At 46.0% G+C, this 120,368-nt stretch overlaps 6 protein-coding genes across 10 annotated transcripts; 3 read left to right on the top strand and 3 right to left on the bottom strand.

The window, feature by feature from the left end:
* Positions 1-1,067: 1,067 nt before the first annotated feature.
* On the bottom strand, positions 1,068-29,393 carry NCAPD3 (non-SMC condensin II complex subunit D3). The gene is made up of 34 exons (XM_059829603.1): positions 29,270-29,393; positions 28,750-28,912; positions 27,758-27,931; positions 26,699-26,874; positions 26,201-26,262; positions 25,846-25,933; positions 24,339-24,472; positions 23,542-23,614; positions 22,807-22,932; positions 22,347-22,599; positions 21,738-21,821; positions 21,507-21,590; positions 18,671-18,744; positions 17,602-17,736; positions 16,607-16,827; positions 14,969-15,160; positions 14,535-14,632; positions 14,292-14,407; positions 12,753-12,860; positions 12,099-12,213; positions 11,896-12,003; positions 10,635-10,873; positions 9,794-9,873; positions 8,361-8,498; positions 7,902-8,035; positions 7,552-7,751; positions 6,852-6,962; positions 6,276-6,431; positions 5,319-5,488; positions 4,937-5,076; positions 4,733-4,810; positions 1,788-1,862; positions 1,609-1,669; positions 1,068-1,516 (listed from the first exon to the last, which is right to left on the bottom strand). The coding sequence occupies exons 3-34, from the start codon at positions 27,897-27,899 to the stop codon at positions 1,405-1,407; spliced, it is 4,083 nt and encodes a 1,360-aa protein (XP_059685586.1). The 5' UTR covers positions 27,900-27,931; positions 28,750-28,912; positions 29,270-29,393; the 3' UTR covers positions 1,068-1,404.
* Positions 29,394-30,947: 1,554 nt separating this feature from the next.
* VPS26B (VPS26 retromer complex component B) lies at positions 30,948-38,435 on the top strand. The gene is made up of 6 exons (XM_059829789.1): positions 30,948-31,170; positions 34,665-34,821; positions 35,650-35,814; positions 36,594-36,769; positions 37,444-37,586; positions 38,180-38,435. Exons 1-6 carry the CDS (start codon positions 30,948-30,950, stop codon positions 38,324-38,326), a joined length of 1,011 nt encoding a protein of 336 aa, XP_059685772.1. The 3' UTR covers positions 38,327-38,435.
* A 3,456-nt stretch (positions 38,436-41,891) lies between these two features.
* On the bottom strand, positions 41,892-53,032 carry THYN1 (thymocyte nuclear protein 1). 5 transcript variants are annotated; one of them, XM_059829791.1, is made up of 8 exons: positions 52,976-53,032; positions 46,394-46,480; positions 45,158-45,387; positions 44,597-44,665; positions 43,791-43,883; positions 43,019-43,114; positions 42,236-42,386; positions 41,892-42,124 (listed from the first exon to the last, which is right to left on the bottom strand). In XM_059829791.1, the coding sequence occupies exons 2-8, from the start codon at positions 46,434-46,436 to the stop codon at positions 42,078-42,080; spliced, it is 729 nt and encodes a 242-aa protein (XP_059685774.1). In that variant the 5' UTR covers positions 46,437-46,480; positions 52,976-53,032; the 3' UTR covers positions 41,892-42,077. The 5 variants fall into 5 exon arrangements, with proteins under 5 accessions (XP_059685774.1, XP_059685776.1, XP_059685773.1 ...); XM_059829793.1 differs by lacking the exon at positions 52,976-53,032 and adding an exon at positions 47,800-47,928; XM_059829790.1 differs by lacking the exon at positions 52,976-53,032 and adding an exon at positions 47,096-47,134.
* ACAD8 (acyl-CoA dehydrogenase family member 8) lies at positions 47,382-54,865 on the top strand. Its single transcript, XM_059829788.1, has 11 exons — positions 47,382-47,487; positions 48,593-48,693; positions 49,097-49,266; positions 50,080-50,189; positions 50,451-50,527; positions 50,807-50,944; positions 51,355-51,490; positions 51,593-51,690; positions 51,936-52,088; positions 53,039-53,141; positions 53,962-54,865. Exons 1-11 carry the CDS (start codon positions 47,382-47,384, stop codon positions 54,012-54,014), a joined length of 1,245 nt encoding a protein of 414 aa, XP_059685771.1. The 3' UTR covers positions 54,015-54,865.
* A 1,007-nt stretch (positions 54,866-55,872) lies between these two features.
* LOC104259349 (beta-galactosidase-1-like protein 2) lies at positions 55,873-81,926 on the top strand. The gene is made up of 20 exons (XM_059829671.1): positions 55,873-55,955; positions 59,140-59,199; positions 60,454-60,651; positions 61,256-61,324; positions 61,642-61,737; positions 63,303-63,411; positions 63,737-63,829; positions 66,746-66,827; positions 69,479-69,543; positions 71,764-71,848; positions 72,909-73,046; positions 73,658-73,738; positions 74,259-74,365; positions 74,770-74,916; positions 75,354-75,425; positions 76,372-76,450; positions 77,664-77,751; positions 79,588-79,702; positions 80,627-80,743; positions 81,237-81,926. Exons 1-20 carry the CDS (start codon positions 55,873-55,875, stop codon positions 81,321-81,323), a joined length of 1,971 nt encoding a protein of 656 aa, XP_059685654.1. The 3' UTR covers positions 81,324-81,926.
* A 4,167-nt stretch (positions 81,927-86,093) lies between these two features.
* On the bottom strand, positions 86,094-99,561 carry B3GAT1 (beta-1,3-glucuronyltransferase 1). The gene is made up of 4 exons (XM_009814708.2): positions 99,435-99,561; positions 96,099-96,607; positions 93,160-93,456; positions 86,094-86,180 (listed from the first exon to the last, which is right to left on the bottom strand). Exons 1-4 carry the CDS (start codon positions 99,544-99,546, stop codon positions 86,094-86,096), a joined length of 1,005 nt encoding a protein of 334 aa, XP_009813010.1. The 5' UTR covers positions 99,547-99,561.
* Between the last annotated feature and the right edge of the window lie 20,807 nt (positions 99,562-120,368).

Genomic DNA, 120,368 nt, shown 5'->3' with positions numbered 1-120,368 from the left:
GAGGACAGACCAAGAACTAGAAAAGCAGAGATTAGGAAATAAACTATTCCAATTTACCATTCAAAGTGGTTAAACAATATTTTAAGGCAGGAGAGAAGGTACAAAATAAATGGATGTAGCCATAATTGACCATCGCTTAAGCCAAAGCCATTCCATACGTCCCGTTCCTAGGTTTTGACTTGCATTTTAAGAATAAAGTTTAACCTCACTTGAAGGTTTCTCTGATCTTCAGAACAGAATAGGGAAAGTGAGGGCAAATTACGGGATTCCAGTGCAGGAGGTAAGTGCCTCTGGAAGGGCTGTGCCAAAAGCACGCTCAGCCTCTTTGTTTCCACTTGTACAGAAAAGCCTACTCCATTTCTGTTGTTCATGCCTGAGTAAGACAAACCAGATTAATAAAAACAGATTCCATTGTCAAGTTTCAATGAGATCTAGGGCAAGAGCTCTGTAATAGAAATTAACAACAGAAAAACCTCAGTTAGGTTAACATGGCATCAGAGAGACTGAGGAATGGTCAGATTCCAACATTTACACAGCGCATTGACGATAAACAAGTTAGCTGCGCTGAACACAAAACTATGCGTATGACTTACCAACCTTGATTTTAGTGAGTTACTCATATCCTGCTTGCAGTCAAATAAGAGTCTATATTTAAAAGCTGCTGGGTCCAACATTAATTGAACTGAGTGCCTAAGATACCAGCGACGTAGTAGAAGAGACTTTGAGGCTGTAGAAATCTATAGAAAAAAATAATTTCTCTGTCAGATCAAGAAGAGGAGAGAAGCTGTGGGTGGAATTAATTCTGTAACCATTTATTTTCATAAAATTTTAATAGTTGGAAATAACATAGTTCAAGAATGGAAATATTCCATATAAAAGAACATTAAGGCTGTTCATACACACAGGAGTTTGCACAACAAATAAGAGGTGATGTAGCGTGCAATTACCAGATTTAGGGGTGTGGCAGTGACAAGCTGTTTTACCTTTGTTCAAATTCAAGCAACTCTAGTATATAACCAAGAGGGACAATGAGGGATCGAGTGAATAAGCTGAGCCACTCACTTCCCTGCAAGCTGTGATAAATGCATTTATTGCTAAGCTTGTGGCAACATTATGCTCTTACTTTTCCAAATGGACAAATTATACATCCTGTGAGTGAAGAGCAAGCCTCCCTTTTATACTGCAGCTTTCTAGCACTCCAGTGAGCTTTGTCAACAGCAGCAGCTTATAATACATACATGTGTTAATGCAGGATTTGTATGCCCATATTCTAGACAGTTTCATGTAAAAATCCAAATAAGAATAGGTAAGGAAGGACGTGTGCCCACAGTGATTTATAATTACAGAGAAAAAGGACAGATTTTGAGCAACATGATGATTCTGTACAAAAGTTCAATGAAAGGATCAGTTGTCTGGTTTCAGTGGTGTTCTCCGCTGGGACCGTCTCAGAGGGACACGTTGGCTGCTTTTTTTCCTTGCTGGGGATTCTACTTTCCACTCCCGTGGCAGGGACAGGCTAGAAGAAGGAAGCAGAATGACCATTTATTTTAAAGCACTTTACCAATCTTTCTCACCGTGATTGCTGTTTCAGACCTGCATTGAACTTACGGTTTCTCTGGTGACGTCAAACAGATAATATCTCTTGGCTCGTCCTCAGCCTCTTTCGTCTCTGCAAATAATGTATATATTTTCGTATTTTAAAAAATGCCACAGATTTGATCATTTGGGGTTTTTTTTCCCCCTCTCAAGTTAGAATCACAAAGGTAACCTGCACAAAGATAACTTGCCTGGAGCTGAACCGGGTGTGTGCGTCAAGCTGATGTAACTGACCCCAGCACCAAAAGTCAAGTCATTAATGGTCTCTGAAAGAAAAAAACCCACATATTGTCAGTCAGCTTGTGACATAGCCAGAGGGCAAGGCATGCTGTACTTAAGTGTCACAGAGTAAGTATATCCAGTTAACTGGAAGCACATATACATCTCTCTTTTCCAGCCCAGCAGACCTCAGTGTCTCCCGTCCAGCCTCAAAACCATGCGTTGAATCTGATGGGCCAGCTGTGCACGTCAGCTTCAGACTCCAGACTTACAGCCTGCCTTGTATGTGGAGGAAATCCATTTAAATATGGGATCTCAGTCATGCACCTCCTTGTGCTGTCTAGGTGGGAGAGCCACACCTTCCACTGAAGCTTTGCCATCTTTCACAACAGCTTAGATTCAGACAGGTTGCTTTGCCTAGTCAAGGCAGAATATGGGGCCCCTGAAGACTGAGAAAGGACCAACAGCCCTTCTGTAAGGAACTGCCTGCAGCCAGACAAGAGGAATCACTTGACAAGGAAGCTAGGTAGAATTTAGCTTGCCTGAATAGGCCCTAGTTGTCAGCTGTCTCTTTCCTATCATTTAGCTCAAGAGATATGTCACAATATTCAGATTTTACTATACTCAACACTCTGTTTTATGCTCATGTTTCCCAGAACCTTTCAGAAGGAATTAAGGTAGAAAGTGCTTTATAGGGCAGGAGTTGGAAACTCTGCTAAAAGGACTTCTCTCTACAGCTAACTGGGTTACTTCCTTGTCCTGAAAGGGAATCACTGAAGTTTGCAGTGGAAATCCAACTTGATCTATCTGCCTTAACTGGCCTCTGCATCTCTCAAGACTGACCTGCAAGTGTCCTGACTTTATGCAGTCTGTGCCTTAACAAGTTACCTTGGTTAATGAGAAGTTTATGTGAAAGGAAGGAAGGAAATGGTAAAGAACCAGCATCAAGTAGGGCTTCCCGTGCAATCAAAGGTGGTATCTTCACAACATCTGTTTATGTACCACACTGAAGCAATCCACACTTTCCCGGACCCACTTAGCCATTCTCAAAGTAACGAGCAGGAGTTGAGAAGGAGACCCAAAGACAGCAGGGGAGAGAGCAACAGCCAGAACAGTCGAATAAGGTAAAGAGAATAGACAGCTGTTCTTAACTTCTCAAGTACAAAATGGGTTGCAAAGAACGGCATCTCCAATAGTTTTAGAATGATATACCAGAGAAATAAAAATGTTTCATTTTGATTGTCTATCAGCCTACAAGACCCAGCGCCACCACGCAGATGGCTCAACACACGCTGACTGAAGTGATGATCCTGCTCTGTACTGTTTGTCTTCCTGCTGAAGGACACAAGCTGCCTCGAAGCAAAGTAGGAATTCAGCCCTAGTACCACTGCAGATTAACGTTCCTCCTCCTTTTCCACCATATGGTGCTTAAGAGAAACAGCCGTGCAAGCTTCCAGACAGAGATATGGCACTTAAAGATTTCTGCTCTCTAAAAACATGCCCCCAGTTTTTTTGCACAGAGATCACTGCTTGTTGCTCAGGCAGCAAAAGAGAAACATTGAGGCAGACAAATCTAGCCAAACGGTGGAGCGTACAGGGAAGAGAAGGGACAGATTTTCCAGTGGATGCACATCGCTGCCGCTGGTTTGCTCCTGCCTGCTCGTGGATGTCAGGTATTTGCAGACTGCCGCATAGCTGACTGCCTTACTGGCTACATGTCGTTTGCTCTCCTCTGTGTGTGCAGGTCAGGTGTCTGCCCAGATACAGGCAAAGAGTGCAGTCAGATACCTATGCTTCTGGAACATCGACCCCTCCCCGCAACAATTCACAACCACCTAAGGAGAGAGGACCTGTCAGACACTCACCTATACTCACAGCTTAACTCTCTCCAGAGTGCAGGAGGGTGTTCATCACACTCACAATTCGCACTACAGCAGAGATGCCCTAAAGGAGTTCAGCAGTGAATTGACATAAAGGAAGGGAATCTACTGCTGGAACTCAGCTCCATTTGCGTTTTACTATAACTGCCTCTTGCGCTTGCAGAAAGCGACGCTGTGGAATGCTGCGGGGCTGTCGGAAAGCATTCCAATAACACCTAAGTTTGAAGGTCAGGTTTTATGAGATGGCAGTTCAGCTGCAGTGGACATAAGCGCAGCAGACTCACAATTTGCGTATTAAGAGATTCCTCTCTGTGTATTTTGACTTTAATTTCCACAGCAGGGTAAAAAAGCCAAATCATTCCTTCTCCAATGCTCAGTTCAGTTCTTTCTTAGGGTAGAACACACGCACACACACTCAGAAATGACTGTGCAGGTTATTAATCCCACTTGAGCAGATCTCTCTGTTCTCTTGCAACTGTCACAGATCACTGCCTGCTCTAGAAGCAGGTCAACAGGAACCCCCTATCTTAACACTGAGAAGGACCAGACCTTGAGTATTTTCCTCCGCAGCAGGGTTCTGTAATTCAGTTTAAAAATGCTAAGCTATGCTTTCAGAGTTAAGAAGAGCAAATGTCTCAATGCAACAGAATCTTGCACGCTTCAGGGAATGCATGCTGTTAAGGAACTACAACAACATGGCTTCTCGGCACCCCAGAGCTGATGAAGGAAGAATGGGCAGTAGCTCTGTTACTTCAGCAGCCCAAAATAAAAGCTCTCCTGCACTGACTCAATGCGATAATACCCTGTGACACGTAAACGGAGACTACATGGGACTGTCCTTTCCTACGTACATCATTCATCTGAGACCTTCAATTTCAGAACGGTTCTTATTTACTACAACCATTTAGATAAATACATAATCTACAGCTATCAATGACTAATTTTCTCTGCTCTTTAGGGGAGCCACGCATTGCTACCTCTCTCAGAGAATGAGTGCTCAGCCCAATTTGGAAAGGGTTTCTTTGGGTTATACTTACGTTCTGGTGTGCTGATTGCACGGCCCACCACAGAAAGATTTTCTCCGGTAGACTGTTGATTCAGGCTTTGAAAGGATACTAGAAATAACAAGAAAATAATTAAGAATAGAAGTGTATTCACTTAGAGACCTCAAGGCTATAGCAATCAGGCTGTGTCAACTAGATCTAGTCCAATGCCAGATCAGTTTGCAGCAAGCTTCCTACCTTGCTTGCTGCCAGCTGCGGTTGATGGAAGTGATACAGCCGATAAACTTCCTCCGAGACTCTTGCTGCGTTGCTTGCTTCTGGCTTCCATTGCTTTTCTGGCAGAGTTCAGGATGGCAAGTGTGCTCAAGGATGCTGGCCTACAGGGCAAAAAAACGTGACAGAAACAGTGAAGTCATTTCTTCTGCAAGCCCAGATGAGATACGTGTAATGAGGAGAGAGACCTGTCCCCTTCCAATCCCTTATGATCTTAAACACCAAATGTAATGGAGAAGATCATGCTGCAACGCTGGTGACTTTCATACCACTAAGTAAGGAGTGGATAAGCAAAGCAATAGTCCTGCAGAATATCATAACTGGTAATATAAACAGAAACCCATACCTGCGACTGAGTAATGGCTGTTTCAGAGCATCAGCACTGGGTGAACTAAACTCAGGAGACACAGAGGAAGGACTCGATCCAGATGGCAAGGATTGTCTCCCACTTACAGGAGACTGAGCATTATTATTCCAGCCACCAGAAGGTACAGCTGTCTCCAAAGTTGAAGGTTGCTACAGAAAACAGGAGAAAAGTTCGTATGTCTACGAATGGATACAAGCATAGAAAACCCTAGATACAAGACACTTAGACATGCTGTATGATTAAGAACTGCCCTTTGTGTGTCGGACATTAAGGGGTGCTAGGGAGAAACTACTTATTGGCCAAAATTTTAACAAGACGTGAATAGGAAGTTTTGGTGGGATACATTATGTCCTAGTTTAGAGGTCTATATATAGGTGGTCTTTTAAAGTCAGCAGAGAGAGAAGGGTACTTCTAGGGTAGAAGTCATCTCATCTTAAGGTAGGTATCTAAAATAGTTCAGGACAATTGACCCAAGCACATACTTATTTCTTTACATTGACTTTAAAAGAGGATCTGCATGACTAGGACAGATGTAAGGTTCCACTCTGTATACACCTAAAGTCAGACAAAATGAACCCTTTTCTTTTTGACCTGTTTAGCATCTTTAGCACTCTGGGAACAGAGAGCAATCCAACATGTAAGCACAGCCAGTGGCAAATTAGACTTAGTTTTCCCTTTAAATTGAATTCTTTTTACATTAATTGTTTGCTGCTCCTCTTTGCCTAACGTATGTTGTTTGTTGTCGTTCTAAACATATGAAATGACTCTAAAACCAAAGCTTCTGTCAGCAAATGAGAAGAGATATGAGAACATTACAAAACTATTCTGTTAAAGGTGCTGTAACAAGGTCCACAGACATACAGAGTCTGGGTGTTATGCGTACACAAACTTTAGCAGAGGAGACAGTACGTGTACAGAGTTAATGGCACCAACAACCTCTGCCTCCGCTGCCGAGACCTGCTCTTGGTCTGACTCCTTCTCCCTGGCCAGCTGCTCTTCATATTTCTTCATATCATACTCCAGCTCGGCTGCCAGCTGCTTGTCCACAGCAAAGAAGTCTTTGATTTCATTTCGGTAGTCTTGCATCATTTCCTGGAGCAATAAGGAATGTTTAAACTCTTTCAGAAATCTCTCCTGACTACTGATTCATGTCTCCATTCAGATCACAGCTGCTTAAGTGCAAAAGGAAATACCAGTTGGTAGAGCAGAGGTGTTTTTAACAGACCAAGAGTTTCGATTCCAATTTGTACTTCAGAACATGAAAAAGCTTTCCAGCATTCAAGCTTTCTGCCCACGTCCCACTGAGGAGGCTCACACATAACACACTGTGAGATCCTTATCTAAAATCCCTCCACCTCCTACATTATTTAACACAGTGGCAGTGTCACAACATCATATGCCTTCTAACTTTCCTTCGAAGAAGGCTGTTCGTTCCATTAGTGGTTGCACACCTAACTCATTAACTCAAGAGAGAAAAAAAAAAAAATACCAGTATGAAAACACTTCCCTTACCCGTAGGTAGTTCATAAGGTCCCTAAGAGCTGGGATCCTCTTCTGCTCCATCAAAGACTTCAGTGACGTGATTATTGGGATGATATTTTCTATGAAGTTCTTCTTTTGAACCTTTGTTTGAACAAGGCATGAACAGTTACACAATGCAATAAAGGAGAAGCCACTCTGTGGTTAGATGCATGGCCTAAGTAAGAAGTTATCGCTCCATAGCAAGGGAATTACCACAATTAAGCCTGCTCTTATGCCGCACAGATGTACGTAGGCTTTTACCCTAAGTGGGGTCTTCTAAGGTACATCACTAAGTCAGTCAGTTCTCACATTGAAGGCAAATTACCAAAGGGTGCGCCAAAAAACATTGTTACGCTCAAATCCTTTACCAATGAGAGATCTGTGGAACAAATTTAGCCTTGGAATAGCTTCACTGGCTTCAGAGGAACTGCATTTCTGATCACTCCAGCTGACCCCTCAAGTACAAGCATCCTTCACAAATCTAGCTGTAATGTTTTGTTTTTACAACGCACAGTGCTTCCACAGGTGCCCTCAGAACAGAGTGGGCCTACGGACCGAGCCTGAATAACAGCCTACAGGCACAGTATGTCATCGGCATTGCTATGTTACTTGGGTAATTCTTGCACAAGTTTCTCCGTTCCACCAGTCTGGTGGCCAGCCCTCTTCCCACACCAGATCAAGTGCCATTCACCTGCGAGATGAGCTTTTTTTGTGCCGCCTGCATGACAGCATTGGCCATTGCCATTTCATCTTCGTCAGGCTGAATGTCTTCATCGGGTTTTGATCTCATAGTTGATAGCTTGATTTCTTTGCAGCTAAGGACTGCAAACGTATCCGAGAGCAGCTCGCTGGCTTCCAGGTCCAATGGAAGGACCTTATCCACAAAGCATGCTAGAACACACAGGGAAAAAATAAGAAGTATTTTACCAGAAACAGCAGTGCCAGTAAAGACAGGAAGATAACACGGCTGGATTGAGAGCCTAATGGCTTTATATAGACACCAGTTCGTTCTTTGCCAGATTTTTAAAGACAGACCCTTACCTAGGATGCTGTGGCTGATCTTGGTTGTAATGCTGAACCTCTGCTCATCTGTGAAGTGGTCTAGCAGGAACTTGTAGATACGCATCCTTTTTTCTTTGTTATCTTTTCCCTTCAGAGAGAAGAGATTCTTCGCCCTGTGGTAGAGCAAGACATTTTACAAGGGCCAAATCACATTATGCGAACTCACAGAAATAGTAAGACTTTAAATCAGCAAGGAATACTTGAATGTCACTTTCAAGACCCATAAACCTGTTAGGACACCACACACTCCCACAAATTACATGCAGAAGTCCTCCCAAGAAGTGTCACGGAGAAGGCAGGACACTCTTAATTTAAAACTGTTTCCCCTAGCTGTTTCCCCCCTACTGAATACATAATTAGAAATGCCATGAGCGCTTTGCTGCATGGCCAGACAGCCCATCATTTAGCGATAAGGAGATACAAATGTGCTGAACTGACCGCACGCCCTGGGAGAACCTGTTGTACTTCTCATGTTTCTCATAGCTATTGAAATGGAAGATGCACTCGATGAAGTGTTGGGAGAACATTACTGGATTCCTCTTCAGCAAGAGATGCACCAAGCAGAACTCTCCAAACCTGGAAAGGAGCAAAAGAACGAACTTATCAGGCAGCTTCTAAAAGCCACCCCTGAAACTCAGTGTAGGGTCACAAGCTGTAAAGCAGGAGGATGGTTTTCCTCTGCCAAGTCTCCTTCAATACCACATTTAATTCTTGCCCAGCTCCATCTGGGCTTGAACAAGGATATCAGCTTATTGACTTTAAGCCTTTTTTCATCCAGAGATAGATGTTTTTAGCATCCACAATGCTACTTCATTTTTTTGCCATTACAGTAGAGACAGAAATAAATTTGAACGTGAATCCAGGCACAAAACTTTCATTATTTAAGTAAGTTCCATTGTAGCTGAGACACTTAACAGTACTTTGCAAGAAGTTAATCACCAAAAGTCTTGCAAGAGCTGCAAGTCAATCCCAGACTTGAAGAATGTGGTTTTGTCTGGATGCAGTCACTGAATGCAGATGCAAAGAAAAAGGCTCCCAAAGAAATAGCACCGTGTTCCTTAGTTGAAAGCTCTAGGAACATGATGTTGCAATGTCACCATCTACTGGAAAGACATTTTTACATATAAAAAAACTCACTGAAGAGAAAAGAAAGTGTGAATATGCACTAGTAAGCAATGATAGGTTGATGGCCCTGGAAACACCAATCTTCAGATGGACTGTTTCAGGGAGAAGCAAGCAGCAAGCTGTCCAAGCCTCCTCTGCCTCCAGCATCCCTGCATGATCTACCATCCTTAGAGGAACCTGCCCCACTCATTTCTCACATAACAGAGCAGCCTGAGGCTTTGAAACCTACAAAAACTTTGTAAACATGCACTTAAAGCCAGCGTGCATAATTCTTCTTACATGTCAAAGTATTACAAAATGTGGTAGAAGGTTTAAAAAGACAAGGCATGCCCTATAAGAAAAATGAGAATATTTAATCCTATTCCTAGAACAAAACCAGTACTCAGGACAGAGCCTATTAGAAAACCATGAGGAAGATTTCATGAAGGCTTGTTTCAAAAATTCCTTTTTTCTGGATATCTGCGAGTCAAAAATAGAGCAGAGCTGCATGTTTTGAAGACACAGCCAAGAACACACAGCTTGCTACTTTGGGACCTTCAAATGACTTGGAAAGAGGTTCACCACTCCTTTGCTACCATTGCAGACCCTAAAGCGTGAACAACTGGATGAGTGAAGAGGTTAATGGGAGAATCATCTGCTCTCTCACTGAAATTTTTCTCTGCATGCTGAAGATGCAAGGCTGAGACTGGTTTTGAGTACATCTCTGATCTTCAACTCCTTCCTTATTTTACAGATGAGTGTTTTACCTGGCAATATCTGGATTTGGATCCACCAAGACACTGACGAAACGGAAAAAGAGACAGTCTTTCCATTTCACAAACTCCTCCTGTAAGAAATCAGCAGACAATAAATTCTCAACCTGAATCAGGAAAAACCTAGCGTGAACCTTCAGACTGTAGTCAGGACAGTATCTGATGGAGCCTAGCAGAATGTACATCAAGCAAATGAGCAAGCTATACAACTTCAGCTAGAGGTACACAAAATAAACCTCAAGATGACAGTGTTTTGGAGGATGCTTTAAACAGCATAAATGCCACAGCAGCAAGCATCTAGGTTTCCCACAGGTATCAATAAAAAAGTAGAAACATGAAAAATCTGTTCTCCCATCCCAAGGCACACATGCTCTTCAACACTGTTCTCAGAGCCAAATGCACTCCAAATCTGCCTTGGTTGGCTTCATATGAACATTGGGAGGGTAAACATCTTCAGCCTCTCAACATTTACATCTTTAGAACAATAAGCAGAGACAGTAGGAGAAAAAGGTGTTGTGATGCTTGTTATATTCATTCATATAGGAGTGAAATTGAAGAGAATTCAAAGAAACAAAGAGAAGACAAGAAAAGAGGTAACCATTGACTAAAAATAATCTCATTATCCAACTGTGTTAAATGTCCTTGATACGATTTCTGCCCAGCTAGCAAAAAAAAAAAAAAAAGCAGTAACAAAATACATAGTTTAAAGTCTTCTTGATTAAATGTAGATTAATCAAGGTACAAGCAATACACCCACTGGTCAGGTTGCCAGTATTCAGCACAACAGAGGTACATGAAGCAGGCTGGCAGATACATGCTTAGGACCTCTATTTACCTGCAGAAGGTTGGTAAGCAGGATCAGCGTCTGCTTACGGATGAAGGGATTTGGGTCCTTCAGACAGAGCGAAATGTTGGGAATGTATCTGTCCACCATGGATGTGTAGCGGATACACAGATCACACATAACGATGACAACGTTATTGCGAACAGCCACATCATGTGACACCTCCAGTTCTCGAGCTAGAGCTGCAATGCATTTCTTTGCCAGATCCTCATGCTGTAAACACAATTTACCTGTGAAACAGGGGCGAGACTGTCAGTGCTCTGAATATATTCCTCTTCCCAACCACCACAGCCCAGCTTACTGCCTCCTTTGAATCCAGTATGAGCCGAGAAAGGAATCAGGAAGCAAACAGGGGAATAAACAAGAAACACATGCTGAAACTTGATGAGCAATCTGCACGATCTCTCAAAGAAATGATACTTCAAGGAGTTCTTCCAAACTCCTCTTAGACCTATAGTGTGGGTCTCTATGCCAAATTCCCTCCTTCACAGAGAACTATTTCTGTGTACAGGGTATTATTCAAAGCAGCTAAAAAGAACAGCCCCAGCTGTCATAGGCATAGCAGGGAGACACCCACCTCTAAGAGCATCACTAAACCAACTTAATATAAAATATCCTGCATTCTAACATTACTTCTCCCTAACTGTTTCTAAGCTCTGTACAAAAGTATTAAGCTTCCCAAAGCAGTTAAGGAAAGAACACTACAATCTATCTGCAAGAGAAGAGACTTGTTCCTAACCACAGAGGTACTGCAAAACTGGAACTTTCACTTAGTACCCTCCAAAATACTGGAGATGTAGATTCGACCAGGCTTTTATCACAAAGCAGCTCTTCGTTCATGCTGAGGAAAACAAGTAACTACGTGCAGTCATTCTGCTCTAAACTGTACCAAAAGCACTAAGTTTTCTTCATCCTCTGTTGAGCACCTTACTACATGTATGATCCTTCAGCCAGATAGCAACCAACTCCAAGTGCAAGGACAGTACAATTCTGAAGGACGTTGCTCATTATTAATCACTATTAATGCATTAACCACCTTGAGAAGCAGCCACATAGATGGCAGTATTTTTATGGTTTGTGCGACTTGTTACCATGGATATTTGCATTGCCAAAAGCTATGAGCTGAGGCAATGCAAACATTGAGCACTGTGGCTATCTGTTACAACTGACACAGCTTTTGAGCAGAACTTTAACCAGAAAAGCTGAGAATTGGGTACACGAGGGCAGGCTTCTGCTGCAGGATGGCACTTACCTAGAGTAATGAATGCATGAGCTCTGACCACTGGAGGCATGGCTGATCCTCTGAACTGGGACAGTGACTGAGAAGCTGGAATCTCCTCACCATCTACAGAACTAGACACTGGGAAAGAACAGGTCAGGAATGAAAACATGCTTTTCCAGTAAACAGTGTTGTCTGTAAATGCCAAATTAAAGGCAGTATGGAGAGAGCCTCACATTGATCCTCGCTGACAGAAGAAGCCAGAATGGACTGAATCAAAAGAAAGACGCGTTTCTCCACTTTGGCTGGACACAGCTGTGCAGCCTCACCCAAGATGAAGAGGTGTCTCACCTACAGAGAAAAAGCAACACTGCAGTCAAAAGGCAATGGATGAGCTGCAAATTAAGTCAGCAGGAGCCGGTATGGTACATCTCCAAAAAGAACTTAAAATTCCCTCAGTCCTTTCAAGAAGACAGTGGCTAGAGAAGAGAAGGTGAAGCTTTGAAACAGAAAGGGGGGCGGGCATTTAATGTGCTATAACCCCTACACATCTACTGATAATATTGAAACACTCCTCAAAGCATTCTATGAGTTTTACAGACTTATCTCCCAAACAGCTCATCTAAGAAGTATGAGTGGAAAAGCAAAGAAAAAACATGTCATTTTATTAAAAATACATGGGGTATCATATCCTTAAAGCAACTGCTGATGTATAAAACCGTTGTATGCTCCCAGGCCCATAAATACCAGTTTTCATTATGAGCTTACACACAAGGCATGCTCATCGGTATTTTCCTGTGTAACAGAGTTACTGGTGTGAACTTTAAGGAACACGAATTTCAAGAACACCTACATCCTTTGACCAATCTGTGAAGGGGTACTAAACTTACCAAGAGATCTTCTTGCAGCTGCTCTGCTCCATCCTCTTTGAGGACTATATTTGAAATATAGCTTTCACAGGTGGATACTAAATCTCCACACACCTGGTTGAGCAGCTCCTGTTCCGTAATTAAATAAAATAAAAATTAGTCCAGCACTTTATTAATTAAACAAAATGTAGCTGTAATATCTGTCTGCACATGAATCCCTAATCTGAAAGTCCTTATATGCTTTTAATAATCTAGGTCCTATTGAAATCAATCAGACAGTGCTTTAGAGCTTTAAAAATTCTTCCTGCACATCAAAGGATGTGTGCAAGTGTCAAAACACCTTGGAGAATCTGGGTTTTAATGATCCACAGGCCTAAGTTTACTTCATTATAGAAATCACACAGATTTAAACAAAAAGGATGTAGGCAACTGTTTCATGTATATCCAACACATTTAAGGTTGTCTGTGTGAATTTTTAAATGTTGTTTGGAAAATGCTGTTCCATTCAAATGAAAATACAATGCGAATTCCAAGGGGTGGAGGGGAAACAAAGAAGCTAATCATTTACCAGGCTGTGATGAAAATAAAGCATCATTTCTCTTTTTCTACCACCTAAAACTGGTAACATAAGAAAGCAAATACATTTATGTATGGCAGCTAAGCTATTAGAACTGGTAAAGTGACCAATGTACAGGAACATCTGCATTTGGTTGTAAGCCAGCATACTGTGATGACTATACCTACAAGGGAGGATTTTCTGACTGTCAATTTAAAAAAAGACCAGAAACCATCAATCCACCCTGGCTTCTGAAGCACAGTGTCTGCAGTTTTGCCTACTATTTACTAAACTTTATTGGGATGTCCATTATAAAATAGCTGTCATCAATACTGAAAGAGAAATATAAACACATACACAAAGAGAAATCATTAGCAAGAGAGACCTGCATCAGTTTTAGCTTCTTTGCGACTGTGCTCAGGCTGAGATCTCTATTTACCAGCAAAAGATAGCCTACCTTCTCACTACAGGAGGGGAACAAAGCTATGGCATAAAACAAATGGGAGCAGAAAAGAGAAATGTGCAAATGATGTGTTATTAACTCCCTGTTTGGTCCCATGAAAGAGGTCTAGAAAACACATGTATCTACAGCAGCTCTGACAAAGAATAATCAGAGCTTATAGCATAAACCTATAGCTTCAAACTGGACCAAGCCTGAGAAATAGCTGATATCATAAACGCACAGCAATAGGTCTCCTTTAGGAATTCTGTAAACTTTGACAGAAGGCAAATGCAAGGTATTTCAGGTGGGGAAAAAAAAAAAAATCCTTCTGAAGAAAGAAGATTTCTGACAAGTCCATCCTTAGTTACAGGATGTTCTCGAGCATGACTATAGTAAAGCAAGTAAGAGAGCTGAGCAGAACAGACTCAAGTTGCTGTTGGAGTCAGATCCTCTTTGTTTAGAGAGCTAATCAACGGACAGACTGGAGACTGAAGCTGCCTTCAAGAGACAGCCCGCCTAAGTGTGAAACAAGCTATTTTAAAACATGTATTTTAAGCCACACCTGTGCCTCCTCCAGCACATCTGCATATGCATGGCAGAGCTTCTGCAGAGTTTCTACAGCTGGGCTAATCACCTCCAAGGGACACTGAGACTCCCTCAGCCAGCACTTGATATTATCTGAAAACGAGATCACACACGTAAAATAAGCAGTTTCTAAGCTTATCAACTGCTTATGGAGAAACAACTGTTAAGACGAGAGGCATGAACCCCGCCTCCCCCTCTGCAGTTTCTCAGGGCCACTCACCAATCAGCCTCTCACACGTGCTTTTAGGAAGGTGCTTTGCAACATGACCGATGACACACAGTATATGTCCTGTAGTATCAGTACTCACGTTCTGCTGCCTGAAAAATAGTGGTGCAGACAAACTAACGTTAACGCTAAAGAACAACACCAAATCACCGTAGAAAAATCCTTTCATCTGGGATATGCATTATTAAGGCAGACCTGCCAAACCAAATGAAAACTCAAAAGGCTTAAGGTAAGAGTTGGTTACTACACAAATCTGTGGGCCATTGCTTGCCTCCTAGCTGCAGGACCGATTGCCTATACAAAGAACTGTTATCTAAGCAGCTAAACAGCAATCTGCCCGTGGAAGGACAGAAAGTGCTCACTTGCTTTGTTCCTGCTCTTCACCCCCATCTCTTTCCAGCAGAATGGAGTTCAAAGCACACATATACCTGCTGATATTGTCCCAGGATTCAATGATCTTGGAATAATCCAGCTTGGGTGAAGAACCTGCCACCTTAGCAAGCAACATCCAAGCCGCTACAGCATGTTCTGTTTCCACGTGAGACATGACATTATTAATGAAAGTGGACGTGAACTTATTCTGTCTGGACCACATATGAAAAGCTTTGTTCAAATAACGGCTACAAGGAAGAAAGAAAAGTAAGTTAAAGGAGGAGTAAACAAAACACTTGGTCTTAGACATTGGCAGTAAAATCCAACATCCCTGTCGAGGTTACACTCGGTAACACAACAAAGATGCTATCGCTTGGCATTCCCACTACTGAGAATATGGGGGGATTCCTACTATGTATTTTACTAGCAATATTTTCAGTCTTTCAGTTCATAATCCTGACGCACTACAGACCTGGCATACAAGCATGGATGTAGTGCTCTGTGTCAATAAGACAGAAGGTGCAACTGATACCACGACAAATAAAGAAAACAGAATTTGAGCAATCTGTAACAAAGACCTTCTAGTAGTTGTTATTTAATACCCATATTGGGACAGGATACAGTAATGTTAAGGCACCTTAACTTGCTCATTTTTCTATTTAACCCCAGCTACCTACTTTACATTGAAAGAGTTCTGAGATTTATCAAGCTGCAAGGTACTCTAAGGTCACGAAGGAGAAGGTGCCATGAATCTGCAAACTATGTTATAAAATAGCCCAAATTAGAACACTGACAGCTTCACAGATTGGCAAGGCAGCACAACCAGTGTCTCATTTTCTATTTCTGAGCTATTATGCCCTGTTGACTAATAAACATACAGCTGTCTTTAATCAATGTTGTGTCCTTGTCATACTGTGTGTCATCCCATTTCTTCTGCTTCTTCCCACAGCATTCTGCAAAAGGCAGAATAATTCTATTTGTCATAAGACAAGTAACATATTGTACATCAGAATTAATAAAAGGCAATGTTCTCCTTTCTTTGTATATCCTCTCTTACTTCTGTCATCAGAACACCTCCATTTGACTTAAATATTCATGCTGCTATCAACACATCAAGAACAGCATGCAACACTCCTGTATATGAACACTCGAGTTCAGGGAGAGAGCACAGGTAACAAGAGCAGCAAGCGAAAATACTTGACACAAAAAAAAAATTGCACTCTTCTCACCAGCTGCCAGCTTGTCCTCTGTCCCAGTAACTGGCACAGCAACACAAGCCCCTCGCAACACGTTTCCATCTCTAGCTATAACATGCACTTATACTGACTGTTTCAAGCAGGGAATTCATATAGCTTAAAAAATCCCACCCCAATAAATTCAGTTTCTTGTCCTTGCACAATAGATGGCACGTGCATTTAAACAATACATCAACTATGATACCTAAAGGTCTGTGGCCACACAGAGAGCGCTGAGAGTATAAACTCATACTCTTATCTTAGTCCTCCAGTCAATAAGGAATTTCCTTCTGTAAAGGAAAAGTTGTGTATTCTAACAGGATTAAAAGTAAAAAAAAAAGTCTGGATTTTGTCCGTGAATGCTAACATAGTAAAGGCAATAAAAACATCCGACACATTGACAAAGGGCTGTTACGGAAAAGCCATCAGAGCCCACAATGAAAGGAAAAATGCACTTACTTCAGCTCCTGGCTTTCTGAAGTCAAGAGGGTAAGGAGATCCCACGCTAGAGCCTGCTTTCCATCTTCACTCCTGCATTTATTATAGTGTTTTATATGTTGCAACAAGAGCTGATCAAGGCAATCCAAGGCCTTTTCTTGGACAGAACTTTCAGTGTCCATCACAACAGGCACCACTCCATTTAACCACGCCTTCTGCACTAGAACATTATTGTGCTGAGACTGAGAGAAACACACGTTGTATTAGAAACATTTTAAAATCATTATAGGATCCTATACACAGGGGTGAGATCAGCAAAGGCCTAGTAACCTCCAGAGTCAGCTACTAAGTTTGAAAATAAATTTTAATAAACCCCAGCATACTGCTCAACTAGCACTGCAACATGGCAGCATATGGGACAGGAACTTGTATCTCCTTGACACCACAAGGTATTTGATCGTATCAATGATCAAGCTACCTGATGCTCCTGCTAAAGTACTGTAATACTTTGCTTTGAAACCCTATAAATAATTATAACAGTATCGCAATAAAGCTGTACAGCAGATGATTTAACACTAAAAAAAAAAAAAAGACCTTTGCCTAATATAAACCCTATGCTCCAAGTGTAAATTACTAACCCTTTGTGACTAAACAGAAAAGGAAAAATATTGCAGTGCTATCATCTACACATTACATCTTAGTAAAGTGATTCAGATTTTTTTTTTAACTTGAGAAGGCCAGCAACATAAACATTTTCTCCATGACACATAAATCAAGAGCCAGGAAAACAAATGTTTCCAACAGTTGGAAGCATCCTACATAAATCACAAGTATGTATAAGAATAAGTCATGACTTCCAAGCCAAAAGGTAATAAAAAAAATTAAGACACAATCATAAAATGAAATTCACTGAATGAACAAGTGACATGTGCCAGGTTTGTCTGTTTCCTCCTTCTTTTAACCCACAGTTTGCTCATCTCAGGTCTGCATAGGAGTTCATGGTCCTTTTTTCTCACCGCAAGGAGCTCTGTTATAGACTGCAAGGCCTGCTTCCGCACAGAAACGGCAGGGTCCCGGCAACGATCCTGAAGAGTGGACAAATCTTCTGCGGTACAAGGGATCACTTTGTGCTTCAGGATGTTCATAAAAACCTGGCAGTCAAATACCAGCATAACTTTGTTGGGAATACAGGCCACGCGCATCGAATAGCAAATCAAAAATACAATCTACCCCCTACCAACTGTAACTGGAGATTAATTTATCTCACCGAGAGCGAAACATCACATTAACAATTTATGAGTATTTGGCACAACCAGAGATGTAGAATGAAACAGAAAGCATCTTTTCAGTCATTCCGATTTTATAACAGCATTTGGATAGACTGAATGGCACAAATTCCGCTTGAAAATAATATATCTCTTGTATGAACCACGTCTTTTACCTGGTAATAAGGAAGAGGGGGGTTTTATTTTTTTTTAAATAAAAAAAGCATCAAAACAAAACAATTGTAAAGCCTTAACTTGAGAGGCTCAAATCAGCGTGTGAACTGAGGGGTAAGAGTTGGGGTGAAGAGGACTGACAGAGGAACGCAGTCAACAGCAGATGTCTATTTTTTAAAACAACAAAGTTTTCATTGAAGCCTATCTCTTTAAAAGCTAATGGCTTCATCAAAAAAATTGAGCAACAAGCAATGCAATGCATACCTCAAAAAGAGGCTGGATATAACCTAATCTCTTTGTTAACAAGGTCAAAACAAACTAAGCAGCTAATATGCTTCAGTTTATGAGGAAGTCGCTTAATTGAAATGCCTATTGACATTTGAAAAGAGCCTCTCTTTCTAAATGACGGAATAAGAGAATGCCAGCAAGAGTACTAGAAAAATTTTCCATCATCATGCTTGCATTATTTACTTATCAGGAACTAGTAAACAAGACCTTTTGAAGGCCTGTAGGCACTCTGCAGGAATAGCAAGAAGCTACAGGTGGGCAAAGTTACATACAGTTTGCTACGGTACTATGGTCTCATTATTTTAACGGCGTTCTGGGTAATCACTGAGAACAGGGAAGCATGCAAGAAACACCGTACCTGGAGAGCAGATTTCCTCACGTTGGGTTTCTCATCCCCAGCTCTCAATCTCAGCATGGCCATGACTTCTTTTCCTATCCAAAACCGTGACGAAAAGAAATTACCCACACCACCGTTTAGCAGCACTAGCACGCTGAACACTGCGCAGCAGCAAGGTGGAATACAGCTTGGAACTCAACTGAGCAACAATTTGTTGCCCAAGACTTTCAGAGGGCAAGAGAGGAGGACCGAACAAAGCCCAACAAAAAAACACCCAAAATAATTCAGAATGAGGTATAAGCCAGAGGGAAAAAAACCCAAACCAACCATTTTTCCAAGTTCTTTAGTTTGAAAATATCTCTTAGGACATAGCACAAAAGAAAGTGGTATACCAAATCATTCAAGACACGCAGCAAAAATAATAAAAAAAAAAAAGAATATCAATCTGTAATTTCTAACCTATTTATTTTTCTACATAAAAGATGTTAGGCTACCTTCACAGTTTGAAAGCTCATCATATGAATCACACACAGTTCTAACAAAAGTCTGTAGCACAGGTAACCCTGCCATCTGTGGGAAAAGCATGTTGAGGGCAGACGACAGACAGATAGATCCATCGCAGACCCCAGACAGGTTAACAGACTTGTATGCCAAGAGCTCAGAACGCCTACAACCTTTTGTGAGTTATGCCTCAGAGCTCCACAAAGTACTAATATATGAACTGCTGTGTTTTACAGGGGGGAAATTACCCCATATATGAACTGACTGAATTCCCTGAGGCTGCAGAATGGCAGCTGCAAAGAAGAACCCAAGAGTCTACAAGGAAACCAGAACACATCTCCCCTGCCTGAATGTCATGTCAGGCCTCAAATTTTACTTTTCATAGCCATATTCATACCTATTTGTCAGGAAAAATACATGATCAAGATGACAGTTTATTAAATGACACACAACTGAAGACACAGAGCCACAATCAATTATTCCTTGCCTTTTGAATCATTCAGATGGACTACTGACAAACTGGCAATACTGACTTCAAGCATTTTACCCTTGCTTTTAAGGTTTCTAGTTATTGCTGCTTGTTAGATTTCTTGCAGCATTAAGTAAGACTTCCCAAATATATGCCAAATCCGGAGATCTGTTACTTAGAGAGATTCACGTGGAGATCCACTCTGTTGCCATTAAGAAATTTGATTAGTTCCCTGTGACTAATCCTAAGTAGTTTGAAAATAAATTTTCACCAAAGGAAGCAAAGGGACTTTGATCTGCGCTTTCTTAATGGGCAGCTAACTTCGATTGCATCTTTGTCCTGCGAAGAGCTTGACAGAAAAAGTACAGAACCTTTTCATTGCAAGATTTTGGCATTAAAATAATCCAGCTCTTGTGAAGGTGATCAAATCTGCTAAAATAATCACACTTTGCCAACTGACATTGATTTTACTCACAGTGACATAGAAAAGAGGAAAAAAACCCAAAGAAACCCCACCAACCAAACAAAAACCCTGAGTTCTAAATGGCTGAGAACTATCAAGGGAACATAACGTTTGTATACTGTTGGGCAGTGGTAATTCTGCAGTGCATACTTCCCCCTGCAGATTATCCCTACCCTTCTTATCTTTGCCCTTGTGCATTTAGCATGTTCTGACTATCCTCGGCTAAGATTTATTTCGCTTGTAAAATATAAGCTGTTTGGTCTTCATAAAAGTGCAAAATTAGCACAGGCATAAGCCAAACACAAGCACGTGCCAGACAGCTTTGCTAATGCACCTTGACTGACTCGGAGAGCCCTGCATTTCAGCTATCCTCCTGAGCTCCAGACAGTCCTTTTTCATCCAATCCTTTTCTTAATTTGTTTTGCCAAGTGCCAAGTGTAAGCTCAGCTGGGTATCAGATACAAAACCAGGCATCCTCTGCCACAAGGAGTCTGCAACTAAACAGGGAATACACGATACCTTAAGTGGCCTGGAGGACTTTTCTATCTGAGAGAGCAGATTAACGCAATTTATCAGCGAAATGTTTTAAAAGAAAGCTTTCAATGGAGAAGACTGGAGCCTGGCTCATGGAGATAGGGAGAGAGATCCCATGTGAAGAGCAGCATGAGACGTGTAACAAAAGACACAAATGCATGATGTGAACTAAGCAGCGAATTGAATTGTCAGCAGTTCAAGAGAGGTGAACAGCAAGAACTCGGAGCAAAGATACTGGCAGAGGCCTCAAGGTTAGGAAGAAAAGCTTTTACACACAAGAGGAAAAGAAAGGAAAAGATTCAAAGAAGGAACATCGTGGCCACAAAAGCCAACTTACATGCTGATTTCAGGCTATCAACAAATTAGAACTAGCTGCTTGCCATTCAGCATCAGTCTATTTAATCTCACACTTTGCTTTCAACTCCAGCCAATACCTGATGCTGCAGAGACGTGAATTCTTCCCTACATAACAGTGCTAGCCAAAGGGGCTGTGGTTTATGTAGCAAAAGTATATTAGTTCTTTGCACACTGGAGCAAGAGATTTAATTACCCTTCAATTTATAGAGTAACAAGTAGTATATTCCACATCAATTACCATCCTTTTTGGAAAGAATAAATTACCTGCTTTTCAACAAGTGTTGCCACCATATTAGTACAAATGAACATCAGTATTTCAAGATTAAATGTATTTTTCAGACTTGAGTGGAAATAGTATTTCTTTATGGCTGGCACTTCCGCCCCCTTCATCACCCATAAGTGCTTTTTAACAGCTCTACAGAAAGCTCTCTCCACTTTCTTTGAAAAATGGACAACGAATACACTTCAGAAAGTCTAATTTCAATTAAGGTTTTGAAAAGTTATCTGAAAAGGCTAGTATAAATTTGACATACCATCAAGCACAGCAGTAGCGCTGCTGTCTGTCAACTCAATAGTTTTGAAAGTCGGTAAGGTCTTCAGTGGATGGTTGGACATAGCTGAAAGAAAAGTTAAAAGTTTAAGAATAAAAAAGGCACACGTTCACCCAGCAAGATGGCTCACTGTTAAACAGAGAGCCTCATGCATGCCCTACGTTTTACAGATATTTTTAGAAAGTGGCATGCCAAGAAAAGCCTGACACTTACTATAAGGGAATGACTCTGTACCTTCTGCACTGACTATCAAACTCTCAGTGTTTGTGTCTGCTTCCAAAACTGTATGGTCAGAGGCTGCCAAAAAGAAATAAAAAAAGAAATTAAATGAAGTATTTTAATTCCAGATATTCTGTCATTCCAAATTTTTTCAAGCAAGTAATCTAACCGTAGGATGCTATGTGCATACTTCTGAATTCTGCCATCTGGCCTTTACCACACCTGAGGGAGTTCAGAATGCCAATCACGAACAAAACAACTTAGCAGAAGGAAAAGGCAACTCAAGATTTAATCAACTGTCAGGCAAGAATCAACTTTTTTTTTTTTTTTTTTCCAATGAGCAATTTCAGTCGTCTGTAAATATCCTTCAGAGGTATCTCATGGAGGAATCTATTTAGAACCAATATACAAGAATAAATCCCTTCCAAATATAAGGCTTCATGAGTAACAAGCCTCATCTATTACTGCTTCTATGACACAATACCCAAGGACACTACGTGCAGATTTTTAAGTTCCTGACGAAGAGTTCTCCTATCTCCCAGTAATTATTCCCCAGAACATTCAAGAAATATTTTCACTATCTCATTTATCCATAATACTTACAGCTTTGTAATAAGTCCTGTATACTGTCCAAGGTAGCAGCAGCTTTCATTTCGAGACAGTGGGCAAAGCTGCTTAAAGCTTTGCTACGGACTACAGGTGCTTTGTCTGAACACCGGCCAAACACCATGACCTGTACTAAAAACTTATGCTTTAGAAACTTCTGATGATCCAGGGGCAACGAGCTGTCCAAGTTCCTCTCTGGCACATCCAACAAAGCTAACGCTACATCTAGAGCAAACACTCTGTAGGCAACCTGTTTGGAAGAACAAGCACACAAGGTGCTCTGTTAATGTAAGCAGAGACACAAGCATTGCCTGCTCAGTTTACTCGCTTGCCTACTCAGTTTACTTGCTTTTAGGTACCAGCAATAACAACAATGCTATTCAGTGCTGGTATTGGACCCTTCATCTTCAAAATACTGCTGTATCTGAACCCTGGCGCATCAAGGAGATGTACTTACTTTAATGTTGCGTGAGTATTTATAAAGCCAAGCGATGAAGTCGGCAAACTCTATACAAGGGAGTTTATTCAGCAAATTCACCAAGGCCAGTGCAGCATATGTGCGATAGTCAGCCTTATCTGGGACCTGAAAAACAAGGGCAATTGCATGGTATGATATTTTGACGCTCTGCCCTAGAAGCCAGAACAGCATTTTAGGACCTAAGAGAAGTATTTTTTATTTCATGAGGCAATACGGTCACATTCAGCAAGGACTGGGAGAACAATCACAGCTTCCTTGATCACTACTTCAGCACTCATCCACAATCACGCAGCAAATTCCCCAAGGCAAAGGTGGAGCTTAGATTAAATCCAGAGGCAGTATTTCTACATGGCAGTCTTCAGATAGTTAGCTAGGCAAAGAGCTCTCATAATCCTCATTTTCCTCTACCAAAACAGTGGTAAAAGTAACTGCAAATTTAGGAAAGGTCAAATATAGGGTACAATTGATTGTGAATGAGGGGGGAAGTGTTCACCCTCAGTATTCTTCTAGAGTGTGACACTATTTTTAAGATGTCTGAAAACCCCGATAAAGATCAACACAAAATGCAATCGGGCTGTCAAGAAGTTTGCAAATGATTCAAATATTTTAATTCCTTACAAAACATTGTGAAAATGGATTTCCTAACTATTACAGATACTGCAATGTATGCACACATGAGTTCTTCAGCTTAAGATGCAGCAAAGCTTAGCATACCTTGGTACAGATATGTTGCAGTAATATTCGAAGAACAGGAAAAACAACTTCTTTCAGCTCATCTACTACAGAACTGCACAGAAGAAAAAGCAGCAGATTTTAATAAGGCTGGGTTTATAACAGAGCAAAAATGAAGTCAAGGACATTCCTTTTGGAATGCATTTCAAAAGTCAGGAAAAGTGCGTGTTCTGGAATGACAAGCACTAGTGCAACAGGATATGGTCAGAGAGCAGGCCTGCTTACTTTCTACATTAACCTGGCTCTGCAGGCAGAAAACATTTCTTCCAATACCTTCTACAAGTAGAAGGACAATATAAAAAGCTGCTTTATTCTCAGTGTACTTACTATATGTTGCCTGGGGATCTCTGGACAAACTACACTTGCCAACAACATGGATCCCCACACAGGGGGAATAATAAACATAGGCAAAACATCTCTTTAAGCAGGAGAAAGCAAAGAACTAAGGAGAAATGAGCTACATATTAACCTTTTATCTTCTTTACGATACTTTGTAGTAAACTACAAGACCTGAAAAATTGACACAAAGCAAAATACAGAAGGTAGGTTCCTTCCACTCGCTGCCACTTTGCTGTCAAACAGCACCTTCTTTCCCCTCTGCCAGCAAGTTCAGTAAATTCCCATTACAGACATTTTAATTAAACCTCATTTGCACAAACAACTTCAAAGTCAGTGCCAGTTTGTCTCATCCCTTTATCAACTAAACAGTAAAGTGAAGGCTTGCCAGAAGAAAGAGCAGACATACGCGGGAAGGGTAGTACCAGAGCTCTGTACTTCACCTGATGAATTTTATAGCCTGATTCCTGGCACTGATCACAGCCGATGTGATTGCAAGGACTGCGCGTCTGGAACTCGTGCCACTTTCCACCATAAGAATGACATTGAGGATTCGCTGGAAGACACTACGAAGAATCTGGGGAAAAAAAAAAAGGTTACTTTCAGGTTCATTTCAGTAGCAACTGGAGCCCATGGGTAAGCATTCTGACCAGGTTTATGAAATAATTCTGAACCAAACTTACATCCAAATAATAGCACCTGTCAAAATACGACTCCTAGCAGAATAAGTCAAAAAGGACCCATTAATACACACAACATCTTTCCTAGCTGTGATGTTCTCATACAAGTCCAGTAAGGCCTAAGAAGGGCTTCCTGACAACATCAACAGATCCCCTTCAAAGCAGCGGACTTCAATTTGTCAGAAACATTCAGAATTTGAGGAAATTCACTGGGGTTTGCACAGAATACATCTTAAACTAAATGCATGTTTTTACCACCATGCGCACTTGAACTTTTGGAACTTCCTCCCTGCCACGCTTTTGGGACCACAGCACGCCTCGTTATCCTGATGTTCACCAAGCAGTCAAACAGGAGAGGCAGGGAAGATGAGGCGGCTGTGAGAAGGGGAGCTATGACATCTTCCTGATACCACAAACATCAACAATTCCAAAAAGCCTGTGGTGCGCTGAGAAGCCAAGGAGGTTGAAACACACAGGTCTAAGGCTGCCAAAGCTGGGCAGACACTCGGGTATACGTCAGATTAGCGTGTACCAAGCTCCAGGCTTTCCTGACTAGACAGCCGCTAATACCCTGGCTTGCTAGCTCAGAACTAGTTCAGATGGGTTTACAGACAGTCATGAACACAGCAGCACGGTCACACCCAAAGTTCAAAAGCCCCATCCACAGGAGCAGCGCACAGATAAGTGGGAGATGACACAGTGTGCTTGACTTGACAATTTAACAAAATAAAAATGTAAAGCTGCAGACACGTTTCTGGTAGAACTGGATGTTCCATGATGACAGAATATTCTCTGAATGCGAATGAGCCCTGCTTACCATCATCTGCGCATAACGCTTCCCCACCATGCTTCACTGCTGCACAACCCAATGCCACAGCACGCTCCCAAGCAGTGCTGGAGCTCCACCTAGCAGGAAACAAGAAAATTCCAGGCAAAGGCAGTAACCTGGAATTCTCTTTTTTAAGATGCAGAGATCTAATGCCACTGGAGCTATCCTCTGTTTTCGATTCATTTGCCACAAGAGTCGCTAGAGCACAGAATTCAATGATCACGAAATGCATTATCATCATACAAGTCAAAGTAAATAAGGACTGGGGTGGAAGAAAGCATCTTGCCTCTGACCCAGCAAAGACAGGCGCACACACAAAAAATAAAACTAATCTAACAAGCAAAACACACGCAAGCAAAAATGACATGCAGAGAAGGAAAGAAACAACTACTCCTTTTCAATACAGCAGCGAGAATTTTAAAGATTTTGTCCAACTTTTACCTTATCTTCTGAACCGTGTAGAGGGGAACACAGTAATCGCAGTCCATGATAGGCCAGCTCGGGAACGTACTTGGCTTTGTTAACGTCCCTAAGCAAAAGAAGGCAAAGAGACGTCTTCATCTCTCATCAGAGAAACATTTACTACAACTATTACAACTAAACGTGCTCATTGACTGGAAAACATTCAATATTTGCTAAATGTTGTTTACTGTTAGCTAGGTGGAACACGTTCTAATTATCTTTAGCGAAAGAAATCACTGCTTTCGTTTTCATATAAACAGGATAATAACAACATAAGCATTGAGCGCTTTACTTGCGCAAAGCACTGCATAAACATTAAGCATTATTTGCTCACATTGTTGCTGAAAACTCGAACTCGTGTACCACTGGCTCAACGTTTGTCATTTCAACAAAGATCTGCAAGGAAAGAAAGCCAAGCTTAGCTAATTCATGTGAGGGGAAGACCCCCAGGTCTGCTTGGATGCTTGGGGGTCAGACCACAGAGAGCTTGAGTCTAACTTCCAAATGACAGTACCTCCCTTGAAGCAGAACATAAGCAGACCCCAAAGCCCAGAGGCTCAATATCATGCATCTTCCCCGCTGGGTACGGTGAGGGGTAAGCACCTCGGAGCAAAACGCGAGCTGCTCGACTGGCACTAGCCAGCAAGGGCTAAGCAGAAGAGACAGACATGGAGCAGGCACCCCGCTCCGACATTTACACTCAGGACAGTCTAATCAGGGGACCAGTTTATGAAAGGTGGGGCTGCCATCACTCCCGTGGCTATGGAGTGCTCTGCATCCACCAAAAGTTCGTGTTAGGGGATATAAGGTTCCTTGGGTTGAATCTTATTACCTGCAGGCAGTTCTGCACACATTGAGGTTTTCCTTTTAGTGAGAACTTAGGTAGAAGTCTTAAGAAGTTTTTCAGAAGAAGGAAGATTGAGTTGCGAACTTGAAGAAGATCATCTGTTGAAAAGTAAACATTTTCACAATCCTCTTCCTCCTCCTCCTCCTCCTCTTCCAACACCTCTTCCATCTATATTGGTAGAAAAGAGAAAGAGCACCATCCTGTCCCACAGCACTGGCTGATCTCTTTTGCACATGTCAGTGCTTCACAGAGTTCTCAGGCTAGGTCCTACACGATTTCACATCCAAAATTCTAAATCTTTTCTTTCAGATCAGTTAACGCACTTAACAGGGGAAAAAACCCAAAACAGACAGAAAGAGGAAAGTTGGGTATAAAAAAAAAGAAAGCTCCAACACAGCCTACTCTCATTTTGAAGGAGAAAGTCCTTCAGAACTGAAGACAATTATCTGAATTCTAATGTGACACTTGGAGATTCATCTCAAGTAATTCCCGTTGTGCCTATGACCTTCTTCCATTGCTTGTCATGACCCCGCGGCACCGATGTTCCCTCAGGATTTCTGATGTGTAATCCTCAGTTCCGTTAAAAAAAAACAACATATAAAAGTTAGAACTTGCAGCTGAGTACAGCTAACCAAAGCATTTAGCCCTTAACCGCCCATGAGTAAGTCAGCAAGGAAACTCAAATGCCATTTGGAAGCTGGTCACATACTAACTTGAATGTCTCTCAAAGAAGCCGATATTAATTAGTTTCTTCCTCTGCTACTGAGCTTTCTAACAATATACCACAGACAAATAAGCTGTATTTTTTCTATTAGTCAGCAGCCAGGAAACTGCAGCTAATGAATCATCAGACCTCTGAAATTCCTAATAATAGGTAGAGGATCAAGAGCAGAGCTGAACTGCTGAATAAAAGGTTAAGAATTAAAAAAAGGGGTGAAAAAGAGGAAGAGTATCACACTGACCTAGAAGTGAAATGGCTTGCCAACAATTTGCTTATTAACAGAGATTTATATCTGAAGAGACTGCACAAACATCTTACATTGCCATTTCTGCACGGTTTGCCTTTCTTTCTATTTCTTCTTGTATTGGTCTGAGAGCTTTGAGCGTGCATCTTCTTTCTTTTCCTCATCAGATCTGGTTCTTGAGGCCAACTTTTCGTCAGGGTGTGAAGACATTTATCAAACATCACTTGATGGAACAGCTGGTTAGCTACGCTGCCTGCCCAGTAAAGACAACATCAGTCACCTTCCAGACAAAATACAGAGACAGCAACAAATCCTCTGGCCATCTCTCCATTTGCTTTGACAGCCAAATAGGTGGCCAGGACAAAGGCATTGTCCTGGGAGCCTAAGAGAGTTCCGGAGAAGAAGAAAGAATTGCTTGAACAAAGCCAAACTGCATCAGGATGACATGTCATCAGCAATGACATTCTCCAGTAGGATCACCAGCTGATTGACCCCTTCTAGCTGGTAACATGCTGCACAACAAAGATCAGCAAAACTTTAGAGTGTGTATTAGCCTCGAATACCAAAGGATACTGCTGTGAATCGAGCTGCTAGAAAACTCCAACTGCTGGTTATTTTAAACAAATACTTCTGTTTTCACAAATGAACCCATCCAAAAGCACCGTACAGTGAAATCCTCTCTAGTTACAGAGCAGGAACAGGAATAAGCTTCTGCCTTCACTGCGTATTATTGTCAAACCTGAGGGATATGTGCGATTTCAGCTCTGTGTACCGTGCAGGCTCCTCTGTCGACCTTGACACACAACTACCAAGAAGATTCACAGCAATGCAGACCCGGGCGGGGACCATTCAAGCCACTTTATGACAGGAGACCAAGCTGCTACCAGACTGTAACAGCTGTTCAGCACTCAACACCATGGCCGAGTTTGATCCCCAAGGATTTTGGGGAGATCAAGCGAACAGTTCAAAAGCCATCACTTGTTCCCCCTGGAATTCTTATAAATAAGAGAAAGCTGATTCTGCCTGAATGATGTTTCATCCAACAATAAAGAGGCACATCCCTTCGCTCACCTGGGATTTCCAGCAGTAAGAAGTACAACCCAGCCGCATGAAGAGCGTAAACCCTCTGCTGCGCATTAGCTCTTTTACGCTGGCCCGCTTGGACAAAGTGGTGCAACACAGCCACGAGAGCATTATGAGAGAAGCCGTTTTCGGCAAACAAGATCCAGATATTCTGAGGGGAAATACGTGAGTAATCGTGAGAAATCCTGCAATAACGTAGCTCTCTACTAGTAGCTAGCATTCACATTTTAACGGTTGCCACTGCAACCAACCCCTGAGATATGTAATACATATAAAAATATATTTTAAATAGTTGTGTTATAGTGTATATTTATTATATTATTTTAAAGATATTTTTTAAACTTGGGAATAGCTTCCCTCTGAAGCATTCTGGCACACATGACAAGAATTGTCTAGCGTAGTCTCAGACTACTTTGTAGATTTCAAGGCAGGACAGACTGGAAGGACAGAGAGGCCCCGGACCCCCACCTCTGTTAGGCAGAACACGGCCCAGCGCAACGGGCCTTACCTCTCTATTCTCGTGGTCCTCCGCAGCAAACGGCGACAGAGCCTGGTAGAGCCAGGTGAAAGCGTCAAGCCCATCGCCTGTGATCTCTTCCGCTACCCTGGAATCCAGAGGTTCCGTCTCTGTGAAATCCAGATCCCAGACCGCCTTCGCCCAGGCTGAGGGAAAAATGGTTTGTAAGTGTCGGGCGCGAAGTGTCCTCCACACACGCACCCCCCCCACGACACACGCACCCCCCACCCCACGACACATGCACCCCCCACCCCACGACACATGCACCCCCCCCCCACGACACACGCACCCCCCCCCCCCCCACGACACACGCACCCCCCCCACCCCACGACACACGCACCCCCCCCCACGACACACGCACCCCCCACCCCACGACACACGCACCCCCCACCCCACGACACACGCACCCCCCACACGCACCCCCCCCCACGACACACGCACCCCCCCCGACACACGCACCCCCTCCACGACACACGCACCCCCCACCCCACGACACACGCACCCCCCCCACGACACACGCACCCCCCCCCCACGACACACGCACCCCCCCCCCACGACACACGCACCCCCCCCCCACGACACACGCACCCCCCACCCCACGACACACGCACCCCCCACCCCACGACACACGCACCCCCCCACGACACACGCACCCCCCCCAACACACGCACCCCCCCCCACGACACACGCACCCCCCCCCACGACACACGCACCCCCCCCACACGACACACGCACCCCCCACACACGACACACGCACCCCTCGGAGCAGACACCAGGTGCCCCAGGGCAGTCGCTGGCGGTTTCAGACGCGAGAGCCCCCCGCCGGCTGCTGCCCCCCCGCCCCACGGGAAGGGGAGCTGCTCGCTCGCCCCCCCGCCGCCCGCCCCGACACCGGGCCGTCGCGCGACCCCCGCCCCGCACCTCCGCCGACGTCACGCAACCGCCACCCCGCCAGGGCCCGCGACAGCTCAGCGGCCGCCGCCATCGCGCCGCCGCCGCCGAACCCTTCGAACCGGCCAATCGCGCGCTCTCGCCGGCCGCAGCCAATCCCCGCGCGGCGCCCGCCGGCCTCCCGGAAGCGGCCGGGCCGCCGCTCTCAGCGCGCCTGCGCGGAGCGCCGACGGGAACGCGGGGCGGGCGGCGCCTGCGCGGCGCGGCGGGGGCGGGCGGGGGAGCGCGCCGCGGCCCCGGCTCCGGCCGGGCGGCGCATGCGCGGTGCGCGGCCCGGCCCGGGACGGCGGCAGCGCTCGCGCGGCGGGGCGGGGGCAGCGCTCGCGCGTGGAGGGGGGCGCTGCGGGGCCGCGCGCGCGCCCGCCCGCCCGCCCCGGGCTCCCTCCAGCGGCAGCCGGGGAGGTACCGGCCCGCAGGGCCCCGCCGCCGCCGCCGCCCCCTCCCCGGCCCCGGCATCCCTGCCGCATTGCGGCCCCCCCCGCCCCTGCCCCTGCCCCGGCGCTGAGTGCCCGCCGCGGGGCCGCCGCCCCCCCGTGCCTGCTCCCCGCCCTGCGCGGCAGCCCCCTCTCCGCGGGGGCCGGGGCCGATCCGCCGCCCGTCCCCGCAGAGCTCTGTCCGTGGTGCCTGCGGGCGGGCCGGCAGCCGCCGGCCGAGCTCTCCCGGCGGGGCCGCGGGGTGGGCGGGCGCACCCCCCCCCCCCCCCCCCCCCGCCGGTGCCATGAGCTTCTTCGGGTTCGGGCAGAGCGCGGAGCTGGAGCTGGTGCTGAGCGACGCCGAGAGCCGGCGGCGGGTGGAGCACAAGACGGAGGAAGGCAAGAAGGAGAAATACTTCCTCTTCTACGACGGGGAGACCGTCTCCGGGCGGGTGGTCCTCACCCTCAAGCACCCCAACAAGCGGCTGGAGCACCAGGGCATCAAAGTGGAGTTCATCGGGCAGATCGGTGAGAGGGGCGCGGGGTGCCGGCCTGCTGCGGGGCGGCTGGGCCCCGGGGGCGGCCTGCCGGTCCCTGGCATCCCCGCCCGGCTGCAGCCCCGCTCGGTCGCCTTGGGCGAGGCTGGCACGCTCCCCTCGCCTTCCCAGCGCTGCTGGTTTGCACGCAGGCCAGCGCGGGTCCCGGGAACGCCGCCGCGCCCGACGGTGTGGAAGCCCGGGCTGGTGCGATGTCGGTTAGGCTGGCTCCCGAGCAGCGCTTTGCTGCGCCGAGAGTTGCCACAGCCGCCGGAAATTATTCCACCCTCCGTGCGAGCTGGGCGACCCGCTCTGTTCTCTGGGATCGAGCCCCGGCGTAAGGGAGGGAACTCCAGTCCCTTTCCAGGTCATTGTTCTCTCGTCCTATTTTCTGGCTCCTGCTCGGTCACCGATTTCGGCTCTAATACGCACACGCTCGGAGGGGGGCTAAAATTCAGTTTCCGTCCTGCAGATGCAGGTCTGAGCCTGGACATCCTAGCAACGCCAGCTCGCAGGCGGTATTCTCCAGGCTGTCTCGACTCACAGCTCTGCGAGCTGTCTGTTTGCATTTCTCATGTGCCTATTGCTTCGGTTCGGGAAGCGATGGCTCTGCCGAGGACAGCGAATCGGGTGGGTTTTGCCCATAGGTCTCAAATCACCAACAGCACCTTCCCAGCCCCTACGCCACACCACGTTTTACCCGGCAGATCAGCTTCCCTGAGGCCTACGGGCTCAGCTCTGCTGATTCCATCTTTTATTCCCTTACCCTTTAAGTGGGTGACCACGCGTCCCTGCACGGTTAGTTGGGTGACTTCAGGTTGTTCAAAACTTGTGGTTATCTGTGCTTGTAACCAATTTAGATTTAGTATTTCCCGCTTTCTTAGAGGAAAGGTAGCTGCCACGCCCACTCTTCGATCAGCGTGGAGATGTCAGTCTTCCATGGATGTGCCTCAGTCCCACAAGCCAAAATAAGTTCAAGATGTTCCCACCGATGCGACTGTGCTTGGCATGTGCGATGCCTCACGTCGGTGGCCCTCCGTACTCGGGTTTAACCCTCAAAATCACTGCGCGAGCCGTGGGTCTGCAACCTTTGCATTGCAAATCATGCGGCGTAGGAAAGCGGAACTAGAGGTTTTCCCACCCAGCCCCGATACTGCTGTTTAATATTTTCGCTGGCCTCGCTTGTGCGTAACGCTGCCTTGGGAAGGTAAGGGGAGGACAGGCAGAGCGAGCTTGTAAACGATGGAGCGTAAGTGAGCCCGTTCGTCAGCAGCTAGCTTATGACCTCCTGCTATTTGATTATGATCGTCAGTGGAAATTAAGCTTGAACTTCGCTTCCTGCTCCCCTCTGTCTCCTCTGTGCTGCCTTGCCTGCTTCTGATTCCCCGTTTGGGAAGACTTTAGAGCCATACATATTTAGAACAACTGCTTTGAGTTCACATTATTGCCCAAGCAGGGTGCGTTAGGAGCTGCTGTGGCTGCACATTAATCTTTTCTGTTTGCCCATCAGGCCACTTTATTAAAGCGCCGAAGTTTGTAGTGCTGATGGCACTTCCTTAATGCTTTCCATCTCAAAACAGCTTGTCTTATAGTCTGACTTCTTGCTGCCATGAGATCAGTGTCTATATAAGACAATTTAACAGGTAGGGAGACTGAGATGTAGAGGAGTGATGCATCACAGGGAAGATGGCTGTTCCAGACCAGGTACCAGAGTCCAGACTGTGAACACTGTGTCCTGCGCTGTCTCCGGTGAGCACAGAACCCATTTAAGATTTCGCTTTGCCTGTGGTCCTAGGCGTGCCACCAAAACGTTGGTGGGTTATTTTTTTCCAATCTGGAAACCGTATAGCTCTGAAAACCTGAAGTTACAGCTCATACCCGTTTGACATGCTAATGTCTTCTAAAGTATGGGAAACATCAATCCTTCCTCTTCTTAAGGCTGCAAAATACCAATCTGTGCCCTTTTGAGGTAGCAGAGAACTTAGTACACTGACATTTGCTTCCCCTTGCTTTAAGTTCGATTGTTGCCTTCTGCATTGTGTGGGCGGATGATATACTCCTCTTTTACATGGCACGTGGCTTCTCCCTGTCACATCAACAAGCGCTTTCCTACCAATGGACATGTATTCAATGCAGAGAGAGTTGGTTTATTTATGTCACCTGCCTGCCCAGCCTGAAGGGCTTGATGGCACTCGCTGTTCTGCATTAAGTGAGGGGTGTTCTAGTGCCAGTATTTCCATTATAGAGATAAGGTGAGCAAAGGTGTGTAAGAAACAGATATTACTTAAAAGCTGAAATCTCATCGTGCATCTCAAGGAGCGGAGAACTGAGTCTCACTGCAGTTTTGAATGCTACCAATACCTGTCAGAAGCCTCCTCTGCACGGTTTAGTGCGGACAGTGAACTTGTGTGTATATGACTATCCGGTGACTTAGGTTTTTGTTTCCTCATCTAACCGTATCAGATTGGCTAAGGCTTTACCTTTTAGAAGGACTGTGTGGGTGCCTTGTAGTCACACAGCTCACGTGCAGGGTTGGGAAGGGCAGATTTCACTGATGGTTACGTTTAATACAGAGCTGTTAATGCAAATTGAAGCGTTTAAAGTTTCTGTTGCTTTGACTTAAGGGAGAAAACTTTGTGGAAGTGTAGAGAGGACTGCTTTCATGAGGTGAGGAAACCTGTAGTCGTTTCCTGCTGATGCAAGAAGGTAGTGGGGAAAACTGAAGCAGTGTGACCATGTTGGTTACTTGAGCTGGTTTGAACAGTGCTTCCAAAGGTGAATGCTCTTCCCTCATCGGTGTTCACATGGCCATTCATGTGTTATCCATGTGCTGGAGGAACAGTTGACTCAACTGCCTCCCCACACACTTGGTAGTCACGCACTGAACACTGGCTCAGAGCAGAATCGGTGAGGATCTCCACTGTTACTTATTCCCTGGTGCGAATTGAGATCACTCAAACTCTTTCTTGTCAGAGGATAAGCAGGAACAGTTGGAAGCCTCCTAGCCCTTTGTTTTTGCTCTATCAGTGTTTGCTGCTCCTGAGAAGCAGTGGTGGTTTTTCCTCTCTTTACAGCAGCAATGCCTTTGGCCTGGAATACTGTATAGAAAATCATCGGAAGGGATTGCGTGAGCGGCTGGCTCCTCTTCTCAAACAGTCTGAACATAATTAATATTGATAATAGGTGACCCATGTCACTCTAAGGCAAGCCGAGTTCCTGATTCATTGTAGTAGGTGAGGCTGTGTGGACCTCTTCCCTCCTGTTTCAAGGAGGAAATTTCTGGCCTGCTCCTGGCTCCGATGGAGAGCAGTGAACGAGTGCAGTGTGTTGCAGCCACAGGCTCCCCTGGTAGGTTCTCTGAACAGTGGGGAAGGAAGTAGTGATCTGCACAAGAGAGTTGCTTGTAGCTGTGAAATCTCCTGCCTTTCCTCACTCTGTCACGTGGGATTAAGCATCTCTGCTTAACCTGGACTTGTGTCTTCCTAGAACTCTACTATGACCGAGGCAACCACCATGAGTTTGTGTCTCTGGTGAAAGACCTGGCCCGTCCTGGTGAATTCACTCAATCTCAGACATTTGACTTCGAATTCACACATGTGGAAAAACCTTACGAGTCCTACACGGGGCAGAATGTGAAGTTACGGTGAGTCTCCTCCCCTTGCTGCCCCCACTTCTTGGTTCTGTGCAGGGTGCAAGTACTGATATCTACCGTGATGATAGTGGAGTGCAGGATCCCTTCTCAGACAGCCTTGCAAGCTTATAATGTAACTCCAAATTAATTTTGGTGGCCTGAGTTGTAAAAGGCTGTCTTTGAGGGCTCTACTTTTATAAGCAGGCATCAGGCTTTATGGAACTTGTTTTGCCCCATTTAAGTAACAAGAGAAATCAGCCCCTTCTGAATCAACCAAATACTTTCTGATTTTGAATTGAAGAGAAAGAAATTGTTTGGTTTAGTCTCCAATGGGGACATTTTTGCTGTCTTGTAATCAGTCTTGCCAACTTTAATTGTGCTCTATATGCAAACAGATGCCTAGCTTGTATCTTGCTCATATGTTGCAAACTGTATTTCACATCTTGACTTGAAATCCAGTCACTGGCTTTGAAGGGGGGGTTGGAAAATTCTGAGATCTGCAGAAAGAGGTGTGTCTGTGGAGACTGGCATGATCTAATCTCTTGCAAAAGGGCAGGGGTTTTAACATGCGCAAGCTGTTACTCAGATCCCCAAAATGGTGCTTAGGTAACTCAGGCTTACAAATGCACGCAAGCTTAGAGTAGTCTTAGAAGAGTCTGCTTTTCCATTTGAAAATTCCCTTCTGTCTTTTCCAACGTGAGGTATTGGCTGCTCCAGAAGCCGGGGTACCAGTAAGACTGCTTGGGTAGCCCAGTGCAATCCGTTCAGCCCCGTGTCCCTCCCTGCTTCATCTCTGTTGCTACCTGTACAACCCTAATAGGAGGGGGACTCTCCTTGCAGGTATTTCCTCCGAGCGACTGTCAGCCGCAGACTGAATGATGTGGTGAAGGAGATGGACATAGTTGTGCACACTCTGAGCACCTACCCAGAGCTCAACTCCTCTATTAAGATGGAGGTGGGGATTGAGGATTGCCTGCACATTGAGTTCGAGTATAACAAGTCCAAGTAAGTGTCTCAAGAGCAGCCAGTGGCTGTGGGGAACCATCTGCTACAGGGGACAACATGGTTTGGGAGCCCGAGGCACGTGTCTTGTGTGTGATTCTCAAAGAGATTCTTTGTTCGTGCGCTCCAGCAAGGCTGTCAGGCAGTTCAGATCCTCCTGGTTGAGGATATTTGGGTTCCTCTCCTTGCCCCGTAGGTGAGCTCTTTGGACTAAGGAGTGGGAAGCAACAGCTGTGGCTTACTGAGCTTGGAGCACAGCGTGAGGCTTTTGCAGTAACTTCACATTCCCTGTATCCTCGGCAAGATCGGTATTTCCAAGTGTCTCCAGAGTATAATGTCTGCTCCTTAGCAGACAATACAGCTGAAGTGGGACCTTAATTCAGGCACAGAAGTTGGAAACAGCTATTTTAAACTACTTTTAAAGCATCTTTCTCAGCTGATGCTAGCAAATCTCCCTGCAGTGTAACATTTGGGTTAGTTTTAATTGACCCAAAAAATTGGTTTTGGAGGCTTTGCTGTCACAGGGATTTCTTGCAGATATTCAGCCTGAAATTCTGTTTTTAATTTATCTGATCATGCTAAATGTTCTTGTCGATTTCCAAAAAGACAGGAGGATGAAAGATGAAGTGCTGTTTACAGCAGCCTAGCGGAGGTGTTTGATATGCCATCTGAAATTTACAGCTGGGGCCACGGATAAGAGTGAAGTGCCTGACAAGCAAGTTCCTGCTCTTCAGTCTGCTGCACAGTGTTTGATTGTGGTGCTTTCTTCCTTCATGTGCTAGGTATCATTTAAAAGATGTGATTGTCGGAAAGATCTACTTCCTGCTGGTGCGAATCAAGATCAAACACATGGAGATAGATATCATCAAGAGAGAAACAACAGGGACCGGACCCAACGTATATCATGAGAATGACACAATAGCTAAATATGAGATCATGGATGGGGCACCTGTGAGAGGTGAGAAGGCAGATGAACCCTTCAGAATTCCTCTTCTGAAGTCTTTTGGGGCGGGAATACGAGTCCTCCAGTGTCTTCAGCTGTGTCTGTGTGCTCAGTAGTAGTATGCATCCTATTTCACTGGGGGACTCACGGCAGTTTACATAGGTCATTAAATACAATCTCCTTCCTTCTCTGGTATGAGAAGAGGAATTGAGGCATAATGAGTTGCAATGACTTAATTCTTTTGATGAAGCAGTGGCAGAACCAGGAATAGATGTAAATTCACTGTTGGCATGGGCCACCAGCTGACATTGCTGCAACCTGGAGCAGAAAGATGGTGTTCTAGCTCTGTGCCAATCTCCTGTGCCACTTGTTTTCCAGTTCCATTGCCCAGCAGAGTCACCTGCCAGAGAAAATGTCACCTTATTAATTTTTTCCTGCAGTGCTGTCTTGATGCAGGTCACAAATGAGTCCTATGCTGTTAAAGTGGAGATGGAATAGCTGTCAGCAAGGGCAGGATCTGGCTATGGACTATGTGTGCTGATTTTTGAAGGGAGTTGAGGTCTTTTAGCTCATCTTCCTTGTGGAAATGGTCACAAAGTTTGTGGCCCAGTGAGATTTCATTTTGCTGGTGTCCTCCTAGTTTATATCTGTGTGTTCTGTCTGCACTGATGGTTCTGTGCACTTTCTAGGGGAGTCCATTCCCATCAGACTCTTTCTGGCTGGCTACGAGCTGACTCCAACAATGAGGGACATCAATAAGAAGTTCTCGGTGCGTTATTACCTCAATCTGGTGCTGATCGATGAGGAAGAGAGACGCTACTTTAAACAGCAGGTGAGAAACAGAGCTGTTAGTTCTTCTTGGACCTGTAGACAGTCGCGTGGGACACATTATTGTAAGGACCTTCTGGGAATTTGGGATTCCCGTGGGGGAGAATCATGTTATTGACTGAATATCTGTAAGGACTAGACAAATCACAGTGTGCAAAGAGGGTCTAAAAGGAATGGTTCACGCAGGTCAGATGTGCGTGGTGGTGGGGATGCACGTAGGAGGTGCCCACCTGGGACTTCTTTTCCACTCTGCTGCCCTGTGGTGGAGCTTCTGTGCTTCACTTTGTGAATTCCCATGTGGTAGCTAACAGCAGTAGGACAGAGCTGCCCTGGACGTCCAGTGGGTTGCCTCTGTGTGCTCAGATCCTGGGGAGGAGCGCTCTACCCAAATTTTCAGGAAGGCTGTATTGCGAGGCCTCTGCTTGCCACTGCAAGTGGCCTCATGTGCATGGCTGAGGGTGGAACATGCCAGCATGGGCTGAGTTCCCACTGGATACAAGCCGCTTGCCTGGCAGCTTGGTTCAGCCTTTGGGTCTGGGTGGGGCCAGGAGAAGGTCTCACAAGCCCTGACAAGCCGTGCTGGCTGTGTTACTACAGGAGGTGGTGCTTTGGCGGAAAGGAGACATAGTGAGGAAGAGCATGTCCCACCAAGCGGCCATCGCCTCGCAGCGGTTTGAGGGGACATCCTCGCACACCGAGGCCAAGACCCCCAGCCAGCCTGCAGAGAACAACGGCCGGCAGTGAGAGGCCACGCAGAGGAAGGCTGCTGTGGAGCCAGTGGGGACAGCAGCAAGGAGGAAGAAAAAAAACACTTCAGAGACTTCATGAAAATAAATACCCGTTTTTGACTTAATTCCTTTCTTCAAAGGACTCGTAGGGTGGGAAGGGGATGGGAGGGCAAGGCAAGCTGGAGCACTGGTGGTGCGGAGTTGGTACCTCAGTGCTTTCCAATCAACTACATTCCTCTGGGGTCGGCTGCTTTGAGGCATGTGTCCGGAGGCTGCGGAGCTGCCTGATCTCCTCCTTGCCCCGAGAGCCTTTCAGTGTGGCAGCGGGGAGGGAGAGAGCAAGTGAAGGCCAAATCTGCTGCTTCTTCCCAGCGGTGTGGAGGTTGCTTTGAGGCTGTGTAGGATGGATATTTTTCTTGCCTTTCTGAAATCTTCACGAGGGAAAATGACACAGTGATTAGCTGGCAGGTAGAGGAGGGAGTCAGACTGAGGTGCGGCCTACTTGAAATTGCTTAGTGTTATCCCCTCGCTGCCTCCCTTTTCTCTTCATGCTGGCGTTGGATTCCTTGTCACAAACAGTTATATGATGTAGTTGAGTCAGCCCTGGGACTGCCACACAGCCAGGCGGAGCATGGGCAGCAGGCGTGCTGTTGTGTCCTTGCTGTGGGGCTCCTGACTGCCGTGTTGCGTCAAGGGGGAGCTGTGGCTGGTAGGAGGGAGTGAGGCACGCGAATGCAGTAGGAGGTGGCACAGGTTGGGCAGAGCGGTGAAGGTCCCGTTGCTGCTGGGTGAGCAAGAAGTGGGGGCAGGAAGGCTCCTGGCTGAGAGCAGTGCCTTCCTAGTCTCGTCCCGGCAGCTGGCTGAGTGCCCCTGAGATTCAGTCTCTGGTTGCCGCAGTCATACAGGTCCCAGTCGCTGCTGCAGAGCAGGGGCAGACCAGCTGTGAGAGGTCTAGAGAATAGTTTTGGAACGTGAGAAATAAACGGGGGCTCTCTTGGGAGTGGGCTTATGCTGCACACACTGCCCTGCTCGTGTCTGTGTCCTTGTGACAGAGCAGGCTTTGTAGTAGGGACAGAGGGCAGTATAGAAACACGTGTGTATTGTTTTGTTTGCTCCCTTGTGCCTGAGGGATGAGGATTAGTAAGGACAGAAAGTGGATGCAATTGTTTGAAGAAGCTCATGGCCTGTGTGTGCTGCTATATGAAGCCAAGCAGCAACTAGAAGGATGAGAAAGCTCTCCAATTCCAGAGACGCATTCCTGAGGCCTGTGCTGAAATCACCAGTGAGGTCTGAGGGTATGCCATGAACTGAGAACCGAAATGCAGGTTTTTTCTTTTCTAAAATAAGCTTCTTTTAGTCTTCAGCTAAGTGGAATCATGAGAACGTTCCCAGAAGGCAATCACTCCTCCATTAAAAATTAGATGTGGCTTTGTAGACTTGGATTGACTGAGTCTGGAGAATATCCATCCTGTTTAGATGCCCCTCAAGGAAGACGGTGGTTAGACCTCCTAGCAGATGGAGAGACAAGCCTGCACTAAATGCTGGGATATGAGCTCTAGCAAGTGGGATTTGTCTGGATTTCCCTATGAGTTTGTGGCTTGCTAGGGTTTTGTCCAGCTTCCTTTTGACTCTGGAATGAATATCATCTGCCTCTGTCCTACAGCTGAATGTAGAACAGTTGTCTTGCAGCTGGGAAATGAAAGCATCTTCTGCTTTGTTTAGTGGAACAGTGCTGGTGGAGGGAATGGGGCCTGGGTGGGAAGGGGAGCTTTTTATGTAATAAGACAGCTGCTGTATTTCAGTGATAAATGTGTGTTTCTGCTTGCCAAAGTAAGTTATCTTTTACTCACCATGTGTAAGGTTGTGGTTTTTAGTAGAGCTGGACAGTCTCGCTCTGTTGTAGAGGACACTAATGATCTCATCTCTGCTGAATGCTTGTGTCACACCATGTTTCTGCTCTGTAATAGTGAAGACGTGGCTTGCTTTTCTTTACATGAGAAGTCTGTGCCATGGGCTGGAGCCGTGTCTTCCTAAGACTGAAGCAAAAGCTTACTTTAGACAACTACCTTGTCATGCCAGGGCAAGGGGTGGTAACCTGCTGCGGGTCTCGCATGGCAAAGGAATCTGGGTGTTACTTTTGACGCTCACTTGACTCCCCCCTGGGTGTAGGGGGAACCACCTGTGCTGTGGCAATACACAAATCTTTTGGAGACAAGTGAAGCTCCCAGTGCGAACCTTTGGGGATAGCAGACTATCTTTCTATGGCTAAGCTGAGCACAGCAGCACCCTAACTGCCCTCTGCTTTCCCTCAACTCCCATCCCGCCTAGGATTTTTTTTCCTTGCCTATTCCTCTTGATTGTAGGCCATGTGGTATTAAAGAAACCCCATGGATGAAGGTGTCTCTGCATTCCAGGAGTGTTTTGTTTACTGGCCGAACAGCATCAGTACTGGATGTAAAAAAATTGTCTGACAAGACAATGCACTGTAAGGAGATTTCTATTAAACACCTGTTCATCACTTCTGGAGGGATTACTTGGAAAAGGTGCATGAGCCTATACGTTGGTTGGTTTGGGTTTTTTTTTTCCTACTTTGTCCCCTCTGTCCCTACTTGTGGAACCAGAATTTCAAAATGATCCCCATTTTTACTTCATCTAAATGGACCATTCAACCTGTTAGCCGCTAGGCCCTCTGTTTGTCTGGGGTGGAGCAGATGTGCTGAGCATCTTTAGAGTGAAGTTGAAACATAAGGTCACTCCAGGACAAGGTACTTCAGAAGAGCCTTTCATTAGCATGGTACGGGGCAGACACTACTCGAGCAGTCGTGTCCCCCTGAGTTGGGTGGTTCTGTTCAGTACTTGGGTCATTCTCTCTCTCCCAGGCTGAGTCAGGCGGGGGGAGTGTGCAAGTACTAAACCAAGCAGTGCAACCTGTAATTAAGCCTCTGCTGTGTTTACATGTTTCTTAATTCGTTGTCTTTTCAATGGCTGTATTTTAAAACTTGGGGTTTTTGTCTCTCCAATTAAAAAGAGCCAGCCCTGGCTGTCAAATGCTGTGCATGAGTTTGTCTGATATGGTTTATATTGCCTGGCCTGGGTCAGGCTTTTTTTTTTTTTAACAGTATTAAGACATTTTTCTTTAGTGCCATACTGTGCAGCCCTCCAAACATGCTTGAGGAGTTTCTCCTTCATTATCTTTATAAATTCTTGGTCTCTTTCTTTAAGCTGTGTCGCTGCTTAGAAGCTATGCTGGTGGAGGACCCATGTAGCTGAAAAATTAGCAAGCTAGCTTTATTTTCTTCTATTTCCCTGATGTCAGTACTAAAATAACATAGGGAGTTTTGTACCTGCAGGAAGTTAACTGTGATCTGCTTTGCAGCAATTGGGCTCAATGTGTATATACATCTAAATTTTCTTGTTCTAGACAGAAGCTTAGTGATACCTTTCTGCAGAAAAACATCCCTCTGCACTACATGGAACTGCACTGGATCCTGTAGTAAACATCCTCAAGGAGGATGTACCTGTTTTGTCCTTCAAGAGATAAATTGCAGATTTTTCCAGTATTAAAAATAAAGTAGCTGAAATTGATTCTAAAAGGCTTTATTTAAAAATAAGCAAAAGTAACAGTGTGTCAGAATAAGGGACATGTAGCTGCGAATCCTGTGCGGGCATGTTCTTGTTGCTGCGATTGAGCAAGTAAACTTGAGAATTATGCTGGTTTAGGAGGAGGCATCAGCAGGCTGGGTAGAAGCTGTGCTGCTGTCAGTTTCTTAATGTGGCTTTTCCTCTTCCAGGCTCAAGACAAAATCAAATTCCTCTGTGTTGAAAAGGTAAGGAAGAAAAAGCCATCAGTGGAACTTCCAAAGTTCTCTGAGTGAGGGCTGCCTCTCAGAGGGAGTGGCACCAAGAGTCCAGAGAAGGTTCTTACCTTGTGTCAGTGGTTGGATGGAAAGACGTTGTCTTGTGAAGAGCATCATGTTCTTTAGGGGGCCTCCATCTGCTTTATGTGCCAGGTGGTGAGCCTTGATTTCAGAAAGGGGGATGAAACGTTTTGTCATCCGCACAAACTGGACATCCACCTGGGAATTGATGGACAGCAAAAGAGCGTGGTTGGAGAAGGATATAGCCTCCAGATGGCACACAAGATCTTTGGGGGGGATATTTTAAACTGAAGCAAATGACTGATGTGTACTACTTCATAATGGTATGGAAGCTTGTCCTCGCTCAAGGCTAAAAGAACTTTCAGATACTTCTGGCAGGTGATTTGTTTACGTGAATCTTAGGACTATGCACTAGCAACACACATTCGTGTTGTCACAGGCAATACAAAATTAAGATGTGGGATGTAGCCAGTCTGTGAACAGTCACTTCCCTATAATTTAGTGTGCCTCAAAACTGCAGTTTTGTTTGCTGTAGACTGAGAGTGGTACTTAAAAATGTTCCTTCTCTTTTCTAACCTAGAATTCTGCCATGCATGAAGGTCAGCTCTGCATCCAAGTAAGATTTTGAAATTTAGGGAGATACATTTTGGCAGCCTTCTGGAAGAGATAGGGGAAAAGGTAAAGAAAACAATCTGGATTGGGTTTTCTATTGAGAGAGAAAAGGTAGCTACGCCAGGACAGAAGCTTAAAAAAAAGATATGCAATACGATGATAAGAGGCACAGCTTGCACACAGAGCTTGAAACAGCTGTATTTAGTTTACTACATTACCATGGACCATTTGGGGTTCTCTTTTCTGCTGGAGGAATCATAATGAGGATCCTTCTGATCAAACTGTGTGTGATCAGGGTATGCCTCCTTTACGATCTGAAGTGGAAGGGGAGAAGAATGTGAGACAAGTTCCCATCAGTTAAAAACTATTGTCAACAAAGAGTATGAAATGCTCTTGAGCAAGCTGTGACTAGACACAAGGAATAATCCTGGTGCAAAAATCAGCCTTGCTTTCCCTGAACTCCATCCTAATGGTGAGATATATTTCCTTCCTTTACATTTCTTGGGTTGAAGCACTGCAGAACAGTATGGCTGTCAAAGAAGCATCATCATTGCTTTGGAGAGCAATGTGCAAGGAGCATACGCAACAGAGGAAAACCAGGTAGATGATGATAGTCTTTGTGACGAGTTCTCCTCTTAAAGAAAAAGCTCTTCTGTGCCCTAGGTTTTACACTACTGCCTTGCAGGCTCAGCTGACTAGAATTTAGTGAATCAGATTTTAATCAGAGTGTGGAACAACACTCCTCTTGGCTGGAAGCACTCTTGAAATGTCAGCGGGATAATAACAGCATGGTTCCACTTCTCTGGGGAAAGATGCCTGAGTCAGCCCTGCTGTGATATGTACCGTTGAGCCTAGATGCCCTAGGCCCATTCGCTGCTCTGATTAGACAACTTTTGCACTCCTTTGGTGCTAATGAGTTCTTTGATAACCCACTAATTACTACTTCCCCCTTCCCCCCGCCCCCCGAAACACAGAGAAAGGGGCACTCACCTTGACAATGCCAACAATGCCAGGCTCTTTACAGTTACTGTGGTAGAAGAAGGCCTGCTGCCCAAGTTTCATGGCTCTCAGGAAATTCCTTGCCTGACAGGTGTAAACAAGAGACTTTGAGCTCTTTGTATCAAGCTCTCAGGCTTTTGTTATAAGCAGCTAGGAACAAGAACTAACAACAAGAGAGATTTATGTGCTTCGGAGCTATTCAGATAAGGTTTCCTACAGTTGTTGTGCAGATATTTTATGCTGCAATGAAATGAAGTAAAAACAAGGCTAAAGAGCAAGATGCTGTTGGTTAGAAAGTATGTGGGAATTCAACAGCTCAGCCACCCTCTTTCAGAGATATCAGAAGACTTAAGTTAGCTGTTAGCAAACAAGCAGCAGAGCAGATCGTGTATAGGGGTGAAGCATATACAGTAGGGGGATCATATATAGTAGGGGAAGCACACGTGGATTTCCTTTGCAAAGAGGCCTGGAACAGAAAGCTGTATGCTGACAAGGCACAGTATCTGGGTAAGTACAGACTTGCTAAAAGGTGTCAGGGAAATAAAGGCTGGTCTAAGTTAAAGACCAAGCTAAAGAAAAACTGGATGATTTGACAGAATATTACCCAGCCTGAATCTACCTTTGACCTAGAGGCAATGAAGCAGGAGTTTTGACTCCTGACAAAATGCACCTGTAAAAGCAGGCAGAGTGCCTCAAAAGGAAATACTTCAGCCAAAGGGAACAAGTTATCTGTGGGGAGAGCCACCTTTTTCCTAGTGCTATTTCAGTGACTCCATCTTTTGACATGTGCTCCTTACCTGGTAGTTTCTCACTCCATCCCAAAAGGTTGTCTGATTGGGCTGAGCTTTCAAGTCGTCAATGCTGAACTGCCAAATGGAATGAAAATGCAGGTTAAATTCAGGAGGTAGTCTGATCTTTATTGTCTCATTGTCTACATTGTGCCTAAACATTTGTTCCTAGTAGCTACTTCAATTATAGTACAAACTTGACACAGTTTTTTTGGTTCCCACAGGGACTAAAGAAAAGCCTTCACAAAAGAGGAACACTGCAGCAGTGTAAAGGCAGAGTCTGAAATAGATGCTGCCCGGGCTACCAACAGCTAAGCATCCTGAGGACCTGATTTCCTCTTTTATTACAAGTATCAAACCCCAAGGTTGTCACCCTGGAAAAGAACAACATTATGTCTTTCTACTTCCAGGAAGGCAGATGGTTTTTGAGAAGTAAAGACACAATACTGTTAATATTGCAAACAATCTGAATTGTTTGATCCTGTAACCTAGCATTCAGGCACTAATGCTCTGGATAGCAGCGAAACTGCTTCTATACTTTGCTGAGTAAGGATGGGTGTCGGTGCTTACTTTCACATCCACTCCCTTCTCGAGCCTGCTCTCTGGTTCTGATTTCAGAAGCCAGTGACAATACGTTATCTTGCTTTCCTCCCCTCCGGAGTCAGATTCTTTTGTCTTCTTCCAGTTCTTCCATCCTGACTTGGAACTCCCAGCTGGAGGTTTTGTGGACTTGTCTTCTTCCTCCTTATCTGGAGTCTCCTCCTCAGTTTTGGCAATTTTAGCATCAGGCTCTTTTTTATCTTAAAAGAAACAATAAAAACCCACATTCAGATAAAACACATTTTGTTTCCGATAAGGACTGGTGCTGAGACATTTTTAGTCGTCCAAGCTGTTTTCACATACTGGTATTGGACTGCAGCAGAAGTTTGGTGCACCCCAGATGCTACGGGTAACGTAGCAGCATTATGCACCAGTGTTTCTGAGTATTTCTAGTTTGCATCTGAAATACAGATTTTTTTTTTTTTTGTGTGGTGTGCACAAATGTAGTTTAATAGTCATAGTTAATAATAAAAAAGCCAGGATAGACCATGTTGCTCACATGAAGTGTAGTTGAATTTTTTTTAATTAATTGCTGAGAAATCACCTGCAGGCAACAAAGTTGATTTAGGTGAGTCTGGTGAATAACAGGAAAATTCAGCAGCAAAGCAAGCTATTTCAATTACTGCAGTAGCTGGAAACCTTAGATTAAACCTCCACCGTACTACCTGTTCAGAGGGGGTCTATGTCCCTGTTTGTCCAGGACCAGACAGCAAAAAACAATTAACAAGTTGATTAAAGGGTAAGAAGGTAGTTTTTTGCTGGACTCAATTAAGCAGATGAGTGGCACGGATAAGGCTAACTGTAATCTTTTCAACTCACACCTTAAACATCATGTAATGTTGCCTCAAGTGCAAGGTTTTTACTTTTTGGTTTTTTTGCAGATGGTAGCACATCAGCTTCCTGCCACTACATTGGGTATATTTTGACTGACCATCTCTAACACGTAGGACCTGAAAGCTCTTCATAAATGGACATGAGTAACATTTCTTAACCACCTTGTGCTGAGAATACATCATTGTCCCTATCGTACATCTAGCAGACTTGTCTCAGTCACACATGGATGCTCAGCGCATTTTTACAGAGGAAATGATGTCTGTAAGACATGTGGCTTTGAAAGACAGACGGTTAAGATGACTGTCTGTACTTTCACTATAGTTTGGAACCTCAAATGAGAGATGCTAAATTAGTTAGGATGTCAGCACAGACCTGCTACTGCTCCTTTGTCTCTCTTTCTGCTTGGCCAAGGCATCTCTGGTCTCTTTGAATTATCTTCTCTTCACTGAGAAGCACCTGCTGAATGAGAGAAGAAGAAAGAATTACTGCTTATTCAGGCAAGCTGAAAATAGTAGAGATATCTGAGACAGAGAAAGTAAAAGCTGTACAGTAATTGGGAGAGTAAATAAATTTCCTTCCTTGAGCTCCGCCATTTCCTCTATCAGTGCAAATGCTGGCACTGGTTGAGGACCACACCCTTGGCGTGTTGGAGGCAGGCAGGCCCTCCACAGCAGTGCTCTGATGGACATCAGCAGAAGGGCTGCTTTTCTCCACAGTGGCACAGCTGTTGGCGAAAAGTCCCGAAGGTGCTTGGCCTAAGCGTGGCCCCTCTCTGCCGTGCAAGAGGAGCTGTGCTTTTGGAAAAGGGCAAACAGCTTGCCTCCAGAGCTCAGTCCAGCCTCGCACCAGGGGCGCCTGGCTCAGCTTGTTGCTCGCAGAGATTACGCAGGCAAAGTCCCTTCGGGAAAGGGAGCAAGTTGGCTGGTTCAACCCCTGCCCCCTTCTGCCAGCAGCCCGTTAGAAGTTACTTGGCTCTGAGCTGGCCTCCTTCTGCCAGAGCGGGTGGCATCAACTTTTCCACCTCCTGTGCCAAGCTTCTTCCCTCCCTCCCACCCACCCCAAGCTCCCCCTCACCGGCTCCGGCCGCAGCAGCCCCCTCGCCTCGGACTGGGGAGAAGGATGCTCTCGCCTCGCCCAAGCCTCGGCGCAGGAGGAGGAAACACGCCGCCCCCCGCCCGACTGGAGTCGGAAGTGGGTGACCGTTATGCAAAAAATAAGGCATGGCCTGTAGGCTTGCCTCCTTCCCCGCAGCCACCGCGCGAGCGGGAGGCGCCGAGGGCAGGACTACAGCTCCCAGCCTGCCCCGCCGACCGGCAGCCGGGGTGCTGCCCGCGGACGACGGCTGCCGGCCGGCCCCGCCATGGCTTGGCGAGGAGCCCCCCGCGTCGCGGCCCGGCTGCTGCTGCTACTGCCGCCGCGGCGCCCAGCAGCGGCGGGGCGGCGGGGGATCGCTTCCTGCATTGACCGTAAGGCTCCGCGGCGGCCGGCCGCCAGGCCAGCGGGGCGGGGGAGCCCCGGCCCCGCCTGCCCGTGGCCCGAGCCGGGGCCGAGCCGGCCGCAGGGATGCCCGCGGCGGCCCCCGCAGTCGCTGCCTGAGGGAGGGAGGCGGTCTCGGGTGAGCTGGAAGGCAGGCCGGTGGCCTGGGGCCTCCTGCCCGCGCCAGGAGGGAGATGTCGCTGCTCCCGCACCAGCTGCGCGCAGGGCGAGGCGGGCCCCGGCGCCCTGCAGAGTGGGACAGTGCCCACCTGCAACGACAAGCTCCTTCCCCTTCCCTGTACCTTTGCTAGCTCTTCACGGTTTTTCAAGCTTGACTGTGAGTCAAAGAGTATCTCAAAAGGACTCGGTAAAACACCGCGAAGGGTCACGGGGGAGGCAGGCTGGGCTGTCTGTGCCCATTTGTAAGCGCGGGTTATCCTGTGATTGAAGTCATCTTCTGGTCGCTGGAGATGGTCTCTGGTTACGGAATAACAGCTGTGTCTGAGCCGGACTCCTCCTACAGGATTCCCAAACGCTTCCCAGATGAATTGCTTCGATGTTTACACGTAACCACGTTTAGGACTGAAACAGCAGCATCCCTATGAATTTTAGGAGAGGAACTAACAAAACAATGTTGGCTCTATATGCAAATGAAGCGGGAGGTTTCAAATGCAGGGTGTAACCAAAACTTTAGATGCTCTTTCCGAAGGGCTGCTTTATTCATTGCATGCTTCCTAGTGTCACTTCTTTGAAGTCCCAGGACTGCGTCCTTGTATTTCTGCAGACCTAGCGAGACGGAGTGAAGGCTGCTGTGGACTGTGCTGCCCCTGTCCCGGTCTCACAATGCAGTTAGTGTTGAGTAGACGGAGGTAGCTAGTTTGTTTTGTCCTGAGAAAGCCCCCTCCCAAAGCCCGCTGCCCTCTATCAGCACAGTTCATATTGGCTCCAGGAAACAGAGAAATGGTCTCTGCAGCAGAGACCCTGAACTGTTTGTGTACTTAAGGGACACTTTGAAATTGTCTAGGGTATAGAAGAGGTGGTAGTGCTGGCTTTCCGGCAACAGGCGTGTATTCTGATCTCTTCCTTCTTTTCTAGCATCCACTGGCCTGACGGAGGAGCAGAAGGAATTCCAAAAAGTTGCCCTTGATTTTGCTACCAAGGAGATGGCTCCTCACATGGCTGAGTGGGATGAAAAGGTATAACAGCCTCAGAAGGGTTGTACTGCTCAGTTTTTCCTCCCTTAGGATGTTATGATCCTTGGGTCTCATCAGAGGGGTTCCTGCAGTAGCTCCTTGATGCTGTAATGCCATCTGTAGAGATTTTCTTTGAAGCTGCTGCTGTAGCTGGGGTGGTAAGCCATCAGAAATTCATTGAAGCTTTCCTAGCCAGGCTATTCAGTCATCTGAAAACCTGAATTTACTCCTGAGGATGGTATGTATCTGTCTAGGCACTCGCCTCTTCTTTAACCCACCCAATTAACTTAAACTCTGCAGGAGTTTGAGACTGGACTTGGTAGGCCAGGTGTACGAAAAGAAATGGAATATTGAGATTGACTTGATCATGAATATTCACTTGCAATGTCTCTGCCTGTCCCAATAGGAAATATTCCCTGTGGAAACAATGCGGAAGGCAGCCCAGCTAGGATTTGGTGGGATCTATGTGAAACCAGACGTCGGTGGCTCTGGATTGTCACGACTTGATACCTCCATAATCTTCGAAGCTTTATCAACGGGGTGTACCAGCACCACTGCTTATATGAGCATCCACAAGTGAGTGTGTCTGCCGAGCAGTGGATGGTGTCAGCCTGGCTGAAAAACACAGTTGTTCTGTGGACTCTAAATCCAGCTGGAGACAGGTCTCTTGGTGCTGCTTACTATTTAAAGTTGGGACCCCAAGTAGACACGTCCCTGTGAGGATCTCTTGACGGCAGTAAACAAATAGGCTACAAAAACTGAGATGCCACCAAGAAGTAATTTTAGCTTTGTGGCATGCAAGATGGGATTAAGTTCTGGATTTTGTTCCCTGCTCTTCCACTTAAGCTGTCTATAGATAGTAACGTGCCTGGAAAAAGCCTTTGTGCTTTGGTCGTACTGTGACGGAGCCCAGAGGCACCAGCTGATACTGGGGCCCTATCCTGCTTGTACAGACATGTTCAGTGAGGAGCTCACTTTGCACAGAAAGATGGAGTGATGATGCCTCCTTCTTCCAGGTGCGGTTTTCCAAAAAGACAGTAGGGCTTAGTGCTGGGGGAAGCACCAAGGCTATTAAATAGGAACCTGCTGTTCCACAAGGCAGCAAGTCTGTGGTGAATGGAAGGCGATCTCCTGCCTCGCGGCCTCTGTGGCATGTAATTTTGTTCCCTTTCAGTCTGCACGGGGGCGGGTGGAAGGAGGGCTGCCTACGGGGCGACTTCAGATTAACTGCAGCAGAGGTGGAGCAATATGCTTTCAAGCCTCAGTGCTTTTGACTGAACCCCGTGGAGCTTTGTTCTTCTGTTCAGCCAGGGATGTTCTTGTACGACCTGCCTTCCTCCCAGGGCTGTGTTCACGTACTGTAATGCTGCTGCTTCTCTCCTGCTCCAGCATGTGTGTTTGGATGATCGACACCTTCGGCAACGAGGAACAGAGGCGTAGGTTCTGCCCATCGCTCTGTAGCATGGAAAAATTTGCTTCTTACTGCCTGACTGAGCCAGGTGAGCATCCTCAACCAAGAAATCTTCTCCCTTCCCTCACTCCTGACATGGTTTAACTGGACATGAACGTTGCACGGAGCTGGAGGTGAAAAGTTTCTTTTCATGTTCATTTGAGCAATAACCGGAGAGTTGGGAAGGGGCAGATGATGGTTGCTGAGATGCTCGTGATACAAACCCGAGTGTCGTTGGGTACAATCCCCGAGAGAGTTTGCAGGTTCCAGACCTGCTGCTTCACTGGCTGCTTCCTTACCTCTCGAGCAGGAAGTGGAAGTGATGCAGCGTCCCTGCTGACCTCAGCTCAGAGGAAAGGGGACACCTACGTCCTGAATGGCTCCAAGGTACCTCTTTGCACGTCCTAAAGCTGCTGGATGGCACTGCATGCACAAGGGGGCCTGGGTGTCACTGTTCTTTCCATTTCCTACTGTCTCCTCATCTCTGTGTATTCTCCCAAGGTAGGACGTGCTCTGCAGAGCATTCAACAGAGCTTAGTACAGTTGGGTCCCTAAATACCTCCTGGCCGTGAGGTCTTTGCCCCTCCATCTGTGTACGCCAGCTGCTGCTGCAGGCTCAGGGTTAGCCTACAAAAGCCGCCCCTTTCTTCTTGTGCCCTTCTGCAGGCCTTCATCAGTGGGGGAGGTGACACTGATGTATACGTGGTCATGTGTCGCACAGGAGGCCCAGGCCCCAAGGGCATCTCCTGCCTGGTGCTGGAGAAGGGGACACCGGGGCTCAGCTTTGGCAAGAAAGAGAAGAAGGTAAGAGGCTTGGTTTTTACTTCCTGTGTGCTTGAGGGAAGTGCAGGACAGAGATGAGCTCGTCTGTGCAAAGCGTTAGAGATCTCTTCTTGGATGGGACCAGAATCCCACCCTGGGGTGGTTTTTCCAAGCGTAGTCCAGCTTTGGTGAAGTTTGCCTAATATCTGTACCTTTGGTAAGTGAAGGATTTTAATTCGGGAACATCAAGGTTCGTTGGATCTGTGCCCCTCCTCAAATACATGCATTCCAGTTTCCACTCAGCACACGGAGGCCAAACCATGTAGACCACAGGCGCTCTGCAGCACCTTGGCAATGAGACTGAGGGGCTGAGAGCAGGCTGGGCAGTTTTCTGCTGGGAGCTGGAGGTGTGCTGCTCTTCAGGTAGTCTGGAAGGTGCTGTTTTTTCCCAGGTGGGCTGGAATTCCCAGCCAACTCGGGCTGTGATCTTTGAGGACTGCGTTGTTCCTGTTCGCAACCGTCTGGGAGCTGAAGGGCAGGGCTTCAGCATTGCCATGAAGGGACTGAATGGAGGCAGGATAAATATTGGTAAGAAAGACAGCTGAGAGCAAAGGGAGGAGGGCAGGATCATCTTGTTGGCCGTCTTTGTTAGCTTCATATTCATTTTGTGTCCTTGGCTTCTCCCACCAGCTTCATGTTCATTAGGAGCTGCTCATGCCTCTGTTCTTCTGGCTCAGGAACATCTCACTGTCCGCAAACAGTTTGGAGAACCCCTAGCAAACAATCAGGTAACCTCTCCACCAGATCTGCACTCCCAGAGCTGTGCTCTTTCTGATCCTGGCTGAACAAGCAACCAGAGGTTCCACCACTCACTTCACAGGGTCTTCCCTGGAGAAGTCAGGAACATGCTTTTCCTGAGTAAGAAGGCGTGTCAGGCCTGAGACCTGCCTGAAGGTAGTGGGGATGTGGTTCAGGACACAGGCCCCTCCAAAGATGCTGACCTAATTTTTCCTCTCATGCTGCCTGCTGGCAGTACCTGCAGTTCAGGCTGGCAGAGATGGCGACGCGCCTGGTGGCAGCACGGCTCATGGTTCGCAATGCAGCGCGGGCACTGCAGGAGGGACGGGAGGACGCAGCTGTGCTGTGCTCCATGGCCAAGCTCTTCGCTACTGATGAATGCTTTGCGGTAGGTTACTCAAACGTCAGTTGGCATCATAACTGGAACCTTGGAGACCCCTCTTGGTGCCCAGGATGTCAGAAAGAAGTTTGACACTGTAGCAACCCAGACCCAAACATGTTCATTGAGCCAGAAGCCTCGTTTCAGGACCAGGATGTTTTACGAGACAGAATTCTGCACCCTGTGGAGGCTGCAGTATTAGCCTCTCCACAATTCAGGCTTCCTGGCTTCTAGTGCTTTCTACGCTATTTTCTAGGGGACCAAGTAGGGAGACAGGACAGGGAGTAGAGCATTTTCATTTTCAAAGGTTAATATGCATGTTGCAGGCTGATCATTCCTAGGTAGCAAGTGGTCTTTCCTAGACCACTGAAAAATAAAATGTTGTCACAAAATGTCCCTGAAAAGAGAAAGCAAGAAGGGGAAAAAAAGAAAGGAAAAGGAAAGCTGCACCTTGACACTTTGTAGATCAGTGTCATTTAGAAGCTACCGTATTTTCTCAGCACTCTGCATTTTTGCTGTTTATTATGGTTTATGTCCCAAGTTGGCAGATAATGATGCACGGAGTCATGTTTCAGTAGAAACCAGAGCCCTGAACAGATTCCTCGCCTGACTGACCGCTAGATGGTGATCTGGCGTTTTGCTTTTTGCATCAGTAGCACAGTGGAAAAGCAGCAAAAATTGCCTTAGTTAAGGAAGGTGTTTACTGGGTATTTCTATGCTATCGTGTTCACATAAATGCACCATTAATGTGAAACAGCACTTAGGTAACATGATAGCACTGAGAGCAGCGCTGATGGGGACTGAGAGCACCTGGCCGTCACACCACACTTGTTAAGAGATGAGATTAGGTGATTAGAAAAGAAAAAAAAAATGAGTCCAGGTTCCTGGGTTCTTACCAAGCTTCTTTCACTGACTTGTCCTCGACACCACGCAAGTCACCAGCGATGCTGTCTTCTTAGATCTGTAACCAGGCTCTACAGATGCACGGGGGCTACGGCTACCTGAAGGATTATGCTGTGCAGCAGTTTGTGCGAGACATCAGAGTCCACCAGATCCTGGAAGGTAAAAGACACTGTTACTACCAGTGACTTGGCAGGAAAACCAGGAGAGAACAGGCCCTGCGGAGGCCCCCACCTTCCCACATGACTCTCTGACTCTTGGGTTTCAGAACCCTGTTTTGCAATGAGCATGAGGTGTCCCCAGATGTCATGCGTGTGAATCCCCTGGCCAAGAGCTCTTGGTATACTGGAGCAGTTACTGTGTATTTTAAGAGTCTTACAGCAGGGGAAGGTATCTAGTTGTCATGTTAGCAGTGCCTCTGTCCAGTTTCATCCTATTACTCCTACAGACACATGCTGACACTCCCCAACAATTCCTTTCCTATGATTCTGGTCTATCTTCACTCTTTGACATTGTGTCTCTAAGTGTCTGGCCTTTCCTGATCTCAATTCAGCCTCCGACCCATTTTGTTTTCCCTCCTTTGAAATCCCTTCATCTACAACCAGGGTACCTGATAAGGGACATAGCCTTTCCAATACCAAGTGGGACTACAGTCTTTCTGTCTGTGTGCTGTGTGCCTGTTACATAGTACAACAGAGAACTTGGATGTTGGCATATATCCCGTTCTGCTCGATGCCTGTGAGGGCCTGTCAATGCCCAAATAAAAAGAAGCATCAGCATCTACCACTTTGAAGGCTTTCCCGAGCAATGTGCTGGCACTTGGCAGTTGTATTTTGGCCCAACACCTCCTAAATGCCACCTCAGTTCGTGGGAAGAATGTGCTGTAGACTGCAGATCAGGGAAGAATTCTCTCTGTGTTTATTGGCGGCAAAACTGGACTATCTCTTAACTGTCCGTCTTTTGCACCCTCATCCTGCTGCAGGTACCAATGAGGTGATGCGGATGATTGTGGCCAGGAATCTGCTACAGGGCTGAAGCTAGGAACTAACCTCCAGCCTTAAATTACTTCGTCTGTTACAGCTTGGTCTGTTTCCCTCCCCTGTTCACCAACTCTCTCCTTGGGAGTGGAGAGGGGGATACCCCAGTGGAAACAGTCTTTCTGCTTTTTATTGACCGGGATCACAGCTGGACGCCACCCACATGCTGCCACAGCTGCACTCTGTGCCTGGCAGAGCTGCTGTTACTAGGCTAGTATTGTGCAGCCTGAAGATACAAATCACAGTCGTGAATATGAGCCTCTGTCTCCAGATCTTGATCGTGGGCTGCTTGGCACCCATCCTTCTCGGGAAGAGAAATGCTCGACCTGTTGGTCATCTCTGCTGAGTCAGGACTGAAACGGGAACTTCAGGCAGAGGTGCAGCCTAATCCCGTAGGACTCTTCCTCTATCAGTGAAATCTTTGGGGGAAATAGTTGCTCTGCTTAAAAACCTGTCCGCCTGGGTGCGGACTGCACCACTGGGAACAAGTTTGCCACAAGTACTGCAGCTCTAACCACTAGCAGAATGCGATGGCTTTTTAACTGAGGAGCAGGGTGCCTCTCATTTATCTAGAAGCACTCCTCTCTCTTTTCCCAGCACTGTACCAAGTGCTTGTTGTTCTCCCCATTCCCACCACATACCGGTGCTTAATTGCAAATAAGCCTTTGCAGTACAGAGGTACAAACCAAGAACTAAGGTCCTGCACAGAAACATTTAACTCTGTTGCCTCAAATCTCTGTTGCCTCCCTGCTGTGTACAATGGGGGGGTGGTGGTGGTAAAAACGTTGGTAAATTAAACTATTTTTTCCCCTCAGATTTGGAATCAATAAAGCAACGATGGCAATTTTACTGAGTCAAAAACTGTGGTAATTTTCTTCTGTGGTATTTCAGGTATTTAACTGGAGGTAACAGGAGCTTTTTGAAATAGGGGGCTGCAAAAAAGTTCAGCTTCTGAGGGTTTTTTTTAGTTACAGTGTCTCTGTTAACCTCTCCAAATGAACTAGCTCCTCTTTTCTCTCAGCACATGCCTTGTACATGGCAGGGAAGGGAGATGACAGAGCATTAGTGGCAGACATGAGTGTTTATCGACTCGGACTTTGCCACACGGCAGGAGGCTATTGCTAGCAGGCCCTTACGTCTCCTCCCTCAGTTCGCTGCACGCTGTGCCAAGGGAATTTCTCTCGCAGGCCGGTGAGGGCAGTTTAAAGCGTAAGCACTCGCGCCTCAGCCAGAAACAGCCGCCTGCCCGCGGCGGGGCCGGGGAGACCCTCCCCCGAGCCGAAGAGCCGCCCCCGTGGCGGTGGCCCGGCCCAGGGAGCTCGGAGCCGCCTCCCCCCTCCCCGGGGTGCCCGCGGCGGAGGGCAGGGACAGGGGCAGGGCGGGAGGCGGCCTGAGGGGACAGGCCCGCGGCGGTGACTGCTGCCGCGCGCCAGGCCGTTACCTCAGCGAGACGGCGGTAACGGCCGCTCGGCGGCGGAGAAGGGATGTCCGCGCTGCCCCGGGCGGGCCGGGGGCCGCTCCGGCGCCGGGGGTTGTCCGCGGGGTCGGCGCCACACCCGTACCTGCTGCAGGCAGGCCCGCCCCGCCCCGCCGCCTCATGACGGGCGCGAGTACCGCCAGTCCGCAGCGCCCCGAGCCCTGGCCCCACCCTGCGGGCGGGCGGGCGGTGGCCAATCGGAGGCGCCGTCGGGGGGAGGGGGCGGGGCGCGGCGGCGAGCGGCCAATGGCGGGCGAGCGGCGGGCGGAGTGGCCCAAGGCGGCGGGCGCGGGGGGGGGAGGCGCGCGCGCGCGGCGGCGGCGGTGCCGGCGGGCCGGGGCCGGGGTCGGGGCCGCGGCCGCGGCGGCGGGAGGCCGCCATGTGGCCGTGCGGCGGGCGGCGGCAGCGCCGCCTCGGGGGCGTCGCGCTCCTCGTCTTCGTGCTGTGGCTGCTGCTGCGGAGGTGAGAGCCGGCACGCCCCCGCCGCGCGGGTGGCGGGGGTCGCGTCCCGGTGACGGCGGGGGTGGGGGGGACAGCGGGGCGGCGTGCGGGCTCCCCGCGGCGGCGGGGCGGGGCGGGGCGGGCAGCGGGCTTGCCCGCCTGCCGCTGCCCCGCTGCGCTCCTGAGCGCAGGCCTGCCGCCGTGGTTGGTGTTCGCTGCTGAGAGCGTCTGCGCTGGAACGGAAACCGGCGGCTGCGTTTGCGGGGAACGCGGCGATTCACTTTGTGCTTCCCTGTCGCTGCCTGGAAAATTAATTTACGGGCACCCGGGATAATCACGTCTTTTCTTGTCGGAACGCACAGGGAGAGAAAGCGCTCCGCGCCCCATCAGTCGCTGGCGGAGAGCGGTCCTCCAGCGGGACGGGAGTGCGGGGAGGAGTGGCGAGAGTAGTGCGACCTCCACGCAGAAATGATTTAAAAGCTTTAAATAAACGTTACATGTAATATACACAGCTTCTTGTCTATCATAAAAAGTAACGGGTAAGGAAAGACCAATTGCCAGCGCTATAAATCAGATTCCACGTTAGGCTAATGCTCTCCCTGCCAACCTTGGCTCTCGTGCGGCTTTACATCATCGCAGCTCTGATGGATGATGCACGTTTGCAAATCAATTGCTCCGTCAGATCTAACCCATCTCTGAAGCCGCCACGGGTGTCTCCGATGCGCCCACACCAGAGCGTTGTTTCCCTCTCGCTCCCGCCTGCTCCGGGTCTGGTTCTTTCCGTTCCGCGGCGCAGACGGAGCGGTGTGGTACCCGGAGACCTGGGCTGCAGCGTGGGGCGGTGTCCACCTCTCCTTCCAGAACAGCGTGCACTTTCTTCTGGTCCCGTTTGTACCCTCCAGGCCAGTAGCCGTAACTCTATAGCCCACCTGTAGTAACAAGAAGTTACTCAAGGTTCTAGCTTAAATGCCGTGTGGTTTAGATCGCGTTCGTTCGGGGGACGATGCTCTTTCCTGGACGAGCGTGTCGCGTGTTGTAGCCAGAGCTGTATGTCTGCACAGTAGCTTCTCCGTGCCAAGTGACAGAAGCTCTTCAGTCCCTGACAGCAAAGTGCTGGAGATAATATTCAAGGCAAGGGAAGATGTAGTTATTTATTACCACTCAGATCCTTTTTATAACTTAGATATTTTATAATGGGTTCTTAAGTTCGTAGTAGGAAGTTACTTGATCCTCAAAGCTATAGAAAAGCCTTGATAAATCTTTGCTTAATTAGAAGCAAAATTCTTCTGTAGCTGGCCTTGGGTTTGTCCACATACATTCTTAGCAGAGGATTATTGCAAACTGATACCTGATAAAAGCATAGAAGTCCATCTCCTGTAAGAGTGTATCTGTAAAACACCGTATCCATTGGTACCCGGTGTTTTTCTCCGTCGCCCAGGCCACCTGAGAATAAACTGTACTACAGAATGCAGTGATCATTATCCCAGCCATGTTGAATGTGCACCTGGGGCTTGTCTGACCGACACAGGGCCTCGGTTGCCACAAGACGGCGGGTCGTGAGTGAAGGCAACTGAAAGCTTTCACTTTTCTCTGGCCAGAGGAAGCCCAGAATAAACAGCAAAGCTCTCTGAGGCAGGTCTAAGTAGAGCTTAGGGATTTACTGTAAAGTCCCTTGTCCTCTAAAGCCCGTCGTTTAGTAATGGCAAAGCAAGCTAATGGTCTCCACGCTTCTTCCCCTGTTTTGACTTTTTTCTTTTCCATTAGCTTTTTCTTCTAACTGTTCTGGGTATGTGGTAGACCAATACCAAAGCTAAATCTCTTATCTCGTGCAGAGAGGACTTCAGCTCAGTTTTTGTTTTACAGGCATGAACGCCTTGGCATAGCTGTCTGGTTTAGCAGTTAACAGCCACTTTCCTATTCTGCTTGGGGTGTTTTGCACTTCAACTTACATCTTATAAAGACAGATCATTTCGTTAAGGACTAACTTGTCCAACCCAATTTTGAAGCTTCTGTTCTGGGGGAACTTGGTAATCTAATGCTACTTTTTTGCAAAAAAAGAGGCTTCCCTGAAGCAGGGAGGAAATGGCTACTGACCTACAAAGTAGGTCAGTAACCTTTAGCAAAGATAAAAAAAGATTCTTTGCAACCTGTGCTGTCATTATAGAAGGGAGGAAAAAAATATACTGGGAGTTACACATTGCTCTCAAGAGGAAGTACAGAGCCCAGGTGGACTTTGAGCTGTGGAGATCCAGCTCAGGATAACAGGATGAAGTCCTGCTGAGTCACAGAAGTTGTTTTCAGAAGTCACTTGGACAGATCTTAGTGAAAAATATGAGTTTCAGGATATCCAGGATAATACATTGAAATATTGGGAGCTTGGGAGCTTCCTACCAGTCCTTCTTGGTGAGAAAAACCACACACTGAAGAGTTTTAAGGTGGGAAACTTGATGGAAACTTGCCAGCTAAGTTATGCCCAGGATTAAGAAGATGAGCTTAAATGATTTGTTTATTTTTATCTGGCTATGTACAGTTCCTGAGTGCAGCCTTCATTCTGGCACCAGTGGCAGTTAGCAGTACTGTTGTCTGCAGGGGTAATTTAGGGTTTTAACTAGCTCAGAAACAGGTTGGAAACTTAGGTTTTTTCCAACTTGATCTTTAAAAAATGGAGCTTTGTGTGTCCAGAACCCTTTGAGCCTTCTGCCTCAGGCTTGCCAGCAAGCAATAGAAGTAGATATAAGCTGCTGTTTTGGGATCTGATTTGCAAAAAATTGCAATCTGTGCGAGACGTAGTTCTAGCAGAATGGAGGGGCAGGTAGCCATAGGATATCCCGTGTGTGGATTGAGAACCACCTCCCCTGCTGGTAGAGTTCTTAGTAATTCCTTGGGAGCAATGCCGCCGTTTCCTAGCCTAACGCCATCATTCTCTGGCTGTACCTAGTTTCTTGTGTAGAGGAGCATTTTTGATCTTGTTCGTACTCAAGCAGTCACCCTTTAAATATGGCAGTTAGGTATTTTGTGCTTATTTCTCCTGCTTTGAGCTGCGCTACCTTCATAAAAGCTCTGCTATTACTGCACCACCTTCTGAATGGGATACATTATGATCTCCTGGCTCAGCACTATTTTTTGTGAATGGTTTGACAATAAATGCACACGAGAGCTCATTGACTGAAGGCAGTGAATATCTAATCTAGACTTCCTTTTCCAGGTATTACCCATGCCTGCTGCCGGTTGTTTCAGAGCCCTGTGAGAATGCGGTGCTATACAGGTACCCTCTGTGCTTGTTAGCCAGCCCGTGCAGCATCCTGGAAGTCTTAGATTTAGTTCCTTTGTAGTCCCCTTATCTTGTGTTGGAGGACAGGTAATTGCTGCAGGCTCCCGGTTAGCAACCCCTGTAAGCCATGAGTTCTCAGAAGTCCTCACCCTCTGCTAATACCCGCTCTACACGTAGTATAGAAAACAGCCGGAGGCTTAGGTATTTCCCTCTCCAAATGTGACATTTCTCTCAAATGTGTGGGTCACTCTTGCTTTCCTGAGATGGGAATTCATCCCATGGCTGTGATAACGTCTCAGAGGAACAAGCTGCTATTTTCTAACTCTTCTGTGTATTCAGAGCTGTGGAACTGGGATGGTCTGACGGAGGCAGTGTAACTGCTTTGGATCTGGACTAGTTGATAAAATGTTTTCTTGGTTCAGGCAAAATGAACTGGGGAGCCATGTAAGGCAATAGGAAGTAGTTTCTTGCATGCGGGAACCGACCCGAATGGAGCCTGTGATGGCATGAATGTTGAAGCTGGTAAGTGCTTTGGAACCTGGTGTCTCCTTTGCTCCGGTTCTTTTGGCAAATGACACATTAAGGAGTTAATACGAGCAGTAATGCGGGCAGAGGTAAGTTCGTGATGACAGCAGACCTCATCTTTCCTGAGTGATGAATGTAGTCCAGGAGTTTTCTTTAAATTAAGGAAAAGGTTCTCTGTTCACAGTGAACAGGTGAGGGGTCTTTATTTTTTCCATGCATTGAGTTGGAAGGTATCAGAAACAACAAGACATTCAGGGTAGCAATACTGAAATGCAGCCGCTGTTGGAATGAGGATCTGGAAATCACCCAGTGTATGTCATCCTACTGCAAACCAGGGAGATCTTAAATTTCGGAAGTTATGAAAGTGTTTTCTAGTATTGTGAGTGAAAACTTCCCTATCTTTTATTTTCAGCAAGTTAGTTTCATGATCTGTGCCTGAGCGGTGCTACATTTCAGTTGTAGAGTATGGCAGAGTGGCTTGGGGCACTCAGGATGGAAGCTACTGGTGAAATGAATATTAAATACACATCTTGGGCAGATCTTCCATCTGTTTTATAGCCTTTTGAAAAATCTGTATGCTCTATATGACAAAGAACATGGTTTACTTAAGAAGTAGGAAGGTCAGAGCTGATCCTTCCAGGTAGGGTGAAATGAATAGCCTCTCTTAGAGGCACAGATTTCTTTACTAGAGACTGGATGCTCATGTGTCTTTTTCTCTTCTAGGTTTAACTGGAGTGAGCTGATCCCTCTGCGGTTATGGGGGAGGACCCTAGGCTTGCAGACAGAAAACTCCCAGTTCCTCCTGGAAGGCATGCCTTTCCGCATATTTGGAGGTTCAATGCACTATTTCCGAGTCCCCAGGGAATACTGGGAAGACCGCATGCTTAAGATGAAAGCATGTGGCTTGAACACCCTCACGACGTAAGTGTCCTCACTCCCTAGGCTTTGTCCCATGTACCTTGCAGCCTCTCACCTCTTCTACAGTAGTTGATGGGACTTTGTCATTAATTCCAGTGGGCCGTAACAATGTCTTTCTGTACTTGTTATTATGAGAAAAAGACACAGAAAAGGGTAGTGGGGACTGAGGTTTTCTTTAACCATCACAGACTGCAGTATCCTCAGATACTGACTGGAACAGATATCTATCAGACGTACTGGGAAAACGCCTTCTTAATGGTGACCCGATGAGGAAGGGTCAGGCCAGAGCCATTCAGTATGGCTGTGATTTAGGAATTGCTCTCATTTGGAGAATGAAAGATATACCCAGAGAGAGACCACATTTGATGGTCTTGAGAAACTCAGATACTGCAGAGTACAGGAAAAGAGTGCAACAAAGTAAGGACTTGTCAGAAAAATGAAAGAAAGGCACAAATAACATGTAAACAGAGGCTTGTAATGTGTACATGCAGTAATCTCTGGATCTGTTACTGACTAACAAAGGGAGTGCATAGGTTTTTTTCTGTGCTTCACAAATGCAGTGCCCTTTTCAGCTCTTCACCTCCACTGCCCTAACCTTGCGTTTCAGGTATGTGCCGTGGAACCTTCATGAACAAGAAAGAGGGAAGTTTGACTTCAGTCGAAACCTGGATCTAGAGTATGTGGTACAGACAACTCTATTATTAAATACTCCTGTTGTGAGGGGAGGGTGTGCATGTTGGTTCTGGATGAAGATGTCATTTCCAGCTTCTCAGGTGAAGCCTGTACCTTGACCAGGCAATGGAGACTCTCATTCCTTCCCCTGTTTTCTGGAGTCCTGGCAACTTCAGGTTTAGTACCAATCCAGTATAGTTGCTTCACCAAGCAATTTTCTTCTGGTTCTGGTAACTATATTTCATGGTGATTAGTGTATTAGGAGTGCCTGGAGCAGGGATTCTGTGGTCAGACAAGTAATGATGCTGTCTGCATCTCTAGGGCCTTCCTTTCACTGGCAGCTAAAAATGGATTGTGGGTGATTCTGCGTCCTGGACCTTATATCTGCTCTGAATGGGACCTTGGTGGTCTGCCCAGGTAAGTGTGTAAATAGTTCAGTTGAAGCAAGCATTTGGGACTGTGAAAGAAGAACCCCAAACCTCTGATCATACAGTTGAGCCTCCTTCAGAGATTTAGAATGGCTGGCTGTTAGATGGGAATATTTATTTCCTGTGTCCCCAAAGCAGGTGAAGACCCATTATGTTATTGAGCTCTCCTGAGCAGTACAGATAGTAAGCCTGGAACGAGAATATTTTTTTGAGCAGTTATTCTTTAAAATAACAACTGTGTTATGGCATAATGGTTACAGGAAGAAAACAGAATTGGGGAAACTCATCTTCTATTGCTGTTGCAACTTGACTGTCTGTGTAATGAATATTAGTATTTGTAGCTTGATGTAAGAAGTTGCTTTGTCTCAGGTCCATTTTAAAAGCCCTGATTGAACATATGTACTATATGGCTGGCAGTAATAAAGACCCATAACTTTTCTGACCTCCTACTGCATTTTTCTCCTAAAGCACACAGCTTGTTGGTAAGAGGCTTTGAGAGCTGAGTTGGATACGTCAGCATTGAGACTTGCCTGGTTACTAGATCCCAGTGGAACCAGTGCCGGGTTACATATCACTTGTTTTCTTTACCTTCACAGAGGATAAACCCCAGTGGAGACACTTGACAACATTTGGAGATTATTTCTTTTAATCTTTTCAGTTTTCGGAATGCCCTGCCTTTGGCTTCAGAGAGTTCACGTGCAGAACTGCAGAGGTGTGTCAGGGACTTACTCACGAGAGCATGGCTACTTGTGAGCAGAGGCAGTAGCTAGATCCACATTAGATTATGAGAAGTGCCTATATTGTCAGTTGTTGCCATATCACCCATGTACTTTTTTATCAGACAGATAAAAGATTCTGATAAAGAGCAACAGTACTATTCTCCTTTACAGGTAAAGAGGCGAGGATACTGTAAGCCCACCAGGCTGCATATAGCATACAGGAGTTGAGTCTTTCAGACCTCTGGAAGCACTATTAGTGCCTCCTTTTGCGGAGACAAGGAAGGCGCTAGCTCACTCTGCTTAAATTGTTATAGCAGTACGTTGTTCTGCTCTTAAACAAATTGCCCTTTTCTGTCTTAACCCCAAAGCAGCGACCTAAGTCTTGTAAATTAGCAGTAGAAACCATGGGAACAATTACTGGAAGCTTTGTTTTGAGCCATGGTTGGACTTTTATGAGGGAGCACTTGGTTGTGGAGTGCCCTTGGAGATGCAGGGAATTCCAGAGTAACCTTTAGAGTGGTAAGTTTAGCACTTGAAATCTTATTGGGAAAGTTAATGAAATGTGTTTAGGCCCTAAATACAGAACAAAAAGAAGAGGACCACCTTGGCAATTGCGGTCTGGACTCATTTAAAAGTGTCAGCGGTAGATTGCCTCACACGGTGTCATTCACTGACTCACGATGTTGTCCAGACCTGCACTGCAGGCTTATCCAAGTGACACAGAAAGATCAATGATTCCTGCCCGGATGTGACTTGATGTTGGTGGGTGGTGGTACCTCTGGCAGCCTTGACTGGACAGGAGACTAACAGATGCTGTTTGCTGCTTTTCTCATAGTTGGCTACTGCAAGACCCAGAGATGCAACTGAGGACAACGTACAAGGGCTTCACAGAAGCTGTGGATGCCTATTTTGATCATCTAATGCCTATTGTTGTCCCTCTTCAGGCAAGTACAATCCATTGCCCTCTCTGTCCACAAGTGGGGACTGTCTGACTGTCTGCACAGATGAGTGTGAGCTGTGTGTAATGGCAGCAAGTTGAAGCAATGACAAATCTACCAGCTTTGCTTTAGGAACCAGTATGGACTGTAGTTGTCTGTGTCAGCTCTCCAGATCTAGCCATTTGATTATGCATAGACTTTGGGAGGATGAGAGGGTGGAGCTGAGTCTGCCTGAGACTTACGCATCTTTCCTGCAAGCCAGTGCCACTGTGATTTCGGTCCCTCTGATTAGAAATCATGGTGAACAACTTCTCCCTTTTCTTCCCAACAGTACAAGAAAGGAGGTCCCATCATTGCAGTGCAAGTCGAGAATGAATATGGTTCCTACGCCAAAGACCCAAACTACATGACCTATGTTAAAATGGTAATGTTGGCATATTTACTTGTTTCTGTGGTGAATCTCTCTCATAAACCACCTTCCTTATAGTATTTTCTTTCTTCTGAATAACTTTTCAGCATGGCTTCAGAAACCCTTGAAAGCATCAGTGCATAATCCAACTGCATCTCCCTTGATGTTTCTTCCTGGAGTGGAAGAGATGGCATAATGACCCTCTCAATACCGATAAGCCTCTGTTCTTATGTCTTCCAGAGAAGAGGGTGATAGGGAAATGGGGGAGTATCCGTAATACATACCTGGCCTTGAAGAAGCTGTCTCCTGCTGGTCCTGTTTTGCTTCTCTTAGATGACATTAGAGAATGGTTTCTCTTTGTCCCTGTTGACTTTCCTGGGAGGAAGGTTTATGTGAACAAGCCACCAGCACACTCCTAAACCTGTGTAATCTGGAGCTCAGCATCAGGCAGGTTAATTTGCCTAATATCTCCTTTACCCTTGTCAAATGGAGACTAGACTGTGCCCTGGCTCCTGCCTCTGAACTGAATGATGAAGAGTTGGCCAGTGCCTCAGGAGGCCAGGTTATCCTGGTGGATCTAACATGAGTCTGACCTGTTCATTTGCCCCCAGTACAACTGCAAGGCAGACAGTTAATAAGATCTGGAATATGTCTTACAAGGTTCGTTGTTTTAATTTCTTCTCACTGAGTGCTTACAAGCGTTGCTGCACGTGAGAGAGGCTACCCATCAGCGGTGTGTATGTGCTATAAATTGTATGTTCCGTGCTCTTCTGCTACAGCATTATCCGATCCTTCTGAAACTCTTTGGGTACCCCAGCTTCGCCCTGAGCACCCTGAGGTTAGCTCTGGCTCAGGTTGTTCTATTGCTCAAGGTATACAGAGGCTCTTCAACCAAATAAATCGCGTGGCAGGAGTCCTAATCTGTTTAGAGTGGTGCCTGCTCCTGTGCTAACTCCATCTCGTGGAGAGATTTAACATTGCTTAGAAGGTTAAATATGAAGTGTACATATGAACAAGTTAAAGAGTTAATTGCCAATCTGAACTGATAATGTCAAAATTGTCTGTTATATCTACATAGTTTCCCTCCCTACATCCCACCAGTGGCAAGCATATAAGCAAATGGCTTTCAGGGCCCTAAACGAATGGGGCATAGAAACTGTTGTGTCTGAACAGCGTGCTGACTCGGTGCTTGCTTTTCCATATCTCAGTGATGAAAGAGCTTGTGATGTTTCACAGACTTGTCAGAACAGATAATATTTCCCTGCCAGGCCTGTGGGTGTATTTTTGCAGTGCTGTTTCGTCATATTCTGGTATTGTGTGCAACTTACATCTGAGGAAGTATATTTTAGAGGTTAAAGACGAAAATGTGGGAAAGCAGGATTTGCAGGGCTTTCTTTTTGGTTGGAGTGGGATCTAATGTGAGGTGGAGCTCCTAGTCTTTGTTCTGGTTTGGGCCTTGAGCTTTGAATGTGGTAAGTTGGTTAATTCATATCTGCATCTAGCATGTATGATAATGTTGCAATCTTCCTGGAATTAATATACCTATTAAACCCGCCCCCCAACTCACACAAAACCCGAAATCCCTGTCCTTATCTCGCTCTTGTGAGTGCAGTGCCTTTGCCTTCCAAAACGTCCAGCCCATGAAAGGGTGTATTGGCACCTCCCTCCCCACACAGTACATGAGCTGGGATTAGCTGAGCACACACCTGTGTCTGCCTCAGATGCTGTTTCTATTCCTGGTTTCTCTGCTGCACCCTGAAATCCTGTAATGCGTTTCAATATGTGGCAGCTCTCTGCCATTTCTCCATTTTGCACTTATATTTAAAAGCAGGGGAAGAAACTTAGTATTAACGCAGTGCTCAAAGAATTATCTTAATAAAATTTGCTAGAAATTCCGGTTCCCTCACTAGCTGAATTTTGTCAGATACCAGCATCTGTTCAGGTATCAATTTAGTGATGATAGGTAGATAAACTAACCAGGATCTCTTAACTCTGAATTGGGTTTGTCTTTAAAGTCAGTATTGTAATGCTTCTCTAACGTAGACTGTGTGTGATGCTCACGTCTACTCCTTGTGTGTAGGCATGTGCAATATGCAAATGTTTCTTTAAACACACAGCAGACCTTAACTAGTTGGTGCATATGACATGGGTAACTCCTGTGTGAGCTGGTGTGTCTTCGTCACCATTTTGCAGTTAGCAATTTAGAATTAAGAGATGGAAGGCTTGTTTTCAAAGCTCCTTGAAGCGGAAGGAGTGACTTCCAATGCAGGTACAGTGAAAAGAGGGGTTAATTTGCAACTAGGATTTCCTAACCTCTCCTTCAAACATCAGGTAGTGTTCTGTAAAAAAACATCTGTAAGAGAAAAATCCTGATGGGAAGAACCTTGTGTGTGCATATGCATTTTAAAAACCTTACAGTGCTATTTCATACAGTGCTGCGATACTGAAGAACCAGTAAATTCATTCCGACTTGACTATTCAAGAACATAGGTACCTCAGCTGTCCTGTGATGGCATTCACTGGCAAACCAGCTATTTTCTCATTTCAGCTTCCACTGTTAGTCAGGAAGGGTGAGCTGCTTTTCTTTTTCTTCTTCCACCTGAAGCCCTCTTTTGATGGAAAGCAGTGAAGCTATTTATTAAACTGGTCTCAGAAGAAGAAGATAAAATCCTGAAGTTTGATGCATCAGTGAGAAACCGATCCAGCTTTCTAAAACAAAATAAGATTTTTCAGTTGTCTTTAAGCTGGAAGAAGTAGGCAGGGAAGCTTCAGGAGGAATGGGAGATGTCACAGGAATAATATTTCTTACAAAGCCACTACGAGTTTCAAGCTATCCCAAGAGAAGGTGATAATGTACTTTGATGCTTTAATATCCTGACAAATACTAAACTCAGGCTGTTAAGACAATGGCTTTTCCTCTTTTTAATTTAGGCCCTGTTAAACAGAGGGATTGTGGAACTGTTAATGACCTCAGACAACAAGAATGGGCTGTCATTTGGCTTAGTGGAAGGAGGTATGTGCTTGCAGGAGAGCAAGGTAAGACTGTGTTCTTTGTCTGGGGCAGCTGATGAAGCGTAGCCTTTGAGTGAGAGCAATAGGCTTCGCTCACTAAGCTGCACCCATTAACTGTATTCTGTTTGTGGTAGGAGCTTCAGCCACAGAGGAGGGACTCCCTTAGCTGGATGGTATACACACAGAACAAACCCAGTCCCTTCCCAGGAAGGTTTAGAGTGGTTTTTTTCAACATAAGGTGTAACACAGTGGTAGCAGGATTGCTCCATGGAGAGGCAGCCTCTGCTTTCAAGGGCATTAAGTGTGTGCAGACTAAATACTTTGCTGCCTTCTGTCTAGTATTGGGCATCTGTCCTTCCCAAGGAGGTTAGTCAAGAGATGGCCGCACCTAGCATTTCCTGATGTTTCCACCAGATTACAAGGTTGAAAATACTACTTCTTATTGCTTCATGTGAATATATATCATCACTCAGTCGTAAATACTGCTAATTTTCTAATCTCAGGCATGCAGATGATTAAAAGAAAAGACTTTTTGTCCTCCTCTTATTTTTATTTGGAAGTGTGAGAGGGACAAATTCAATAATTCTGAAGTCCATGGGCCTTCACCAGTATGGTGGTCTTCTCGATTGTATTTTTTTGGAGCGCAGCAGTTTCCAGCCTTGACCACATAGAGTCACTCTCTCCCTGCCAGCGAGCTGACATGCAGAAGGGCAGAAGGGCTGGTGTGGAAAGCCCTGTCTAGCCCTCACCATCTTCTGTAGGAATGTTTACTGCCTCAGAGCTCGTTCTTATTTGGAGTTGTGTTTTCCAGCGTGTTGCATGCTGAGAGCTCTTTGATACCAATTTGCCTCTTAGATGTCATAACAATCTGCTCATTAGAGTCAACATGTCAAGTAATCAGATGCGTGGAATAACTAGGGCTCAAAGCGGTATAGCAGCGAGGCGCTTATGAAAGTGCTAAAGGAGAGAGAACAAAATCCACTGTAGAAATGTGTTAAGAAAATAGAAGACTCCATAGTGGAGTAGAAAACTAATGCAGCAATTCTGTCATTTTGTTTGTTCTGTTCATCAGTGGTGTACCGATTTCTTTCCAAGAAGCATTTGTAGATTCTTGTTAATGCCAGGAGTAGTCAGTCTGGTGCTCTGCAGAGAAAACTAACTGTTTTAAAAGGAACCGAGACTATAGCATTGTGGCCCTTGTTCAGTGGTTGCAGCACATTTTCAGGAGATGAGGGGGAAAGCTTTTGTGGTCATGGGTCCCCTTTGTGTTCATAGGTACAGTGGGATGTCCCATGCTATAGTTAAAAAATCTTGGTCAGTCTCAGAGCCCCTGTGTGGCTCCTGCAATCCTGCTCCCTTCATGGGCACAGTCAGTGGCAAGAATACCAAGATGGGTGGCTCTAATGTGACCTGGTACAGCCCTTCTGAGCTGATCGGTGACAAAATAAAACCTCTGGATTCCGTCCAGACCATGACTGAAGCACCATAGTGGAAAGCTGCGTGTATGTGAACACTACCTGCTGTGGAAAGGACAAATAAGGCTTTGGGGACTGGTTCTCCACACCTTTATACCATTTTCAATGGTATTCTGTTAATCTGCCTGAAGAGGAGAATTGGGCATGTTTGCCTTCAGGATTGCCAATTAATGTGTTACATCAATGCTAAATCCACGTTTTATTTTGTTCTCCCACTGTGTTTGCCTGTGCCAAATTCTTCAGCTCAGCACACTACATAGGTCAGCCTATTAAAATCAAGGTATAAATACTGAGAAGTGAGCTTTTGCTTCTGTAAATATTCTGTTTGAAGTGCTCTGGCTGACACAACTGGGGCTGGATTTGATATCAGCTCCCTTGTAAGAAGTCAATTTTTAATACAGAATCGTATCGCTGCTCCTGCATTTTCAAAGTTTCTTGGGAGAAACATCATCAGTGTGACTGAGGGCTAGAAAAGTATGAAAATGGTTCAAACGTGTACCAGGGGCTGGGACACTTGATACCAGATTAGTGTCTCCTGATGCATCAGCTCCTGCAGACAGGTCTTCCCACTCCAGTGCTTGAAGATCATGCAGCGACTTTCGCTATACATGCAGCACGCACAAACTAGTTGCTGGTTCCCCCATGCTGCACGGGGCAGAAGCACAGATAAGTCTTCCAATTACAATTTCTGTCTGGTTCACTTGTACTGTGGTTTCTCTCACCCACCCCCACAGGCATGACAAGCTGTAAGATATTGCCTGGGTGGCGATTCCTGCAGCTAAAGCCTGGGAGATCAGTGTGGCATCCAGATATGACTTTCTAATAATAAGTTTGCTTTTATGTGGTGCCTTTTATCTGAGGATCTCCAAGTGCTTTACAGCCTCTAATTAAAGCTTGTGACACCCCATGAGCTGCTCTGATGCTCTCTCTTTCTAGTATCTCTGAACGTTAGAGCTAAAAAAGATGGCCTGCAAGTATTCCACTGTGTGCTGCGGTCCAGTTAGATTCTGCATACTAAGTGAAGACATTGATGGGAAATTTCCGAGGAGGTTGTATGGGTGGTTCGGAAGATGTTCCAGTTGCCCCTGAACTTGGGCTGGGCTGATGTCTAAGGAGATGGTCCCCTAGGCATTTTGTACATGTCTAAATTAATAAACCCTTTTTCTTTTCCCAATAGCACTGGCCACTGTTAACTTCCAGAAACTGGAACCTGGGCTACTGAAATATCTGGACACAGTACAGGTGAGATGCAGAAAAACTTTGTTCACCTAGATTTTCCAGGACAGCATTAGAAATGCAGCACTGATAGTCTGGTTTGGTTTTGTGTGTTGGTTTGGGAGTTGTTTTGAACAAATGTTCGGGCTTCCTTCTCATTAGGCCAAATCCTTCTGGAATCAGTGAAAATACAATGATTTCTCTGGAAAGTGAAGGTCTTAAGTATGCTGTTATCCAGCACCTTCTTAAAGGCTTTCCATTCAGCTGTGGCCTGTGTTTAGCTGTTAGGGGTTAGATTTATTCACGCTTTCAGGTGTTGATACCCAGTAGCATCCTACTTTGCAATTGTCAAACCTCTCTCTTGAAGTTCAATCGTCTTTTTCCCAAACTCTTTTACCCTGATGCTGTGGATGCCGTCAAGAGCATGTTTGAAAACTGTAGTCTTCGAATGCTGGATGCTGATCTACTGCAGTTCTTTCAGGGTACGCTGGTGGGTGTTTCAGTCATCTCCAATACCTCCTATTGAGTGTAGATATGTAAAGTTGTATTATTGGCTCCACTAGGTGTTTGGTCCTATTTCTGCTAGGGTCTGCAGCAGAACCGATCAGAGGAACACCTTGATTTCGGATAAGCTTCCACAGTAACTTCACAAAACGCCTTCCACCCGGCACAGTCCCGGCTTTCTCAGCAGCCCAGCCTACCTGGCATTTAACAGTGCTCACTGCAGAAAAGCATTCAAATTTAGCGTGTTGCTTCAGCGTCCTTGTGCTGTCGGAGATGTGAATCAGGGTTAGGGAATTGTCTAATGAACGCTTGATGCGAAAAGTATCTCGATTGTGTGATGAGGGAGTAGTGAGGGAATAACAAGTTTTGGTTTTTAGTGACAGGTTCTCTCTCTCTTTGCATCCTCTGTCCTCTTCTTTCCCTGTTGCTCTGCTTGCTCCAAATGTCAGCCTGGAAAGATGTGAACGACTGACATCTGCCCCTGGCTGTGATCGATTCTCTTCTGATCTCTTCCCTTGGCTTTTGCCTGTACTGTGAAAGGAAGCCTTGATGCTGGCATGCTGAACATTGAATCCTACCACTTTAATTTGTTTTTTTTCTTGTACAGGCAAAAGAGGCTTTGCTGCATGTGTTTTTGCCTTCTTTAGGTCTTACAAAATTCCCCAAACCCTACAAATTAACAGAAGGCAGCACCTTCCCCACCAACTGAATGCAACATGGCCCAATAAAAGCAGCTCCTCCTTTGCAACACTTACTTATTACAAAATAGGAAGCCTGTCATTCATATTTGTAAGGATTATGAAGCTATGTTATCTTTTCCTTGTTATGGTCTTTCATTCCAGAGGGTGATAAAACTCCTTCTTTGACTAGTTTACTGGGGACGGATTGATTAAACATATTTTCAAGAGCTGGTCTGAACCTGGAACAATTAGATTGTTACAGGCACCTGCAGTTGTTTTCTCCTAATGAAACACGAGTTTCTTTAATGCCACTTACCTTGGCCATTTCATGTGGCATCAGATAAAGCCCCCATCAAATAAAGGGCAAAATTGCCTTGACTAGAAATAAATACCATGAGGAGGGAGTGCTGGGCAGGCTGAGCACATGTTGTCCTGTCCGATGTGATGGGGCCGGGTGGAATTCCACAGGAGCTAAGGGAGCTGGCAAGCAGTGACAAATGGGAAGCAATTGCTCTGTGTGCAGAGCCTTTTTAATGAAGACCTAATTCCTGCAGAGGCTAATTCTTTCCTGCCAACACCATATGCGGCATTAAAAAGGCATTAAGCTGCTAAGGTCTGCTGTTCCTACCTTGGCAAGCATTGGCTGCAGTGCACCTGCAAACTCTCAGCTGGCAGTGGCATAGCTGATAAGCAGACATTTATAAATGTGTATTTCTAGCAGAAGCTAAACAGTGACAATTAGTTTGTCTTTTTGCTACAGATCTACCAAACAACAATATCCAGAACTGTTTGGTATCACCCGATTGTGTGCCGTGGTTTTTGTTGTGCCTAGCAGAGTACTCCTCTGCTTTGCTTGCCTGTTCTGGGCATGGCTGACCCACAGCATCTTGTTCCTCACTTGTTTAGAGCTCCTTAGCTGCTTTTTTTAATGCAAACTTGAGAAGGAAACACTCTTGTAAACCGTGTCGCCAAACTACATTTGAACAACACTCCTTTAGAAAATAGGGATGAGTGCAAGACTGCCCTGTCTTCATTTTAACTCCTGGTTTTTGTTTTGATACAGAGAGATCAGCCAAAGATGGTGATGGAGTATTGGACTGGATGGTTTGATAACTGGGGAGGACCTCACTATGTCTTTGATGCAGACGGTGAGCACCATATGCTGTTCTTGTAGACAGGGGGTTTGCTGCTTGGCAAACAGTCCCAGGAAAATGACATACAACTTCCTCAAATTTTCTGTCCTGCTGTAACCTTTGCTTTGTCTAAGTCTTTGTAAATGAATAATGTCTCAGTGGATGGGTCACATTGCCGTGCCTTGCATTTTCTTTAGTAGTGTTAGTAAACAGCAGGTATTTTTAAAAAAAATGAAATTTTTTCTTTTTATTCCTCGAAGAGGGAATCTATGGGGTGTGCAGAGAGCCAAACATCTTAAGATATTAGTGTCAATGTGTCCTAAGCCCTAGTGCTACTCTATGTTGGTTTTAAAAATGCAGCCCAGTGATTTACATCATCTCTTTCACCTCCTGAGCTATCTAAATCCTGTGAAGACTTTATCTGTATTTTTGTAAAAATGTCACAAGTTTTGTGAAACCTCCATCATAATGACATTACTTGTCTAGTGAATAAACACTCCTCATTAAGAGAGGATTATTTTACTTTTTGTGGGAATATGGTGAACTAAGCCCCTTGCTAGTATAGCACTTTCTGAAAAGTATTAGTTTTTTACTAGTTTAAAAGCTCATTAGGAAGGAAAACAAGTACTAAAAAAAAAAAAAATCAACAACCCCAGAACCTCCAGGGCATCTAAAGTACAATGAAAACAGAGCTATATAAGACTATTTTAATGACTCTCTCATCCTCCTGCAATTGTCTTTGTAATTGGGTCATTGATGTGTTGAGTTTAGGAGTCTGACTGAGTAGTCCTTACAACTCTTCTGCTTAAAAGCAAAATTCCTGTTCAAGTGCATGAGCTTTACCCTTTTTCACCCATAGGAGCGGTATATTTGAATGTATCAATATGTCCGATATGTCAGTAGACGTGCTGCCCTTACTGAGGGCAAAATAGAAATCACAATACAAATCACTGTAATTACACAGGCGTGACTGACTGACAAGGACCAGAATGTTTGTGTCTACTTTGCATTACTGGAAGAGTGTTAGCCTAGCTTCTTGGTCTGTGGCCTTCCTGGCACTGCCCTTCCTTTACAGAAATGGTGAATACTGTAGCAAGCGTCCTCAAATTAGGAGCATCCATCAATCTCTACATGTTTCACGGAGGCACCAACTTTGGGTTCATGAACGGTGCTTTGGAGGCTGATGAATACAAGTCAGATGTCACCAGTTACGGTGAGTTTTCTTTCACTGCCTTGCCCATGCACCTATTGTGAGAGTGCAGCTCAGACTACCCTTTGGGCTACTTACAGTTGACAGAAGCATTGAGAAATGATCAGTACAACCATTTTGTCATGGAGAGATGAGTTGGAACATAGCTCAGAAGCAAATGCCTGCCTAAATGGGGACTTACATTAGTGTTTCCGATTTCCAGACCCATTCCAGGATGTGGAGGATCCCCTCATTCTGAACTGGGAATAGAAGTCGCAGATGATGACTTTGCTGCATGTTAACTCCATGCTGGCCCTTCTTCATAGGGAAAGATGGTGATCCAAGATACAGCTGTTTTTTTAATTTTACCAAGTCAAATTGTACTGTAAAGCTCTTTTCATCCCAACAGCCCTTTGTTAAAGTTGGTAATTGTTGACTTTATTCTGTGTGAAATTCTGGATACGTGCAAATTAGATCTCTAAAAGTATGTTGCTCCTCAGTGAGTGGCTCTTCTCCAAATTAAGCAAATGCCAAGAATATTGTGTCTTGGGCTTTTACTTCTTTGATGACAGTGTACATGAAGGCTGTCCCAGAGCTGCTGTATGTTTTTTAAAACATATGTGCTTCTTTTTCAGATTACGACGCTGTGCTGACAGAGGCTGGAGACTATACATCCAAATTTTTCAAGCTCCGACAACTCTTCAGCATGATCATTGGTAATTATAAATCCAAGAACCAAAATACTGTTCTACCTACAGTGTTAAATCAGAGACTTTTTTAAACTGGCCCTTCTGCTGGAGCCCTGTGACTCTGGTTGGTTGACTGACTGTGTGCTTTTTCCAAAAGATGGGAGGGAGGACCAGGGACATAAGGTATCTTGTCTGCTGTCAGCAGGCAGGTAGTAGCATTTAGAGGCTTCTGCCTAAGCCAGGAAGTGTGTGTTGGCTAATTGGAAATAAATGCAAATCTGAAGGAAACACCATTGGTTATATTTTATCTTACTTGTTGTATCTTACTGTTAATCTGTTCTAGGGTCAGATAGGTGGCTGTGGCTGCAGAATAACTGTCACTCTCGCCCAACCCTCCTGCTTATTTCAGGTCTTTTTGTGGCAGATACGGGGCTCTGTAATTCAATGGAAAGACTGACCGAAGGAGGTCTGGAGGGGCCTTAAATCTGTGTTGGCTTTTTGTGTCTGAAATAGTTGTTCTGTCTTTCTCTTTCTTTTTGCATCACAGGCCAGCCTCTTCCTCTCCCTCCCATGATTGAAAGCAAGGCATCATATGGTGCAATCCTGTTGCATCAATATATCTCCCTCTGGGATGTGTTACCATCTCTTTTACAGGTACTACCAATTTTAATGCATCTCGGTACTAAAAGGCATCACCTCTTAGGTGGAAAAGGCGATTAGTGCACCGGCTTCTTATCCCACGAGGAGAAGGTTGGGGAATGTTTTGTCAAGGATATGCAAAGGAGGCAAATCTTTTATTTCACCTTTTTTACTGCTACTTCTCTTGTCTTGGAATTCCAGTTTTGCAAGCCCTTGGCTCCCTTTTCTGGTACTTTGTCTTCATTGCTGTAGTTTTCATAGAGTCATAAGGTAATTTAGGTTGGAACAGACCTCTGGAGGCTTACAGGGTAAATGTAGCCTGTGGCAGAGTGGAACACCTTTCTTAAATGAATTGCCTCTATGTGGCCTGCCAGTGCTGAGAGACCACTTCTGCCATTAAATTTGTTTCTCCTTTGCAGCCTGTTAAGTCAGAGTTTCCTATTAACATGGAGAACCTGCATCTAAATGATAGCAGTGGGCAGTCATATGGATATGTGCTCTACGAGACTGTCATATTTGGTGGTGGACAGCTGCATTCAAGGGATCATGTCCGTGACCGAGCACAGGTAAGGAGCAGAGGGCAACTGTGACTAACTTCAGTCGGATGTAAATGTTTTGGTCTTGGCAGCTAGGCAGGAAATGGGTCAACCATGAAGGAAAATGTGAAGTTTTAGATTAGAAGTGTGAGTTGCTCTTTTCAGTTCTCAGCTAAGCCCCAACCATTATCATTTGTAAATCAGCTTGAGGTTCCAGTCTACTAAAACTTACAATGTCTTTAAACATCAGAATAGTGAATGTTCTGAGAAATGTTGTGATTTCCACCCCCCCACCCCCCCACCCCAGACTGAATCAGTGACACAGTTACGGACGCTGAGTTCTAGTTTCAAGCAGAGACAATTTCCTCCCCAAATACAACTTCAGGAACCTATGCATGATAACCTAACACATGATTATAGTATAATTGATGAAAAGCTGCTCTCCTCCCTTGTGCTCTGTTCTGCAGGTCTTTGTTAACACCATGTATGTTGGTGAGCTGGACTACAACACAGTGGAGCTCTCCCTTCCTGAAGGACAGGTAACTAATTGGAGATTGCTCACAGCAATAGCATGTGGATAACAGAACCAAGACCGTTAAAGAGGCATAGCTCTCAAGAAGGCCCCTCCCACCTAAACCATTTAACTAGCTGGTACGGTAGCCTGACACAGGGAACAGTTCTTACACCCTAATTAGACACTATTTCACTAGTGAAATACAGCATGATTTCACGGCCAAGTTACTATTTGTGATTGAGAAGTGGTTTTTGAATACTTTTCCATGCAGAAAATTCAAGTCAGTGTAGACCTTGCTGCAGAAAATTTGCCAGCTTTCCTGCCACACCCACAAACTGTAGACATCAAGTACCGGTACCCTGTTTGTGCAGATTAAGTCTGTGTAGGCTTCATCTTCCTTAGCACAAAGCAGGTTTTGAGGGGGTTTGGAAGCTTTTGCACCTTTTGGGTCTCATATGAAATGAGGAGGAATGTCTCTCTAGCTCTGAGAGTAGCCTTACCCTGGCAGAAGTTGGCAATAAGACTAGTATATTGATTGAATGCATGTCGACAGAGCTGTGCATGGCTCCTAGGAGTAGGTGAGTGGGTAGATATACTAGTTGTTCTTATGACTTGTGGGAGAGCTATATGACATAAGCCTGTACTATGTCAAACTCCATTTCTGGCTCTGTGGGTGATAGCAAAATGGTACTTAAAAATTCAACAGAAAAAAAAGAAAACTTTTATGAAAAGGCTTAGTTCATCAGTGGCATAACTATTTGCAGTAGCTGAAAGATATGGGGACACTGTTCTGTCACATAATCCAGAACTTCAAAGTAAACAAATAAATTGCAACTGCCAAAGGTATTGGTGCCACCTCCCCTCTTAAATACCGCTACTGACCTCTGTTAACGAAGCGTTATGGCTGATACAGCACATGCTGCGCACTGGTCCAGCTGATGCTCTGCCTTTTTTTTTTTTTTTTTTAACAGGGATTCAGGCAGCTAAGACTCTTGGTAGAGAACCGCGGTCGCGTCAATTATGGCCTGGCATTGAATGAACAGAGGAAAGGTAAGTTAAGTTCTTTGTTCTCAAACTGTCCTAGATAGTTCTCTGAATTTAAACACTGTAGAACTGTCTTTCTTGTGTGCTTTAGACAGAACCAAACTGAAGACCTAATACAGCTATCGTAGTGCTAGCCAAAACTACCATCTGGGAGTCGGTGGGAAACGGTATGATGGAGGGAACTTGTTAAAAAACACAGTTCATCACCCCCTGTCCAGAGTGATCGTAGATGAAAAGTAGTGGCTGCCTGATGGCTTGCATTAAGGCTTCTTATTTTGTAGGGTTACAACTAAACACAAGGCCATCAATGAATCTTACTCTGCTCTGGATTTGCTACGTGATGTTAGGGTAGCCTTTCTTTTGCTATGTGAGCGTGTTACTTCACAGGGAGAGAAGGAAAATACCTTTTTTGATCTGTGTTTTCCCCTGGGTGTTCGATACTGGAAGATCACACCATTTAAAAACTCACACAGTATCAGGAGGAATGAATTGCAGCCTGTTGAGCAAAATTTACTGAAATGTTCAAGTCTATCGCACACAGCTGTGGAGCTGGAAGAGGTTAAAACTCCAGGATTCTATTTTAGTGGAGAACCGTGTGCAAAAAGTATACAAAATAGACTAATGGAGTAAGGCACGTGACTGTACTAATTTTATTTTACTGCAGAAAAGGTGCATAAAGCCTCTGCACTGCTAGGCAGTCTGAACTGCAGTCCTGTAATTAGGAGGCTGGATTAGGACCCAGGCTTTGCCTGCTACATGGAGAATAACTTTATCTAACAAGAGAGTGCTAAAGGTAAATTACTTATTAAGGTGTCTTAAGATCCTTGGATGAAAAGCACTGGATCAGCACTGGACATTAGTGCTTGCCCATGTTATATTTTGCTGTGCCTATTAGAGAAGTAACTGATCTACTGCTTTAAAAATTTCTATACTAAAAAACAACAATAACAACAAAACCCCATCTGCTGCGTGTGCCAACAATGTTTTCTGTTTGGAGGGTGTTTAACGGCTTGGTGAGTTGAAGCAAAGGAGAGAGTGGAGAGGCCAAAGTATAGTAATGTTCCCCACTCAATCTGGATGAGCAATGGGACCATATGGACTCTAATTCCATCGCAGAATGTGGCTGCTTTCCATCTCCTGCTGTTCCTTGCATTCAAATAGGAAAATCTATCAGCTTTAGCTGTTTTTCAACTCTTCATTACCCCCATTGCTCTTGCAGGCTTAATTGGTGACGTCTTCTTGAATAAAACCCCCTTGAGGAACTTCAAGATTTACAGTTTGGAGATGAAACCTGGCTTCATGAAAAGGTTTGTGGGATTTTAAAAAAATTTTCTTCCTCATTTGAAACCAACTGTTTACCAGCAGTGCGAAATCTAATAGGTAGCAGTTAAATGTATCAGAAAGACAACACAAGGTAAAAGTAGGTGGGTGGATTTTTGCACTGGTAAATTCCTTGCTGATACCTTTGCCCGAAATACTGCAGAAAATTGTGTCACTTTATCCATACCATTATTTAGGGGTGAAATGTATTCCCACTGTGGAGGATTTAGACTTCTTCACAGCCTGTACAGCAGTGTTAGATGGGGTAGGTAAAAGTGTGGCTTACCCAAAGGGGTGGGTCCCAACGCAGCCACACGTTGGAGAAGTTTGTGTCTGTCTGGAAATTAGCAATATAGCTGATATATTTGGTAATTCAAACTCACAAGGGACGGATTAATTCTAGGAAGCTACTAATAGTACATTAACAAGTCCAGATGGCTTCCTTTCTTTTAAGTTATTTTGCTTTAATTCAAGAAAGACTGAAAAAGAAATCTAGCAGGGGTAAGTCAAGGAGCCTCTGTTAGTAGATACAGAAAACCTTAGCAAATGTTTAAGGCAACAGATGCCCTATGGTCTCTGGTCACTATCCAGAGAGACTTTTCTCAGTTATGTTGTTAGCAAGTAACACATGTGCATCCACCAAGGTATCACAGCTCTCGCATTTTGTGTAGGAAGGAGAGAGAGGCCATATTAAACTGAAATGTCTTTTAAAAGAAAAAAAAGTCTACATTTTGAAATTTCTAAGGACAATCTTAACAGGTGCTGGGGGGCTACTTGAAGGATTCTTATTGATGAGGTAACCTGCATAACCTTTGACTGAAGGGTTTTAGAAGAATATTTCCAGTGAGGAACATTAAAGCAAGTGAACTGCCATGCCCAAACAAAAGCAAGATTAGTCAACACTACAATCAGTTACTGGCAGTTGACCAGTAGCAATGAAACACAATCAGCTTACAGTCACTGCGTGGGAGGATGGAGCACATGGTATTGTGAAAGGAATTGTTATAGGCTTTTAGTTGAATAATTCACGAGCAGTCAAGCTGCACTGGATCAATAACTTCCCTGAATCCAAGAGATGCAGTTCGTAAGGGTCGGAAAGAACATGTTCTGACAGAAGCTCAAGGCTTCTGTGGAACTTCACACTCCTTATTTTCTCTTCTGTTTGTCCCCTGCTTCCCAAATTGTTGCCACCGGTAAGAAATAATGCCACATTGCCCCTAATTACTGCAAACTTTCAAGGATGTGTTCATGTTCCTCGATAGGAACACGAGCAGGAACGTCTGTTTTGAATCCTCTCGATTCTGCAGGTTTTCTTTTAGCCTGTGCAAGCCACATGCATTTAAAGCTTGCACCATAGCACCATATCTGAAGGAAGATGGGCACTTCAGCAGCCAACATGAAGCAGAGATTTTTACATTGCTGTAAAGTATTAGAGATGGTGATAGCCCCATATACCCTTTTCTTGTACCAGAAATTGGCCTATCAGTGATGTGGCAAGCGTAGGATAATGAAGACTGAGACATGTACCACCAGTACACTTATCTTAAGTGGAAGGGAGAGATCAGCTAGGTGCTTGCCTCGAATGTTTACAGGAGATAAACACTTCATCCCTTTGCAGCATGAAGAATACTACCTTTAGGTGCTACCGCTAAAAAGCAACTGCTTGACATTTCAGGCATGCATGGAAATAGCAACCTTGTTGTAACAACATCTATCCGCTGTTGTAAGCAGCAGTTTGAAATTACCTTGAGACCAGTGTTGTGTCTCTCGGTGCTGCCTGGTGCTTCTCTGCTGTTAGCTGCGTTTGGTCATTTCTTTTACAGCTTGCGACATACTGCTGGATGGAGTGCGGTCCCAGATTACTTTGTCGGTCCAGCTTTTTTTCGTGGAAGGCTGTGGATAGAGCATCAGCCACAGGACACTTTCTTGAAGCTACAGGCAAGTCCTTTTTGTCTTTCCCCCCTATTTTTTCTTGATCAAGGTTTTTAAAAAGCTGATTAGAGACACTTGTGTAATAGCTCTGACTGAGCTCTGTCTTGCAGTCTGTAGTCTTGCAGCCTTCCTCTGATCTTGGAGAAAGCAAATTATTTTGAGGGTGTAGAAGTCTACTCAAGCTGGCAGGTAATTCTGTTAAGTCTGTAGTGGTTCTGATGAGAAAACAGGTGCAATACTGACCCTGCAGAGCTGCTAATGAACAGTTAGTCTTTTTTATTGACATACAAATGCTATTTCTTTTCTAGTTGCAGAGGAGTAACGGGTACAAAAAATAAAGGAGGCACTAGTTTTATCCTTACCTCCTCAATGTGATATGAAAGAGTCACTTCTTTGTAGACATGGCATGACAGTTAGCATTCACATCTTCCTTTTGTGGAAGATTGCTGCTCTTGCATAGAACTTAAGATCAGGTATTATTAAACTTCCTCCTCTGATTTCAATCCCTTAGAGCCAAGGTTCATGCCAATCATTATTGTACTGTTCACTTTTCCATTTATGCTTTGTTGTAAATTATGCTAGTCAGTAGCAATGCAATATTTCTGGCACCTGGGAAATAGGTGAGGGGAGATATTCTATGCTTGGGAAGAAAGGCTCAAAAGGATGAAGTTTCCTGTACAAGCATAACTCATGAATTGCACATTTTTGAAAGCTTTAGCCTTTTAATTAGTACATTAAGGATAACTCCTGTTCAACAGGGCTTATTTAAATGTTCATGGCTTCAGGGACTTGCACAGGGGAAAGCAAGCAGAAAACCTGCAGAAAGTGGCCTCAAAGAATGCAAGTGTGAAAGTAGACTTAGTTTCCTGTGGGGATGCTAACTAGGCAATACAGCTGCATCAGTAATTCTGTGTACTGTCCTGATTCTAGGGCTGGGAAAAAGGAGTTGTGTTTGTCAATGGTCAGAACCTGGGCCGCTACTGGAAAATTGGACCTCAGGAAACACTCTACCTTCCTGGCCCCTGGTTATGGAAAGGGAGCAATGAGGTGAGAGGCTTTGGTGGTATTTCTCTTTGTTTGTTTGTATTATTAAAGATCCTGCTCTGAGTCATGTCCCAAAGAGCTGGACATATACAGTGTATTAATTACCTATCTCTAGCTGAAAACCAGCGCAATAGAGAGGAAGGAGACTGTTATCTCCTAAGACCTGTGAAAATTAGGGAAGGTGTAGCTCTAAAGCTGACAATATGGCTCTGACAACATGGCTCTGACAACCCTTAAGACATGACGAGAATGGCAGTTAAACTTCAAAGCACTGCAGCAAGTTCAAAATCAAGATGAACCTGATTTGATGCTGGTTCATTTTCTGCATCATGTGGTGCTGGAGAAGAATCACAGTTACTGTTCAGACTCGTGTTGATTGATCTCTTTAAATGACGCTTCCTTTCCCTGCTGTCATCGTATGCCTTTTCCTCCTAAAAATATTTAAAGTAATTCAGCCTTTGTATAAAGGAACTTTATATATTACTCTCTTCTGCAGATTGTCATTTTTGAAGAACGCACTGCAGGACGGATAATACAATCTGTCGACATACCTTACTTAGGAAGGACCCAGTACGTGGACTGATGAGAGCTTCTTTCCCACGTTTGGTTCATCTTGAATATTCCTGGTTGCATGTCTGGGGACACGATGGCCCAGGCACTTGGGCGTGTTAATTTCCACTAGACCCAGGTAAAGGATTTGCTCTTTGGCAATAAGTTCAGAAGAGAGAATGAGCCCCAAAGGAACCAGAGTCCATTGTTTCATAGATGGATGCGGAAGCTCATCTCCCTGCACTACTGAGGACTCACAGCTTGGATGAGTGCACATGATGTTATGGACCGTCTGGTGAACGTGGGGGAGTAAAAAGGTGCTTGAGGCAGGAGAGAGAGGGGAAGAACTGAAGCCATCTGAACTGAAAGCTGAGCTCAGCTCTCCAGTGACTTTAAAAATGTGTTATTACTGGCCTCCTTGGTTTTATAATTAGATAGGGAGAAAATAGTTGGTGAACATGTGAGTAACCAGGTGTGGAAAACCATTTTGTTGTGCTTCCAGGCAGAATTCAGCAACTCACTCTGCAAAGAGGCCATTACTTGTTCACTTGTTGGAAGCCAGGTTGGTTGTCAAATGACTCTAATTCAAGCTTTTTTTCCAGTAAATTTTACTATGGAGATTGTCTCTCTCTCAAAAAGGAAGAAAAAAAGTTTTAAAAAGTGAAATGTGTTTTGTCCTCTATCAAATATATCATTATGTTTCAGGCCAGGCAGAAATGAGAACTTCCAAGGAGGAGGTGCAGGAGGAGAAGACTGTTAGTCTTCAGTCATCCCTCCACCCCTGCTCTCACCGTGAAGCACCTGAAGATGAAATTCCCCCTTGTAAAATGAGCAGAGATCAAATTTTGTTTGGGGAAGAAGTAAAGGTGTCGCATACATAGTTGTAAATGGGAGAGCACATCCCTACTTTCTAGTCAAACCTGCTGTGAAATCTTGGGATCTTGGGTCCTGTTTTCTTTTTGTCCCTCAAAACAGAAACGCAGGATTTAGGAAAACATGTTTCTTTAACTCACCAGCTCCGCAGTCACTGAGGAGCTGCCATCTCTTTAGGGAGAGGAAGAGATCAAATTCAAGCTGTGAATCTGTTCAGAATCTCCGAGAAGTCGCTCAGCCCCTGCTTTCTGTTCCAGTAACCAGAAGATTCAGGCTGTGAGAGAAATACCAAACATGTGCACTGTCTCTGATAATGGAGTTGCGGGGTATTCTGGCTCTTAGAAACCATAATTTTATTTAACAAATTTAAATACAGTTTGTTTAAAACTGAGAACAGACAGTGCAGCTGTAATACACTCCATCCTGGCCAGAGCTGGTCTTACTGAACATAGGTATCTCTGCTCCTGAGGACCATGGTAGCCTCTGTGCAAGTTAGAAGGGCCCAGGCTCGTGTGACCAACTTTGAGGAGAGTGGAGCATATATGCAGGGTTGTGTTCAGGACTTGATCCTTTGCATTTTTCTGAAAGTTATTTCCTTCAAGGAGGGAAGGTTGCAACCCAGCAGGGACTGGAATTAAGATTAGTGAAACAAAACACTCTTTCCACTCTCGGGTTTGCAGACTGAAGTGAACTTGTAAGGCTAGTACAATAACAGAATAAATCTGCTTGAGTGCAGAGAGCTACTGTTTTAATACAAGATAATAATACCCGTTCCCATAGAGCAGCCAGCGGCCAGTAGCATCAAATGCTTTCTATCCAAGTAGTGCTTCAGCCAATGCATCTAAAGGAACATTTTTGTAAAGGCTACGTAGAAAGGCTTCTGTGACTGGGAACTAAAGAATGCAACTTTTCTCCAATGATTTTGATATACAGTGGGAGAAAATAACTTACAAAAAATATTTTTTTAAAAATATTAGGAAATACACAATGTCATTAGTCCAAGGGGAGACTTCTGCACTGTGAGGCTAACAATGAATTCTATAGCATTTTAATAGTTCTATGTGTTAGGGCTAAAAATAACCAAGTCTATTTCCAGGATTACATTTTCCCTCAATTCAAAGGTAAAATTGTGCTTCAGACCTTTTTGAAAGAATTGGGACAGTAGGGATTGATCAAAGGTTTGACAACTGTGAAGGGGGGAGGTAAGTTTTGGTTTTCTTTAAAGGGGCTGGAGGTGGGGAGAGGGGGTATGTTGTACCTCAATTTCTTCTTCAGCAAGTTTGTCAATCTCAAATACAGAGTCAACCAAGGTAGTAGCACCCAGGTTCCTCTTCTGCATTGCTCAGTCCTGTGTCTCTCACTGAGAAGCAAAATACAGTTTCATCAGAGAACACCCTTTCATCAATGCTGTCTCAGGTCCTTTGGTGTTACAGAACAGGGAAGAGGTGACTAATGTTCTACATAGATAGTTTTTCAACCTACCTCAAGCCAGGTGCTGAAGAAACAGAGCACTAAGCATAGGATCCCCTTTACAAGGGTGCTGCCTTATCCATCAGAAGTTAACTCTCAGACTGCTCTGGCATGACTTTTCACACCAGTAGCTCTGCAGTAGTATGGCATGGCCCTGAAAAAGGGTCTAGGGCTGAAGGATACATTCCAGTAGAATGGTAAATGCACTAAAATCAGCTTTTATAGTTCAATCCCTAGTTTTAAGCAGTTAACTTTATTTTTTAAGAGTGGAAATTTGGCTTTATGTAGGAGCACCCTTCAGAGAATCCCACACCTAATGCTCATGTGAACCATATTAGAGCTAAACAGAACCAAGATCTGAGCCTGGATGAAGTATTATGGTGTATGGCCACAACAAGCTCATTAAAACCCACTTCCAATTATTTTAGCATGGATGAATAAAGAACCACATGCTGTAAACAAAACTCCATCCAGGAACATAGAGGTATGTCAGAGTGCCCTCCAAACCATGAAACTAATGAAGGGAAAGGAGAGGGAATACAAAGAGAAGAGATACGTAATGGGTTTGTTCTAACCTGCTTTGCTTTCCACCCTCCCCCAAAACCTTCTTGTCTTGTGTAGCATAATAAACACTGATTAAAGTAGGTTTAAAATTAAGGGCTAAGGTGCCATCTCAGAAGGCAGCTGTCCCCTCCGTGAACAGAGAGCTGCTTAGGCTGTTGCACACATAGCCACAAGGTACGTGTGTCTCAGGGAAAACAAGTAATTGGGGGCCAACATACTCCTGTGGGCATTCTCACTCTTGCTTTCAGGTCCTGTAAAACAGCCCCCTCAGTCTAGACTACCATTCCAGCTGGGCCGTGTCTTCAGTGCATCGTGCCCTGCATGCACTTCTCCCAAACCGAGCATCTCACGAGGCAGCTGGTCTTGTACTGAAGTTGATGTCAGTCCTGTATTTTCTGTGCTTTTTCTCCACCTCCAGAGCATCTGGTTCTGCTCAGAGTCCAGGAGGAAGGGCAGGGGAATCTGGGTAGTTTATGTATGCAGTGTTGCTTGTTCTCAGTACGCTAAAACTCTTGGAAGTCAGCAGAGGTCCTGGCTACTGCATGTCTGGCTGGTTGTATTCTGTGGAGAGGAACCTTGCAGGCTGTGCATGAAGAAATCTTCTGCAACAGAGACACAACCAGCATGTATATTACCCTTCTGCCTCGCTGCAGTTAGCTGCCACCCCTTGGAACTATCCCAAAACCCATCTCAGATTGCAGATCTGCAAGTACTGCTGCTAGGCAACTGGGTGTTGGTGAAAAGCAGTTGTGACAGTGCTGAAGAGCTATGGCCTCTCCACAAAGCCACTATATATAGCGCAGATAATATGCAGTGCAGGCTTTCCTCTGCTGTCCTGCCAACGGGCCGCAAAGGCAGGCCACTGCAGTAGGCAGGGCTCCATCCAGTTAGCCCAAGGGAATGTGCTATAAGAGACCTCATTACTGTTAAAAATACAACGCCGCTGAGCAAATCTACCCCTTTCCTTTGCTGCTCTTACTTCTTTGTATTCGAGAGGAAAAGAGAACAAGCAGCAACCTTCTCTCCCCTCCAGGCCTAGTTCTACATTCCAGTTAAAGGGACTTGTGCATTTATTTTTTTCCCCCATAATGATAAAGAGCAGCAACATAGTCTGGATGCAGATATAAGTGAATAGCCCATCTTTCACTTTAGCAAACTAACTGCAGAGTGCACCCTGGAGATACAGAAGATTAAATGCACCAGGATACTCAGGTAATTAAAGGTGAGAAGCCCTGGCATGAACAAATGAGCAGGAAGTCAGCCATCAATGTGCATGTTCTTTCCTCCCTTCCATGGAAGAAGACACTATATGCTCACCCTAAGTTAACAAATACCTCATGTGGGGTTTATCCCACACTCTCCCTTACTTGTCACTGACTTTGTGTGGGTTTGATGTGGACATAAATGAAACTCTTCCCTCAGTGAAAGCTTCTGCCTGACTTAAAAATGCTTTCACTGATATTGCCTTAGCTTTCCTCAGGTGTTTGCAGGTGGGTGAATCCACATCCTTCACCTTTGTGCTTTAGCTGTATTAGTACAGTTAATAAGGCAACCTTCTCTTTAGGCAAGGGTTTAGCTTTTTAACAATGTAACTTCTGCCTAAAGTCTCGCTCCCTGGGTTTCTCTTCTTCCCCCTAACCTCTCACCAGGTATTTCCCCTTTAGCAGCTTGTCTTAAAGATAAGATTAAAAAACCGAAAGATTAACTAATGGTCTCAAGAAATTTTGCAGTAAGGGAAGGTCAGAGATGTGAAAAATGGAAACTAAAAAGCAGATTGAAAAGAGCTCTTTTCTTTCTCCTGCATTGTCTACTATTTTCCTTTTTTACTGTTGCTTCTCATTACTGTTCAAAAATGTGAGCTCTTACCTGGTGTTGGTCTCCGCTCAGCCATGCACAGTCAGATTTCCACGTTGGGATCTGTGAATCCTTTCTTCCCCTCATTCACCAGCACAGGCTTTTCTGTCCTCGTGTGCCAGACTAAAATCTGAAGAAGCCAGCAGAAGTCATTAGCTGCATCTCTTCACTGCACTAACAAATATTCTTGCACATTAAATCAATAGTGCAATTTAACCATCTACCCTGGAGCCTAATGGCGCATTCACAGCTGAAAGGAGGTTTGTGTAAAACTTCATTTAGGCAGGCCTACTGCTATCCAAAATGCACAGTGCACAGAAATTACCCATTTTACAGTGTACTGTCTTGGGACATTAACCTGCTCCTTCCATGTAGTTATCAACCATCTTCCTCGAAAGGCTCATCACCCTTTTCAGTGATGTCAGGCAGTTCCTTCATAATCTGAGAATCACATCCATGTTTCCCTATAGACCAAGTTCCTTACTCTGGTTCTTGGTTATCATGTTATTACATCCTTGGCCAGTGTGGAGTTACTTGCCAGGCTCAGAGTGGAAATGCAAATTCTTGCCACTTAAGGTCACCTTGTGACTCGTGCATTCGAGGGAAGTGGCAGTTATACTGAGTACCACCAGTGGCTCAAATAATTGTCACCATTGCCTTTCGTTGTGTGAAATATTAAAACGGATTTTTCAGTGTGTCTCTGAAAATTCATTATTGGAGGGAAGACATTAGTCTGCTCCCTAACCTCACTATCACTTCTTTTTCACCTTTAAAGTCTTTCAAGACCCTAAAATGATGTGAGAGTGACACTGATTTGAGAAGTACTTATTGCTGCTCCAGTTCTCTGTTGCAACCTCTGCTGTCTCAGAGCTAGAAGATGCAGGAGCTGGTTACAGGACACTCCCTTCCTCCCGCATGCTCTGGGCTGTACACAGCCTTTTTATAACCTAGCAAGCATTAGTCTACCATATAACCTCAAAAGCCCCATACAAATTTCCTTTGAAATGCTGGCCCCATGCTGCCATCCACTATTTTGTATCAGGTACAATACGCTGCATCACTTTAAAGCCCCTCTCCAACTTGCTTGAAACAGAACTGAAGCTTCTACTAAAAGCTTCCCTCAGTCTTAGCAGCAAAGTTTAATATAGATCAATATCTGTGGAGGCGTACTCAAAAAAATACAAATTGAAGAGGTGGTCTAACATTTTTGGAGGGTGGGAAGTATTATAGGTAAACAGTTTCTACTAGCTGTGCTATACTGCTGGCACAGACAGTTCTGGAAGCTGTTTAAAATGCTCTCCCCTCTCTAGACTCAGTTACACTTATTACTTTGCTCCTAGAACCTGGATTGCTGGGAGCAGCTTTATCCCTTCGGAGCTACAGTTTCCTGCTTCCCTTCACCTGTTCGCATTGATATTTCCTACCTTGCGGGGGTTTCCCTCTTGTTGCTATGACAATACTCCGCACATTTAATCCAAGTATCTGCAAACCATTTCATACCCAGTCCCTGCTTTTCTGAAAAACGTGGGCACGTTCTGTTTCTAAAGGATGAACAAAGCACTTTTCAAACCCTTCTGGTTAAACAGGAGCACCCCCACCTTCCCAAGAAGCTGTTTGACCAAATTAGTCTCTGATGTGAGCAGTCACCTCCTGTGTGGGGCTTAAATCTCGCCTGCTAATGCTAAGGCAGTAGAAACCAACTGCTGCCTGGAGTGGGTCCAAAAAACCATTTCATCGCTCCCCCACAACCACTTCAGAGCCCGCTCATCAAAGTTAGCCTTTATTACAGTCCTGCTCACCCACTGCAGCAACGCTGCTGCAAGTACTGTGTTACTTTCCTATGAAAAGGCAAAACCAAACAGGTCCGTCCAAGTGGATTGCATAGCCAGAGTGCTAGGCAAGCATCAGTTATGGACTCCTCATCCAACAAACAGAATGTATGCACCTTAACGCAGTCCAGGTGCTAGAAGAATCTTATAGCCAATTCTTTCCAGCAGGAGCAGGTAAGACCTCTTTCCACTTCTGAGACATAAACACTCAACCCTGCTGATAGCCAAGGGCTGCACTCTGCCAGGAATGGGACTCAAACAGCTCTAACCACGTACTCCATAAACAGAAGACCACAACTACACATTAGTAGCTTTTCTTTAAACCGGATCCCACTTTTGCATTGTTAAAGCCAAGTGCCAAAAAAGACAGTTATATTAAATTAACTAAAATGGACCAATTTTCAGAGTTTGCAGCTTGATAAAGCAGCTTCTACCATTTTTCATGCTGTGTTCTTGAATGTGGGAGGGAGATCACTATTTAGTACAGAAACACCTGCTTTTCCTGTCAGCCAATTGCTTGGCTTTTTCCACAAGCAGCGTGTTTGTTTTATGCCTCAGGGAAGCTCTGGCTTGTGCAAAAAGTACAGCTTGCACAGGAGTAAACAGTGAGGGGGACCAAGTACCTGACTTCCCCTGAATAGTGGTTTCATATAGGTCACCTGTGGGAGTCCCCTTTAAAAATCTCTACTACTGCGAAACACTTCCAATCATTTACAGCCTTGACATTCAGAATCAGAGGACTCAAAACAGATCTAAGAGATTACAAGGAGTCATCTCCATAGCAGACTTCTTCATTGTCTTCTAACAGAAAATTAAAAAGCAAACAGGCCAGTCGACCCACAGTTAGAGAGGGTCACGGGATTTCAAGCACATAGACTCTCCGTGGAGGGTTTCAATAATAGTTATTTGAAATGGAGACTACACAACGTGAAGAAAAAGAGACACCAAGCTGAAATGACAGATTTGCTTCCTCTCAGCTTGTGCTAAACCCCAAAATTCTGCAGGCTCTCTTAGGCATCGTGGACGCCCTCTTCTCCCAAAAGCACATTCATTGGTATAAAAATAAAGATTGCTTGTTGCTGTAACTCTTGCTTTTCTCATATGTCGAGAGAATCATGGCCATTGCTATTAAATGAGCCAGAGCTCAAACAGTAATCTTCAACTGTGCAATTACACCAACTTGAAGATTTGTGCTTTGTGATGGGTATTATAGGCACAACATACAAGACCACAAGAGAAGAAAGAGTTACAGTGGTCTAATTTGAGCTATTGCAGCTGCAGGATGGATCTGAAGGTCCACCGTGGAGCAATGCAGGCAGACAGTGCTGCAAAATCTGAACTACTCTGATGTAAATTACAGCTTTCAGCTGTGGTACAGGGGATGGCACTGGCACAGCAGTTCTGGTGACTAATCAGGACAAGACAAGGCCAAAATAACCCTCCAAGTTCTGCACGTCTGTCTTGAAAATCAACAGCTTGAGCACTGGTGTCTTCCCTGGTGCGCATGTGAAGCTTAACGAACAAAGTGCTGTCACATAGCAGCCAGGATACAGAACGCTCACCGCAAACCACTGGTCACAAACCCAGACGAAAAGAGGAGCCCAGTCTCAGGAACGATCTAACCCAAAAGAGGACAGATCTGCTCCATCCATACCCTGCTGCTCAGCCCCTGAAAGGCAAAGAACACAAAGAGCTCGTGAAGCTGATTCCCCTGCCTGCAGTATGTAGCACCACAGGATAAAATCAGGAGGAAGCAAAGTACTCCTTTTCAAGCCTTCTTGCCTTAGGCTGACGTTTTCCCTCTCTCCTGCCCATTCTGAACCAGTTTTAGCTGTTTAAGATCCGTGACATCACGAAGCAGCCAGTTCTGGGCTCCTGTTGCTGTGCAATTTCCTGGCTGCTGCTGGGCCCCAAGGCTTGGTCTCCTCCATATGCGTAAGGATTTATTCCCCTCCCAGAGCCAGTCCCAAGACCCACGGTAGCCACAGTGTTGGCGTGTGTTCAGGTACTGCTGGGAGAGCTCTCTTTGTTCCCCATTCTTTACCCAGTGTCTGATAGTTATATGGACTGTGGCATTTAACAGTGCCCACACACCCCCTGCCTTTAAGGCTCAGAGACAGCCGATCCTGGTCCAGCACAAAGCTGCCAGCCGATTCCCCTTCACAACATCCACCTAAACACCAAGCTGCTAACCCACAGATTTAATCTCAGATCTGACTCAGCCAAGAGATAAGGAGCCAGGAGGAATGACTACTTTTAGCCACCACTTCAATCCCAGTGAATTGCTACCGAGACCACCTGAGCGCACAGAAACCTGCCCCTCCCAAAGAAGCATACCTACACCTATCTCCCTTGAGAAACAAACGGCTCCAGGAGCAGCTGGAACGAGAGATGCCTAATTTCCAATGACCTTGTATTTTGTGGTCTGTCCTCCTGTGCCAGCCCGAGCTGAGGTTTTTTCAGTAGATGAGGCCACTCAAAGTCTCACTCCTTTAAGGGCTCCCTGGTTGAGCACACTGCAGTTTGTTTCCTCAGGTGTTAATAGAAAATGCGGAGCAGAATATGTCCCAGTTACATCTACCTTATAGAAATACAGAATCTCAGACCTCTATCCTGTGTCACTGGATTGAAGAGAGTATGATTTGCTTTGGGGGTGTGGGGTGGGAAATGCAGAAGCAGCAGAACACAGAAATACATAGCATGCTTGCAAAGCCTTGTTTCCTTACAACTCTGGTATAAACCAGCCCTTCCCTCCTGATAAGGAGGGATAACTCTCACCTTTCTCCTCAGCAATTAATACTGTCTTCCTTAATTTTCTCCTTCATCTTGGGCAGTTCCCAAATCAAAGAAAATAAGCAGGATATATGTCTTTGGCCAAAGCTTAAGCTTTTTGCAGGAGTGTGCATTTGTGGGCTGAATTCTGATAAATATTACAAATACCAGCACTGCACACAGGGAAGGCAGCATTTTTGAAGAACAGATGTCTGTGTTTATCTTACATACTTCTCTGATCCCTCCTTAACGACTGTATCTGAGCACATCATAATTTTTAATGTAAATCTCACTGCAAAGCAGGAGTATGGTTATGCTTAACAAAAGCAAACCATGACAATGTCTGGGAGCACACTAGCACAATGGAAAATAAGTCCGTGCTTTGATCTCGGGGCAGGAGGACCCCAGACCACAGCCTGCTTTTGTTCTTCTCTGCTGCTTGTCTGGACTCTCCTCCTCGTCAAACGGGTGAGCAAAACAGCCATTGGGAAATGGAGGCTGCTGGTGTCAGCTAAAAGCAGAAAGGCAAAGCTCAACCTGCAAAGCTGCACTCAGAGTTTGCCAGGAGCAGACGGCATTCAGTTCACAAGGACCCTTGTTAAGATCCCCATGGCCTAGCCAAAAAAAGAAATGCAGTCTGCTTCAAATCCTGGCCAGCAATTCCTGCTTCCTCTCCACCTCTGACCTGCAGCTCTTCTGTAACAGCACTGACACGGCAGCCTGTCTGACAGCATCATTTTTTTCCTCCTGCCTGGAAACAACCTTTTCCTTCCTCTCCTTCCTCCATGTGTTCCTCCACAACCATCATTTCCTATCCCAGCCTTTTAACACAGCTTCTTTCCAATAGTTATTTACATCAGGGAGAATATACCAAAGATCACATAACTGGCCATGGAGTAAACACCCCTAATCTTCTGTATACCAGCCTAAAAGCAACCTGTGCATCTCCCTTGGCCTGTTGGAAACGCATTTATTTCCAGCCAGTGCTTTCTTGTTAGCTAGTAGGGCATGCAGTGCCCAAGAAGAGAGATCTAATTTTAATCCAATCTCTTTTCCCACCCTTGGGAGACCATCTGTGTTATTTATCCCAGTGCTGGACAGCCATAACCACCGACATGTAGATTTAAAAAATGAGGCACAGCGGGTATCTGATAACAAACAAAGTTGCTCCTCCCTCTCAGCTCCTCTTCCTTATTCCTGGACTCCTTGCCTGAGCACTGCTGAACATCGAGATCCTTGTTTTTCTGCGGCTGGGGGTGGTGGAGCAGTGCAGCCGGAAAGCAAAGACAAAGGTTATTATTGAAAATGTTTTCCTATCCCAAAAAGGAATGGAGACTTGGGCCCAACACTGGGTCTGTCAGCAGTAACAGCTTATTCATAAAAAAAAGAAAAATCCTCCTGGCATAATTAAGCAATAAAGACTCCCTAAATCAGACTGGGTGGAGCCTATTACAGACAAAGGCTTGAGAGTGCTACACAGGAGTCTGTGATCTCAGAGGGACCTCTTCCACGCCTGCCGTACTCAGTGGACCCACTCACAAAGCTTTCAATAGCATTTGACAGCACCTCCGTTGCTGATGTGCTATGATTGACGCCTGTCACACTAACCAGCATTGTCTCATTGTATCCTGCATGTTCCCCTGTCATTCCAGACAGATATCCATCTGTCGTCTCTCATCTTTGACTGGGAAGTCTTTAGGGCAAGAACCATCATTGTGTTCTGAGTTTCGATGTTATTTAGCACGTAGCGGTCCTGCTCCATGACCTGCTGACTCCTAGGCAATGTGTACAGTCAAACAATTAGCAGTCATTTGACAGCAGTAAAATCCCCCCAAAATGAAGCTTCCTGGAAGCCTCCTAGAGCTCAGAGCAATATCCCAGGCATTAAAACAGTTCTACATTATCTCTGACACAGAAAGATCCAGGTTATTGTGGACAACTACAGCAATATTGCATAGATGTCAAGAGGGAGAAGGCAACTTCACAATAAGGCAGTAATTGTGTGAACAGTCTTTCCCTGCAGCCAGGAAACACCGTGGCTGGTACTCCTGGGTTACAGTTCAGATGGGCTCCAGGGGGCCAAATCGCACGTGATGCTGGCTTATCACAGGAGTAGCAGTACTCAAAAGCCCCCCTCAGGAATTCACGTAAAGCAACCGACATACATTTCACCTATACAGTTCCCTGCCCCAGGGGATTAGCAAGGCCACAGATAAGCCCATCTTGAAAATAATAAGGATATTTTCTAGAGGTAATATAAGAAAGAGGAACAGTTACAGGGGAGAGAAGACTCCATATTTCAAGGCCTATGGCAACCGCTAGCAGCCTGCAACCAAAAAAGATAACTGCCCTCCACACGTTTTGATACATAATCACCCATTCCCAGCTCCCTTGCAATGGGGGTGTGCTGTCTTCAAACACAGAGGACAACTGACTGAACGATGGGGCTGAATGGGTTTTCTCCTACCTCTGGATCCTTACATCCCACATATGAGAAAGAGACCATACCTTAGTGCAATTGGCAGCTTTCGGCTCAAGGTCATTCAAGGTCACTAGTTCCCGGAGCAGGCTGCTCTCTTGGTAGCCTCCCTTCACTCCTCGCAGTTTGAAGTAAGCCTGAGATCGCTGGAGAATCAGTCTGAGGTTCACAGCAAACCCCGCCATGTCTATAGCAAAGGGGCGATGGGGGTCGAACACAGTTTTCCAGCCATAGACCTTCCCTGCAGCGTTCACTTTGGGTGACTCATAGCGTAAGCCACCGACGAAGGCTACTGGCCACACTGACACCTTTCTGGTGCTGCGCATCTGCAGGCAAGGAAAGAGAAGGGTACGGTGGGTGCACACAGAAGGGTTGGCTGCATGCGACTTCCAACACACAAATCGGCACCCCAGCAGAACAACTTCCCCTTGCTTACTGTCCTGCAGGAGACGAATGCCCCTGAGCTTCAGCACAACACCCTGGAGCTAAGAGACTGTGTTATGTTCCCAGGCACCCTCTGTGGCTTGCACCAAGCTGCAGAGCTCATTACTCACCTGTACAAGGACGCATAGCCTGGAGCTGGAGTAGCCAAGTGCTCTGTAAAGTGGCAACTAACAATAGCAATAGTAGTCGATAGCCATGGAACCAAGCATGAGTTCAGCGCTAAAACCAAAGCTGCCAATAATAAACATAACTGAGATTTAGAGTGTTTTTTTGTCCAAAGGTCTTTAGAGCTGTGGGGCATCAGTCCTCCACATGGACAGTTGGGGAAACCAGGATGCAGAGGAGGGAAGCACCTTGTCCAAGGCCACCTGGAAATGCAGGAATGGCATACCTAGAAGAAAGGTGCTTTCTCTGAAAGCTGAGTTTGAGCTGCAATCTCAGCCCAAGAGCCACAGTAAGGCTAAAAGCACCGTTCGAGTGAGGCACTGCAGCTGTGGCCCACAACCTCAGAGGCAGCTGGGAACTGCAGCCTCTCCAGAAACCCCCAGCACGCAGGATGGTGCTTTGTAGCTGCTCCTGCTACCCAGCAGAACAAGGCTGGATGCCTCTACTCCCTGCAGAGTCAACGGAAATAGATAGGAGCCATCAGGGGACACCTCAGATGCCTGCACTTGCCAACGCGGATGGTTTGAATGCCAGTCTGTCCACTCACCCCCCAGCGCCCTGTCCTGCTCCGCTGGCAGGCTCGGCCTCGCATTCTGCTCTCAGTCCAGTCTCAGATCAGGGATCTCCCAAAGCTAATCTCATCACTGCTAATTACTGCAAATGAGACCAGAAGAGCTCTGGCACTTGCCCTTCTGCATTATACACATGTTAATGGCAGTCCCTGTCCACAGGGAACAATAGTGCGTGTCTCCTGCATTTCACAGCACATTTCATTGGCTCCATGTGACCTTAACTGCAGCTACCGATCAGAGAGGAGAAGCCTCTACGAGCAAAGCACACAAGTGAGTGAAGGAACCCTTTCTGCTTTATTAGCGTGTGGTGTCTGTCTCAAGATGCTGCCAGAGCCAGCCTCAAAGGGGACTGTGGAAGAAAGGCATTCAGTCTGAATTTGTTTTCAGCTTTAAAAGCGTGTATATTCCTGTGGCTATCCAAGCTAAAGTGAAAGCCAGCAGGGAAGGGAAAGGGGGCATGTATGGGGCGAATAAATAGGAGATCCCTGGTATGAAAACTGGCCACTGGTGGGGATGGAAGCAATCCTCCTTTCTTGTCCCTTGATGCACGAGCTCGGCCTCAGGAGAGCAAGGGAACAAGTAATTTCTGAGCTAGAAGCCAGGTGAGGTACAGTGTACCTGGCACTGTAAGACCATTGCAAACCTGCAGACAGGGAAAGGCTCAGGAGTTCATTTAGAGCCCTAGCAGGAGTGGAACAAACAGCAAAGGTGGGAAAGCACGTGGCAACCTTCCCCTGCTCAAGCCTGACAAGATTGTCAGCACATGCTGAAATTCAGCCTGCCATCATGGTTCCTGGAACCGCAAACTTCCAGGCTGAGATCTCAGCCCCATCGCCTACTTACAACAGCCTGAGAGACCATCCATTCCCTGACACTGCAAGAGGAAGAGCTTGGAGGGGAGTGCTGCACATGTCTCCCAGCAGAGAGACAGCCCTCTCCAAGGCAGTGTGTGAAGAGCTTCAGTTTTCTGGGAGGAGAAGCAAGCACTGACAAATGCATGCTCCTCGCGTGTGAGACAAGCCAGAGACAACTGCACAGAGCATCTCTGAACAAAATGCCCTGCAAGTGCTACGACTGTGCTGACACCATTCAGACATAACTCTGAAAAGGCACTGCTACCTCAGCTGGGGATCTGTGCAGAGCAGGCGCCAGGCTCTTGACAGCTACAGAATCTAACCAGTGGACACTCTGGAATGAGAGCAAACAAACGCAAACAGCAAGCAAGGAAGAGAAACCCCAGGGACTCCTCAAACAAGAACAAACACAAATTAACAGACAGCCAAGTGGAATACATAGGGATGGTGGAGAAGAAAGGTGGATAATATCAGATCATGAACCAAACAGAAACCTCCTCCAGGGTGGGACATGGAAGGAGGATGGCCAAGGTTTCTTTTAGTAGGCACGTGCTTCTGCACAGGCACGTCGGACAGCAGGTGATGTTTCAACCCTAACAAGGCTCCCCACAAGTGAGGGCAGCTCCTCACTAGCTTCTTTTACAGCAAAAACTATCTGCCTCCTGATCACACGGCACAGGATTAAACTGGGGTTCCCATTACTTCGCACAGGATGCCTTTGACACTGGGAAACGCACACTTTGCAGCACAGTAACCAAGCCCCAGAGAAAACTTCAGGACAGCTGCAGTGGGACCACTCTACCGACAAGATTGATCCAGAGCTCAGGAGAGGATGTACACAGCATCTCCTCAGCTCAGTACACAGCATCTTTCACACCCCACGTGCTAATCCGCTGTGTTCAGCCAGCTGGGGCCCTCCCAGCAGGGTCTTACCTCCTCAAAGAGCTCCAGGCTGTAGGTGTTATCATCATCGGCAAAGTAAACAATCCCAGGCTGGCTGTTATTTTTGTTAAAGGTCTCTCTCAGCCATCTCAGGGCAAGGTTCCTCTGCATGGTCCCCCGGGGAATGCGGGGATCCCTCATGTCTCCCCGCAGCTTGTAGTTGCGGGGTGTCTCCACATTGAGGTGGGTGTAGTTAAGCCCTGTGTCCCGCAGCAGCCGGGTGATGAGAGGCGTGCGCCGCTGTGAGTCCTCCACCAGGATCCAGTGCAGGTTTGGCACGTGCAGGAGGGTGTTGGCCAGGCGCGTCAGCTCTGCCTTCTGTACGGGCCGGCTGTAGGTGGGTGTAATGACGTGGATGGTGGGAAGGGTGTCTGACCATGGAGGTGGGCGCGTATAAACATATTCTGTCCTCACCACCTCCACAATGTCCCGGTCCGACAAGCAGTATTCCTTGGAGTCCAAGCCTGCAGCGAGATCACGCCGGGAGTCACCACCATCATCTGAGAGAAGAAAAAGCTGCATGGACTCAGTCCTCCAACACCCCCTGACTGAGCCAGCAGGCTGCTTGCTAATAGCATGTCACCGTCATGGTTTCAGAGGAAAGGAAACAAGGTCGGATGGAGGCTTTTACAAATAAGTACACAAATAAATAAAGGAGTCAGGGACAAACACACATGAGAAAAGAAGTTCCTGCTGTTAGAAAACCAGCGCTAAACAAGGCCTGAGTGCTCAGAATAAGCAACTTCAAAAAGCACCCAGAAGAGACAGGCTTGTATAGCAATTAGATCTAGATAAAGAAAATAGCAACATGGATTGACGATCTGCCATTCCGTAGCTCCAGTGCTCTGGGCACCACACTCAGCAGGCCAGGACTCCGATCTCTGCACTCAGGCACTGCAGCACCTGGATTGGGAAGCAGGGAACTAACTGCTAGAAAATACCGAGTCAGTGAGGATGCCCCAGCAACATTGTCTGGCCAGGATACTGCAGTACCCTGCTGCTCTCCTGACAGGCCTGGGATGGGGCACAGAGAAGTGGGGAAAGACACACTTCAAATCTAGAACTGGAGAGTAGAAATTAAAGCCTGTAATTGTAGGCGTTCCCCTGCAGAGACTTTCACCTGCCTCTGACTAACCTCTCCTCAAAAAGATCCCACCAATCTCTGAATATAACAGCCCATTCAGTAGTGAGGATGTGAACAATGAACAGCATCTATATAGGGTGCATTGATTCAAACATACAAAATCCTTGGAAAGAGAGACTTGTTCATGATCAGCTCAAGGAAAAAAAAACGTTCACGGACCTGTGACTTTTCCAGGGTGCGACTTTTGACACTTTCGTACCACTGCAGACCAGCAGGAATACCACGGTCTACCGCTACGAACTGGCAGAGATGAAGGGGCACCTCCATTCATGATACAAGTCAGCTGCTCTCTAACGGGCATGTAATACTTTGAGCCATAGATTTTGCAAAACCAGCTACTACCAGGAACTTCAGATGAGAAAGAACAGGAACAGACAGACATTAGATCTGACCCAGCAGGGTACTACCTATGTTTTTTTCATAGCATGTTATTCTTCCAGCAGCATAGACTTTGATACCAGCCCTGAACCAAATGAAGGCCTCGTACTCCATGGCACTGACGGAGGGAGGATGTATATCTGGGGGGGATGGGGACCAGGTGTCCTGCACATCAGCAGGCAAAGCACATCAGCATCACATAGCAGAGCTCTCTGAAAGCAGAGAACACTGGAATCAATTAAAAAATAAATTTGCAAAATGCATTGGACACAGACACAAATGTAATTAGCCAGGACGGTGCTTGAGACAGTTTGCAAACCCCTGCAGGTCAAACCTTCAGCTGCAAATCCTGGCATGTGTAAGCACTGCCGTTCTGTGCTCGCTAGCATACAGATGCACATCTCTCTTTCGGCACCTGCTACCAAAGGATCTCAGCAATACATTACAAGAACAAAACGATTTCTCCCAAGAGCTTTCAGGTTGGTCTCTATCACCACTCATTTTCCACTGGGAGCTCAGAGAAGCAGAGGCGGAGGAAGCATCTTACCAAGGTGATCGGTAAGTTCACAACTGAATCAGAGCAGAGCAGTCTCTGTGCTGTAACTTCAGTGTCCATGGCCATTCACAAAAAACAGCTCCTAGTTTCTAGGGCATTGAATCAAACTGGTATACAGACAGCATATTCTTAGTAGTCTTTCAAGTCCTGTTATAGAGCCCAGTAGATCCCTCATCCTCTGAAACACTGTCTGCCTTCCAGAGGGGATCACAGTCATTTTTCCCTTAAGCACTGCCCAAAGCCTCATGGGTGGCTGTCAGTCCTCCAGGGGGAAAGGTAAAGCTGCTCGGGACAGACTCTGAACTTCTGACAATTCAAACTGCACATCAGACTGTTCAGCAAAAGGATAAGCAACTGTGGAGAATGGGTGTGAACATTAAAATGAAACAGGGAGAGAATCTCCCAGAGAAAGGGACCAGAGAGGGAAAAGGAGCTGGCCTTCTTCCCCACAGACAAGCCTCCCCAAGCTGACCCGCCTGCCCTGGTGCTCAGCAGAAGCGCAGAACCAAGAATGAAGACTGCAGTTGGCAGCGTGGCTTCTTCCAGCCCCCAAGAGTTCTCACAGTCCTTAGATATTGCTGTTATGCCAAGAACAGGATAAAAACTAGGACCCTTCTGGCCAGAGAGGATCCCTCAGAACTTCCTGTATTTATCTGATTTGGGCCAGGGCTCTATTTAATGCTTTGTGTGACAGGTAGCATGGAAGCTGACTCTCTCCTAGCACTGTAACTCCGCCAAACAATCAGGTGAGATGCTGGCTCTTACCTTCTCCTTCAAGTGCAAAAGCACCAGTTTGCTGCTTTCCTGAGGACACTTAAAAAATGCTCTTTGCCTCATGTCTCCCAGAGCAGCTGTCTCAAGTGGCAGCTTTGTTTCCTTTGCTTTTTTTTTTGCAGCTTTCCTGCTGGACTAACTTGTATGCAGAATGTTGCAAAGGCCAGCAGGAAGGGACTCCTCTCTTATAGACCATCAAGAAGCAAAGAAAAGCATCTTCCTTCAGTACTCTGGATTTAGGCCATGAAGAGCTCTCCAAGAGCAGTAAGCATATCCCATGGCTTGGAGTTTGATGTCTCTGAAGAACCCCTATGAGCACTGGGCTGTTCCTACAGCAGAAGTGGGGAAGCTTCTGCATGAGCATGGACTGGGAGCTGAGATGAGCATGGCTGCCATGGAGAAATGAAATGAGAGAGGAGATGAGGACGAGGGAGGGATGCACAGACTTGGCATGGGCTCGTTTGATTTCTCTCACCCTTGTGCACTGCAAGCAGTGGAGCAATGGTGCTCTGGTGCCAGACGGTGATTAGTAGTGTCCAGGGCAGAACTATCAGCACGATAGCCAGGATGTCTCGTCTCTTCGGCATCTCCAAGACTGACTGGACCCACAGCTCCTCATTACCTGACAGTGAAAACCCCAGAGACAGAACAGCAGAGCACATGGAGAACAGAAATAAATGGGCAAGAAGGAACAAGGACAGAGAGAGAGAACGCGAGAGAGGGAGAGAGCAGCGAAGGCGACACGACTCGTAGGTCTTACCAGTGCTTACAACCCACCCATTGCAGAAGCAGGTTTGGAAGGGCCTCGGCTGCTGAGACCAGGAGCAGGAGGGCACTTCTACAGGACACTGCTGGAGCTGCCAGCAGGAACCTCAGGGACTCATTTGGAAGGAAACCTGCAACACAGAGCAAAGGTGAGTAGGCAGAGAAAAGTACTGGGGAGCTGCTCCGTAGAGTTCACAAATCCTCCTCATGAAGAGCAAATCAAACTGGGGCAGTGAGCAACAGAAATGTGTCCCACCCCTCCAGGGAGAGATGCCTCCTGGGTGTCCAGAGCCTTGCTTTCCTTTGCATCCACTTGCCAAGCAAGTCCCTTGCTTCAGCCAAGCAAAAGTTGCTCAGTGACGCAGTGTCTGAACCATCCCCCAGCAGAAAAGGACCCTTCATCCACAAGTCAGCCGAGCCTCACAACACCACCTGCTAGGCCCAAGCCCCTAGGAGGAAGCAGAGACCATAATGACCACATTACTTGCCTGACACATCAGCAAGTGCTCTGACCCACCAGGCCCTCTCCCTCTGCCAGGCAGAGCACTCAGGGTGACTGCACCTACGGTCTTGGGAATACAGCTCCAGCGAAGCTACTGACCCTGCATTTTGCCCGTTATTGTAATCCCCTGAGCTCAGGCCATCCCGCTGGCATCTTTGATGCAGCCAGTTTTAACTCAGGCTTCCAACAGCCTGTTCAGGTTCATTTCTTCCATCTCAGAGGTGTTGGGACTGGAGTATATTAAACTGCCACAATGGCTTAGTTTGATTCAATACAAGAACATACAAGATTTAAGCAGACTGTGTTTTATCCAAGTATCTTGGCAAGCAAAGTACATCACTTAGCAGAGACACGCAGGGTGGACAGTTTGCAAACATGGGTAGCAGTTTAGTACCACTGTTCCCATGTGGGGGAATGCATTAGCCCACTGCTAAAAGGGCTGCATTGCAGACAAGGGAGAGCCCAGAGAATAACCGCAGTCGAAGGCAGGGAGCAGTCTGCTCTGGGGAAAAGCACTGATCTCCCACTGCACAGCTGCTGGATGGCTGCTCAGTCCACTGCGGTGCCCTGGAAACTATCAGATCCCCTCCTTAAATAAGAGAGGAGCTCCTTACGCCTGGGCTGTAGATACACTGCTACTTTGCATATATTTTTCCTGAGACCCTTGGAGCTTGCTTCTTCTTGGTTGCATGGGGCAGTCATGGAGAGATCCAGGTTCAAATCCCTGATTAGCCCAGTTTGGATTAATCTGAATTTCCCTTTGCCATGTCTTGTCCACTGGGTTGCACAGTCAGCCTCTGGCACTGAGCCCAGTGGAAGACTTGAAGTGAAATGGCTCCAAGAACTGATGGGTTATCCTTTTAAAGTGCAAGCAAGCGATATTCAAGTTGCTGAACAGAACCTGCTTCTTCCAAATTAGCACTTCAATCACAGAGGTATTAATTTACCAGGGAAAACAAGGGGTAGGGAAAACACAGGTTGGCCTTCATCCTTAAAAGGGATATGTAAATGGCTCTCAACAAAAATTTCAGTGGATCCATTTTTTTTCCACACATACAAAAACCCAACTTGTCAAAAAATTTCCAGCCAACTCTAGCAAACAGCCACTCAGAGGTCTCTCACCAGGGAGAAACCTGCCACCTCCCATACAAAAACCTGTGCAGAGATCATGGTGCCAGCATCTACGGAGCTGGGGACCCACCCTCCTCATGTGCCCCCCCCGCTCTTCTGGCACCTTGCACAGAGGCAAATCTTCACTCAGGAGACCCTCGTCAGAGGACGCAATCTGCAGATGTGCTGGCAAACTGCATTTAGGAAATGCAAGGACCCAGGAGTATGGAAGGAGGTTGTGGTGGATCAGGGCAAGCTGCAGCTACTGAGGGTGATAAGAGGGAGCTAGTCAACGTCTAAACCAACCCCCAAATACATCTGGTTCTACGGAAAGTAGGGTTTCCTGCAGTCAAGTATGGGGAACCAGCAGGAAAAAGCTTTTCACAGCCCAAGGATATGCTCTGTGCAGCTGGACACCCTGCAGACTTTCAAGGAAGCATCTCCCAGCAACGTGGATTTGTCCCTATTTTTTTTTCAGAACTGGAGAAAGCAGCCTCACCCAGACAAAATAAACCAGGGAGGAAGAGGAGGAATTATTCCAGCAAACATTAGCCTTCTGCTGCATCCCTGTCCAGCTCTCAAAGCCAGAGAAATCCCACTGGCCTAGCACTGCCAAAGCACACAGTGCCCTCAGGAAAGAGCATCTGGCCTCATTCTTGCTGTCCCTGCAGTTGCTGTCAGTGCCTGAACAGAGGGCTCTGAGCACTGGCATCCTTTCTGGCTCTAATAAAGCCAGAACATGTCCCTTGAGCATCCCAGTAGGGCAGAGCTGTAAGGGGCAGCTCTGGAAAGACTGAACACCTTGCCTGGTAAAGTGCCTTCGCTGCAAATGCACCAAGGAAAGGACTCTGCCACGGGAGAGGGGGTGGGAGGAAACAACATGCTAAAAGAGCCACTCAGAGTCTGTTCAAGGCTTCTGGCAAGCTGCCACAGTGGGCTGGCATGCATCAAATGCCCCATTTGTCAGGGGCAGCTTCCTCCAAATACAGTGGCCTTACCTTAAAGATGCCTTTCCTTGCTTCCTGCCAATCCAGATTCAAATTGGCAGCATCCTCCCATAGGACAGGCTGACCCTGGGCTTCGTATGATGGAAAATGGGCACCTTTGGGCTGGGGTGTTACTCTGATTTCTATCCCTTTAACACAGGGGAAAATGAGCAGGCTCCAGCTATTTGTGCATTGGTCTCTTCAGGATCGATTCCTTTTAATTTGCTACAGAGCATTTAGCAGCTCCCTGGTCAATCATCTGTCACTTTGGTGCTCCAGCTGCCAAGGGCCAGCACAGCCCACTTGAGACCCAGCGGAGAGCTGTCGGATTTGCTTTGCAGCCCTGCTCGGGCTGGCAGCAGAGAGCTCCTGGGGCGGCAATCTCCGCCGTAGGAATGCTTCCTCCCCACGTCCTCCTGGGGCTGGCTGAACGCTGAGCTCCTTTTGCACCATCAGCCATTGTGGGCTGCAGATGTGAATCAGATACCCCACGCGCAGTGGCTGTAATTAATGTTCCCTTTCCTATATACAGTGCGTTCCACATGCCCAAAGGGACACAACCCCAGTATGGATCTGAATTGCAGATGGCGATGGTTGGCTGGGGGAGAACATGGAGCCACCGACTGCAGCCTGACCCCCAGCCTGACCCACGCTTCTGCACCCTGAGCTGCCCATTGGCACCCACAGTGTACCATGTACTCTGCTCTTCAGCAAAGACATTTGCTCACTGTTAATTCCTGAAGTGATTTGATTTTATTTATGACCCTGAGAAGCCTGACTGAAGGACATCGTAAGAATTCACTTGGGGCTGCTGTGAGCGCTACGAAATCTGGATCCAGATGAAGTATTTCAAGTGTGTTCCCTCTCGACATGCTAATGTAATTGAGGGCCTCAGTGCAGGGCGACGCCAGTTCTCAGCGTAACAGAGCCACGCTCCCACCTCGCCGTCACATGTTAAACCTGAAAAAGGTGAAATCCATTTTCTCCTGTGAACAACATCAGCTAGGAAATACATGGTTGCCTGTGATTTTACACTGCTGGTGAGAGAAGTCACAGCTTCCCAGCCCAAGACAGAGGGCTTGCCCCGCATCCAAAAAATCCCTTGCTACCAAAGCCAAACGATGCTTTTTGTTGCTGTTTACGGCACAAGTGAAGTAGCCAAAAATTAGTCTCAGGAACATTATGCTCCTCTTCAAGGCATTCACTCTACCCCTGCACCATCATAATACCACTCTCCTTTTCCCACTGAAAATGTTCAAAACAAAACCTGGCGTTGTTCAGATTGTCAGTTTTAGGCTTCTGCTATCTCCTCCTCCACAGGGAAAAGAAGGAGGAGGAACAACTTTAAACATTAATTAATTAAAAAGATCGAACTCTCTTTTCCACTACAGGAAGTATACTTTCTTTTTCCGTTTGGAAAAATGAGGCAGAAGGCACAAATCACCAGCTCAAACATAAGCTATTTTGGGGTTAAAATACATCTAAAAGAAAGGTGTTTTGCATAGTTTGGAAAGAGTTTCCTTGGCCGAAATGTATTCTGACATGCTGCAAGCAGAAGAGCTAAGCCACACGGTGAAAGAGATTTCACATCCTCCGGCAGAGGGCAATGGTGTCAAGGCATGACAATATTAAAAGGGCACTCATCTAATAAAAAAGCTTTAATAAATCCTGGAGCCACGTGTTAGTAATGTGCTGGATTATTAAACGCTGAAGGTTTTTTTTAAATCAAGTTAATTGGCATCAGTGCTGACACTTATCATAGGAAACACTGATATGTTCTGCAATCTGGTTTATAGTCAATTTTACCTTCTTTCTTCCTTTGGGGCTGATCAGCCCCAGCATCATTACTCCTTGGTTTTCCCACACTGAACAGAAGTGATCTACAATGTGTTAAACTAAAGAATTGCTTGAGTTGAATTTGTATACATACTTAAGTCACTGGAGTAAAAATATTGTCTAGATGTAAGAAAAACACACACAAAAAAACCAAACAAACATACCAAACACTTACTTGTATTACAGAACAGCCAGGAAATAACAAACAAACACAGCCAAATCCTACAACAAAACTTTACAAAGAAAATAAACACTCATACTTCAAGATACAAAGTATATTCTGCCTAATAGCTTTTCCCCCTGGGCAAAGCATCCCCTAAACCTAAACACATGGTTTCTCTCACCTTTGCAATAGTAGCTGGTTCTGATTCCTGCTGAAAAACAATGCAGGAGAGGCACAAGCCAGAGCTGGTCCCTCCACTCAGCCCACCTCAATCCACTGAGCAGCTGGACCACAACCCCTGTGACCCAAGAAACCTTTCTGAATTTACATCCAAGTTCACACGCCTGAGCCAGTCACCTTGCACAGAAAATGACTGCGGACATGTGAGCACAGTACTGTCATGCCCATTTTTCAGATGAGGAAACTGAGGCACAGGGCAATCATGGCTCTCCCTTGCAATCACACAGCGCAGCAGACGCTGGGGACAAGGGCTCTGTCACAGGCCGCACACGGGCACATGGGTGGCCGGCTCCAGGTGCTCTGTACGCAGGGGACGGGCAGAACAAGCCTTTGTCCAAGATTTTGGTATTTGGCAGAAAAGGCTTGTAAAGCACAGGCTAAAAATAAAGGTAGCAATAAAAGCCTCTTGCTTGTTAATTACTCGGTACGCCATTACTGCCTAAAAACCCCATAACTTTAATGGGGGCTATTACAAGTATAGTAGCAAAACTGTGGAGCTAATTACTGTTTAGTTATTAAGCAGAACATAGCCAGAACTGAGTAATGAGCACGCAGAATTGCTTGTTCTTTGAGTATTTAATCATGAGTGCTAACTTCAACCTCAGATACTCCCGACTCATGGGAGAAAAGGACAGAGGCTTTGCAGCCCAGCCCTCCCAGAAGGCTGCACACTGCTGCAAGGGGCACTGCACCATCCTTGAGCTAGAGCTGATTTGGACAACGCAAAGCTTGAATTGCAAGTTAAGAAAGGGAGTGAGAATGATTTAGAAATGTTTCAGACCACCGTTACCAATCTGCCAGCTAGAGGAGAACTGGATTCATCTACAGGAATCAAAAATGTTGAACTAATGCAGTCTCGGTCTGCGACAGAGGGAGATAGTTTGTATCATCTCTTCATCCAACATTTGTTTCCTTCTTTTAAAAAAATAAAATAATTCCTGTGGCCAAAAATAGAGAAATAATGTGTTCTTCTTTTTTCTTTCTTTTTTTCTTTTTGAAATACAAAAAATAGAAAATTCAGAAATATTGGAAAAGCTTGGAAAGGAAGCTTGGTTTTAGGAGGCTGTTTTTCCACTCGACACTTTTATCCAGCTTCACCTGCAAACCCTAGTTCTGTCACTACACTTGCCTTTGCTACATACACAGGGGCCACTCCTTGTGTTTTCCAAGCTGTTAGAGAAACTGAGGCACAGAGATTGCAGAATTTCCCCAACCTTGCAACAGTTGAAGTGAAACCTGACCTGCTCTTCCCTTCCAGTCCTGAGCCCTTGAGCCCTGTTACAACAAATGGGATCAAGAACACAGATTATCTTGCAGAAAAAAATAATATTAACCAAGCTTCTCAGAACAACACTTAAAATTTAAAGCAAGCATGAGCAAAGTGGATCAAGGGAGCTCAACACAAGCACAATTAGTTTCTGTAACAGTGCCACAGGATACGAAGAAGAACAAGAACTTAACAGGATTCGAAAAAGGATTAGTTGTGTATGTGAATAAACTGCATATCCAGAATTAGAATGAACCACCCACCAGTTTGGAAAACATATAAAACCTTGAGTTTCAGAGCTTCAGCCAAGTTTTAACAAGCATCAGAAACTTTCTCTTCTCACAGTTAACCCTCTCCCCACGCTGCTCCACCTCTGCAGATGCCGGTAGAGGTGGCCAGAGCTCAAAACAGGACAGGAGATGTGATGGCACTGCTCTTATATGCTGACTACACTGCCTAGTCCCAAGATTTCACTGCTTCCAACAGCAAGGCAGATCTTCAGCTAAATCCTTGAAAGATTTAATGCATTGTCCTAAATGTGTTTGCTTTCTTGTACAGGTTCTTACACTGCAATCATCACCACAGTGCCCAAGTGCTGTCCGGGATTTCTTGAAGATCCTTAGCTACACTCGCTGCACTTCCTTCTCTTGTTGCTCCAAAGATACATAGGGAAATGCCTTGGAAGGGGCAGGTATCCTTTTATCACAGTGCTTTTGAAGAGCATTGAACCTGGGCTTTGCAATCTTCTTGCGATAAGCAAGGCAGAAGCAAAAAATGTGTCATGCACTTGGCAACAAAAAGTGTCAAGGCTGATGTGGATCCTTGGTGCCTGGGAGAGTCTCATCAGTCTTGGCCTGGCCACACAGGAATTCCTGTCTGTTGTTGAGGCAGCGCTGCCCTTACTGCTTTCAGAGGATGCACTGGTCTATCAGGCAGGATTGGGAATGCTTGGCCCAGACTCTCTCTCAAGCCAGGAAAGCTGTGGGTTGACTCAGATCTTGGATGAGAAAGCATTTTCAGCAACCAATACTTCTTGATAAACGGCTGCACTTCACACATGGCTTTTAAAAAGCATCTCCATCAAGATGAAAAGCTGTTTGACTTACAGCCCACTTCGAAAATAGAAAGACAACTGGGAGTTGTTTTCTTAGGGGAAATGCTGATGACACCCATGAAAAGTTGCTCGACTTTCTTTAAGGTTGCTTGTGGGTGAGCGCTGAATGAGTGCTGGGAAAAGAGTGCTCCAACAACTAGCTCATTTAAGGGCTTCTCTATCAAGTCTTCTCAAACTGGTGACGCAAGGATACCTTGAGTTATCCCCTTTGCTCATCTAAGACAATGTCAACATTGTCAGAGACAGACATATTTCCACACTATTTCCACCTCTGTGGTCTGCATCGCACTGAATATTTTGTGCACCGCTGACTTCCATAGATTTTAAAAAGTGACACTAACAAAGGATGACCCAATTTCAACATGATTGGACTAAATTCCACAGCTCCATAATAGGCTTTGCATGTGCTTTGTCCAAAGGGTTTGAAGACACACGCTTCCACGTGATTCCTCATGTAAGAGAGGCAGCAGGCTGTAATGACCAAGCCTCACCTTTTGAACCAGCAGGCTAGCAAAGGCCACTGTTTCAGGATCTGCAAGACCAAATCATCGAGCCAAACATGTCAAGCTAACACCAGGCTCCCTGTGGATTTGCTTTTCTCCCTCTGTCCAAGGAAGCCTAACAAGTTAAACGTGTAACATAGCTGGGTGATGAAAAAACGGACATGGCTGTCAGAAGAAAGACTGCGACGATCACTAACGCTGTAGTAAGGATTACCTCACCACCATGCAGTCCACAGCTTTTGTTGTTAGTGGCTGAGAGAAGTCCCAGGCTTTCACATACTGTCTAAATTCAGGGCGTGGGATTCCATGGGTGCATCCGAGAGCCCTGGGATGGTGGGGTATGCTGGGGGTTGCCTCCCATCACACGGACACCTGGGAAAGTTCACAAATATGACCATCAAATACGAAGAGCTATGCCCAGCAAGCCACAAGCCCTAATTTTATCTCCTAGTTGGCTCTGCAATATGTTCCCAATTCCAGACCTGGAGATGAGACTGCTCACCTCCCACACACTGTTGCCTCTTGACTCGCCGGGGAGATGAGGCCGGGGAAGCGCAGCAGGGCCCACCGCCCCGCTCAGCTGCGGGTCAGGGCCTGCAGCATGTGGCACACACCTTTCAGCGTCAGCTGAAAGGAAGGCAGCTCACCAGCTCTGTACCTGAGACCTGGCTTCACAGCCATCAGCACTTACTTTTAATTACGGAGCTCTTCCCTTTTTCACCCTTAGAAAAAAAAAAATCCTGCTCTATTTAAAAAGAGTTATTAAAAACCTGATTCTAATGCATTAAAAAAAGGGAAAAAAAGAAGCCTTGCAGAGCTAGTGAGCAAGCTAGCCCTCTCCCACTACAGCAAGCCACCACTGTGGACCCTGAACACCTTAAAAAGGGGATTTAGTTTTCAAAGCATAATTTTTCTTTTTTTCAATAGCAAACGTCGAGTATCTTAAAGGTGGGGTTTTTTTGAAGGCTGGGGAAAAAAATATGCAGGCATCCAAATCCTCCATTACTTTTGAAAACACCAGCTGTTGTAAGCACAAGTCCCTGTAGATGCCACTGAAGTAAAAACTGCTTTGCAGGAGCTGTTGTCAGAGTTGCTTGATAGTGTGCACATGTCCAGGCTGAGAGATGCTCTGGACAGGCAGCGATGAGCATCCATTGCCGTCAGAGCACAACGGTGCTATTCCTGCTTAGAGGAGGCAGAGCGCTTCTAGCATGCTGTAAATTCACACGTGGCATCTTCTCCGCACTCCTTCCCACAACGCCACTTCCAACACGTGCTGTTCATGCAGAAGCCTGGGTTGCTTTGTATTTCAGAGGCACTAAGAGCAGCAATGCAGGTAATTCAAGCTGAAGAGCTTCTGGGCTATAAATTCACATATAAATTTCTGCCTTACTGCAAACTACCTTTTCATTGCAGACAAGCCTACAACAGGGCCAGGGTTCCCAGATTAGCTGCTGCACCCTACTCAAGCAGCCTGTTCAAGAGTCCTTGTTAGCTGCTGTGCGAGCAACAAACCCTCCAGCATCATAGCATACCCCAATGCTGCAGAAATATATTTGTATCATAGCAGCAATGCTTGGAGGGACAGGGCCATTCAATGAGTCACAAAAGTATTTCTTGCAGGTTTTCTCTCCTATGGCCTTGCGGGACAGATCTAGTGTGGCACTAGAGCTCTCTTAGCTCCCTGGTTAGCAGTCAGTCAAAAAATCATAGCCAAAACCATTACAACAACCTACAGAGAAAACCCCCAGCTCCCATCTCCATTAGATGGCTTCTCTAAAGAGATGAGGCTCAAATCCTAAGCCCTGCTCAGTGCTGGGTGGTCAAACAGGGCATAGAGAGTCCGACAGCCTGTGACCTCTGCAAAAGTCACTAATGGGACTGAGGGATTACCATCGATTCTTTCATGCTACAGTGTGGAAAGGGAAGGGGGGGGATCTGGGATGATAAAGCAAACGCCCAACTATAATTCAGCAGCTTGCAACACAATCAATTGCTGCTTGCAGTTCTGCAGTCCATTAGTACAGCCACAAACCTACACAATCTTCTCCTTGGAAACAGTAAGGTCATTTTAAATTATCTCCCTTCCATTTCTGGTCCCTGTTGAAATTCGGCAGGGTCTCCTAACCCTACTATGCCTGCTGAAAGGAAGCGCATAGGGCTTGCTGTGATGCACTCGTCCTTCTTCCCTCACCTCCTTTCTCCACAGTGAATACAGAGGCTTTTGCCTGCCTGGGAACCTTTGACATGTCAGAATAACAGAGCCTGTCTTCCATTTGAGAAGCATTTGAAAGGAAATTATTTCTTTTCTTCTACTAGCATAAAAAACCCCATATGCCAATCCAATAAACCCAGAGCTATTCCAGCATTGCCCAAGGAGGTGGAATTTGGCTCTTAGTTTGTCTCTTAGTGCGAAAGGCATGGGCTAAGTCCACCAGTTTGTCCAGCTTCCAATCTAAGCCTGGTTCTGACTCTGTCTTCCCCTGTGGCTTAGTTATTTTGGCTCACCTGCACCTCAGCTTGCTTGAGAGGTGAGATGAAAATAGCTGCCTACTTTTGGACAGGAATCACAAGGCTCAAGTAGCTCACAGGCTAAATACAGAAATGGCACAAGCACTGATGCCTGAGGTGCTGGCAAAGTGCAACTCAGGCCAGTCTGATGGCCTGGTGTGCCTGCCTGGGGAAGGTCATTTCTCCTAATTTTAGAATCACCCAAGGGCCAAACCCAGCCCAGATCTTCTCCATATGAATGAGAAATGGAGAAGCCAAGCAAAAGCTGGAGACAGAATTAAGCCAACAGTTTCACAGCCCAACTCAAAAAGGCAGTGAACAAGCAGCCCTCACAGGAAGACAGGCACCTACAAGTGCCTCTCCCTGCTGCCCAGCTCCCCAGTACCACTCACCAGCCCCTGCCATTTCCAAGAACATCTTCATCACTTGCAAAAGCTTGACCTGCTCAACCAAGCACTATCCTGCCACCAAACTAGTTGGGACACAGGGAAATATTCCCTGTGGTCCGCAGAGTGTCTCAGTACCCGGGAACTCTAATCTACAAGTGGCTGAAAGCATGCACATGTAATGTGACACAAAGAGAGGTGCAGACATGGCTGATGGACAGACAGACTCTCTTGCAAGGTTTTACTTGCAAAGTGAGGAGCGAGACAAGCCCTTGGGGAGCTCTGAGAAACTGGAGGGGTTTGTAATGGCTGCTCTAAGAATATTGTAATCATGCAGTAATTACGGTGCATCTCAAATCAACCAGGCAAATTACATCATTATTATTACGACTGTCACCAACCTTGCATGGCAGGGACAGGCAGGCCATCCCTGGCACAAGGAGGGAACAGGGTTAGGAGAGTATCAACAGAGCTACAGCACAGACCCACCACACTCCCTTCAGGCCTGTCCAACCCACGCCATGGCAACCTGGTAGCTTTCTCAAGTGACTAGGACCACATAGGTACTTTCCTAGGCTGTATCTCAAGGTACAACACTTAATTAGTCGGGTTGATTTTACCTTTTTTTAATTAAACAAATATCTTCAAGAACAAGAGCAGCCCTTGTCATTTGATTGGAAATGTCAGTCTTTCAAATGTCATTCCTATGGATGACTAATCTTTAAAAGCAAGAGTTACTAAACTCTTTGACTCAGTTGATAATGAGCCTGAACAGTAACGATGGTTGAGACAGAGAGGGAGAAATCAGCGCTGCCTGGACTCAGGAGGGCTCAGTGCTGCATGTGGCCCTAAAGCCTTTTTGCAGCTCGAGGGACTGCGGCTTCCCGACAAATGCAGAATGCAGGCTATGAAAATGGGGGATGCGGCACGTCTGTGAGGACATCTCGGCACACTTGCTCCTCCGAGTCGCTGTCATGTTGACGACAAAGAGAAGAACTTCCTCTTTCAGTCACTCTGAATGTGTTGGTTTTCTCAGTGCAGAGTGAAGACCTCGTTTCATTCTGTCTCCTCCGCAGGCTCCCTTTAGAACGGGTTTCCCTGGACTCCCTGATCTTCCATTTTCCCACATCTACCCAACGTAACACTGCTTTGGGAAGCACCCCAAGATTTACAAGCCAAAAGTGCACCATAGCGTTAGCAGCATAGGAGTGCATGTGCTGATCCCAACCTGAATGCGAACACCCCCTACTCCACAACCCCTTTCCCCCCACAGAGCGGGGTCTCAGCCCTGGATTGCTGCATAGCTCATAATTTGCTCTGTAACAAGGATGACTCAGGCTGTTGGATAAGTTATTAACTTCAGCAGGCAGAGTCTCTTCCCATTAGAGCGTTATGGTACGAGATGCCTGGGTGAGACAAAACGGACTGCCAGGCAGAGCACAGAGCGCATGAGACAGCGATGAGAAATAATGTTGGCAGCATTATTAAAAGATAAATTGGAGGAAGAAAGGAGGTGTATGTGTGGGGTGACAGCTTCAGAGGATTGTAACAAATCTTTTGCCACCAGGGGCTTCACAGCTGTCAAATTCCCCAAAGCCAGAGGACAGGGCAATGGCAGGGAGACAGCTTATGTCCCCCTGCTCCACAGGTCAAAGCACCCCTTCCACACACGTGTCCTGCTAGTGCAAAACCCCAAAAGTATTCAGCAGCAATAGGTTTATGGCATGCAATGTTTTCCTGACCCCAGCACCTCTTCACATGATTACGGTGACAATAATCCCAGTATTCTCACAATGCCATGGACAGTTACTCCTCCACAAAGGGCAGAAATGGGCAGCTCCTCCTCCTACTGTTCTTTGGGCTTTATTTATAGAAAGGCACCTTTTATTGCCATTTTTGCTTCTTCCTGAGGCTAGTCTGCCAGGCTCAAGGCAGAGATAGTCTCTAAACCTCCAGGATCCAGACAGCTCCACCTTGCTGCCAAGGGATTCATCTTAGAGTAATTTTATTCATAGTTATGACTGCCAGGCCCCCTTCTTAGTACTCTTCGCTCAACAATGGCTACTTACACTTGGAGAATTTTAGAGCTAAAGTAACTAATAACTTAGAATAACTAACTCTGTCTAAGGTAGATGTGACTTCAAACTGAGCCACCCAAGAATGAGTTGAACTCTCATCACATTGATTCACAGTCTCTTTTAACAATCTCCTGCCATGCCTGAGTCTCACTGCTCAGGCCAGGCTAGCACATACAAATCTATCAGCATCCTTCCCACCACCCAAAGAGCCTACCACTGTACAGACACCTCATCTGCACGCCAACTGCTTCCCACGCAGGTCGAGTTGTCCTGGCCCCCACCCTTACCACTCATATTCAACTCAATCTTTTCAATGCTCCCAATTTTAGCACTTCCAGTTTTTTCCTGGTAAAAATCATGCCAGAAATGATGCTCATCTAACTGACAAACAGAAACAAATACTTCCAAGCCCTCGCAGAAGGTCATTCCAGGAGCTGCACACTCTCTGAAAATTAATATGTTAGTCATATTACAAGAGTCACGCCTTGTGGATGTGCCACTATTATAAGAAAGACACTGGAAGAATTATTCATTAGTAGTGACTTCTGTAGTTCTAATCTCCATAACCAGCTGCCATTCATCCAAGTGGATCACAGCCCAACCAAATAAACCTTTGAACATCCATACAACCCCACATCACACAGCCAAAGTCAGTCTCTCCTGGGGCATTGCATCCCTGCAGCTACTGCAGGAGCTGAGTATGGGAAGGGTAGAATATTCCTGTATCTCACCATTGCTGTAGGGAGCATGCAGACAGAGAGTGCCATAAACTGGCTGGCAGCCTTTCAAGGGTGGCAGGCTTGTGCCAGATTATATTTCTCTCTCCCAAATTAGAAGCAAAACGTGCCACTAGAAAGTCAGGTGAAAGCTGTCTCTCAAGGAAGCAAGAGGCTGCCTCTCAGTACCACTGCATGAGGCAGCATCTTAAAGCATCCTGCTAATCTGAGCACAGCCATTGCCTCCCCAAAAAAGCCACAGCTCTCAGGGTCCAGCCTTGCTTTGTGCTGTCCCAAACCTGCCTGCTTGCCCTGCCAGACACACGTCACAGGTTGCTGACCCCCACCATAAACTGTGCTAGGATTTAATCACAGCACTATTCTCCTCCCATTCACACATTCACACCAAGCCCCTCATGGAGGCAGATAAATGGTATCATTACAAATATTTATCTTGCTCAGCCCCGGAGCCTGAGCTGGGCATTGGTATACACTGACCGTAGGAGACACAAAAAGACCAAACAGGCAACCTCTCTGCCTCAGTCATGCAGGTTTACCATCCAAACGTCATCCCTGCACAGTCCTGCCAGGCTTCCAGCATCCAGCAAGCTCCCAGTTCAGAACAGGACTGCAGCTTACTCCGTATGTCTCACTCCCTCCTTCAGAGACCCAGCCCACTCACAGATCTGCCTCTCAGCAACCATCACGTGCATCTATTATTCAGAAGAAATATCAACTTATTCATGAGCCAAAATAGGTTCCAGTTACCGCACCCAGTCTCTAACAAAATTCCTCCTGCAAAGCTGCTCTTTTCTCAGCATGGACTCAACCGAGAAGAGCACAGTGCTGCTCTCGCTTTGATCCCTCTGGAGGGTTTTACAGCTTTGTTACAGTGAGGGACAGGAGTTAACAACCCTGTCAGGCTGCTCCCTCATCATCTGGTTAATGTACCTCGTTAATGGCTACGGCACAATATTGCTCACCTCCTGTACACTCCACAAACTCCAACCTTTCCCTTGGGCTTGCAGTTACAGTTCCCCGCAGGGACGGAGGGATGGCAGGGCAAGGAGAGCATGGAAAGTGACGTGGTGCCCACAGGAGGACAGTGGCTTATCTAGCACATTGTCACAGGCCCCTGCAGAGTTATTCACTTACCAGGGAGACATCTAGCAGGCACGCAGGGGGTCGCACAAAATAGCAAAGTTATGCTTCCCTTCCATCAGTCTGAATCTGAATGTGGCAGTGCTGGACTGCTCAGGACAGTGTAATAGCTGCCTTGGGTTGGACAATGGCTCCTACACCCAATGAAACAGTATAAATTATTTCTTTCAGCGTTGCCGCTCATCTACACATACAGAAAATCCTTCCAGAAGTGCTACTCCTTGGCTGATGACAGGCAAGGCTGGCTGGGCAGGCACAGAGAGAAGGAGGCAAGAGAAAACATGCAAGCTCAGTGCATATCCTGTTGTACTGTGAGCATCCACAGCCATTCTAAAAATGAGCAGAGCACATCAGCGCAGACCGCAAAAAAGGCCCAAAATCCTGCACTGGAGTGCCCAGAAATGGTACAGCACTCTGATGCGCTTGTCCTGCGCAGGGATGGGCTGAAGGCCTTGGGACAGTGGCTCCCACAGTACTAATTCCTACCATAGGACTGTTGCATCAGTACAAGGGTGGCATTATGTTTTCATGATTGGATGGGGACGACATGAGCTGAAGTTGAGAAAAGCCAGAAGCACTGCAGGGCCACTGGTGTCTCAGCACAGCTACAGGTCTACTCTCTGTGTCACAGTCTATGGGATTCAGATGGAATAATCATAGAAGATCCCCTAGTCTTGTCCCATGTGGCCAGAGCAATGCCACTCCCCAGCACTTGCTGGCTTTTGCTCATTCCCTGAGAAGCTGGACTCCCCCAAGGACTTTCCCATGCAGCCTCCGATAAGTATAGTCCTGACCCTCACTGGGCCACCTGTGTTAAGAGAAATGCATTGGTACACATTTCTTCTTTAGCTTTAGAAGCTGCTAAACTGATGGAAAAACAAAGGACGAAATCTAAGGAGTTTAGCCAGAATGCTTCAGCACGAACGTGGTATTTATAGACAAGCCCAGGGGGAGGTAACCCAGGCACCCACTCCACTGTCACACTGCGTTTCTCTGCAAGAGGCCACAGTGTGCCGTTCCGAGGCAGCGTTACTCGTGCAGCTTGCTCAGCACCCACCCACATATGCAACCAGACCCACTCATTCACAGCAGCACACAAAAGCATCTTAGCCCTCGCTTTGTGCCACCAGGACAAGAGAAGAGCATGGACTATGCAAAACTACAACTTACCAAAAGTGGGATCCCTCTTCTACTGATGGTGATAGGAGTTATGCTTTTTATTCACTGAGAGCTGGAGTGAGCCCCAAATCACGCTGGCATTATGTTATGATAATGCTGGAAGTATTATAAATGCTTTGCGTGCCAGACAAATCCTGGAGCAGGCTTCCAAATCCCCTCAAAATCCCCACTTGCCTCTCTACATTCATCCGTTCATGAAATCCAGAGCAGAGCCTCAGCATCCATTCTTTTGCTCCTGGTCTCCTTCCAACTGAGTGGAAGGTGAGGCAGAGTCAAGGTATTTCTTCTGGATTAGCCTTTTTTTGTCTTTCAGGTGCTGAATCTGAGGAAGAAACTGTGCTAGGGTATTTAAGAATGACACCCAGCAAGGCCACAGAGACAAATTCCATGCCCCTTTCTCCAGCCAGGAAGTGAAGCGTGTCTCATTCTCCATAAGCTCTGGCCCCCATAACCACAGTGAGCTGCGGCACTGGAGAAACTGGGGCTCTGACACCCACACAACATAATGCACAGCATTCACGAGGCTGGAGGAGTGAGACCTTGCAGCCAGCTGGGAGGAGATCTTGGTGCCGCAGCTGCAGTTGTGGACATCTGCCTCCAGATGAATTCCCACTCTCAAAAGGTCAGATGAGAGCTGCACTGGCCTTGCAGTGCCCATCTGCAGGGGCCTAGGGTGGGAGACACCCACCGCTGCTTCCTGCGGTGCATTAGGTGTAGATCCTCACAGCAGAGCTTGCTGTCTAGATTCTTTTTGCAATCAGTGGGGAGAATTCATTTGGCCTATTTTAGATGAATGCCTTCAGATGAGATGAGCTGCACCCTGGAAATGCCCATTTCTCTTTACTAGACCGCTGAACCTACACAAGCTGACATCCACATCTTCAGTACACTTAAGCAAAGGGTTTCCCACCTTTCTGGGGGGTAAGCAGACTTCGTTCTCTGAGCTACAGCTTTCAATTCCCTATCCACTGGGCTTTGACAGGGTTCCCAGATAGCAGACAGCACAGAAGAGCAAATTTTTCTGACAACTCAGCCCACTGGTCTAAAGTGCATAACGCAGGAATGGAAGGAGAGAGTCTGAACTCTACTTTCCACATTGCATTAGCAGGGCACCAGCTGTTGTTATTTCAGAGAGGATAACCAGTCTCCAGCAGACACTGTGGAAGGAACTTGGGGATCAGTGGACATCTCTCTTCTGTGGGCTCTGCAGTGCATGCATGTCTTTGCAACAGCCCAGAGCTGAACAGAAAGAACTCTCATTCATGATATGAAGATGTAAATCCCTTCCCAAGAGGTTTCAGAGATGGGTTTTTTAATGCCTTTTTGAAGATTGCCCCATTCTAACCGGCAGAATTTCTTCTCTGGGTTCCCATATCTTTGCCAGGGGACTCCCTATGTGATCACAGGCCAATAACCTTTCCCTTGTCAGCATTTGGCTACCCTTCCATCAAAACCAAGCATGCGGTATTTTCTGTCCTTCCTGTTTACCTACATGCTATGCTCCAGTGCAGAGACTAAATGTTCACAGCACCAAGGACTCTGAAGCATCAAACCACATCTCAGGAACTAACAATAAATGGCATTCCAGGGCAGCGTACAGGCTGGAGCTGGGCCAGCAGTGACCAATGCATTAACACACCCTTTGAGAGCTAATACATCACCTGCTCTTAAAGAACAGCACAACAAGCACAGGAAGCCTTGTACAGAAGCTTAGCTCTTGTCCCGTCTTCAGGAAAATAGCTCAGATCTAGGTAGGAGGGGGATCTTGAGCATTTCCTATTTATTCGACTGTCACTACCAGGCATACCACATTGTGTTCTCCATGGCTCATATGGATAGAATAGCTGGAGGGATTTCTGAAGTACCACTGCAGCTGGCAAATTCCTTAAAAACTCTGTGGTACTTGGGCAGGACAGGGCATTTCTCAGACAGAAACACAGAGTATGTGTGCACCTGCACACAGCTGTACAAGGGGAAGAACACACACTTCTATACACAGGCCAGGGTGGAAAACATAGATGTGCAAAGCTGCCTGTGCAAGTGTGCTCCAGGCATAGTACAGGCATCCATAAGGTATCTTGCTGCTCAGGATTCATTTTGTGAGCCTGTGAACAATGTGCCTTGGGAAGTGCCACTTGGTACAACTAACATATCCACAGATGGAGAGGGTCAAGAACAGGAGGAGAACTAAACTGGCTAAATTTGTGGGACAAAGCCATTAGCACTGCAAGAGACTGGGATCTGCTCCCTGGCACAGTGAATTGTTCTCAGTTTTTTCCTCGATCTCTCAGTGTCTCAGTTCCCTGGAGGTGTGGAGTTCCCATTAGAAAATGTAAGAGGGTACATTCAATAGTGACTAATACGCTGTATTACCTAGAGCACTTGGGGGTGGTCCACGTGTCTAGATCAGGATATGAAGATTAATTATGGGCCACACCCTTTGATCTCCGCTCAGCAAAGCCCTTATTAGCTTCTGAAGGAGAATCCAGCCCTGATGTCAACTTGCCAACCCAAACACAAACAGTGTTCTCACAGGAGAAAAAGGGAGAATCTATCCTCACTCTTCAGACCTTATGCTTGGCAAAGATCACTTCTCTTGCCACCAGGGAAGCAAAACACTGGCAGGTAACTGATTCAGGATCCACAAGCAAAACATAAAAGACAACATGTTACAGAGAACAAGCACCCATGAAAAAGACACTGCAGAGGGCCCTTCCTACGACATTGCTTCCAGAAAATGCTTTGCCTTAGGTGGGTTGAAGCCACACCAAATGCACCTCCAGCCATATCCCCAAACGAGACATACAGCTACAGCCCACCTAACTTTTCAAGGCTACTGCATGCAATGGAGAAAAGGTGGAGGGCGAGAAAGCCACAGAGGGCATCACCCACAGTGAAAGATGCTGACCAACTCCTGCTGCATTCCCAGAAGTCAGAGATCTTGCTAGTAAGCCCATATGAAAAGCAGCCCTGGAAGACAGGCATCCTCTGGCACTGCTCATCCCTGCAAGACAAAGTGCACAGTGATGCAAGAAAGGACCATATCCTGTCTTCCTACGGATTCAAATCTGTCCACTGGGTTTTATTTGAAGAAGAAAAAACTGCTTTTGCGCAACTTTTTTCTGAGCTAGTAGAAATAGGACAAGGGCAAGAGAGAGCAAAAGCATTGCAAAAGGCAAGTCTCTAAGAAACACTAAAAAATGAATTGCAACGTTTGCCCTAGCGTCCCTTAAAAGACAGTTCTTTTCATTTCCCAAGGCTTCTACTGTTGCAACATGAGGGTGCTGGAAAAGATTAAAAGGGCAGATGCACTATTTTCCTTTCAGAAAGCATTATTTTGACATTGAGCAGCCAGCTTCGCACAAGGGGAGAGCGTGTGCTCACACTTTGTTACTGGAAGATTTCATGGTCAGATCTCTTGGCTACAACAGTTGTTTGCCAGAAAGATGCAGCATTTGTAAGCATGCTAAAAACCGACAAGGCCCTGCACACTGGAGGTACTCGCTGCTCTTCTTGCCTCAGAAGGTGCACAATTGCAGAGCAAAAACCAGAAAGACGCAGAACACTGCAGACCAAGGGAGGAAAGAGAGCAAATCCAGACATTGCTGCAGTTGGCTGGAGCTCTGTGAGACATTGCCCTGACCAGGACAAAGCCACCGGAGAACAGAATTGCTGACCCCAGTGGCACCGCGTCAGGCCTGTGATGCATACAGGGTGACAGTCCTTTCCTAGGGGTGGGGCACTATCCTCCCTTCGCATTCACTCTCCACTATGAGCCCCTTCGATGGGTCAGGAAACTTTGGGATGCCATCTAACAAGTGGGAAAGCTCTCCCCCTCTCCTCCTTGCTGACACATGCGTGTAGAAGGGGACCTTCACTGATGCTCTCCCACTTTGCTGTCCTAGAGAATTGAGATGACAGGAGACGTGGGTCCCCTCTTCTGCACCTTCCTTGGGTCAGCCCGGCTCGGAGGGAGCCAGCTCTCATTAAAGCTGTTACTGCGTTGCTAATGACTCCAAGTTCACAGTGTTCTGCCGGAGAAGCTGGCAGCATTTCACTAGGTATGCCTATGGGGTGGTGCAGGGATGGATTTCTAACTCATCTGCCTGAAATAGGAAAGTACTCAGACCCGACATCACCGATTTCATTTTTCTTCCTCTGTTTTTCATACACCCATACATATTCAACCAGGAAAATAAAATTATTGGTCAGTTACCTTCTCTTTTTAGTAGCATCCACTGTCCTGCTGGCTTTGCCCATTTCCACAGCTCTTGGCCCGTACCACAGTATTAACCCTCCTGGGAGAAATATCCTTCTCTTTCACTGTCTAATTATTCAATTCCTTCACCAGAACATCTTCGATTTTCCTCAATGCTTTGAAGCTTACACAGAAAACAGAGTTGGGTGCTACATACAGAAAGAAGATATTTTACCCTCTTTTCCCGAGTGCCTCCATTTTCCCACACCTTTTTGATCCCAACTCTGTCAGGTAAGCCAAGCAATCCCAATCACCATAACCTTCTAGCCAAATCTTGGTCAATTCATTCACATTGGAGATCTGTGTACAGAGAAGGACTAATTACACAAACACGGCAAGCAAGATGCATCTCGGGTGAGTTAGGAGAATTTCCTCATATGAGAAAGGATTACTCACGAAACAAAAGAATGGCTTGAAGCTCCACTGTACATTTACACAGCCCTTCTTCCATATTTATTTGCACGCACAAACACACCCAACCTCACTCATTTACACAAGTTGGTGACACCTCGCTGTAGATGTTCAGGGACACTAACAATTTAGACAAGTAAGTACAGACCTATGCAATAGACTGCATAGTCTCTTCCAGTCCATAACATTGGACCATAAGCTCCTTAGGTGTGTATACAAGCTC

The sequence above is a fragment of the Gavia stellata genome, chromosome 26, assembly GCF_030936135.1.
Source record: "Gavia stellata isolate bGavSte3 chromosome 26, bGavSte3.hap2, whole genome shotgun sequence".
NCBI classification, from domain to species: Eukaryota; Metazoa; Chordata; class Aves; order Gaviiformes; family Gaviidae; genus Gavia; species Gavia stellata.
This window is presented reverse-complemented; position numbering and strand designations above follow the sequence as displayed.

Bases quoted from the DNA above. Each gene is read 5' to 3' on its own strand.
- NCAPD3 (XM_059829603.1), bottom strand. From the start codon at position 27,899: ATGTTTGATAAATGTCTTCACACCCTGACGAAAAGTTGGCCTCAAGAA. The intron at 23,615-24,338 runs GTGAAGTACAGA...TCTTCTGTGCAG, and splicing joins CAGGCTATAAAATTCATCAG to TTCTGTAGTAGATGAGCTGA. The intron at 6,432-6,851 runs GTAAGGGAAGTG...TTATTGCTCCAG, and splicing joins ACCTTATGAACTACCTACGG to GAAATGATGCAAGACTACCG.
- VPS26B (XM_059829789.1), top strand. From the start codon at position 30,948: ATGAGCTTCTTCGGGTTCGGGCAGAGCGCGGAGCTGGAGCTGGTGCTG. The intron at 34,822-35,649 runs GTGAGTCTCCTC...CTCTCCTTGCAG, and splicing joins GGGCAGAATGTGAAGTTACG to GTATTTCCTCCGAGCGACTG. The intron at 36,770-37,443 runs GTGAGAAGGCAG...TGCACTTTCTAG, and splicing joins GGATGGGGCACCTGTGAGAG to GGGAGTCCATTCCCATCAGA.
- THYN1 (XM_059829791.1), bottom strand. From the start codon at position 46,436: ATGCCTTGGCCAAGCAGAAAGAGAGACAAAGGAGCAGTAGCAG. The intron at 45,388-46,393 runs GTCTGTGCTGAC...GTTTCTTTTAAG, and splicing joins AGACAAAGGAGCAGTAGCAG to ATAAAAAAGAGCCTGATGCT. The intron at 42,387-43,018 runs GTAATGTAGTAA...ATCAATTCCCAG, and splicing joins AGAACCCCAAATGGTCCATG to GTGGATGTCCAGTTTGTGCG.
- ACAD8 (XM_059829788.1), top strand. From the start codon at position 47,382: ATGGCTTGGCGAGGAGCCCCCCGCGTCGCGGCCCGGCTGCTGCTGCTA. The intron at 48,694-49,096 runs GTATAACAGCCT...CTGTCCCAATAG, and splicing joins TGGCTGAGTGGGATGAAAAG to GAAATATTCCCTGTGGAAAC. The intron at 52,089-53,038 runs GTAGGTTACTCA...CTGTCTTCTTAG, and splicing joins CTACTGATGAATGCTTTGCG to ATCTGTAACCAGGCTCTACA.
- LOC104259349 (XM_059829671.1), top strand. From the start codon at position 55,873: ATGTGGCCGTGCGGCGGGCGGCGGCAGCGCCGCCTCGGGGGCGTCGCG. The intron at 59,200-60,453 runs GTACCCTCTGTG...TTTCTCTTCTAG, and splicing joins GAGAATGCGGTGCTATACAG to GTTTAACTGGAGTGAGCTGA. The intron at 60,652-61,255 runs GTAAGTGTCCTC...CTTGCGTTTCAG, and splicing joins GGCTTGAACACCCTCACGAC to GTATGTGCCGTGGAACCTTC.
- B3GAT1 (XM_009814708.2), bottom strand. From the start codon at position 99,546: ATGCCGAAGAGACGAGACATCCTGGCTATCGTGCTGATAGTTCTGCCC. The intron at 96,608-99,434 runs GTGAGAGAAATC...TTCTTCTCTCAG, and splicing joins ACTGCTTGCAGTGCACAAGG to ATGATGGTGGTGACTCCCGG. The intron at 93,457-96,098 runs GTAAGACCCTGC...CCTTGCCTGCAG, and splicing joins GCCTGGAGCTCTTTGAGGAG to ATGCGCAGCACCAGAAAGGT.